This window comes from Ornithodoros turicata, chromosome 8 (assembly GCF_037126465.1).
Source record: "Ornithodoros turicata isolate Travis chromosome 8, ASM3712646v1, whole genome shotgun sequence".
NCBI classification, from domain to species: domain Eukaryota; kingdom Metazoa; phylum Arthropoda; class Arachnida; order Ixodida; family Argasidae; genus Ornithodoros; species Ornithodoros turicata.
Window position 1 is genome coordinate 964,417 of NC_088208.1, and position 143,737 is coordinate 1,108,153.

Genomic DNA, 143,737 nt, shown 5'->3' on the forward strand with positions numbered 1-143,737 from the left:
ATCAATGAAGCAATGTAAGATCGAGCTCGGTGAACGCCCTGTCGGGCTTGTCGTCACTCTTGAGAGTGTTCACCGGCTCATATTTCTGCACGAGTGGGTTAGTGGGTTCGCTTCTGACACGCACTGTCATTGTCAGCTGACATCACACAGATACAGATGAAACACAAAACCCGTGGTACGAAACATGTATTTCGTTTCACGACATTGAGCACCCCCCCCCCCCCCCATTCATGTCTTGAATGTTCCCGGAGGCATATAAACCATCGGAGCTGCAAAGTATGCTTGCTGGGGAGCAGGGGCAACAGGAATGACCTGTTGTCCGTACAACTGTCTTCTCGCGAGGCTGATGAAAATTTTCTCCAGAGTTGTGTCCGACGCCAAGCAGCTTTCCAACTGGAACTGTGCTCGCAGTATGGCTATTCTTCGGAACATTTCGCTCCATGGCAGCATTTCTTGCAGTTGGAACTCGTACAGTCCCTAGAATAGTGGATACAAGAGAACATGTCCAAAAAAGAACAACTTCAACTGGAGAAAGAGCAGTTTAATTGCCTGATGTGGCCGGGACGATCCCAGAAGAGACTAGTGCCGAATCTGTCGGCCGTCGTGGAAGAATGAAAATGCGCGCGCTGGCACCGGGAACACCTGACAGGTGATCCGGGACACATAATCGTCGTCTCCCATTTCTTACATGCATTACTGGGGTTCTCTGAGAATGTATCGCAAATACGATGCCGAATACTGAGGACAGATCGAATGTCGAGGAGACACTGATATGAAATTTAGGATCTTTGCTTAGTCAATCAAACAGTCCGTTAGGGATGACGATACCCGATAGTTACGCCAAACCTTCTTTAACGGGACACACTCCGGCGCATTCCTCAGAGTGACACGCTCTTAGCCAATGGGACCATACGGACATAGGCCTGTGCCTAAGTAATCCAGGCGCCTGTTTACGAGTCCGTACGGTACCAGTTGCTCTTTGCGTGTCACTCTGAGGAAGGAACACGCCGGAGAGTGTTCCGTAAACTTTTGTCCGGCGCTGTACAAAAAAGAAAAAAAAGTAAATATGTCCTGTGTGGAGCGGCGTGATCTTCAGTTTCAGTCTGTTTATATTTGCACCAAAAGATGATGCTGGGGCTACTGTGCAATACTGGGGGACTGCGCAAAAAGCAACTGAAATGTGCTTGACAAGGACCAGCCTCCGTACGTTACATTTGGCCAACAGAGCAGTGCAAGCAAGTACAATACGAACAATGTACAAATGAAGTGTCATGCAATTACATTAATGCAATGTTCAAGATACGAAACTGAAAACACTGAATATCACAGTCATTTCTGCATTGGCAATACAGATATTAAAAGGGCACTACAAGTATTAATTGAAAATATTACTGTTACATAATTACATAAATAAGCCGCCTCCGACGAGGAGGCTTAAGAAAAGATGAACGTCATGAATGCACCAATTGTCATGACATCTGGGTCCATATGGCCACTATGAAGTTCATTAAGTAAACAAGATAAAATGAAACTTAGCATTTGAGTACCATAGTTCGACAATGAGGGACTACCCACCTTGGTGCAACACTACCGCGAATAGGGTAGAATAGGGTATCATCTTAAAGGTGCGACCTGATCTACGTCAAGAGACTTTCAGCACCCTAGTAAATACGCGCTCTAGTCAAAATAGTCTGCCGATGAGCGTGGCCCGCGAAGCCTCATTGTGACATTGGCGCCCTGCATGCAGCTTGAAACCGAAACCGAAACCAAAAGTGAGTGACTGTCGACTGAATGTAGCTGACGAAAATCCTTCACGAGGTAGACCGCTCAATGGCGACTAAAGGTTTTGGGACGTATTAATTTTAAGCTGTATGTTCTAGTGCTCAATGGCTTAGAATTCTAGTTCAAGGTGACTTCTCAAGGATTAAAAAGCAAAAACAAACAAACAAAGGTGAGCATCATAGCGAACACGATACCACCCCCTCAACACCGTATACAACATTCGCATTAATTTTGCGCCAGTAATTAGTTCGTAAACGATGACAACACCAAACCGACACCCAAATGCGAAGAACAGAAAACCAAGCTCCAATACTACGACGGTTCCTCCGGAGGAGGATTCCGTGACGTCACCCAGCATTGTCGTCTGCTACGAAGCCTGCTTTCTCCCTTGCCGGATGCCGGGTGATGTCAGCAGTGCGTTGCTTTCAACGCCCTCTCGCTTTCCAGACCCGAAGCGCTCGCTTCGTAATAAATCGTTCGAATAACGTCGTTTTGGAACGAGATATTTCGTACGCATGTTCCTGACATCCCAAACGTTACGGATACTCGTACCAAAACGTTTGCGGTGATTTTGTTGCCGAGTCCCACTTTCAGTTATGAAGGGAACCTGAACCTCGCAGTAAAACTACGGTAAAACTCAGCGGTAAAAAAGGCTAGTGTTAAAACTACGGGGTACTACCAATGGACTGTTCTTTCCTGTGGTCTCGTCTATGTCTACTCGTTGTAGCTTAAAACGCAGAATCACCTGGTGATAATCTGTGAGCGAGATGCCAGGAAAGACGTTAGAGATTGTTGCCTCGAAATGAGCTCGAGAGCTGTCGTCTTTCACGGCCATCTTAATCGTCAGCGTGTAACCTTTGCCGAGCTTCTGCTTCAGGTGCTGGAGTGGCCCCAGGCAATGAAGTCTGCCAGAAACCATTATGGCGATGCGGTCGCAGGCAGCCTCGCATTCGTCCATGCTGCGTCAAGAGCACACAAACAAGATGTAGATAATTATAAACCATTCGGATCATGCGCTCAGAAAATTCGGATCACCCAGATTACCGAAGTGTAACACCAGAAAAAATCCCTGGTGACATCTCTGCCTAGTGCACAGTGTCACTGCGCTAATATATGGGTATAATGTGCAAGAAGTTTAGACTTCAGACAGAAAAGGCACTAAGCAACATGTACTATATATTGCTGAGCACTTCTTGCTGTTTTCTGAAAAGAATTAAGAAAATAAAAAAGTACAAAGCTCAATATAAACCTGCATATTTTATGTAGTTTTCTTGTTTGCAGCAATGTAAACGTACGTTGTAAACGTGCAGTGTAACGTACGTTGTAAACAATGTAAACAAGCAATCTAACGTACGTTGTCAAATGTAAACGCAAATAAAAAAGCGAAACAGCTGGTGCGTTTCCGTCTCTTACTTCGCTCCATTCGCTTAAAAGCGAATCACACATTTTGAAATAGAATAGACTTGAATGAATCAAGAAACGATATAAAATACAATCGAATGTCGAATGACAACGCAAAATACAAACCCAAGTCGCCGCACGTCACAACGTGTTTTATCCTTTTTGCTTTTATTTACCGATGTTTTAGAACGCGATGTAGCAAAAGGATGCTTATTAACTTTCAACGTTGAAGTTTTGATTGGTAATAACTTCAAGCCTGTCAGGGATGTATTTTCTTTTTAAAAAATGCAACTGTAAGACACAGTTGTTTTTCCAATAGTTGAAGCAGAGCACAAAGTATGCAGTCTGACATGTACCTGATGTGCAGTCCTTCAAGTTCAAATACTACCCATCACTAGCCGAATAGGACACATGGACATGGTAAACAGCCAAACAACTTATCCGAGAGACCCTCTGGTTACCGAACTTGGATACCCTTCTGCAGAAAAGGCAGTGCGCAAATCGTACGGTACCAACCTAAAATTCGTCGCGATCCTCTATAGCCAACAGCAATGCCTTAACGGCCTTGGGAATGCCTCGCCGTAGTCCTTTGCAGGCCCATGTCCAAATGAGAGATATATTCTGGTACTTGTTGGCCAGCATTTATGCCTTCCGGAGGTGGATGTCATTCCAGCAACCGTGTCATCCGTAACCTTACCATAGAAGTAACCATAACCATAGACCTAACCATCCATAACCACAGAAGTACTCAGAAGAACGGTTTCGCAATCCCGCCATCGCGGTGCATATAAAACCTGTCGGTGTACCTCCTTTTAACTTCGCCGGGGTTAGCCTATTCGCATAGGGGCTCGATTTCCAGCACAACATGTCAGTTAGAATATGGACAGAAGCGAATGGAGGAGCTGAGAGCTTCATCCGAATATGAATGGAGGCAATGGAGAGGCAGAACCGCAGAGTTTACGACTTCGTACTCTGATACTGCATGGGCTGCTGCACTGGCTGCAACCTAACCTTTGCTATATGAACCTCTATTAAAAAAGAAAAAAAAAAGAAGAATGTAATGCACTACCTCTCGATGTGTAGTGTGGCATGAGACTGCAGGGCTACCAAGCTCAACTCGTTCCGAAGACAAAGGTGGCAAGATAAATGGCGAAGGCACGCGCAGAGGTGAAGAGCATTTTCTACGAGAACGGGGTTATGTCCTGGTCAAGCAGAATAAGATCGATAAGTTCCCGCAGGCATTTCACCCTTTGAACTACGTTGTGGTGACGGCGAGAGGCAACCGAATCAGAATCTTTGGAAACAGAACCAATTCCCATCTATGGAAATCACTTCGAAGACGTCAGCACGGATTGTGACCGCACACTTGCTACAGAACAAGAACGGAATGACGAACTTAAAAGCAGCCAACCACCAAGTTAAGTGACCGACACGACGGAAAACGGAGACGTCGCAATATCCCGTCATACCACATCTAGCGGACTCTGGCGACACCAACTGATATCTTGTCGGAAGGTTTTAGAGGCGTGCCAGGAGACTGGATCCACTATACGTAGGGCTGCAACCGTGGCCCTTGTAACTTTTTGTTTGTTGTAAACATTTGTTTGACGTATTTTTTGTCTCCTGTTTCCAAAAGCGTTACTCCAAATAACACGAAGGAGAATGTGATGTATCCCTCCTGTGTGCATATCTAGCGTCACAGCAATAGTAGCGTGGTAACGTAGTGAGGTAGCCAAGATGACATAAAATGTGACGCGTACCTGCCCGTATTAGTTTCTTCCACACACCAAACAGGACACTGTTCCTATTTTCGTCAAATCAATCGAGAGAACGACTTTCCAGGAGCGTAGTGTGAGCGGAAGTTCTGTCTTCGTCCATACATAATTATTACGTCTTTACCTGTTTCGCTCTCCTGGTAATTACCTGTGCGACGTGAGGATGATGGAGACTCCCGATGTGACTCTAATAACTTTGATGCTGTTGAATATCTTCCTTCTTGCGACCACATCTACTCCTGCACTTGGTTCATCCAGAAATACTAGCTGGGGAAGTCCAATCATGGCCACCGCTACGCATAGCTTCCGCTTGTTTCCGCCGCTGCGAACGAGAACGTTGCGAACGATAAGCATGCCGTACTTCTTCACTGAATGAGCGCCCTTTGTTAACCGCGAACGTAGTGCCATAGAGAGGGCAAGTCGTTTACGTCAGGAAAGTGTTACGGATGAGGTTGTAAGGAGGAAAGCAACGGATAAGATTCTGAGTCATACAAGCTTCCATTGGTCCTGGTAGGTAGGGTAAGGTGGGGCAAGATGAAACACGGAGCAAGACGCGACATTTTTTGCTCCACGCCGCCTGTCTCAGACGCGACTTGCTCCATGCGCTTGAAACTTCACTCATTGGTGGCTCTGCATGTCCCCTTTATTGCATGTGAGAATAAACCTCTACCCGAGGAACGTCATCATGACGTTGGCGGACAGACTGAAACCGAAACAGATGGCAAGGGGAGAGTTGTGTACCACGAATGGGCACTTGTTCGCTGCCTCCTATTGAAAGAAAAGTAGGACCGAATGTCGCGTCCCTTTCAGGGACCATCGTAATCCCCTCAAGACCGTGGTTTTCGGGCTCGACCTTGTTCGCCCCATAGGTTCCAGCATAGTTCAACTCTACGAAACCGGTGGCGCTGTCGAACACTATGACGTCACTCGTTTACAAACAGGGGGAGGTCTATTGTATAGATTGGTGTAAGCGTTGAAGAGAGAGAGAGAAATGAGTTAAATCTGCGGCGAGTGTAGAGCCCTGCCAAAGAGGTGCGATAGTGCGATATTCTGTAGTCCTTTTTTTTGTTCTGAGCAGCAGCGTTCCGCACGCTTATTCTGTCAATGTTCTCTGTGTTTTTATCGCACATCATATGGGCGGTGGGCTCAAGGGGGTTGTGTAGGGTCCCACGGGCTGTGTCCGTTTGGAACGCAAAAACTAATTTGTGTAGCTCATTACCGCGGTGTGTCTCGTCTTGCCCAGAGGGTTGGGGAGCTCTAGACCTCCGAGAATGTTGCTATGGCTAGTTTTTTAAGAAAAGAAAAACAAAAATAATAATTACATGTTCAATTGCAAATTTCTCTCTCACCTTGCACCACATTACCCTACGGTAACTTGACGATGACGTTATCAACGGTCTACTAGTACCCGTGCCCCACGAGTAGAACAAAATGTCGTTAGCGTGTAATGTCAATTGGGTCCCGAAGCCATTCGTTACAATTGTCGTGCTACACGCCAGATTGGAATGAAGTGAAACGCGATGATGTCGTTGCTGGTCTCCCACTACGCGTAAGAGATGGGGCAAGGAAAAGCGCGTAAACGCGTTCAAATAGATTGAGAATACCCGCAATATCCCATAAAATCAGAAAGTTTGCTTTATTTCATAATCAATGGTCTGTACTATGTCGAAAAACTGTTTTCATCTAGCCTCTTAAGTGGCAGTCTACTCTAAAAGCAAATGGAAAAGAAACACAAAAAGCCAATGGAGGGGGAGGTGGTGAACAACGCCAGGCATTTTGCCAAAAATAGTGCTTCTTTTCGTGTAATATATGAAATAATTGCTGGGTGCGTAGTACAGAGCGGTCGTATGGAAGTTTTACGTTGCTCTTGTACTCAGACAATGTAAGCAAGGGTGCGCACTTCCTGGGCGAGTGAGTTATGGCGATCTCATTTTACGGGAAATGTCACTTGTACGAATGCCATTGAATATTTCCGTATAGCGCGTCATGTGGTTTGTGCTTTTGCGTAGTCTTCGCGGAAGGGCAAACATGCAAGGTTGAATCTGTAGCCCAAGCTCAGCGACTGGTCGACTCGCAGTCACTAGTGCTGCAATTGGAGGAAATGCATCGCATGCCGAGCTCAGCCATTGTCTAGTGCGAACACGGGCAGTTGCCAGCGTGCCCGCCTACTAACCCCAACCCCAAGATCGCGGGTGCCAGCAAATTGATGGCGGGGAAGCTGGAAGGGAACAGCGTGGCAGGGAAGCAGCTACGAAGGGAAGTGGCATTGCTTGACAACTAAGGGTGATAACGCCTGTGTGGCTGGTATTTGTGAATATATCTGTGGCTCAGAACACAAAGACTGACTAGGAATGACGACACTGCGGCGGTTGGGGTGCAGGTGGTACCCTTGGTTGTTTGAGTGTGTTTTTCAGTAAAGTCGCTTTGTTGCTAGGGAGCGTCTGCTCTTTGCTTCCGCCCTTTGCCTACAGCGCTAGGTACCATAGACACTGATATCAGTTGTTTTGACACGCAGTCTTCTGCGTCTATGACGTCAAATAAGGTTGGCTGAGGTTTTCGTATACCTTAAAGGACGACGGAAACGAAATTAGGCTGCAAAGCTATTTGCCTCATATTGCGATGTGTACCAAAACAATCCGGAATTCGACTTAGATTTGCGTATATTAGTTGAAACGCCGCCACAATCGCGATATAAAATTCGGCCCGTGGAGCAATCTGAGCCCCTGGTGAGCGTCGCCGCGCCGCCGTAGCAGACCACGGAAGTGACGCACGTTGGCTCTCCTGTTGGAGTTCCTGACTTTCATTTCTCTTCATTTCATTTGGTGTTTCGGCGTACGTCTAGTTCCTGCTACGGGGAAAGAACGGAGACGAAGAAGCATGTACGAACCCATCTCTCATAGGATATATTGTCTTCAGACTTCCACGAGATCTCCGAATCAAACATCTTCAGGCGTTATTCAGAATTCGCCGTGTTTGTGCCGGGCAGCCGCACATGGAGCGCGAGAGATATTTGACGTCACGCGCTCCTCAGATTTTCCCGCAATGCTTGGCGCGCTCCATGGGCGATCGTGACGGGTGGGCGGCCCAGCGCTCTCGTAATCGTCAGAAATATGGCCATCCGCACAGCGTACTTGTAAAATACTAGTGGCACCATAATTTTACATAATATTTACACCTTGTTCGGTCCCCTTTTTGCAATGGACAAATTTCGTTTCCGTTGTCCTTTAAAGAAAGTTCAGGTAGGCTAATCCACTTAATCCACTTAATAATCAGGTAAGTTAATCGACAGACTCATCACTATGATGTCGCTCACTGTGTTAGTTGTTATAGCGACGAGTAATAAAATGGATCCTTTCCACAACGCTTCTGCGCATGCTCTGTGACCCTGACGGCGCTGAAGAGGGTTCCCCTACATATTCAATAGATGGTGCCAATAAGGCGCGACGGTGTTTCGCTACATAGCCGCTAGGATGCGACCCGGGTGTGAAAAACGTCCGTTCACTTAAAAATTTTCCGTGTAACAATTTGTGATTCGAAAATGATGCCAGGCCGGAAAAATGAAGGCACCACGCAAGGAACCTTTGGCTGTTTGTTCACTGCTTCAATGCTACGATGGCTGCTATGAAACGTAAAAGTACTTTAGGGCCCTTCCCTCTACGAGACACACACTGACAGTCGACACCCGGAGTGCATTGTGTTAAATGTGTAGTTCTGCATTTCCTAAGCGGGTGTACTAATTTCATGCCAACACTCCAGAACTACCGTTGGCGCAAATCTTCCGATGTCAGTTTGAATGACTACAACGCCAACAACACCGAATATCCTATGGACGTCTGATGGATATCCCAGGGATATCCACTTGACGTTATTATTGGGACATTTATTATTAGGCTATATTATTCGTGCATCCAGAGGATATTCGGTGTTTTGGGGAAAGTGACACCTGCGTGTGCAATGCGTGGAAGTAACAAATTTAGGCGACGACGCGTTCCACAACCGTCACGCATCAGATATAATTTATTTATAAAATAAATTACTTTTTCACGGCTTTCGCTCTCTGGCATTTTGAGAGTCACAGAAGCCTATATACAATGCAGTTTAGACTGTAGTTATGCCTCCAGGTACTTCAATAGTATCCCCGGTTTTTTACGCAGTTCGAGCGGAATAATTGGTACCCTCATCATCACTATCGCCATCATCTGCTTCGGGGCACAAACATTTCAAACCATGATGCATGATGTAAAACCCCGAGACTAGGGAACACGAAGGGACAGACGCAAACACGAAGTCAAAATTTGTCTCGAGGTTTTACATTGTGCATCATCTTCACCAGCTCGCTTGCTTCCTAGCCATTTTTTTATTCGAACCCAGCCCTTCGACCCCATAGGAATGGATTTGGTTAACGGTGTTCTTGCATGATAAGAATACCTTTTATATATGCTACATATACCCATTTATCTCCTTAATCGTCCTTTTATATTTAGCGATAGCTCATATTTACCTGTAGTCGTCTGACACTCTGCTGGCATACATAGTGAGGTCTACGACCTTGACCATGCTGTTAACGAGAGGTTTTATTTCCTTTTCCTGTACACCTCTTAAACGAGCCATCAGGTACAGGGACTCGTATGCAGTCAACTGTCCAATAATTCCGCCGCTCTGCATGCAATATCCAATCTTCGATTGCCACTAGAATAAACAATTCCCAAGTGTCAGCATCCAAAAGGTTAAAGGAATAGAGAAATTACTTTTAGGGTTGCTGGTATATTAGCTCAATGAATTACAAAAAGGGGCAAGGGCGTCGGTTAGCTGATCCGTGATGGCAGCTAAATAACCCTAGAGAGGAAGCAGCAACAGAAGTAGAACACGAACACATCAACACTGTGTTAAAGCGGACTCACTTCCTAAGAAGTTTATGGGGAATTTTTGTTCGCAGGGTTTCCACAAACCTCGCTAAATTCCTACACAAAACAGGTACAGGCGTGTTCCCCTCTAGTTTATCTAGGGAATGACATTTTTGAAGGCCTGATGCGATCCCCTAATTTGTGCGGTGGATTAAACTTCCGAATTAAACTGGGTCTATGGGAGATGCAACAAAATCACTTATATCGGGATGCCCGCTCGCGATATTTGGGCCAAAATGATGTCATTCCCTACAGTAACAGTCGGAGAATTGATTGCAATCAACAAATTCGACTAGCTTACTGCAGTTTTCCAGATCCCTGCGAATGAAAACAATGCCTTTGTCGTTTGCTATCGTCTTCTGTAAGCAAACCGAAGCAAACAATTTTGCGACGGTGCTGCCAGTTCTCTCCGGAAGGGAACATTAACTAGACCGTACGAGTCCGCCTTCAAGGGTTACAGAGTTGCGTGAGATCGTGCTGTGTTCGTCTCGCTTCTTCTCTGCCTCGGTCATTTCTCCCACATGAATGAAACGGGGCATACCCACCAGGCTTATATTACCGCTCATGATGGTGTCACCCATGTACCCTTCTCCGGCCGTAGGAGGAAGAAGACCTGTGAGCATCTGAAACGTGGTCGTCTTCCCCGCCCCGTTGACGCCGAGCAATCCGAAACACTCCTTAGGGCGCACCGTGAACGAAATGCCGTTCACAGCGATGAGATTATTGAAGACTTTTTTCAGTCCTCGCACAACCAGAGTGTACTGCGACCAGGTGTTGCTGGCACATATGGAACGGACAAGATTTCGCTCTTGCTCAACGTCGCTGTCTGCCGATGGAAGCCCGTCGCTCTCCGTATTCCAAGTGGACGTCGGGGAGTCGAGATAGCAGATGACGAAAAAGAAGATCACAGCTTCTACGACCATCACGAACAGCTGGTAACCAATTCCATGCTTACTCAGTGCTAATGGGTTTAAGAGGATTTCATTGCCCCTCTTTCCTTTCATGTACTCTGGCGAAATAACGAAAAAGTCACCGTCAGTCGCATGAAACTTGCTGTGCCTGTAGACATAGAAGTGTAGACATAGGGAGAAAATTCGTTTTCAGCAGCTTTTAGTCACGTACCTTTGCACAATGACAAATTCGGGCATCCTCTCAGCTCCTATATGATGCATTCATATTACACAAGGGTCACACCCGGTAACTAATTTGTAATGCACTCAAGTTACATAATGTGGAACGTCGCCAGACCCAACATCTCTGATGTCCCATTAGGGGTTCCTGATCTACTGTGATACATCACCTGTTTGACCGCAAAGCCTACTTGACGGACCATTGGGTTTTCATGTGGGGGCAATAAGCTCACCTGGGCAGTTGGGTACCCTTTGTTCGGCCACCAGGGGCTATGTGGTACCATCAGGCCTTTTTGTGGGGCCGTTCGGCAAACCTGACGGGCTGTGGGACAGCATTTGTCCGATCCGCTAACAGTCCTGTTGGACCACTTGCAGCTTCTAAGGGGCCGACAAGCTGCATTGATGGTCCATCAAAAGATTCTAATGAACCATTAGAATTTCTGATGGAGCCTCGTCGGATTTTTCGATCGGGTGATATCTCTATGTATCTTGCGTTTCTATCATGAGCATTTGATAAAATTCAGCTAAGCAGGTGCCAGCCAGATGTAGTCACAAGGCTACCATGTGCAGTACGGAGAACCATGGCCGAAATGACGGCAGAATGAGGCCCATCTCCATGACATGACCGGACTCTGCGAACTTCGCAATGACAACGCGTTCGCGTGCCAGTTGTCCCGAAAAGGACGATACTAGTGGAGCCTAAACGGGACCCTGCGATGTCATCTGTCAGGGTATGCCGTGTTGGGAGTGTATGTCTGGGTCTAGCGGGGTTGTACCGGCAACGTCATCGGTGATGCCGGCTAAGGGAATCATCGTTCAGAGACATAGGTTGCGCGTGATGGAAGCACTGCTGGAAGTGACTCAAGGCACATGGAGAAAAGTTGTGTGTCTGGGGGCGGCGAACGTCAACCAGGCTAACCGATAGCATGAAGGAGGTAAGTCGAAAAATAACAATCGAAGACTCACTGAAGACCGTGATTTAGAGTGAAGGACCACTGACAGTACATGCCAGTTCTCGAGGAGTCCACGGAAGTGATCATTGCACATGTCGCTGTGTGTTGGTGAAACAATGCCGTCGTCAACGTCGGTGCTGACAGGGAAGCGCCAATCAAAGTTGCGTAAGTAAAGTTGTAATACTACTGGGAACGGTAACACTAATGTGCCACAAGTGACAGTTGAGGACTGTCACCTGTGGCACATTACAATTTTGATGTTCTGCGTTCTGTGTACTAAAACATCTGGCAGCGAAGACATTGGCTGACAGTTGAAACATTGGTGTAGAATGTGGCGTAGAACTTGGTATAGAACTTGGCGTACGCCAGATCGCCCTTCTCCTGGTGAGGGAACGGAGGGATTTGTTGCAAGCACGATGGCCGATGGTCAGCGCCCGCGTCTCATTGGTCACAATTTGTGCACTGAGCTCGCCTTAGAAATTAATTCCAGTGCACAACTGTTGACGGATGCCACCTCGTTGCGAAAGCATGTGGCTGTCAAGTTGTCCGGTTGTTACAGTCTACCCTTGCAGCCCACCGATAGCGACCAGCAACCTGCCCGACGCACCCACACGCTGTAAGAACTCGCCATAAGCACTGTACGGCTGGCACTGTGCTCGTTAAGATAACTGCCGCCTCTGTCATACGCAGCTTCATTCCCGTCTTTTTAGACTTTGTGTACAAATATCTGTGTAGGAATTCGGTGCAGGTGAAGATCTCGAGCACATTCTTCTCCATTGCCCACACTACCACCCTTCCCGCTCCGTACTCTCCGCCTCCCTCAACGAGCTAGACTCCAGCCCCCTCTCCCTCACAAAATTGCTTGGCCCCTGGCCGAATCCAGCACACCAACGCTCTGCCCTCAAGAGTCTCAAGATTCGCCTTTTTGGACGCCACAGGACTTCGATCCTGATTGTAACGGGACCCATTCCTTCATTCCCCTCTTCACCTCCAGCAATCGGATAGGGTATCGTCCCTGCCGATGAAACTCCCCAGGGGTAGAGTATCGACCCTGCTGATGAAACTCCCCACCCATCATCCTGAAATAAAGTTGTTGTCTTTGAGGTCGAAGTTGTGTCGTAATCCTGGATATATAATGTTATGCAACCAGGTTGAATGTGTATAGCGCACACCTTTAAAGGTGTGAAAACGTTTACAGTGTAGACAATTGAGCGGCACCATGGTGAAGCAGCACCTGCAACTTCGTGTGAAAAAAAAAAAGAGAAAGAAAGACAAAACGAAGAAGCAACAACATCAAAACAACAGTTGAGAGACTCAGTATAGAGTTACTTACGTTCGCAACAGTAATCCAATCCAAAAGCTTCAAAAATTATGCATATGTCGGAAAGGCCAGCCTCGGCGTAGTCTTTGAAAACAATATCGCCATACTTGTGGCAGATTTGGTTTTGGGAATCGATTCGAAGTAGTCTGATCAGGGTGTAGGGAGCGCAGCATGGGGGCATGATCATCATTGCCTCGATGACGACTGTCACCCAACTACTGCTATGAGCGATTGCGTAAGAGATCAGCCCGACAATCCAGATGAACGCCGCAAAAGCCAGAATGATGGTACCTGCAAAGAAACATGCGTTTTCCCTTAAGACCTACCTAGAGCACTGAGAAAACGTGCATCCGTGTACAGTTGCCGCCATGCTTAATCCGAACAGGAGGCCGCGCCACCTGCGCAGAGCCGCTTATGGGTCTAGCGCGGCTGTTGGGAAGAGCACAACTACACTCAAAAATGAACTTCACCGCATGGCACGCTCCTATCCAACCATCATTCCGAATGACAACGTTCTCGTCCCTGATTTGTTGAAAACGAGGGGCGGAGCCTATTTTGTGCCATTATGCACGATACAGAATAGGCTCCGCCTCCCATTTTGAACAAATCAAGGGCGAGAACGTTGTCATTCGGGATGATGGTTAGCTACACTCTTAAAAAATGAACTTCACCACATAGCACGCACCTAGCCAATCACCACCCCGAATGACAACGTTCTCGCCCTAGATTTGTTGAAAACGGGAGGAGGAGCCTATTTTGTGCCGTGTATAATGGCCACAAAATAGGCTCCACCTCCCGTTTTCAACAAATCAGGGGCGAGAACGTTGTCATTCGGGATGATGGTTGGCTAGGAGCGTGCTATGTGGTGAAGTTCATTTTTGAGAGTGTGTAGATGCGCTTTACATGAGGATGCGTCTCAACACTCCCTTCGATGTGATGACCTGAGAAGATCTTAGACAGGAAGAAATCCAGCGAACCGGTAGGGGAGTAATGCAGGGAGCTGCCTCAGGACAGGAGCCGCCGATATTTCGAACAGATACTGTTCTTCATCTGGGCATCGTCCTCATCTTTAGCATCGTATTAAAAGCGTTAGGTATGACGTGTTAAAGGTTCATGCGAATTGTGGGTCAACAGCCCGGTAGGTATGAAGGGTCCGTTCAGGCTTTTTTGGGCGGAGTGAATGGCCGCCTTGTTAGAATGTGGAGGGGATTATGTGAATCAAGTGATATTGGCTCCGGACAGGTTACAGAAATGGGAGGTTGCACGCCCTTGCACATCCCGTCCATATCTGACGGCGGCTGTACACCAGCGGCCCACAATGTGTACTAGGGCCTTACCTCCAACTGAAAACAACAACAGCTCCACGGTGAACCCTTTTCCTTGGCTATCGACGAAGTGCGAAATGCAATATGACAGGCTACTTGTCATTGCAGCAATGACAAAGAACGCAACCACAGCAGCACCTGGAAAGACATTTCGACAACGAGCGTGTGACACTTCGCCAGATAGGTGAAAGATAAACGCTTCTTTGCATCCCTATCAACCTGCATTTCAAATTTTACGCCAAGGAGGTAATGGATGTCTAGGGACTTCGCGCTGGCAATACCAAACTCAATCGTATGAGGCATCGTGGCGTACATCTCTGGGTGAGGAGCAGCGGGAGAGGTCGCGTGCTTACGAGAGCAAATCAGAAAGCCGATAATTTGCCTCCCCCCCCTGACGTCAGCTCTAGACGAGGAAGTGTGTTCAAGGGTTGTGACTTCAATAGGTGTGCCGTATAATGCGTTAGCGATGTATAAGCCACACATAAGAATTTCATAATCACTTTGCAATTTCAATGCCAGCACCTTAATCTATTGCCGACTCTTTTGTTTCATCAACATGAACCGTCGACATCATTTCCCATAGAGGCGATTTCCCGAGTCCCATAGAGTCTTAAAAACAACAACAGTTTATTAAGGGATGATGGCTGGCCTAGTGTTTCCCATAGAGATACTTCTCCCTGCCGACTGTCATATATCTTGTGCAGTTTCATACCGGGTGACCTATAGTATCTGACGTGATCGAATCCTCTCAAGCGCAAACAGTGACACTACGTGGCCGGTAATCTACAAAGATTTAAGTACAGAAAAGAAAAAAATACACGGGAGAATAATTACTGTTAGACGTGTAGCACACGAAGCACACTCGGGAGTCGTGTGTCATACACAGTGATTTCAGTACCTTCATTTCAACAACTTTATTAGTCTGGTAGCATTAGAAGTAGCGGTTCACGAAGTGTCGGTGTCTGTTCGTGGCCGACATGTGGAGAGGAAGGTACACCGCGTGAGAGAGGAGGGTGGAAGTAGAGAGCTCAAAATAAAGGGTGAACCGCATGGCACGAAAAATTGTCCGAAAACTGGCCGAACAGATATCAGGATCGAACTTTTTTCTGTGCACCCCGAATTTCGGCCGGAGACTTTTGGCCCTGGGAAACATCACCTTTCAACCATCCAGGTCAATGAGATAATCCCTGTATTCATAGGGGTAGAAGTCGCACACACGGCAACAGTCAACCCCATTGCTACGTCATCGTTGCTATGGTTCTCCTTCTGGCTGGATAGCCATTGGATGCTTCTACTTTTTCGGTTGGCGTCACTTCCCATTTCGGAGGAGAAATGTGGCTTTACCAGATCGGGCCGAATTCGGCACGGAATTCTGTTGTCCGAAAAAAGTTCGGTCCCGAAATTGGTTCGGAAAGAATTCGGAAGCTTTTCGGGCCATGCGGTTTCCGCTTAAGGGAAAATAGGTCACGGAGCGGTAGCAGATGCACCCGAGCCGTGGCGAGTAACGCCACCAGAGAAGTGCGTCACGCCATGGGGGTGGCCTGGTCTTGGCGGCGCGCCAGCTACGAGAGCGAGTCTGAACTTGCGTGTGTGCAAGGAGCGTATATGCCCATTTTAAATACACAATGGAAGAAATGCTCTGGTGAGCACCAAAGAAGACGCAAAACACGCAAGTAAAGGTAAATTCCACACAAAAACTTTAATGCCTCTATTTATTAAACTTATATACCCCCCCCCCCTCTAAACTAACAAAAAGAAATCAATGCTCAGAATCATTGGCGAATCCATTCGAAACGAATGGCCCAGAAAGGATGAACCAAATGAAGGCACCGAAAAAAAGACATGAAGGGATCCGCGCCAGCGTTTCGCAAATGCCGTTACGTAACACGGATTCCGATCGCCGAATGCTAACGCATTTCCGATGAACCGAGGAATGGATCTTGCCTGACTTTTTTTCCTATGATGGGTGGGGTGTTCCATCGCCAGGGGTGTTACCCTGTACCATTCCCTATCGCAGTAATTTGATTGATGAACCTCGCATTCTCTACGTTGTGCTACGTCACATATGTGCACGAGCAAGGAAAAAGCTGATAACTTGGTTCGCAACGTGTAGTCTGGACCGGTATGCACAGACTTCCCAACGAAAAATAAGGTATCAATGTTCATTTAGCAGGCCATAAAGAAATCGTCTAAATTATCAATGAAGTGACAAGCTTATCAGATTTTCACCATCAAACCGATTTCCTCACCATCTACCATGGTCTCATTGCGCCATCTAGATAGCATGACTTTTGCGATACATTTAGCATCTAGTAAGCAGTCCTTTTCGCTACAGTGACGTATACTGTGAACATGCTGACACGGTGACGAAAGCGTACAGCCTCATTGTTGTTGACAGCGTTTCGGCCATCACTATCATGTGAGAGATTGCTGAGTTCGCCAGTTTTCGCATGAAGTTTGGTGTCACATATCTTCATAACCACGCAAGATATTCAGCTGAATTATTTTGTCTACACTCTTAAAAATGAACTTCACCACATAGCACGCTCCTAGCCAACCATCATCTCGAATGACAACGTTCTCGCCCCTGATTTGTTGAAAACGGGAGGCGGAGCCTATTTTGTGACTATTATGCACGGCACAGAATAGGCTCTGCCTCCCGATTTCAACAAATCAGGGGCGAGAACGTCGTCATTCGTGATGATGGTTGGCTAGGAGTGTGCTATGTGGTGAAGTTCATTTTTAAGAGTGTACGTACTCTCAGTGGAGGGTAACCTTGTCTTCTACACTCTTAAAAATGAACTTCGCCGCATAGCACGCTCCTAGCCAACAACAATCTCGAATGATATCGTTATCTGCCCTGATTTGTTAAAAACGGGAGGCATACGGCTTTTTTGTGACAATTATGAACTGCATAAGTGTCACAAAAAGGCGTACGCCTCCCATTTTCAATAAAGCAGGGCAGATAACGATATCATCCGTGATTATGGTTGGCTAGGAGCACGCTATGCGGTGAAGTTCATTTTTAAGAGTGAAGGCTCTGAAGCTTCGTAGGTCTGCCTTTGTCCAACTAAAAAATTGCAAATTGGCCTCATTTGTAAATTTTGGCACCCCGTTCGGTCTTCTGTTTTAAGTATATATCGAATAGTTCGTAGTCATTGGCCCATAGTTTGTTGGTAAGCGTTCAAATGCCGATGTTTTGATGGGAACGATGCTATTATCAACATACTATTATAATGCTATCAACATGCTATCAACATACTATTATCGTTACTTTTAAGTTTGCATGCTCCAGACGTCACGCGACGGCGGTCCAGGCTCTAAAAGAGTAGAAGACTGTGGGAAATCATATTAAAACCACGCATTCTGTGCCCGGTAGGACAATGAAAAGGCGGGAACTCTGCTGCTAGTGTGAAAGTTCCCGTCATACTTACCTACCGTAGACAGAAGCACCTCGTAGTACGTGATGTAAAGGACACCTATGAGGAACCACGTCAGTGCAAAGCTGACAGAGTCAAAGATGAGATTGGACGAGTATAACAGGGCGGTTTGAGTGCCGGTCATGAGTTGCACAGCCATGCTGTTATTCATTCGCTCCATGACGACGTACAGTGATGTAACCGCCACCGTGAAGGCCAGCGCAAGTGGGACGAAGACAGCTCTCAGCATTTGGTTTATGACTCCACCAGCGAAAGAGTCCAGCAACTGGTCTTGCTGTTGTGCGACGGAATTGTTGCCATAGCTGTAATTTTTAGAATCTTGAACCACGGTAAGCACCATGCGGGCCCGTACGTTCCCTGTCATCTGATCAAGTAGCGCAGTGTTGGCAAGGCTCAAAGACAGCGACTCGCTGAGAGCATAGAAAGGATTCCACCAGGCTGTCATCCTGAAAGATACGAAATTGCTGTGTTGCAGGGCTGAAACGGTATAGACCTATGCCCCCATAAGAGGGGGACAGGAAAAGTACGCACAATATGCAGTGGCATCCCTAGGGCCGCGGCACCCAGGGCAGCTTCACCATCCATCACTCCCCTACTCCTCTTCCCGTCCCCCGATAACACAGACATCACACGGTCCACGCATATCTGACATCACACGACCGCAAGTCCGTGTATCGCTTACACGGTTTTATTCAAACTGGATGCGTTCGTGGTGGGGGGGATGCGGAGGAGGAACGTATAATGCAGACGTCGCACAGTTGCGACCGTAGTCCCTCCTGGAACCTTCGAGTTGCTGACTAGCGGGGAAGTTGTGCACCAGGCAAAATGATGCTACTCTAAAGGCGATCTCTTTGCTATGTGCGTAAACACTTGTATATGCGTGCCTGTCTTGTTCGCTTCGACTTTTTACTACTTGACGCTCTACTCATTGACACGGATGTCGCGCCTTCCTAGTCTTCACCCTGTTAGAGTCCTTGCCAGTTACGATAACCTCGTACCTCCTACACTGCTTTCGACGTCTTGGGTGTCCACCTGAGGGGACTTCCGCTTGCGTACAGCACCCGTGAGCTTTACTGGTAACTTTCACCCGTAAGCGCCAGTGGTGCGCCAGTTGGCGGCCTCAACCTGAAGGCTGGAGCGTGAATGCACGTCGTCGGTGCGCAGTTCTTGCGTTCGACGCTTCTGCGCTGCACCCGTTGCGGCCCGTACCCCCCCCCCCCCCCCGCACCCCCATAGTGAAGCCACTGCACAGATGTTCTCTCACACTTGTGCAATGTATGAAGCGTTAGCGTTCGCTGGCTTGTCACATCACACTGAGAAATTTTTTTAACGATGCGACACTCGATGGGCTGGTTACATTAACTTGTGTTCCACTGCGGGCAAAATGTCATCTTCGTGCCTTCACAACACAACCGAATATATGCCATTGTGTCCTTCGCATCTCGTACTGCATCCCCCATGTGACGCGCAAGTTTCACACCTCCCCTCTTACACCCCTCCCTCCTCTCAGTTGAAGAAAGATAACCATCCTTCGGCTGAGTAATTGACAGAGACCCTGCTATGCGGGGAAGCACTGATGCGTACAGCCTAGAACCACTAGAAGTTTCTCTTCGAAATAAACCACCGGCATCCGAACTGGAGTTTTCGCTTTCGGCTGCATTCTGCATTCACGTAGCCTGTGCATTTTCCACTTCCTGATAGCCTTCAGTGCGGTTTAGCTTATGTAGAATTCCAATGGCAGAGTCGAAGCAAGTGGCACACTCCGCAGTGGAGCGGCTTGATCTGGCCTAAAGCAAGTGATCCGAATCTGCGACTGGAACACTTGCGCCCAACTTGGAGTTTAGCCCTGGCCAATCTTCCTTGGTGGATGGCGGCCAGAGACGGAGGAAGAAGAAGAATATTGTACTCATGTTCCGATACAACGCCATGTTTTGCAACATCAAGGTCCTCCTAATCTCCTAATGTTGCCCTGGTGATGTCTGGCTTGTTGCTTTCTTCAAGAAACAAAATTGCTAACGTACGACGCGAAATACTAGTCACGGCGAAGACGCGTCGGGAAGCGGCCATGTTGCCGAAGCAGAGACAGGAAATAGGAAGCACGAGCGACAAGTGACACGTCACGTAGAGTTCCGGTTGAATCTGCCTATTTTGGCGGAGCAGTCTGGGTTGCTCCCTGGAGCGACCTCGGCTCGAATGCCGCTCCGAAGCTCCCATTGGAAGACTCCAGAACTGTTCCCAATCTGCCAAGCGAACAGACTTGCTCTCGGCGGAGCAACAAAACTTGCTCTGGATACGCTCCGAATCTGCCATTGGAATTCAACATTAATGTATGGGAACACAGAACGTAGGTTGTCCTTTTCTTGCACTAAAGCTCTAGCGATGTTCACTTACCGCGAAAACTTTTTGCCCCTGAAAGATTAAATTAGGTAGTGTGACGACAGAATAAAGACCAGAAATTGGGGCACATATCCGCTGCTGTTATACGTACCTTTCAGTTTCTACAGTGGCGCCGACCGAGTACGATGCCATGTACCTCAAGTAGTTGTCTTCCGCCAACTTCATCAACTCCACGGTAGCGTTCCGAAAGATATCTATGTGAGACGCTCCCGCTTGAAGCAAAGGTGCGTAATAAGTCCTCACAAAGCCTTCGTTGTCCTTGTCATGCTCGAGGAAGGCCGCAGTCCGAACGGGATACATGTCCAAGCTCACAATCGTCCTCTTTACTTGGTTTCGGCGGATGGCTTCTTCGCCCACATCGGTGCCTACCGTATGTTCCCAGTCCAACATCTTCCACACTATCAGGAAAGGCAGCACCACTCCGACGGCGAAAATGGAATAGACGCGGAAGGCGTATATGAACCGTTTCGTGAGCAGGCCTCGCAGTCGCTGGCAAGCGTTTCGCTTGAGTTGCGGCCGCACGCTCACGCGCTGGACGTCCTCCTCGGCTGCGAGAACACATTGTTTGTGTAACTTCTCTGAACTCTAATGAAGAACGGTTGTGTACAGCGTGTTTCAGAAACCATATCGAACAGATATAATTTGCAGAAATCACGGTATGAGAAACATACGAACAATGACATTTCTCTGTAGACTATGAATTGAACTTGAAATTGAATTCGCTCTTAATTTGCCGACTGTGCCTGATATTTGTTTTATAGAAACGAAACGTCCATGATGAAAGATAGAGGCTACGGAAAAGGTTAGACAGCTGTAGGACTCGATCCTACATCTTCTGGGTTACCGGTCCAGGGCTCTACCAGTTGAGCTAAGCTAACATATCTCCAAGGGTGCATGTGCCATTGCGCATCTTCGGAGACCCGGCCTTCCTCCAGCGTCTCTTTGACAGCGCATGCAACATGGATAGTCAGTATTTGAATATTTTTTGGGAATACTGGGCTAATGTGTCCAGAATTTAGCCAACATTGGTAAGATGTTGGGCATTCTGAACCAATATACCCATCAACGAATATTTGACAAACCTGGGTAATATACAACCAATATTGGATCGGTTTTGCCTACATAAGGCCAAGATTCTGTGGTTCTAGGGACGTTGCTAAAAATGCTTTGAAAAGTGGAGCTTCGAGACGTGCTAATAGTTGGCCGCGCTGAGTTCTTCGTAAAGTTAATTCAGGAAGCAGTGAATGATCATGGTGACCCACCCCTTCCAGATTTCCCTCTCCTCCCTCGAGGTAAGCGTGAAGTTAAGCGTGGAGTAACGTTGGTGCTCTAATCGGCAGGTGAATAGAAAAGGGACGGAAGGAGAACGTCCTCGTGACCCTCCTCGCATAGCCTGTTCAGGAAGCACTGGGGGCCCAAACAATTTCTCAGTTTTTAGAATGCATACAGCATTTTATTTAACGCACTTTTGAAGCTTCGACGTAGTCGCATCGCGTCGTGCTGGTTCGGGTACTTAGAAGTGTTCCTTCACTCACGCAATTTTTCCCCCTTTTCCCTCCTTTTTGGCACTGCCTCGGCAGAGAAGGAACGTTTTGATTTGGCGGCCGCGCGAGCTCAGTAGAGAGAGTGAGAATATTGGAAAATCTTGCAGGAGTACTGCGGTGAACCCCACTTTTTCCGTTTTTCGATGACGTAACCTAAGAAGAGTCAGACAATCTAGATGATGTTCTCAACAGCGGTAGCCAATCACGAACGGGCTTCCAGCGGTCGTAGCAATTGAGACGAACCACTGTCATCTGCGACCAGTGATGGAACGTCCCCGCATTGTAAATGGGTGCACCGGTCAGTCTTTGGCAAGACTGCTTTCCTGGAAAGCGTGTTGCACTTTTTGTGTGAAGGCTCAGGTCTGCAGGTTTCGAGTTGGCTGCAATCATTTGCGCGTTCCTCAATTCGCAAAACGGTGATTCACGATAGCAGACTATCTCTGACATAGCGAAGGAAGGAGAGGGGGCAAAAGGAAGCCCCCTGTACCCAGGTGGCACTGGCTCAGCTCTGCAAACCTTTGAAAAAATAAATCCTTCTTGAAACAAATAGCGCATCGCAGAATGGGAGGACGTCGTCACGTGTAGGAGAAGGTGGGGCAGGATGAGACAGAAATTTGCAATTGAATATGAATTTTTTATTTTTCGTGTTTTTCAAAATAACTATCCTCACACTCTAGAAGCTTCACCGTATAGCACGCTCTGTGCCAACCAATGCCACGAATGGTAGGGTTATCGCTCCTGATTTGATTTTGATTTCGCTCCTCGCCTTTTTGTGTCAATTTGGATATATGATAATTGACACAAAAAGGCATACGCCTCCCTCTCTCCTCGAATCAGAGGCAATAACCCTGTCACTCGTGGCAATGGTTGACGCAGAGCGTGCTATGCAGTGCAGTTCAGTTTTTAGAGTACATGTGCATTGCAAGAGGCCGACAGCTTCTGATCTGTAAATCAGAAATGATGTAACCTGTTCTAAAGCCAAGGTTCAAGAATGCAGATTGGTCTCATCTTGCCCCAGCACTGGGGGCAAGACAAGGCATCGAGCGGGGCAAGTTAGACATGCCGTGGTAATGCACTAGACAGATTTGTTTTTCCAATCCAAGCACCCTAACAGTCCCCTTGGGCACACCGACCACACGATGTGCAATGAAACCACACAGGACTCAGTGCTATTCCTCTCCACCGTCCTTTGCAAACAAGGCACCGCCAGTATCATGTGCAGCTGGTCGCTCGCTTTTGAGTGCGCTTCTTTGCTGGCAGTATCTCAGGAAACAAGAAAATTTGCTGGGAAATTCTGGAACTTATGCAAGAAATATCTAAGGAACGAGCATAACGTTACCTAATCTTGTTTTTTCCGTTAAACACCGAATAACCAAGAGTGGCCATATCTTGCATACATCAAGGTGAAGGAATAAGTAAATAGGATGTAGACTTACACTGACAGAATAATCCTGCGAGACGTTACTGCACAGCTGACAAAAAAAAATCACCAAGTCGCCCCTCCGCTTTTATTGCAGGTCTTTACATTTCAGGCAGAAGCTACTGATTTGTTTCTCTTCAATATGAACACCAATCCGGATAATGCTCACACGCAATAAAGCAGACATGCAGAGCCACATAAGAGTAAACTTTTAAGCACATGGAGCAAAGTGTCTCTGCGAGTGCAGGGGTGGGACCCATAATGTATCATCTTGCTCCGTGTCTCATATTGCCCACCTTACCCTACTACACTGTTAAAACAGAACTTCACCACATAGCATGCTCCTAGCCAACCATCATACCGAATGATATCATTCCGTGTCATGATTTGCTCAAAACAGGGGGGAGGCGCCTATCTGGGACAAGATAATATGTCCCAGATAGGCGCCTCCTCTCATTTTCAACAAATCAGTGCACAGAATGATATCATTCGGAGTGATGGTTGGCTAGGAGCGTGCTATGTGGTGAAGTTCTGTTTTAACAGTGTACTCCCCTCACGTGAGGAGTAAAGTACAGAAGCACAACTCAAGCACGTATAGGTGGCGCTTGAGCTGTGAAAAGAAAATGACAAAGAAACAAGGCGCGGGACCACCACCACGTGTCGAGAGCATCGTGTCGGCCGTCCATGGCTGCTTTCTCCGACATAGCACATCCGTAACACACTGCAGAGCGAAACTATTTTGCGCGGTGACTCCTGGTGGCAGCTTGCTGTACGGTGGCACTTTCAGGTTCATGGACTTAGGAATGAATACGGAGTTTTAGCAGATCGTACGTTCTCAACGGTAACGATTGCAAAAATATCATAAGTAGTCAATATCATGTCGTGCCGGCTCCATAGAGTGTTGCCGATGAGCTGAAGCTCCCGGAAGTATGCTTCTTTCGCATTAGCAATTGAGTAGTCTTCCTTCATCTATTGCATAGATGGGTAGAAATCCAGCGAACCGGTAGAATGTAGGAAGGGAGTTGCCTCAGGACAGAAGCCGCCGATATTTCGAACAGAGACTGTTCTTCTTCTGGGCACCGTCCTCATCATTGGCATGGTATTTAAAGGGTTAGGTGTGACGTGTTTAAAGGTTCATGCGAATTGTGGGTCAACAGCCCGGAGGGAAGAAAGGTTCCGTACGGGTTTTTACGGCCGGAGTGAATGGCTGCTTTGTTAGAGTGTGGAGGGGATTATGTGAACGTAGTGATCTAGGCTACAGACCGGTTACAGAAAAATGGAAGGTTCACGAACACGTGGACGTGTTCGTGAACCTTCCATTTTTCTGTAACCGGTCTGTAGCCTAGATCACTACGTTCACATAATCCCCTCCACACTCTAACAAAGCAGCCATTCACTCCGGCCGTAAAAACCCGTACGGAACCTTTCTTCCCTCCGGGCTGTTGACCCACAATTCGCATGAACCTTTAAACACGTCACACCTAACCCTTTAAATACCATGCCAATGATGAGGACGGTGCCCAGAAGAAGAACAGTCTCTGTTCGAAATATCGGCGGCTTCTGTCCTGAGGCAACTCCCTTCCTTCATCTATTGCAGTGTTGCAAATGCCGTCGCATTTGGTACGTGTTTGGTAGCGCGAAAGAGTACAACATTTTTTTTTCAGTGCCTAGCCTAGAATGAGGAATGCATTGTGTCATGAAATGGGATAAAAACGACGTGCGGTTTTCTGCAAAAGGAAAGAAAAGAAAGTAACGTTGACTGCGCAAATTTCGGAGTTCATTTCGAGAAATTAACTTCCTGAATTAACATACAATTAAATTAATTGTTGTAGGCGGGTAAGAGCTATCTACAAACAAACACAGTTGGTCGCACGTTTTCGCTTAGCGTCCGTTTAATTTTTTTCTGAAACTTCCAGACACACTCAGTATGTGGCCACTACCAGCTCCCGTGACATAGTGGTTGCGATGATCGCCAAGACTTGGAGGTGGACGCGAGTTCGGCTCGCGCTACCGGCTATGCTTTGTGAGGCTTTCCCCGAGCTTTCCTGCAGACTTTCCAGACGAATATTGGCAACTTCCCCATGAAGTCGGCCCAACACGTATACTAACCCCCCTGTCCCTCACTCCTTGCCGCTGTCCTGTCTCGATCTATGTACATCTGTATGCTGCTCGTAGGCACAGTTGCCTCGAGGCACTAACGCGGAACTAAAACAAACAAAGGGAAAAATATTGTTAGCCTGGTGCTTGGTGCACAACTTCACGGACTTCCGGATCGTTTATCACGACCTGACCAAAAATAATTGATATGCTACGGTTTGTTCTCGCTACAACAGTAAGGACCTACGGAAGGACACAGTTCTTCATGTTTTATCACTAGCGATAGTGGGATTTTTATATGAGGGCGACAGGCTCTTTCATGTACCAACTGGCCTTATCTGCCATTTTAAGCGACAAAGGTTACCTCCAGAATTGTTATTGCGGAGAAAGATATAGTTCGTTTTTTTTTTTTTAAACCTTGATGTCAAGTTCCCAGCTAAGTTTTCTTAACGCAACACAACGTGTTGTACATGATCCAACCCTTCTCAGTCATGTCCCTTGTTTGTCTTTCAAAGACTGGATGAAAAGTAAGCAACGGTCCCGCAGATGAGTTTTCATTAGAGCTTTAGTACACCATCGTTGACAGTTCCGCGCACGTCCATAACGGAAAAACTAAGTTCAGGACCACCAACTCTATCTGCTACGAACGCTATCGTCTTTGCATACGATGTACTAGAACTGTATTTATTTGTTGCATCCTTACCATTACGCTCTTCGTTCAGGAACTGCGTGTTCCCCATATTTCCAAGGTTTACCCTGAAGTGGCAAATGTGAAAGTTAAAACGTGGGAGCAATTAGATGGCAGACGTGACAGGGAAAACAGACAACAACAATTTTATTACAAGATGGTGACTGGGGAGTTTCATCGCCAGGGGCGATATACTCCACCCCGCTGCTGTTGGTGATGCGGGGAATGAAAAAATGAGCTCCTTCACAATAAGGATCGAAGTCCTACACTGTTAAAATAGAACTTCACCGCATAGCACGCTCCTACCCAACCATGAACTCGAGAGATATCGTTATCTGCACTGATTTGTTGAAAACGGGAGGCGTACGCCTTTTTGTGACACTTATGCAGCGCATAATTGTCACAAGAAAGGCGTACGCCTCCCGTTTTCAACAAATCAGGGCAGATAACGATATCACTGGAGATGATGGTTGGCTAGGAGCGTGCTATGCGGTGAAGTTCATTTTTAAGAGTGTATGGTATCCAGAAAGGTGAAGACAGCTTCGAGGGCAGAACGTTGGTGTGTTGGATGTGGTCAGGGACCAAACAATTTTGTGTGTGAGAGGGGGTGGGAGTCTTGCTCATTAAGGAAAAAAAAGGTAGGCGTACGCCTTTTTTGTGACAATTATGAACGGCATAAGTGACAAAAAAGGCGTACGCCTCCAGTTTTCAACAAATATCATGAGATCATGATTGGCTAGGAGCGTGGTATGCGGTGAAGTTCATTTTTAAGAGTGTACCTCTGAGCTTGTCGTATTGGTGAACTGTTACTCGCGGCAACGTTTCAACAGCGCACTCTTAAAAATGAACTTCACCTCATAGCACGCTCCTAGCCAACCGTCATCACGAACGATATCGTTATCTGCCCTGATTTGTTGAAAACGGGGGGCGTACGCCTTTTCTGTGACAATTTTGACCGGCATAAGTGTCACAGAAAAGGCGTACGTCTCCCGTTTTCAACAAATCAGGGGAGATAACGATATCATTGGAGACGATGGCTGGCTAGGAGCGTGCTATGAGGTGAAGTTCATTTTAAAGAGTGCGTGACCACCGAACGCTATACTGACCGGCACTCGCGATTCGCTGCCGGTAATCATAACACCTGTCTGGGGTATTTTCTGACTTCAACTGCTATTTGGCAATCCCCGACAATTTTGCAGTCGCATAAAAATTCCCTCACAATTCCCGGTATTCAAGGTTTTCCACGGTAGGAGACGCCATGGTTCCACATCAGTACGGTTCTGAAACGTTATCAGAGAGAGAGAGAGAGAGAGAGATTATGCGTTTAATGGCACAAAGGCAACAAAGGCCAAAGAGCGCCAAAACTACGGTGTGTAGGAGATGATGATGGGAGAGATGATGTGGGAGATATGTGGGACGATAACAACAACAAGTGATAATAACAAGTGAGTGTGGTAGTTAAAAGCTATCTACAGGTACACTCTTAAAAATGAACTTCACCGCATAGCCCGCTCCTAGCCAACCATAATCTCGAATGATATCGTTATCTGCCCCGATTTGTTGAAAACAGGAGGCGTACGCCTTTTTTATGACACTGATGCTGTTCATAATTGTCACAAAAAAGGCGTGCGCGTACCGTTTTCAAGAAATCAGGCCAGATAACGACATCATTCGAGATTGTGGTTGGCTAGGAGCGTGCTATGTGGTGAAGTTCATTTTAAGAGTGTATGAGCGATGAGATGGTCCAGGATGAGAGAGGAGGATGACGATAACAAGTGAGTGAGAGATTTACATGATGATCGAGTTGGGTGACAAAGGCTAAAAGCGGAGCAATGCTGAACATCTACATCTGACTAAGTAACCTACACATGGTCAAACATTGGATGACATTATGAAACGTTGTGCGGCCCCGTAGGTTCACTTGGATAAGCATCACTGGAATTAATCTTCAAAGTTTTTCTGAGACAAACGACTGGTGTTTTTACATGCATGTGGCTACACAACACGTGTCTGATTAGATGCACAAATTACATGCACGGATCTGCGCAAAGGCCTCACATCTACACTGTTAAAATAGAACTTCACCACATAGCACGCTCCTAGCCAACCATAATTCCGAATGATATCATTCTGTGCAGTGATTTGTTGAAAATGGGAGGAGGCGCCTATCTGGGCAGATTATCTTGTCCCAGATAGGCGACTCCCCCCTGTTTTGAACAAAGCATGACACGGAATGATATCATTCGGAATGATGGTTGGCTGGGAGAGTGCATTGCGGTGAAGATCTGAAGTGAAGAACTTCACCGCATGGCACGCTGTGCGCCAACCATTGCTACGAATCGAAAGATAGGGTTATCGCTTCTGGTTCGAAGAGAGAGGTGGGCGCACGCCTTTTTGTGGCAATTTGGGTGTATGAAAATTGCCAGAGAAGGCGTACTCCCCACTCTCTCTTCGAATCAGAAGCGATAACCCTATCATTCTTGCAGCGGATGACACAAAGCGTGCTATGCGGTGAAGTGCTGTTTTTAGAGTGTACACAACTGACGAAACATTCAGGTTCCTCGGCTATACCGTGGTCATAAAGATACGAGAGTTTGCTGTTAAGACAGTCTATAGAGATGTACAGATGTACATACAGATGACGTACATGCATGTGAATGAAATAAAAAATGTCATGAGACTGCTAACATTCGAAAACCTGCAAAAGTTTTAGTCGGAATGCATCATGTTTGCGTCATGTATCGCACGATTTCCAATTTCTTTTCGGCAGCTTTTTTTTTTCTATACATGACATTCACGGGTAAACATAAACAAGCCTTTCGGTGTCAGCAAGACTTCAGGTCCTTCCACGACTAAGAATGCTCGGAAGCAGCCACCATGCAGAATGATAGATTTCACTTTCCTGATTTGTTGAAAACGGGAGGCGTACGCCTCTCTGTTGTAATTTGAATTGCCTTAAAAAGGCGTATACGACCCTCTCTCTCCTCAAATCAGATGCGATAGCAGTATCAGTCGCCTTCGCGGTTGGCGTGACCGTGTTTGCTGCGAAACCGGATGTCGTTTTGGCAACAAACCGGAAGCTGTGCAGAATGGCATGTATAATGTTGTGGCTGCCATCGCCCATTGCTTGGACATCCAGCCGCATCTTCACCATCATGTTCCGTAGCACGTTCCCCGCGACCGTGCACAGAGTTGTCATTATTCGTGCACGTACCTTCATCTGGCATTAAAACATCGTTTCATTGTAGAGTACGGTTGTCGTGGTCCCTTGCTCTACAATGTGATCTTATACGTACTTGATGTAGACATCTTCCATGGTTGACACAGTAACCCCGACGCTCGCAATCCCCAATGCCGCTCGTTGCGACTCCAACATTTGGAACATTGTCTCGAAGCCAGTTGGATCGGTCACTTGCAGCGAAATATGAACCTCCGTCAAACCATCGTCTGTAACTTCAGCGTTGGGTGCAGTTCGCCTGAGAATCGCTAGTGCGCCATCTATATTGAAGTTGACCGCTTTTTGCAAGTGCACCTGATACCCTGTACCTGAAAACAACGTCATCCAAACCATGCACTATTAAAATCAACACGTTGCACAATGACATGACAGTGAAAGATGAAAGTTCCAGCTGAAAAGTTCCAGCCTCAGAACATCAGTTCTTTCATGTTCGACATGACAGTGTCGGATATTGTGTAGCCAGCGTAGCGGAGGCGTACACTCTTAAAAATGAACTTCACCACATAGCACGCTCCTAGCCAATCATCATCCCGGGCGATATCGTTCTCTCCCCTGATTTGTTGAAAACGGGACGCGTACGCCTTTTTGTGACACTTATGCAGAAATGTTAATTGTCACAAAAAGGCGTACGCCTCCCGTTTTCCCCAAATCATGTGAGAGAACGATGTCAATCGGGATTATGGTTGGCTTGGGGCGTGCTATGTGGTGAAGTTCATTTTTAAGAGTGTACGTCAGCACGGAAGCCGACCTTTTATTTGATCGTCAAATGCACTCCGCTACCCTCCCTCTAAAAACACCGCACTTCACGGCATAGCACGTAATGCGCCAATCATTGCCTAGGAACGATACGGTTATCTCTTTTCATTCGAGGAGATAGGGGAAGTGTACACCTTTTTGTGGCAATTACCATACACTCTTAAAGATGAACTTCGCCGCATAGCACGCTCCTAGACAACTATATTCTCGAATGATATCGTCATCTGCCCTGACATGTTGAAAACGGGAGGCGTACGCAATTTTTGTGACACTTGTGCTGTTCATAATTGTCACGAAAAAGCGTACGCCTCCCGTTTTCAGCGAATCAGGGCAGATAACGATATCATTCGAGATTATGGTTGGCTAAGAGCGTGCTATGAGGTGACATTCATTTCTAAAAGTATGCTGCTTTTTGTGGCAATTACCATATATCCAAATGAGAGTTGCGGAATGAAAATTCCGGAATCGGAATGATTCCGGAGTGATGCCCCGTTTTTAGCGGGAACGGAATGGCGTTGGAAGTCACCTTCTGTTGGGAATGGAATTTGAATAGAATTAGCCGCCTATCTGGGAAGAGCGTAATATGACCCACACTCTTAAAAATGAACTTCACCGCATAGCACGCTGCTAGCCAACCATCATCTCGAATGATATCGTTATCTGCCCTGATTTGTTGAAAACGGGAGGCGTACGCCTTTTTGTGACACTTATGCTGTTCATAATTGTCACAAAAAAGGCGTACGCCCCCCGTTTTCAACAAATCAGGGCAGATAACGATATCATTCGAGATGATGGTTGGCTAGGAGCGTGCTATGTGGTGAAGTTCATTTCTAAGAGTGCAGGTAGGCGCCTCCTCCCAGTTTCAGCAAGTAAGGACACTCGGAATGACGGTCGGCTACACTCTAAAAACTGAACTTCACCTCATAGCACGCTCTGCGCCATCCATTGCCACGTATGATAGGGTTTTCGCTCCTGATTCGAAGACAAGAGGGGGGCGTACGCCTTTTTGTGTCAATTTGGACATATGATAATTGACACAAAAAGGCGTACGCCTCCCTCTCTCCTCGAATCAGAGGCGAGAATCCTATCATTCGTCGCAATGGTTGGCGCAGGACGTGCTATGCGGTGAAGTTCAGTTTTTAGAGTGTAGGAGCGTGCTATGTGGTGAAGTCCTGTTTTAACGGTGTATAGCGTGCACCACACAGTACGGCCAAGTCAACACGAAACACTATACACGAGAACATACTAAAGTATTCAACGTACCGAAAGCTTTCTTCAAGAAATTGGGCGTTCCCCAGCAGTGTACGCTTCCTTCCGCCATAATGGCGATCCGGTCACCCAATACGTCCGCCTCTTCCATGTCGTGAGTGGACAACAAAATGCTACATTGCTTACGTAGACTGAAGAATAAATCCCAGAGCTCCCGTCTCGTCTCGGGGTCAATACCCGATGTTGGCTCGTCTAAAATTAGAACCTGCAAGGATAGAAAAGGTTTGTCTACCAAAGGATGAATGAAGAGAAAAAGTCGCTTCTCGTGGGAGAACCTATCCCTCGCTTACGGCTTCACCGTCAAAAGCGGGGAAGAATAACGGACATATTTTCGTTACCGTTACCGTTTCCGGTAGTGGAACGGCGGTTACAGAGGTGGTGGGAGTACAGCCCGTCCTGCTCTATTAGCACCCTGTTTAGCCCAAGTGCTGCTTCAGTGTCACGCATACACACTACACTAGTAATTTTGCGTCGTTGCGATGCGCACATCTTGCAAGCCTTAAAATGAATAACGTAGGAACATGTTTTTGGTCGCTCGGGGTCCAGTAGCTCAAGATGGACGTAACCTTCATCCAATGTCGCATTCATAAGCGGACGCTCTGAGTAGAAATAATACTGCCATGGTCACTGTGAAAGGAAAAAAAGTACGAATTAAGTAACTAAAAATCGTAGGTTCTCATCCTCGTGCTATTGTGCAGTATAGTGATGTGTTCATGTCATGGAGTTCCGAGGACTGGGACGAGGTGAATGAGGGATGCACCCTCGAGATACATTACTGTTCCTTCTTTCCATGCTCTCGTATACTATGTAGAGCATTACAGGGAATGGAGTCATCAAAATACAAAAACAAGACTGGAAAGTCAGTCAACTTCCATCGCACAACAGGAATAGTCATTACCCGAATTCAATACCTGAAGAAAATTTTCGTCTTCCGTTTCTGTTTCAGGTAATGGAGGACCGTGGTATGCGTTTCCGTTATCGCTACCATCTCCAGTTTCGGTAATATACCGTTTCTGTTTCCGTTACCATTACCGTTACCCTTCCCTGGTCAAAAGTATTCCTCACAGAGAACGGTCTGCACGTTAGTCGGGAAAATAAGTTGCCGATGCGTGTCCAGATAGAACGCATGTTTATTTCGGAGGGGGTGACGCAATTCTTCTATGTGTCGTACACAAAGCTCGGCCGGTGTACACACTAAAGGAGCATAGGGGTGCGAAGAGGTGGTAAGCTGTATTGTACAGCAGTTACGGGACAAAAGTCTGCGGAACACCGCGAAATGAGACACCGCGCTGTCGCATTTCTTCATTGGAGCAACACCCTCGAAGCAAACAGGAGTTACCACGCATACGAAGAGATGGAACGGCCGGTCACCCGTTTCTACTTCGGTCTCTTCCTCACAGGTAGCAGGAGGCCGCTGCCATGAAGAAATATGCCAGCGCCGCGTTTCGTGAACTTTTGTCCCAAGCTGTACCACCCAGGTCAACATAGTGTCTGATAAAGGGCTAAAAAGGTTGCACAAGCAATTATCATATCTCCAAATTGACCCAAGAAGGCGTACGCCCCTCTCGCTCACCGAACCAGAAGTGGCAACCCTACCATTCGTGGCAGAGTGTGTTGTAGCAGGTAGGACTTTGGAGTCTTTTATACCCTAGCCAGACGGCAAACCCAAGTCCGTTAGCGGAACGGTCGTTACTTCACCAGTTGTCCGACCATAATTTCGAATGACCTCATTCTCAGTCCTGATTTGTTGAAAACAGGAGGCGTACGCTTTTTTTTGTGGCAATTATGAACGGCATAATTGCCGCAAAAAAGGTGTACGCCACCCATTTTCACCAAATCAGGGCAGAGAACGAAGTCATTCGAAATGATGGTTGGACAACACGTGAAGTAACGACCGTTCCGCTAATGGACTTAGGTTTGCTGTGACTACACTCTAAAAACTGAACTTTGGGCGAACGCCTTTTTGGGACAATTTGGATATATGGTAATTGCCACAAAAAGGCGTACACCTCCCCGTCTCCTCGAATCGAAGTCGATAACCTTATCGTTCGTGATAATGATTGGCGCAATACGTGCTATGCGGTGAAGTGCTGTTTTTAGAGTGTACAACTACTCGACACTTGCTGCGTGCCGTATGCATTTCATTTATTAGGTATCGTATGCTTGTGCATTTCATGAATATTTCCACACGCTGTACAGTTGAAGGCGACAGAAACAAATAGTATTGGCAATGCTACTCGCCGCCTTGACTGAACAGGTTTATTACGTAGGAACTGGAACTGATCAGCTGATCAGTACATGATGAGCTGAAAGCTCCCCAGCAGTAATCATCCTGGACTATTTTGCACCGTCCGTATCATAATACCTTTTTCTTGTGCGTTTTGCTCACCTTTGGGTTGGAAACTATGGCAATGGCGATGCTGAGTCTTCTTTTCATCCCTCCCGATAACGAATCCGAGAGGTCGCCGATCTTAGCTGAAAGTCTAACCGTTTGCAAGACGCTGGCCATTCTTTCCGCCAGTGATGTTCGCGTTAAACCTCTCATCTGAAATCATATTTATTCTGTGTTAAAACAAACAAAAACAATATGGTTGTAGCAACTGTCGACGCTCACCGTTCCGAAAAAGGTGAGGTGTTCCTCTACAGTTAAGTCAGGAAAAAAGACGTCGAACTGTGGGCACAGGGTGATGTTCTTGCGAGCCTTCGTAGTGTTTTTGAGGATGTCGTAACCACAGATAATGGCCGTGCCTTCAGTTGGCGACAAGATGCCTGTGAGGGAAGCGCTTCATGTACGCATGTTGGGGATCTATTTTAATTCGTTGTTCCTATTTGACGCCCGACACCGATGATGCTGGACGATATGCATTCCCAGGGTTGCTACGCTACAGTTGGTCAGATAAGACAGCAAATGCACAAAAGGTTGGGAGCCGTTAAGATCATTGTTGTTCTACAGGGTGGGTGCACATAAAGTAGCCCCACATTTTTGCACGTAAGGCGATCCCTGCTTACCGCATTTATCCTGTACAAACGCACAAAAGATATCGTAGTAACACAACTCCACGTGACAAAAAAGTTGTCCACGCAAACGTTGCTCTCCGTGCATCCCGATTTTCCTACGCAGAAGTCAATATGGCGGTCACGGCACAGATGCGTCTAGCTACCGCCAGGCGTACCAGATCTCGTTTTGTTTCTGTGTAGGTGGCACCCCTAGCGGTAGGGTGATGCAACTGTGCTACACTGCAATGTTCCATTGGAAGTACACGGGGCGAAGTTCACGTTGCTATAACGATTTTATTGCGCAGAACTTGGTTACCACGCTTTTTTTCTTGATTTGTACCGCGTAAATGCACCGTCCTGAGCCGCCGGAAGTTCGTTCGATATGCAGGGAACCCGCTATGTGCGAAAATGTGGGGCTACTTTATCTGCACCCACCCTGTACTTTGTTTTGTATTATACCCTATCCAGACGGCACAACTTGAGCGTTGTGCCCCGTAAGGAACTGACATGGTTTGGTCATATTCTGTTGTGTGCTGCTAGACGTTCACTATGGTAATTGCAAAAAGGCCAAAATATAGGTGCGCTCGTACAGGGCAAAGAGGTTTTTGAGGATGTCGTAACCACAGATAATGGCCGTGCCTTCAGTTGGCGGCAACATACCTGTAAGAGATGCGCTATAACGCGTTTCGAGAACGTATCGTTTCTGTCCTTTTCCAAACAACTCGGGAAAAGAGGTCCTGTTACTGTTCTTTTCCTTCCTGTCTCGGGTGGTTTGTCCTTGCTGTGATAATGGCGTTGCTTGTCGGTGTTGGCAACAATAGCAAGTGAATGAAAGAGGGGGGGGAGAGGCAGACGGCGCGCATGGCCCGGGGTCCCCTTCAAAAGGGGCCCCCTCCATTGCATTTGTCTGCTTCTTCTGCAAACGACACGGCTTTGGGTTCTCGCACAAACCATCAAGAACTTTCGTGCACTTTTCTTTGCACTTTGTGCGAATTCTGTGCATCTTCTGTGCCCTTTTTGTGTGTGAATATATTACAACAGCACACTGCCATAATTCAGTTGTTCGTGTCCTTGGGCACCTTGAGGCTTGTGCTGGGTTCGCCTATTGTGTATCTCAGCCTCAGAGCAGTTAATTTAGATCGTGTACAGTTCTTGCATAACTACCCAGACAGAACACTTTCTCCTGTGGACGTCCGAAACAGATCCCAAGGTCCATCTCCGGAAATCTATATCCGTCGGATATCACTGGGAGCCTCATAGATGAACGTCCCAGGATCTGTATCCACAGGATGTCCGGTCGCGGCTGTTTCATGAATTGTCCGAGTTAGATCCCTGTCGGGATGTTACACGGATCATTTATTGCGGGAGAGAGAGAAAAGGGTGGCAATGTAGCACTGGTAAGTTTGACTTTCGATGTACCAGCTGAATGTCTCTAACCAAAACCAGTAGGAAACACGGACGTTGTCTTGATAGCGAGTTAATACACCGAGCAATTTCTCACTTCGTTGTTGTATGCGTGCGTAATTGAATTAAGCTTAGACAATTCACCCATCATTTTGATTCACAGGCGAGAAGGTATCTGGAATATGGGGATGCTCGCGAGACAAGCAGTATATGGTATCTGTTCTTTCTTTGGAAGGAAATGGCACTGCCTTTCAAAGTGAGCTTCTGGGACTGGGTGGTCCTGTCGGAGCTTTTGTATATATATATTTTTTTCTGATTAAAACGCTGCGTGCATTCTCCGTCATGTCATGCACGAGAAACAAAGATGAGCAACAGAAATTAAAAAGTGCGTAGGCGGGGATTTAAAAAAAATGTGGCAGGCAGAAAAATGCTGATTTCTACGAAAACTGAGGATAAATGTATCTCCTCTACTGATGTTTGTATATCCACACAACGTGTGCATGTACATAAGTAGGTCCGTGCAATGTCCAGACATCTCCATGTAACATCCTGTGAGGACAAACGACGGATATATGTGGGAAGTCCGAACCGTGGCCACTCGGAGATGTGGGGGACGTCCGTAGGAAAAATGTCTGTCTCCCAGGGAGATCCGAATTTCCGTGAAGGGATATCCGCAGGAACACCCCGGGAGGTTTTGTTCTGTTTGGGTAGTGGCGTAATGATAGGGACATGTTCAAAGCTTTAATGACTTTACTCCACGCGTATGGCATAAACATCAAGGGAGGAAGGCAGTCCTACGATAATGCTGTATCCATGAGTGGAAATTATAAAGGTCTTCAAGCAGGAGTACGACTGAAAAACGGTCCGGTTACGTCGGTCTCATGCTCAGCACACGTTGTCTGGATCTGGTGACAAAATTAGCTGCCGAGTGCTGCCCCGCCGTTGTTGCCTTTCAGGTTTCCTCGAGCACGTGTACGAATTTTTTACAGCATCCAAGCATATACTCAACGTGATGAGCGAGCTCACCAGGTTGTCCTCATATGGGTGTTTTTTCTTCCCTCTGTTTGTGTATATATTTCTTGTATGTGAAGTAAAATTGTCAGGCGTGTTTGAGACTTCGTGTTTGTGTCTGTCCCTTCGTGGTCCCTATAGTCTCGGGGTTTTACATCATGCAGCAGCTTTGGTGTCTTGCAGTTTTCATTTAGACACAGAACGTGAACATGGACCTGCATCCCATGCATGCCGCGCAAATACGAGTCAGAATATTGCGTTAAATATAAGTATAATTACTGCACATAAATATCTATACAGCTCGAGAAAAGTGTCAAGCACGTCTTACCTGTCAATATATTAATCATGGTGGTTTTCCCCGCACCGTTATGGCCAAGCAGGACAGTGATTTCACCTGCGTAAAATTTTATGTCGACGCCGTCCAACGCTACATTGCTTCCGAAGTTCTGTGAAAAACAGCCGTCAAGACAAACGTGAATTCGTGGTGTTTAAAAGACGTACAATGCTAGCTACAATAACGTGCAAGCGATGAGAATGTCGTTACGGAAGCAAATTGGACGTCATGTTCAGCTCACCGCGACACCAACACAAGACTGCAAACCAGGAAGGAAAACAATACCACAGCGTCCGGGACGTCTCGGGTAAAACATCGTCTCGATTGGCCATCAGAAATTGGCGCTACACACTGCTAAAATTTTGACAGTAGCACATCAAAGACAAGCGCTGTTTTCAAGCGCTTTCTAGCCGGAACAGGGGGATAAAAACAGTGCTCTTTCGTAGCGCTGCGGATGCAAGTGCTGCCATGTCAGGGGTTGGGCACTTTATCACGTTTTTTTCAGCATGCCGTCTCACAGCCTTTCTTTCTTTCTCTTTCTCTGTATTTCGAGTACTAACGACAGGATAGAAAATTAACTTCGAAAAACGCCATCAGGACTCCATACAAGGTTTGTGACTCGTAAAGTGGCTCACAAAGTCACACATCACTGCGTTATTGCAGGTTCTACATCCAAGATAGGATCTTTTCGCGGAGGTCGCTCCACCTGGAATAGAAATTCAGCCTTGCGACTGATTGACCATTCCTTCTTCTTATCCTTTTCCTTTTAATGAACAAAAACCTCCTCCTGCCCACTAGGTAGAATGAACTCACTTTTCGCAGTCCTACGATTGAGATGACAGCCTCCGCGGTCGGTTCAGCTTCGAAACCAGCTTCCAGTTCAGGTGCACGATGGGCAGGGGCTTTGGAAACAGTCACTGTCTTTTCCACCCAGTACGAAGGCTGCGCATGTATTGGGTATCATTAGTGATCCACTGGTGTCTCTGTGTGTACACGCGTGCCTCCTGTTCGTGACATTACAGTGTTTCTGTAATGAGTATATGCGCCTGCTGCGTGCACTACACCTAAAGAGCTGGCCTGGGCGTGCGTGAGGCGAGTAGTATAGCGTCGTGTCGCATATAACGCAACTGCTTACGGCTCGATCGATAATAGAGAGTTTTAGCAGACCGTTGATAACGTGGCTTGCGTTGAACCGTATCAACCGGAACCAATCAGTGGATAAGATTCTGAGTCACGCACCACTGCGATTGGTTCCGATAGGCACGATAACATTATCAACGGTATACTAAAACTCACTAATGACACATTGACTGGTACTTTCGCATTCCAGTAAGCCAAGATGCCGCCAATGCCGCTTGCAAACAACGCAACATGTTTTGTGAATAGGATTTCAAAAGGAAAGGCGCACGCAACTTGTTGAGGTACCCTTGCTGTCGGCACGTGAGCACACAACATGCAATTGCATATGCAAAACAAAATTCACAGTTTTTGCAGTTCTGAATTTTGTGTGTGCTTTCTTGGCTTCCTTTGACCGCGTTGCTCCATACAACGGCATATTAGTCACCCTAAGCATGCTGCAAATCAGGATATACCGAAGTCTGTAATAGTCCTGTCATATGGGTAGTCTTCAACGACTATTAAAACCAATGACCATTGTAGCAAGCGCATATCCATTCAACCTGTCGAAGAGCTCTTCACGTGTTACGGTCACCGTGGGGAACAACGCGAGCGTTCAGTGGTCACTGGTTTGAATGGATATTATACTTATACCCCTGTCACACGGGCATTTTCGATCCTGCTCGACCGAACCTGCTTGAACCCAATGCAGATCGGATGGTGCTACACGGCCGCTTCCAAGCAGGATCGAACTTTGATCCTGCTCGACTCAAGACAGTTCCCATAACAGGATTGAGAATTTCAAGACAGCTCGACGGACGCCATTTGCATCCTCGACCCCTGTGAACTGTCATAACTTAAGACGGACATGCGCGCGAAGCTACAAATGATGCTTACATCGGTTTACGATAAATTACCTCTATTATCGCTGTTATATAGGAAACGCGAAATTAATGAATTCCGTTTATTCATTTGCACAGGTCAACCATTCAATGCGCATTGAAAGTGGCCGTGTAGCAGCGTCAAAACTCGAGCGTACTCGGGAAGTTCGATGCAGATCGGATTCGAGAAGGATCGAAATGCCCGTGTGACAGGGGTATAATTCGATAGTACAACAATCATTTTGGAGCCTCTGACAACGCGAATCTTCTCGAAACAAATATCTGGTGTTACAGTCCTAAATGTATAGCGCGTCTGTTCATCCTTTTCCTTTTTGTTCTGCTTGCTTTACTCTTTGAAAATTAGCAGATCGAAAAGTATTGCGTATTGCCATCTTGGAGCAACTGTATTGCGTCTCCTTCGCCGATGGAAAGCTGCGCATCTACCCAGGATCTCAATCTTGAGCTACATAGCAAGCGTTGTCTTTGTCTTGGCGCGGTCCGAACATCACGTGGGTGCACATGAGAACCGTTTTGGTACGCGGACATTTCAAATAAGAGCTGCTATTGGACTTCACATAAGAGATTCACAGAGAAGTGGCGCAAATAACCAGAGTTTTGAGATAACGTAAAGGTCATGGCACTCAGCCCTGATCCTCAACTTTCATACAACGATCATTATCTTTAGATTTAAGGATCGTGCGCTCCATAGGCGCTTTGCAAACAGGCTTGCACGAGAGCTCGTGGTGAGTGTAGTGCTGCGAGGCTGTACACTCTAAAAACAGAACTTCACCGCATAGCATGTTGTGCACCAACCATTATCGCGAATGATAGGGTTATCGCTTTCCATTCGAGGAGAGAGGGATGCGTACGCCTTTTTGTGGCAATTACCATATATCCAAATTGCCACAAAAAGGCGTACCTCCCTTCCCGAATCAGAGGCCATAACCCTTCCGTTAGTGGCAATGGTTGGCGCACGGCATGCATTGCAGTGAAGCTCTGTGTTTAGAGTGTAGTGTTGTACGGGATAAGAAGTTGAAGATTGGGTCCCTCCTGCTTCTAATTACTGTTACAGTAGAACTTCACGACATAAAGCGTTCCCCAGCCAACTACCATTCCAGATGGTGTCTCTTGATTCGTTGAAAGGGGAGGAGGAGAATAGCTTGGACGTGCGTATTGCGTCCAAAGTAGGCGCCATCTCCCAGGATGATATCATTCAGAATGATGGTTGGCTAGCTGGGAAGATGTTGTGTCCTTCCCGACACAAAAGTTTCTCCCGGTTCATCCAATAGAATTCAGTTAGTTCAAGCATCAGTGAAAATGCTGCACAAGGCCTGTTTCACACTAACGCTTTTTCTTGTCAGTGTTTTTAACGAAAACAAAACGCACTCATTGCAAGCTACGGCGTTCGATTGCCCTTAGCTTCTATTTTGAAAGCAAACTGAGGACAAAGACAGACGTATGAGCGAGCACTGAGAAATACCAACATTTTTGCACTCAAGTTGGGGGTGCGTCTATTGCGCGAGTGCGACAACAAGGTACGACAGCAAAAGGAGATTAAATGCTATAGTCCCATATGCACAATGGCGACCCTCAAGCCCACGAAAGGTATGGCCAACACGACCTAGATGGAACGAGGCCACTCCATGCCTCCCTCCCCTGCACCGTGAAGGTCGTGCCCTGCACCGACATACATTACATTGCTACATGCCCGCGTCCCACTGCGTGCGTGATCATCTGATAACTGAGTGAGCTTCTTGCGTTGTTGCCTGTTCGATCGACGAGCCAGGCCAATTACGATACTCGTTCGAAATGGAGGAATTTTAATCCTCGTGAAGCCTCAAGGACAAAGGTCCAAAATAAAACGCTGTCAACTGTTCTAATGCGATTTTCTTTTGTGGTCAACTGCCACTGGACCTTGACAATAGAATAAAGAAAAATAAGGAGATGCACAGATATATCAATACATATTTACTTCACGAGGTACAGTACTGATTTATGAAACTTTAGTTGTAACAATTCAACATTGCTACGTCCGTGTCTCTCGGTCTTCTTCATCGATCTATACCAGCTAGCCTGCACCCTTTCCCTTGTTTCTTTAGTGCTACGTAGGTTTGCGAGCATCATTTTATGACAGGAAAAAAAAATAACAAGAACATCACGCTTTGCTGACCACAAGACAGGGGAACTCTACAGGGCGAATAGTAATTGTGCCATTCGATCAGAGCATTCTACGGGTGCCATTCATAACGTAGTCAATGCTGCATCCAAAATCACATGTACCTGTAATTGTGCACCTCTTCTACTACGCAAATTTCGAGTAGTGAAGCTGTTCAGCTCACCTCCCTTCGTGTTTTCGTACACTCGTAACAAAAGAAGCTGCAAGTCGCTAGGCTTGCCGCTGTGCAGCTATCATTCCTTAAGTTATTAGCTCAAATGCTGCAGTAGAATCCCATTCGTTGAGAGCACACACTAGCTCGCCGTTTGACTTCAAAAAAAAGAAAAAAAGAAAAACCCGGGTGACTTGCTCTTCGAAAGAGCATCTCTGCCAACAAGCGGACGCCATGTTGCCTTCCCGTCGGGCGGGATGTGGTGACGTCAGCTATAGAGATGCCTTCTGTATCTTAGTGGTGTTGGCGTGGCTTGCCCACTATTTGCATGTATTTGTGTGTTGTGCTCTATACGTGCACGACAATCGTTATTGGTAGTTGAATACACTAGCAGGGATGGACATAAGTACATTTTTTAGCGTTTAAGTATATATACAAATACTTTGCTGAAAGCGGTATTTGAATACTCTTCATAAATGCTTTTAAATATGAGTATTTAAATCTTGTTTTTTATCCTCACTCTTCTGCAAAGCTTCATCCAATAAACCGTTTACAACTAACCTTGAACTCCGCGTCAGAACACTATGACATTGACATTTTCGCTCTTTCTCATGAGTTTCTGTTTAACTTCGTGTTTCTCTGTTAACCTTGTTGCCTTATTGTATATTTGAATGTCTTTGTTTTTCGTATATAACCTTTGTGGTGTACCAATAAGAAGACTCTAGAGGTTGTTTTGGGGCACCTGAACAAAAATAAAGTTATTATTATTATTGTTATAAATACAAAATATAAATACAGTGTTTAAGTACGGTAACTACTACCATAAATAGTGTGAGCAAGATGGCACCTGGAACTACAGACAATGATCATAACAAATCATTTGTTGAATTATCATGACCCTGTTGATATTATACATTTCTCGAAGACTGCATCTGTTAGGCGTCTTGTGTTCGGACGTACAGTCAGATTCTCACAGGAGGACAACCTCTCAACAGGGGACGATGAAGAAAGGCTCGTATTAAATTTGACGAAGATGCTTCGGGCAACAATGTAACTGGGCAGTCGCGACGGTTGTGCACAACAGCAATGAAAAACTTACCATCTAGAATGGTTGTCGCGTGTGGTGTTGTGTAGAATGGTGTGTATGTTGGCGCAAACATGGCCCAAACTGTGCTCGAAGCTCGCCCTTCTTTACGAAAGATCAAATGCACGGCAATTTTAGGATAGGAGTCAGTATATTCTATATTTAGGAGCATGTATAAAGTACTTACAGGAATAAATAACGGATAATTGGTATTTATAAAGATAATTATAATTATAAAGTATTATTTTACTAGCAATGTATTTAAATACTGTCCATCCCTGTAACAGAGGTAAGTGAAGCTTGCGTCTTACCAGTACGGGAAAATAGAATGGTTGTGGAATTCCAGTGACCCACGGCAGCACGCGCGTCAGGTACCACACAATAATGGCAATAGCGAACCAGGAAAGGACCATGACTGTCCACATTTCTGATATGGTGATGTTATCGTGCGGTGTCACATGTCTTGTTACAATAGACCATGTCGGAGTACCTGGGAACAAGTTTGAGCTTTCAATGGAGCACACAGTTGTGAGTAAGGTACCTCCGAACGTATATGCTATGACACGTTCGGGAAACACCCACCAATTGTGTTTGATCGCTCGTTTCAAAATATTTGGAAACACAATTTTTCATGCCAAAAGCCAATAATTCAGATAGAACAACATGGCAGTGTCGAAAACAGGATACCTGAACAGGAGCGAGAGAACACATATAACACGTATGTTAATCAGTTCCATGGCACACGACAAGATACAGACATGAATTGACAACGGATTATACAGTACTCCAGTTCCATAGTTCAAGTCACAGCCAAAGTTCAATTCAGTTAATCTTAGGTTTACTCAGCTTTGTAACTTCAGACATAGGTACCTTATACAGGGTGTTTCTTTTTAGCAGCAATACATTTTCGTAAAAAGGGGACGATTTCAGTTTTGTCATTCAATTACTCGACGGGACTGGTACTCGGAAGCAGTAATTTTTCTCAGTTAGGGAACCAATTAACAGATATATTTTCATCAACGTTTTAATTATTGACTTGAGGGAGTATATTGCCATTGCGATATTAAAGCCTCATCACCACATGATTCTGTCAAACCAGTAACGAAGCACAAAAGTAATCGCATCGCGCGCCACAGTCCTTACTATTTCAGCTTTCCCGTCCCCAAGCACCACAATGTACTGAAAGTCGAGTGCAATAGGGTTGGGCGGTATATGTCTTACCAATGTTCTTTAGTTTCACGAGTCTGTTCAAGGCCTTCCACGTACCCGACCTCCCCCTATTGCGCTCGACTTTCAGTACATTGTGTTGCTTGGGTCCGCTGCAAACTGCAAGTGACTGGCAAAAGGGCGACAGCGACGTCAATATCTCCGTCGTCAGTTAACGTCACAAAATAGAAATAAAAAATACAAAAAAAACGACATAGCCATTCAGGCCAAGCCTTATCGCGGCATGTTTCACGACCTCTGTTTTGTTTCTTCCTTTTTGCTTTCTTTTCTTTCTTCATGTGTTCGCAGTCGCTTGCCGTATCAAGCCCAAACTCCATGGAGCGAATGTACAGCGAAAAAGCTGCGAACTTCGTTCAGCGTCGGACGCCGCGCGCGAGACGTCAATCGCGCCGGCAATCTTCCCATGCCAGATATTTTCGCCCACCGGCTGCGATTCCGGGAGCGTCAACTGCGGATGAAAACGGGGTTGGCCAATCGGAGCACTCAACGGCAACGAATCTGGGCCAGCTACGCTGCATTGAGCGTTATGTTCACTCGGACATTACTGGACAGGAGACATGTTTTCCTTTCGCAGTATTGACTATGCCTTTCGGTACATTACTATTCGGTACACGTTTTTACACAGTTGTTGGATTTAGTTGCAAAATCTGTAACACCAACTACATTTTTCGAGCAACTGATTTGACTAAGATTTCACTTTGTAACCTGGCAACAGTGACATCAGAGCACTTGGATTGGATTTGAAAATTGGAATCGGAATTGGATTGGAATTTGGATTGGTTTAGACTTTCCGAAGCCCGTCTGCTAGTATATCGCCCCATGGAGCTGGCGCCGGCAAACAACTGGCGTCGGAACGCGCGTAGCAGTCTGCCGCTCCAAGTTCGTCACTAAAAATTAGCTCCATGGAGGTTAGCCTTAAAGGGACTATCGCATCCGGGAACGTATGTACGATACCGAAAGGGTAATGTTCTTCACCACTTCAGAGTCAACTTTGCCAAATTTCTCTTCCGAAAACAGCTTACATATTAAGTAAACGAGTTTTAAAGATCCGCATTCCATCTGCAGCCACGACGATGATGACGTAAGCCAGGCGCACGAATTGCAGCGCAGCGCAGGCGATTGTCTCCGAGATCGTCTGCTTGTCGTTCGCATCGCAATATACTGAGTGAAAAGTCCTCGGTAAATACGCTGACTTTCGCTTACCAGTATGAGTGCAGACGTAACCATGTTACGTGAAACACGGCGTTACGCTCCTGGCTGTACGAACACGTTCAACGTTAACCAGAAACAACATTCCGCGAGCCGGTAACATAGAAGACGCCGTCCCCTAGCATTCCGCCTCGCCCGCCCGCCTGTCGGTCGGTTGCCAAGGCTACCAAGGTCCCTCCGGCCGCTCCGTGATTGGTATTCTCCATGTCAAAGGGCGCGCAGTGATTGGCCTCGTCCGTGTGACGTTTCCAGAGAGGGAATCCAGGAATGCGTCGTCTGCTCTTGCCAAGTTTTATATCAAACTACACATGAACAACGCTGCCAATTCGCGTCGGGTTTTCGGCGTTATTATCAGTGATGAACGCGGAGTAAAAAAGCACTACAGTTTCGGAATCGACCGGGATGGATGCGATAGTCCCTTTAACTCATTCCATCTCTTGCCCTTAACCGGTACGATAAGCGCTGATTTGCAGTGGTGATGTGCAAAGCGCCTCGCAACCAAAAAAGAAACAGAAAACAAAGATCGTGAAACATTCCTCGAGAAGTTCTTGCATAATCGCGTATGACGTACTCCTGTGACGTTAAGTGAGGACGGAGGTATTGACGTCACTGTCGCTCTTTTGGCGATCACTTGCAGTTTGCAGCAGACGGTAGAGCTGAAATATTTAGGTATCCGGCGCGCGCTGCGATGTGCTTCATCAGTGGTTCGAGCGGATCATGTGGTGACCAAACATTAATATCGCAATTGCAATGTGCTCCCACAAGTCAATAATTAAAACGTTGATTAAGGGATATCTGCTAATTAGTCCCCTAATTCAGAAAAAAAAACGGTTTCCCAGTAGAAGACCGTCGAGTAATCCAATAACAAATGTAAACTCGTCCCAAGGCAACTCCCCTTTTCATGAAAATTTGTTGCAGACAAAAAGAAGGCACCCCGTATAATCACTCGGTCAGAAATTAATTGCGGCACGACAATGTTTGTAACTAAGCCTCTTGGAGCTACGTGAGCGCACTGTAAATACAGTTTGCCTATACCCACAGCGTAGGTGACATCCCGTTTGGAAGACCCAGGGATTTCCCTACACCCCCTCTGCATTTTTGCAACCCCCCCCTGAAATTTCTCAGGTGACCCCACCCCACCCAGCTCGGCCACCAACACGTTCTGGTACAGAGTCCGGTGCAGCGAATTACATCCTGTACTGTCAAACTTGGGCTGTAGGACCACAGTCATGGAGATAATCGTACCATGCATTTGTACAATCTGTGTGCTAGGTATTCATTGAGCTTCGTGAGACAAGGTGCTAGTCTTTGTCCGTCCTGTGATTATGCATCTTAATGTTGAAATGCCGTTCATAATGAATCTGTATTCTAATGTACTGCGTTCTAACGTATAGTAACATGTACAAATAAAACGGGAAAGCTCTGCAGAGATGTCACCATTGTTCCACGATTCTTTCCGTGTCTAAGAAAATTCCTTAAGTGCAACCTTCACCAAGCATACCCCCCCCCCTGAAAGCTCGGCACCCCCCCCCCCAGCAGTGAATTTCTGGGGAAATCACTGGGAAGACCTGCAAACGTATTACTATTGTATCGCTAAAGAAGAGAACAACTTATCTGTATATCTTTACTGGACTACATAATAAGTCCAGGGAAAGAAGCATTTGGTGTAATGAATTTGGATAGTCACATGCTTTCGTGCAGAACCTGCCCTTCATGAGGTGGAAGCACAAACAACGAGAAACTATCTGCGTTACCTTTATTTTGTCGCGATAATGGTATCGCGTTACGTTTTTTTAGATTTGCACCGGTAACAGTATTGTGCGATCGGGCAGATACGGCGTCTGGCGGCTTATGATAGCTCAAATGACGTACTAGAGGCCTGTATGGTTGTGGATTCGGCTCTGCTCTCCGCTGTTTTCCCCAGGTTTTCCTATACAGACTTTCGAGATAGGTGTCCGCACAGCAGAGTGACTTCTGAAGCTGGTCCGGGACTAAAGCGCTGTCTCCTTCGTGTTATTTTCTCTCACGGTCAATTCCACTTGTGCTTTTCGTACAGATCGGTGCAATGTACCGGAATGAGTTCAGAGTTAGTGTAGAAAAATAATACCCTAATCTCTAATACCCCTTTCACACGCAAATTGAACGCCATTTCCCGCCAATGATATTCGCACCGAATGTCATCTGTTTGTATTGCATCGAGCTACGAGAAAGAAAAAAAAAGTTAATCGTAAGTAATGTCGCTGTCGACGATTAAGATACGAGGGACGAATATGTGAAGTTACGTACAGGTACACTCGTTACATCGTTATTGCTTTTTCGAAACTAGCTTAAGCTTCCTAAAATTGTTGCGTTTCAGGCGACGCTCATTCACTCTAAAAGATGTACTTCACCGCATAGCACGCCCTGCGCCAACCATTGTCAGCAATGATGGGCTCATCGCGTCTGATTCAAGGAGAGAGGGAAGCGTACGTCTTTTTGTGTCAGTTATGATGTATCCAAACTGCCACAAAAAAGCATACGCTCCCCCACCCTCTCTCTTCGAATCAGAAGCGGTAACCTTATGTCATTCGTGCACTGTTAAAACAGAGCTTCACCACATAGCACGCTCCTAGCCAACCATCATTCCAAATGGTATCATTCTGTGTCCTTATTTGCTGAAAATGGGAGGAGGCGCCCACCTGGGGCACATTATGCATGTCCCAGATAGGCTCCTCCCCCTCTTTTGAACGAATTATTACTCAGAATGGTATCATTCGGAATGGTGGTTGGCTAGAAGCGTGCCTAGCGGAGAGACCACTCTAGTGCACCTCTCACCTACAGTGTGCTTTCGTCCCATCAGTATCGGTCATCCTGCCTCTACATCACTTTGAAGTCCTCAACTCTCCTCTCCCACTTTCTTTTTTTTTTTTTTTTTGCTATAGTCGTGACGATGCCCACTTGAGTGCGGCCAACAACGGCAAGCTACCTCGACCCCCCCCCCCCCCTGTTTTAACCGGGTGGCAATGGTTGGGGCAGGGCATGCTATGCGGAGAAGTTCGGTTTTTATGAGTGAGCTGACTAGGTATCACGAGTCAAACGAGCAGGACCAACAAGACAGAGAGGGAACGAGTGTAGTTCTCTGAAAATCAGTGTTAATCCTTCCTTCCTCTATGTAAAAAAATATTAAATGCGTGATAATGTACTGAAGTACAACTTTTAATTCATATTAAATATATCCTAGCGGTTTATGGTTGCTGATTGTGCACACCTCTCAACAGACGACGGCACACAGTCGGTGCGAGATGGAAAAGTTAATGAGTTCCTTGAACGCATTAGCTGGGTGAATGCCACTCTCATGTAATCGCATTTGTTTTCACCGTGTGATACGGAAAGGATGTTATTCGGTGCTAATATCATTCGCTGGGAATGACATTTGAAGTTGCCGTGTGGAAGAGGTATTACACCGCTTCGCCAAACCCAACATGCTATGCGGTGACAGTGTGGACTAAAAATTCAAAGCTGCCTACACATCAGGCGTCATCCATCATGCATACACGAAAGTAGGAAACGTTGGGGTAAGACAGAAGTTTGCAGTTGAGCATGAATTTTTATTTTTGTGTTAGTTTTTTACTAGCCAAGGGCGTATTCTCAGGAGTCTACAGCTTCTGATCTGTAAATGCAGAGCAGATTTAGCCGGTCTCAAATAAGCGCAGAAGAAGAAGTTAAAAATGCAGATTATCTCATCTTGCCCCAACCCTCGCGGCAAGATGAGATATGCGGTGATAATTAATTACAGATACAGATTATACAGATCCAACCATCAGTGTTTCATTGCGTCATTTGAGAAGACTTGCGCTAGAGAGTGTGTCTGTGTAGTCTTATCCTGTGTGTCGACCACGACCTACTAGATTATAACGACCATGTCACGGCATCCCTTCCCAGCGCCGCACTTGGAAGCTAGCGGTAGCGCTACTCATCGTCCCAGTTATTGCTTCTTCAACTTCTACAATACTTTGTACTTCAGTTTACCTTAGTATTTCTGTGCAAGCGGTGAATATTCCGCGGAAGATGTTTCATTCTGAGGCTGATCCCTATCATCATTCTACGCGTTTCCATAGGAGCTATTGCTCTCGTCTGCTACAGTAGTCGTACGTACTCTTCTGCGCGTTCAGAATTCAAATTTCCATCGTCCAATCGTGATGCATATCTCGCGTGCCGATGAGTAGCGCCCCTAGCGGATTGTGCGGACGGGCTCCTCATAGGGGTTGCCAATTATGACAAGGTCATTACAATCTAGCAGGTGGTGGTGTGGCCTCGTTTCAAGTTGTGTACCAACTGGTCTATATATATACGATATATTCTGGGTTCCTTTGCTTAGTGGCTTAGTACTGACAAATCTTACAGTGTTCCCAAAAGAGTCTGGTGTCACACGGTACGTTATCATAAACTTCCCGGTGCACGCACAGCATAAATTAGAAGCGAAATGTTGTCGTGAAATACCTGTTAGGTCACTGTACAATCCTATGTTCCATAGTGTCCAATGCGTTGCTGCAACAGGAGTGATACACAGCAGCAGCTTCTTCCCAACCGAAGCGAAGTAAAAAGAAGATAGGTCTGATCCGATTTCAATCACGGGGTAGAATGACAGCACAACCCAGTACAGGATGGAGAACGTTACACCAACGTTCGCTACAATTAAGAAATTGATAACGGAACCATTAAACACTTTGCAGAGCATGCGCTCTCACCGCACTCCAACAGATCTTTTTACAAACTGCAAGCGCCACCTGTGGCGCGAAAGGGTTCATAGGAACTTCGATCGCCTAAAAACTTCCAAAGGTCCAGCCGTCCGAAAGACGTCCAGAGGCGGAGGTAGAAGAACAACAACACTATCGGTTTGCGCAGCAGCAGCGTCAGTGGGGGGCAAACCATGACCGATCCAGACGACGGAGCGCTGTCTCTCAAAATTCCCATGCTGCTTCGCGCCGCGCGTTTGGTGGCGCACGCATTTTTGTAAAATCTACACGGACATGACACCGAACGAGAACTGGCTGTATCAAAAGTCAAAATATATTGTGGAACTGGATTAATAACTATATTTGGTTTTTAGGTGCGGTACGTTTCTGAGCCCGTAAAGGGCGGATTACATCGAGCGAATATGCGACGAACAATCTGGGAACTTCGTCGAGCGTCGTTCGCTCGACGCGCGGCGTCAGAAATACGCTGCCGGAAGTCGATCAAGCCAACCCAGAAAACGTCGCACGGCGTCCGACGCCCCCGGAAGCAGTAAGCCGGCACCGCCGGGATAACAGCCAATCGGAGGTCACTACTGGACTCGACTTCCGTCTTCTGCTCGCTTTCAAGCACTTATCTGTGAACAACCAGAGCAACACTGTGGTACATGTCTGTAAATTCGGATCATAAAGAAGTGCGGACAGCACGAAGGATTGGAAACACAAGAAACACATAGGGGCTCCTATTGCATCGCATTGTTGCGTGAGTTTTTCGTCCTTCGATCACGTGGTCCGCGTTTTTTATGTAATCCAGGCGCACCAACATAAGCCCCCGCTGGAATTCTACTTCAAAACCCATCACAGACTTCAACTTCCGACCACAAATCTCATCATTGGAATTCAACTTCGGAATCATGGCGGGACTTTAGGTGGAACTCCGATGATGGAAGTTGCATGAAAGGCAATGTTGTGATGAGTTGTGACGTGACGGGCTCTGAAGCTGAATGATTGGCTGTGATGCGGTGGCTTATGATGGTGATTGGCTCTGTGGAAACCCGACCCCTCATGTAATGTTGAATTCGTGGGAAAATGCAGACGTATGACGTCGTATTCTGCAACGACCCTCGACAATCGTGCTGTCCGTCCGCAGCTCGCGTCGGCTGCTTTTGTGGCACTCGCGGATCGCAATTGTGTCCCCCCTGCTTTCCCTACTGTTTCGTAATATTGATTGCCCAGCGCCAAAACAGCGCATCACGAAAGTATTTTACGTGGTGACTCTTCATGCAAGTGTGAAGAATGAGACGGCGTTTCGAGCCATGCCGAATGTCACCTCATCTGTTCCTTTAAGAGTCAGTCGAAGATAACATTGCTTCGGCTGGCATAGCTGCCGCAGGAAGCTTATGTTTGAAGGTGTGTACGGCGTTTGGCTGAAGCATATGAGACGTCCCTACTCGGCACGCGCATAACGTGACCCCTCCGGGTTTCTACCACACATATCGAAGTAGAAGATTTTGCTTGTGTTGACGGCCGTCTAGTGCAGGCGTAGGTAACCTACAGCCTGTACGGCCCAGTTGGGCTGCAGTTGTGGCAAAGCGCAGAACAAGCGCGCGATAAAAGTTTCTCTGCTTAGCTGACTAGCAGAAAGGTGCATCTAACCTGGTAGCGAAAACAAGCGAGGGTACCAAGTAAGACCCGTCGGCAAGGCTCTCATCGTGAGGCGCGAGCGATCATATAGGCGTTGGTGGTAGAGGCACGACCGTAACCAAAAGTACTGTACAACATGGGCATGGCGTGTACGTGTACTAATAGGTTATCCATAATTTCAATGTACAAAAGCCATCTGTTGCCCCACTCGTGCACATTTACCAAGTCACCTACCACCCGAGTAGGTTTCCGTATCCTGCTCTCCTGTGCATGTGTCAGTGGACTTGTTTATCCGTGCAGTACGCCCGTGCACTGTAACACGCAGTTCGTGGATTTTTTTGGCTTAACCAGGGAGTGACGTCCACATCTCGGAGCTGTAGACCAATATTAACACGTGTGAACAGATGGATACAGTTCAACAGAGGTGCATGCCCTGTTGCCGGTCCGGCGAAAAAAAAAGTTCATGGTTCTACTACCGGCCATGATGGCGTGAGTACTAGCAGGAATCAGCTGTGCACCAACGATGTCCTGCTTTTTGCGACGGACCCATTATGGCCACTCATTGAAGGAATGCAAACGTCTAAATCAGAATGTGTTGATATAGCCCTAGGTGAGAAATGGACCTAAAGTGAAGCTTCCTAATTTCTGTGTGGTCATCACGATGCCCTTCTGTTTGGAGTTGTCAAGGTCCACAACAACTGTGTGTATTTCTAACTGACACGTGCCATTATACCTGACATGATTTATTTTTCTCTGTTCTCGTCTGGTATTCTTACTCGGGTGAGTAGTATGGTTCGGTGAGGAAAAGGGAAAGGGAATACAGCGCAAACCAAGGGCGCGCATATAAACGGCTAATTATGCACTGCTTATTATTCATTCTGCTGACGTAATCTCTGACATCATTTATCGTAGTAGTCCGGAAATGGATGAATGGCGGTGACGGTCGATATCATGGCGTCATTCTCAAGACATAGGGGTCTATGGGCGCTACGCTACCTGTTTAGATATACCTTGACTAGGAGCGAGGCACGACAGACGAATTCCATATTTCGAACAGAGAGCGCTGTACTTCCGGCGAAGCAAGAAAATTTGTATCCGGAATTTTATCCGTTATCTGCTATCTGGAGTTTTATCGAAACACCGGAACTTTATGTCTTCGAAATATGGTCGGCTCTCGCCCTGAGGTACCTTCTTTGACATTCGCTCACCGATTCGCAGTTTCTTCTACTTATATGGGTACAGAAAAAGGTACGACGTACGTGTGCCGTCCTTTCTTGTACACCCAGCCACGGAGTACCCAGCACACTGGGTTCTTGGTTTTTACCGATCTCAATAATGGCGAATTCGGGTGGTCATTTCGTGACAGCGTTTTTTGCCAGATCCCGAGCAGTCGTGTTCTCTTTGTCAAAGCGAAGCAATTTCGCCTGTTCGCGTGGTGCTTTCCGAGCGCAAAGAATTAGAGCCCTGCGCGGATGAGGTTTTTGGCATCCGCATCCGATCCGCATCCGCAGCATACACAACAGTTTACAACCGCATCCGAACCGCAGAGCAAAATGCACAATCCATATCCAATCCACAAAATCCGCACGTTTCGAAGGACGCGTAAAGACCGCCGGAAGCATGTTGGTAAAATTTCGGATGCCTCCATGCTGTTACGGAAGGACTCACGACGACAAGCAAAGCTAAACCTTTCAGCAAACGTGATATGGACAGAATTCTGGAAAGCGTGAAACGCTACCTCGCTGGTTCTCCGTGGTTCAAAACGCTAAAATGCCTCCTCTCCCGTCTTGACCGTGCATGGCCAAAGGTGAACCCGAGCATGCGCTCGCTGTCGGCGCGCAATACAAATAAATTGCTGATGGAAAAATTACATCACGCGGTATATCCGCGTCCGATCCGCTACCGATCCACTGCTTTCGCATCCGCATCCGAACCGCATCCGACGTCGAGCCATCCGCATCCGAGCCGCACACCGCAGAAAGTGATAAAATTTCATCCGAATCCGCAAGTATCGTGCGGATATCCTCGGATATCCGCTTCCATCCGCGGACGTTGCAGGGCTCTACCCGGAATTTACCAGCTAGCACTTTTTTCGCCCGGTCTCAAAACGACCGAGCAGCGGGTTGCCCAACTACATCAGGTGTCGTCACATCCGCGTTGCAACGGTGGCGAGTGCCCTCATTGGCCCGCACGTTGAAATCGCGTAGCTTATCGGACTATCGAACCTGAAGACAGGCGACCGGGATGCCCCTATCCAAGTAACTAAAACCACAAGATTCCTAGCACACATATTCGGGTGGCAAAGGTCACCTGATCCAGCTCGGCCTCCGACCTCGTTATATACGAGCACTAGGCCGTGCTGCCACGATATGACCACCGGAATTCGCCATAAGTATAAACATTTCGCGAGAGCAACACCGTAAAGTACGTCTGGACGCATCGTTATATACGAGCGCCAGCTCGAGTAACACTTACACCTCTGGAACATGCAGGACACCAGCAGCGTGTGCATTCCCACGTGGAAGCAAAACATGAGCATCGTAAACATAACGAGACCGAAATCGGCATTCGACAGGTACTGTTGATTCTCATTCCCAAATCTTATGTACACCAGAATTAACGATATGAGTAGAGAGCAGAATGTGGTAATCAAAAGTTGAGTGCACAAGTGGGTGATCCAGTAGATGCACTCGTGCAGACCCATTAATTTCAGCATTTCCTGAAATAAGAGAAGACACGTCACGTTGTACACATTCAGACTGTGCCACACAAAAAGGGAAAAGGGGGTCAGGTACAATTAGATGTGCGAAGTCAGTGAGTGGCAGTATGCTGTAGGAGACGTAGAAGGAGTGGTCCTAGTTAATTTTTACTACTCTTCGCTTTTTTTTTCTAGCCCACAACACGACATCTAATCTCATAACGTGTGGTGGTGCAGGTGGTGAAAGCGCTCGCCGTTGTCGCCCTGACATAGGTGGGCAACGTCGCGACTGACGCCCTGGGGGAATGTACGACCTGGGCCGACTTCTAAGGCAACTGTGCCCACATATGTCTGACAGTGCAGCCAGCAGCGGGATTCGAACCCGAGTGCCTCCTAGTCTCAACGTGACATGGTCAGCACGCTGACCACTGAGCCATGCAGCGAGCTGGTCCGTCGTCAGTGGCATGGCAGAGCGGGTTACTGCGTCCAGCGCGATGATGGTAGCCAATGGCGTGTTGGAGACTGGGAGGTTGTGGGTTCGAACCCTACTAACGGCTAGGGTGCTGTCCGAGATTTTCCCTTGATCTTCCGAAGGTTTTCCAGACGAATGTCCTCACAGTTCCCCTTGAAGTCGCCACATGGCGCATACTAAGTCTCCCATGTCCGCACCTCGTCTACTGTCCTCTCCACCGGTCCGCAAATGTACGCCGCTCATAGCCACAGTTGCTTCGCGGCGCTAGCACGGAATAAAAACACATTTCGTTCGTGGCCATTTCCGGCCGTGTAAATATCTAAAAGAAGACGTGGGAATGGAGTATTGTGCCCCCCACCGTGTTAAGACTACGATTAGCTTGGAAGACGTACGAGAGCCAAAGCCATCTAAAACGAGCAGTAAGCAGTTTGAGCATTCGATCGCTGCTGCATGTCGTATACGTTCTACTCCAAACGGCAATTCCGCATCCCTGGTCACACTAACTTAGTATGGCATGGTCTGTGCTTTGATGTGTGACCAATGTTGATAACAACAGTTGGGCAGGTTGGTGCATATCTGAGGCAAAAGCGGCAAAAAGTGACGGTAATACAGGACGAACAGACCGGCTGCTGTGTCCTGCCCTACCGTCGTTTCTGCCGTTTTTGACTCGGGTCACTTACGGCCTGCTCCGTCATCTAGCAGCTTGCTAATATCGCGCTAAACAGTGTCGGACGGTTCACACTCCCAAAGCGGCACTAGCGCCACAATTTAACGGAAGTTCGGGGGACGTTTCCGGTGTTTCCCATTACAACGCCCCCGGAACATGCAATACGAACAATTTCGATCAACTGAATGAACGAAAAATTACAGGACATGGATGACAGTTTCGAAGGTTCCGTTGTGGTCTGCGTGATGTGAAATGCGGAAGCAAAGCAACTTCACGGCTTCCGCAACGTCATTGTTGAACCAACCACATCGGCCAACATGGAATATTTAATCTGTCCATAATTTCGTGGCGGCACTTCCGGTTAGACCGCTAGGGAGTCGACTAAGCGGGGCATTGGAACGCAGCCTCTATCTAGGTGGTGTTGTCTTCGGTCCCTCTCTCAAATAAGGTGATAACATTTCAAGGTGAGGCGCACATGTTTTTTTCTGTGGACACCGGTCTATGAATACTCCCTGATATTGCTGCCTTCGGAGTGGACAGACACATCGTCACGTGGTCCCTCCAAACTTTTTTTTTTGCTATAGTTGTGGCTCGTGTGTGGCGAGCAAAGACGTGCTATTTCGGCACTCCCCCCCCCCTTCCAAACTTTCCCTCTCCCCTGCGCAGAGACAAACTAAGAGGGCTATGGCAGATATATCGAATCCCCGATTTTGGGGTGCCGTATGGGTGCCCCGTATGGGTGCCGCGATAGTAGGGCGGGAGCGGAGGTCTTCGGGCTGGTGCTCAACGTACGGGATATTCCTCTAGCTCTGGGTGTCGAATGCGCCCGCAGCTATATTGTTTTGGCTCAGTAACCCTATTCTTCGGAATTTTTACGTTTTGCCGTTTCTTGGCAACGCAATCCCTTGCCCGTGCTAAGGCTCGCTCCTGATTTTTTGTTTCATACTACGTTTGCTGTCGCCACTCCTGCTGCCCTTTCCGTCAGCGATTATATAATACAAGATAAATATCCTCAGTCAGCATAATGTACAGCAGGCCATGCCACTCATCCGTAACTGCTCACAAGAAAAGCCAGTCGTCTAATTAACGAGGAACAGAAGGTTCGTTACGCACCGCACCAAGCGAACCACATAAAAAAAAGTAAAGAAAGAAAACGTGATTGTGTTCAAACGACCATGTTAGATGGGCCAGGGAGCCTGGGGCCATGGGGGGCAATGCCCCTCTTGCCCCTCCTTGACGGCGCCCCTGGCCAGAATACGTAACTAGCGTGTATCCTGTGGACCTGTCGACCAGCATTGGAGCCATGATTTTTCAGAAGCTGACACATTAGACACTAGATGGCGCTCTGCGTATGCTCAATAGGCATTGATTTCAACTATTTAAGACTGCATGCCCCTGTGAGAGCGGCATGAGGCATATGATGCATGAATATAAAGAAGGGGACGGTATAGTGAACTATGGACAACGTTTAATGGAATGAACCAACAATGAAGCAGGCCCGCTCACGAGTGGTGATGCCGATGACATTCCGACCTAGTGTTCGGGTGACATAATATTTAACAGAATATTTGACAAAGTGCACCCTGAAGATATCAGGACAGCGTAGCCAGAAGGTGGCCGCTCTCATCACCACTGATAGCACGGGTTCAATTTTCACAGTCATTTTTAGCAAGTCCGCTACAACTGACGAAGACGCCTTCTCAGGCATACCTGCATTAAGGCAACGAAGCATGCGGCATGTCATAACCAGCGTGTGAGATGAACACACGGAAATGAATGAAGCACATGTTTAAGCCTCTGTGTGGTGCTTGATATAGGCCACGTGCGCTTCTCTAGGTGGCGCGCCGAAGACAGTGGCGACAGCGCCAAAGTGGGAGCATTTTAACCCATCTGGTCGCTCCCTGGTTCGCATTTCATCATTACCAACTCCACTTCCATTCAGAAAAAAAAGCATCGGACAAAACACGGCTGCTGCACATGCACGAGTGCTCGCTCGCGGAAGCTACACGACCGCTTTTTCCGTTCCGAAGCTTTACTGCACGGTCCCTATAGTAGTAGCTTGAGAGCACTAGAGAAAAAATAGCCGGAGCTGTTTGGCTGCACGTACACTCTTAAAAAGGAACTTCACCGCATAATTGTCACAGAAAAGGCGTATACCTCCCGGTTTCAATAAATCAGGGCAGATAACGATATCATTCGAGATAATGGTTGGCTAGGAGCGTGCTTTGCGGTGAATTTCATTTTTAAGAGTGTATAGCATATGTTATGTCTTTCAGTGGTGAGTTAGCTCACCCTAAGGGGAGGAATCACGTGTTACGTGACCTTCTGACGCGATCCGCTCAAACGTTGCCTGCCTGCGCACTGCTGATGAGGCCCAAGAAGGCCGAAACAGCTGTCCAGTACTGGCATGGCGACGTTTGACTTACAAACATATGCTATACGTGCAGCCAAAGAGCTCCGGCTATTTTTCCCCCCTACTATACTTCACTGGCTTTGAACTGGGCTTCCAGTGGTGAGTTAGCTCACCCTGACGGGAGGAATCACGTGTTACGTGACCTTCTGACGCCATCCGCTCAAACGTTGCCCGCCTGCGTACTGCTGGTAAGGCCTAAGGAGGCCGAAACAGCTGTCTAGTACTGGCATGGCGATGTTTGACTTACAAACAGCTCGAGAGCAGGTTTGCGGAGCGGCAGCATAGCCATCCTGCCGCAGGAGTCGAAAACGCAGCTGAATCTGAACAGAAAGCCACTAAAAACAGTAGTTTTATTGATCAACTGAACAAATCCGAACCGACATTTTTCTGCTGTACAACTTTAATGAATCTTAAGCGGTTACCAGTTCTTCAAATCGTGACAGGTGCAATGCTCGCTTCAGCAAGAAAGTCACCGTTGCTCAGCAGTTTCAGCCAGTGCTAACACCCAAATTGACAGTGTGTCTAATGAGTACTTAACGTACTTTGCATAGTACTTCGTACTATACTTGTTTTTATTATATCGAAGCTAGAGTGTGCCTTTCTTCGCTCGTCAATCCTTACTAATGAAGACAGGTACCTTGCCCTTATTTTAAGACAATACTGAGGTACTTTGTACATCGCTGGATGGCATGTTATTGTGGCATTGCGTTTTCGGAGCACCTTATGTAATTGGCTCTTAGCCGTCCCATCGGAGGGTCCATCGGTTCCCTCTATGGCAACCCCGTCATCTCGTGACATCACTATTAAGCATTACCTAAGACTTACGTTATGATGAAGTGCGAGCGTATCGAGGTGCTAGACAAGAGGTAGGCCTGTTGGAACCGGTGTTCCGCTATGCGGCGCCAGTGTTGCACTGGTATATGGAAAACAGGCCTGCTGAGCGTTGCGTATAATACCACTGTCACACGGGCAGTCTTCAACGACCATTGAGATCAATGAACATTGAAAATGCAGGTAGTACCACCTAGCGTGCAATGTGTCAACCTGTCAGAAAACATTGGATCCAATGCACGTTGAGAAGTTGATGTGTGACACGCTTAGTGGCGCTACGCGTATTTTCAGTGGTCGTTGGTTTCAATGGTAATTGAAGAGTGCTCGTGTGACAGGGGCATAAGGCGTACTGTGGGACCGGTTGCCTTTAGCTTTAATTCCCTTTTCCTTTGCGATTGTGGCACAGTGAGCGTACGACAATCTGTTCTCACGTGTGCCTGTTTCAAAATTAGTTTTCTCGAAAAATTAATAAACCTCTACTCAAGGAACGTCACCGTGACGTAATCACGACGTTGGTTGACATAGTGAAACCGAAACAACGCGCACGAAGAACGTCGTCGTACCACTGGCAAGAATTCCTCCTTCGCATAGGTTATGGGTTGCTCGTTTGTAATTTCTATTGAAAGTCGACGCAAATGAGTTGAAGTTCGTACAGTCGCTTTGGTACCTTCGCGGCCACGCGTCTCACATTCTCAGAGAGAGACTGAAAGAAAAGACTGCTCCTACCCAAGAAGTCAATGTCGTAATCCTGTGCGGGGGCGGATCTAGAATTTTCCGGGGGTGGGGGTGGGAGGTACGCTGTGGACAAGTGCCACGTGCATGCTGGGATTGGTCCAGTAAAACCTATGTTCAAGTCTAGATACGCGCCTGATCCAGTGTGGAATGTGTGCACCTAGTTCTTGTCGACTTTCTGGAGAAAGGCCACGTGTACTGCTCATGGACACGAACATGGGAGGTTCGGTAGCCATTTTTAGAAACAGAACTAGGAAAATAATAACGAAAGGATGAAGCACGAATAATACGTGAGCTTTCGGGCAGAGTCTGGTCTGAAGAAGGGCAGACTCTGCCCGAGAGCTTACGTATTAAATAGCTTCTCTGACTTCGTGCTTCATTGTTTCGTTATTATTTTTCTTGACGACGTTTCATCAAGCTGGACTGTGTATTATTTTACCCTCCTCATCTAAACAGAACTAGGCAAGACTAATATATGTAGTGATCGCACAAAAACACAAAATTATTATCGATTACACAACCCTTTTAAAATACAACGCTGTGATCTATAGTGTCTTCGTTGTGATTGTTTTTCTTCCACTCTCTTAGTTCCAGCATACCAAGCTGGAGGCGCTGTTGTACCGTCTCACGTCATTCGCGTATTATGCCACTTTTGACGAGATTGATGCATTGTTGAGCGAGTTCTATCAGATACTGAGTTGAAGATGTCGCAGTTGCGGAAGGAATATGGTATACCTAACCTTTATGCCAGATCCTGTTTCCGTAACTATAATGCTGACTTGCAGGCAGAAGGGCACCACGAAAATCAGCGCCAAAAGAATGAACGTGCTGAAGCGGTAATAGGCACTTGGAGAATCCACTACAGTTGGCATAGGTACGTGCCTGGTTAGGACCTGTAATAACAAAGGTAATAACATACCTTAGAGTATTCACATTAGAAATCGATTATCAAAAAGTACTTTAAGGTGTCCTGATAGAAGCGTTTATCTGGGGCAATGGGATAACAACGACAACGGGAACACACTGATGCGTGTGATCTTTGAACTTGATGTGATGGTTCATTTTCGGGACATACGGAAGGTGTCACGAAAACAGCTTTTACCTGTCATAGGGGGTTGTTTGAGTTTGTTCGTATGCCTTTCGGTCTGTCTAACTCGCCCGCCAGTTTCTAACGGCTAATGGATACCTTGTTGGGAGATGCGAAGTATAATTTCGCAATGGCGTACATGGATGATGCCGTAGCGTTTTTCAGAAACTTTAGGGAACACCTGTCAATCGTCCACCTAGCATCGCCTACAATCAGCCTTCTCGGCTTCGTGGTGGACGGGAGGAACCATCTGTACTAGCGATGACAAGCTAAAGGCGATCATGGAGTATCCGGTTCCCGGTAACGTAAAACCCTTGCAGCGTTTCTTGTGTATGGTTGGTTTCTACAAATAATTCATTCCTAATTTTGCTGAGTTAGCGCAGCCGCTTAACCAGTTGTTGCGCAACGATACCACGCTGGCAGTGGGGAGAAGAACAGGAACGATCCTTTCGAGCTCTTTCTCACGCAATCGCTAATACGGGCAAGCTATATTTGCCCGACCTGAACAAACTGTTTGTTGTGCAAACAGATGCTAGCGATTATGGTGTTGGTGCAGTTCTCTTGTAGGGGCATGACGCTATTTTGTGTCGAGTGGCTTGGCAAGTCGCACGCTGTATCCGGCAGAACGGAATTATTCCGTCCTTCGCTCTCAGGAAGTTTGATCCCTGCCTGGACGGCACCACCTACACCGTCCACACTGACCAACGGGCACTCCCTTGGCTGCAGAGGTTCCACAACCCGTCTGGACGTCTTGCCAGGTGAATCCTGACGCTACAAGTCTACTCCTTCAATGTGGGGTACAGGCGAGCTTGACGAACGTGGTAGCAGACGCGCTACCCCGTGCGCCTCTACCGGAGAGGAAAGAGGAAGGCACCGAGGCGCGTTCTCAACGTCTGGCAGCAGCCCAATGACACAAAACGTATCTTCGTCTTGGGGCACGGTCGTGAGCAGAGAGCAGCTCCTTGAAGCTCAGAGAGCGGACGGCCTTTGAGAGTGGGTGTCTCAATGGTTGGCTGAGCAGGACTCGGCAGGCACCGGAACGAGTGACGTGCGGCACGACTCCTATCTGCTGGGCGAGGATGGCATCCTGTTCAGATACATACTCCAGGCGGATGACGATGACGGCTCATCCCCATTCAGAGTCGTGGTGCCACGGAAGCTGCGTAAGTCTTTCATACATTACTTTCATGACTCGGCCTTGGGAGGTCACAGTAGTGCCAGGAAAACTTATGACAAGTTATGTCGGGTTGCGACATGGTCAGAAATGAGGCAGGAGGTAACTAAATATGTTCGTACTTGTTCAATATGCAGAGTGCAAAACCTCGTGGTGGTTTACCCCTGGGCGCTTACAGCCAGTTCAGAGCAATAGGCCCTGGCAAATAGTTGCTTGTGATGTGATTGGACCTTTTCTCTTGTAGCCCTAGAGGTAACCAGTACTTGTTTCTGGTTACTGATCATTTCACAAAGTGGGTTGAGCTGTATCCTCTCGGGACGCTGACTTCTTAGAGAGTATGAAAACCACTACTCGACACCTGTTGCCAGTTTGGGTTTCCCACTCAGTTGATCACTGGCAACGCAACCTACTTTACAAGTAAGGTGTTCTCAGACTCTTGCGTTGTCTTATGCATTCAGCACAAGAAGACCTCCCTGAATCACCCTCAGGCTAACATTACCGAACCTGTTAATCGGAACCTGAAAATGATGTTGGTTGCTCTCCCTAGTCAGCACCACCGTGATTGGGATCTTCCTGGCTGAACCGGCGTCCGCGACAGGACTGACTGAACTGGCTTTCGCTACACGGACAACAGTATACAGATCTGCAGGCTGCATCCCGGCGTCCCTGAGTTTTTGACGAGAGGCACCTTTCCCAGTGGAGAATTCTCTAGGCTTCCGGGATTGCAGTACCTGGCCTCCTTATTCAAGGTTTGCTGAGCACTTCCGGAGCTGACTGGACGTTGCAGCTCGGACGCTCGGCAGAATCTGGACGTCACAAGGCTGGACCAGGCTCGCCAGTGCAACCGAGGACGACGGAACCTCACCTACAGCGTCGGTGACCTCGTCCTTCGACGGACCCACCCGCTACGCGATGCGGCACTCGGTTTTGCAGCTTCGCTCGCAGATAGTTGGGATGGCCCTTTCGAGGTCTGGCGTGCTCCTCTTGCCTCACACATAGGCCTCGTCGCTGTGACATGGGCGAGAAACTGGGCCAGTACACATCTCGGACTTGAAGGTTTACCACCCCCGAGACCCCGAGGGCGAAGAAGGAAACATTCAGCTCCCTTTCAGGACTTGAACCAGGGTCCGGTTCCAGGGCTTTCCAGTCGCCACAGTTTGCGTCCCCGCCGGCGACGCACGTAGCCGCCACTATCCCAGTCGCTAAATCCTAGTGCTCCTGCATAGTTGGTCTTTGTTAGTGCGATCTCTGTTTCGCAGTCTTCAGCTATAATCTTCTGGGAGCCTCTTCGGACTCTCGCGGTTCAAAATAGCTTTCTCACCAGATACCCCTTTTCTTTCTTTGCAAGCTACCATGCCTCCTAAAAGGAAACACTTGCGTGCCCGGCCTCCTGGACAGTCCCTTGGAACTAGTACATCGGTCTGCAGGCGGACCGGTGCCAGCAGCCCCGAGCTGCCGATCGTTTGACACCTGGACTATGGCATCAGAAGGATGACCAGTATCCTGGGCCTCCCGGGCCCGCTGGTCCACGTAGCTACGTCCGCTCCGCACGGACGATCCTACCAAGGTGGCTCTCCCTATAAACGGACTGACCCTAACTGACAGTCACCTCAATGACCTGCCAATCCCACATACCAAAGAAGAGAGTGCTGTGTCCGCTTTGCGGTGTACCAGAAATTCATCGCAGTACCCGCCGAAGTGGCCCACTACACAAGGCCAAGCAGCAGCCGGCCCACGGAGATGTAGCCACAGCATTGGCCACGCTCAGAAGACTCAGGCCTGACATTCTGAAGGCATCATCCCCAACCAGGACAAATGAGGACGTAGTCCTAGAGATGTCCGACGATGAACTATGAGTGACGGGTGGGACACCTGAGTGTGGGGTGATATGGACCATCGCTCTCGTTTATTGATTTTGCCACGAGGTGGCAGGACAGTTGGTTGACGACACGTGTTACGGGGGCGGGTCAGGTACATATAAGTACACGGGCACTGCTTCGGTGCGGTGGTTTTTTTCTGTCTTCCATTTTGTTTGACGGTGTTGGTAAACCGTTGGGATCTCGCCCGTGTAACGTAAAGGTATGCAATGAACCCTTGGTATTGTTGCTCGCAATTTTCGCTTGCTCTGTCTTCCTCGGCGACCGAACAAACGGGCTGACGCCCCAAGGTTGTGGAGACACGGGTTTCCACAAGCTATGGCATTTCTTTCGTTTACTATAATAAACGTGTGTTAAACTCGAACAAAAGTAAGACTGTGATATTAAAATTATACAGAGTTCATTCCAGCTACCATTTTTAAGTCCCCTCCATTCACACCACGATTTCACGTTATACAGTTTTGCCGTGTCTCGACACAGCCTAACCCCACACCCAACGCGTTTTGGTCTTCGCTTCAACATTATCGCGCACCAGAATGTAGGAGCCTACTATACAGTCGTGTCACGGACGTGATAACGAGAGTATAGTTGTAGTCGCCACCTAACCTCTTTTTCTGAAGCTTTCCAATTACATCTTTAGTCTCACCTGGTCGCTTAGCGCTGACGGTGCCACGTTTCGTTCAACCCACTTCAAGTGAGCCCGTTCAATCCGCGCCTGAAGAGAGACGATCATTGGAAGTGCGGGTGACACCTGTTCGACGTACGACTGTCTGAATACGTCGAGGTCCTCCGTCTTCTCAACGTGAACCACGACACTGTAGTTCAGGTCGATCGTGTTGGATCCATCTGAGTGTAAGAACACGCAATAGTCGTTCATTTGGCAATTCTGTTGCACCTCGCTCATTTCGCCGCACTCGACAAATGGTCGTGACTTCTTCGGGTCAGGTGGGATCTGTGTAGGATCTGCACAAAATCAGACAGGTGTGTATTTAGTAAGTCATATTAACGTGGAAAGCACTGCTATTCGATCTTGGCTCATATACCGCCGCCTCGCGTGGAAACCATCCAAGACATATTTAAAAACGTCGACCGTACGTCTTAACTTACTGTAAGTTTTTGGTTCTCTTTTGCACTCCTATAGTTTCGTGGTAAAGCTACAAGATGGAACAAAGCTTTGAAGAAAGGTTATATAACATTGATACCAATGCCTCTGTCTCTTGCAAAAGATGAACTCGTTCTGGATTCTCGATTGATCAGTATATTGGCGGCTCTGTTTCGTATAATTCTATTCCACGTACAGTGATGACACCGCATACGCAAAGGACGAGATGCAATACTCATATTTCGTATTATGATGCGTTAAGTACATGGTACTTGACATAAAACAGTATCGTGAGGTATTATAATGCCGATGCTTCTAGCTGATAAGTAATACCTGTAATACACTGCTTCATAAAAAGCACAAATACGCATGATTTGTCTCCTAGTTATTGAGTACAGTCATCCTCCAGTCATGTTTCATTCAGTGCAGTTACATCTCGATATCTTTTTCAAAGCGACAGTCCCCTTGTGGACGCCTATCTACGATCCCTCCACGATCTGACGACATGGCGCTGATCAGTTTCGAGTACATTCCACTGTTTGGTGTCAGCTTAGTTATTGTCAGTATTGTAAGTTATTGACGCGTATCTCTGAGGTGTCGTGTCCAGCTCTCTGTTCTACACATCCTCATCTCCTCTCCATCACACGAACTTCATCGTCGTCATTATTTCATTAATTTTATCGAGATCACGCCACTACATGCCAGCATATTGCAGGGTTATGAACCTCTTATCTAATAATCTTTTAGGGTATCTAGGTGCACTATAATTTTCTATCTGTTAAGTTACAGTCGTGTTTATGCTATACTTTACATATAGTTTTTAACCTAATTTGCTAATTCACTACGATACTCCTGGCGCTCTATGGCCATTGCTGCTTTTGCGCCAGAAAAATCCAATCATCATCATCATCATCATCATTGACGCGTGTCTCTCCCACTCTATATGCCACGGTAAATGCTGGAAATATTATATCAAGCTTTCCATCCCGTCGAATATTAGAGCAACGTGATACCTACCCTCCAAATCTGGAAAGGCATTCGATACCACAAAAGCAGCATATGGAGACGACGGTCCGTACACGAGCCGCAATTTCGCAAGCACAGGGGGAACCACAGGCGGATGAACCTTTGCAGGAGCGTAGGATGCCCCTCCAGTGCCTGGCCAGTAGGCAGCTTTTAGAAGCGCGATCGTAAACAGCAACGCAAAGACGATCTCCACAGCAGTTAGGCACGGGTGACGCAGAATGGTTTGAATCCAAATGTTTTTCCAGAGCATAATCCGGATCTGTGTTAGGCATCCCATGTCCTGCACCATACAAGAATGAAAGTGAGGCAAGTACTGTTATCCATTGCTCCTGCAGGCAACACAGCGCGTCGTTGGAGTGAATCCTCTCGTTAAGGGGCACCCACAGCCGTCGCGGGGGAGGGGAGTTTGCGCCCGGGCCAGGGCAAATCCTGAAGCTCCTTCTCCCCCGCGCAGACACACACAGCCTCACTGTCGTCAGAGGCCTCGTAAACAAAGAAAGGAAAACTCCCGTTTACACTGCCGAGGCCGTAAATTCAAATTATTTTCGTTCCTACTTTATGCTGTCCAACCAACCTGCCAGGGCTTGCCGTTCGGCGCCCTCTCTGACGAGGTCGGCGGGGGCGGCTGCCCCTGTCGCACCCCCGTCGCCACACTCTTAAAAATGAACTTCACCACATAGCACGCTTCTAGCCGACCATCATCCTGGATGACACGTTCTCGCCCCCGATTTGTTGAAAATGAGAGGCGGAGCCTATTTTGTGCCATACAAAATGGCACAAAATATGGCAAAAAAATGGCACAAACTGGAATACCGGTATGGTAGAAAGCGATCACACTGACACAGCTTAACGCTTCCGGCTTCGGCTGGGTCCACACCTTCCCTCTCCCAATGTCAGGAACTGCCACTTTTTTACTATCTAATTGGTGGCACTACTGCAACAGAGCACCGCGCCCTCTTAGGCGCAGCATGGTCCTAGTAGACCAGCTACAGTTCCTTCCTTCTACCTCTGTTTTTTAGGAAAGGGTGTTTTTTTCAATGCGCGGCGAGCTGTGGTTAAAATCCGCTCCTGTAATGCTGGTGTTCAATACGCGTAGAGGAAAATATTGTCATCAAACTGCATAAGCAGCCTTGCTCTAAACGTCCAGGAATCTCAAGCGGCAAAGTTTGCGTCTGTCGACTTCGAAGGCGTAATCCAGTAGTATCCGTTGTTACTCCTGTATCAAAATCAAAAAGCGTTTCAGCGGCTTGGCATCTCACGTGATACGAATTTCTCGGCTTCGGTCAAGCGTAGCCTGTGTAGCTTTTTTTTCACTGGAGAAAGGCCACTGATAGCAAAACATGCATGCTATGCTTTCCATCTCAAATGGCAAGACGCCGTAGGCAAAAAACGCTCAATTTATGCACATAAAGTTGCGGGTTGTTGCAGAACTCGTTTGTTGTCGCAAGAGTTGCGAATAATTGTCACCTATAGAAATAAGACTTTCGCAAAATGCCGCGTCCGTGGGAGCGGAAAATGCCGTTGTACAGTTCACCTTAACCAATAGGGAGTTTTCGTAATTCGTACGCTATCGCCTTTGCGTACGAAAGGGATAGCGTTGATGTCTCTGCGCATGCCCATAATAGAAAGAGGCCTTCGCGCACTGCGCAGAACAAGCAAAGCTATCTGTTGCGTACATAATCGCCTCTGCGTACGATGCACTAAAACGCTCTAATGTGCCCAAACCTTGGGCACGCAAATATCTGTACTCATACCCAGTGTAAAAGCCTGCGTACATAAGGATCCAAGCGTACGTCAAGCATACGGACAGTAACGCCACCACGACAGTATATAGTTGTAACGCCATCAACATATACCACCTCTCTGGCACTATATTTTGTTTGTATAGGACGTGCTAATAAAGCATATTAAGCAAATGCGATAAGCTCAGTGTCTCAACGCCATTCACGTAATTTGTCTGCGGAACCCAACGCCATACAGACAGGTGTTCTCACTCTGAAACATTGCTAGTTGTGTCGGCTAAACTACGGTAACGACACTTCTACCAGTGACAATGACAGGGACGCGGCAGGGGTCAAATAACCTACGTTATAGTTAGGTTAGGTTAGGTTCGTGCAGCATGTTCCCATAGTACGAGTTGTACCCAGTCCCGTTGCCGTATTTTATCCGTTCGGTATATTGTTGGAGTGTATACCTGGCTGTAAGTCAGGCGCATATGTTCGGGTAAAAAAATACGAATGCACCTACTTTGTTATGAAGGGACTGATGGTCCGATGATGGTTCGAAACACGGAGCAAGCTCCGATCAGTCAGAACATGGAATGGAACGGTCTCCTTCATCTTCTTCTTCTTCTTCTTCCAATGAGGCAATATAAAGGCAGAACAAAGAAAGAGGTACACTGCTGACTGCGAAACGAAGTAGCACTGTTGTAGTGTGGCGCTGCAGAAGTAATGTGATATGTTAGGTTGCTAAGATGCTATCGTTGTTTTACATGAGATAATACAACACGAGTAAGAGGTAGTTGTGTCGCGGGTGCGGGGATACGTTAATTGAAACAAACAAACACAAAAGTAATGACAAAGAAAGGTTTCTCACAGTATTTAACTGTTCCAGTTTCTAATGTGTTTGTGTTATTGTTGTCGTTGGCTGGTTTGTTGCGCTGTACGTCTTAGTATGGAGAATGTCATTTTTCAATGAGATACACGTGCATCAGAAGTGAAACCCTATTGTCGTCATCTTATGTTCACGGAAAGTCAGGCGAGCTCGTTGCCATATGGCGATAGGAACTCGAAAGCCACAGGCCGTGTCCTTTATAGGTTCCTCACTGATGTTCCATTATCATCATACAGTCATTCCATCAGGCGGTCGCACTCCCAACAGAGGAGACCTTTGGCATGACAGGTTACATTGTTAACTAGCTAAGGGACCCATGAACTTAAGGGAGCCGTGCACCGACATCTGACTTGTAAAAATTAACTACTGGCAAGTAGACTGAGCCAGTGGGGATACCTCTGAGAAGACGTCAACATAAACATGTCGTCAACATACCGGCTTATCAGCGCACGATGATGATTCTAGGCGAGCATGTCTCTGAGGCTATGTTCAGCGCACATAAATATTTTTTTTTAGTTTGGAAGGAATGGAGGATATTTACGCACATGTCTTTTGACTGCGTCAGGACAGGGTCGTTGAAGAGGAAGACTGTGGAGTTGAGATAAAACGTGAGAAGGTCTAGAAAGGACCTCGCAGAAACGCCAGCATTAGTCTGACAGGGGATCAAGTGCTGTTCAGTAGTAGACCTAACGCCGAACAGTAAGAGAGTAGCGCCCAGGGACAAATAAAAAAACGCTATGTCTAAGAATGCGAGGAAAACGTCTTCCCTGTGCAATAGAGATGCAGGGGACAGCAGCCCCGTGCGGTATTCTTAGAGCTAACGAGTGGAGAAGGAGCAAACATTTAAAAAAGTTCCCTATGTAGAGGAAAGTAGTTTCTGCCATGATCTACTTTCATTCACGACGCTTTGGAGAGAGAGAGATTATGGTTTTAATGGCACAAAGGCAACAAAGGCCATAGAGCGCCAAAACTACGGTGAGTGTGAGAGATGCTTATGGGAGAGATGATGTGAGAGTGTGTGGTAGTTAAAAGCTATCTACAGGTATGAGCGATGAGATTGACCAGGATAAGAAAGAGAGGAGGGTGAACAGGCTTACGTGCTTGGCGGACGATAACAAGTGAGTATCTACAAGTGTGAGCGATGAGGTGATTCAGGATGAGATATTTACATGAGGAATTCGGTGATATTAGATACAAGCGGAGCAATACTTAACATCTGCATCTGACTATGTAATCCACACGTGGTCAAAAATTGGATGACATTATCAAACGTCACAAGAGGAGCGTCACCCAGTAGAAGGGCTGGGTGGAGTGGGACATGGTATCTGTAGAATGCGGTGAAATACTGCTGGCGTTGGTGTTCGAAGTGAGGGCAGGATGCCAGTACGTGCAAGACAGTCAAGCTGTCACCGCAGTGCGCACAAGCTGGCGGATCCTGACCTCTGAGTAGGTGGTGATGCGTGAGCCATGTGTGCCCAATCCTCAATCTCGCGTAAAGAACTTCGGATGATCTGTTGATGTGTTCAGTACGATGCGGGGGGGGGGGGGACGTGTGGCTGTGTGAGGTGTAACTTGTTATTTTCTTCCATGTCCCACTCCTGCTGCCACTGTGTGTAGACAGCTCTCTTTAACACTGGCAGGATGCCTTGGTAGGGTAGAACTGACTCCTCTTGTGCCAACGCTCGCCGAGCCTCACGGTCGGCTCGTTCATTCCCCGGGATCCCAGTGTGGCTGGGGACCCAGCAGAGACAGATTGAAAAGCCTCGGGAACAAAGTTGGGTCGCAAGCGCTCGTACTCGCTTGACGAGGTGATTCTTGCTGTCATAGCATGAAAGCAGCGCACGCACAGAGCTTAGCGAATCGGAATAATTACTGAATTTTGAAGGTCGTTTGGGACGACGCTTTTGAGAAAATGTTGTGGTTTATAATAAATTGTATCGAATGAATGGAAGCTATGAATAGCTATGCAAGAAGAAGGAAAAATAAGATGTAGGACAAGTCACGACAGGGGGTAGCCTATTGCCTATGCCGTTGGGTCCCGAGACAGCACCCGGTGTTTGACCGGCAGAGAAGACTGGAAATCTCCCAAGAGCTAAGGCACCGTTTCAGCAATGAGGGACAGCCGTTCCTTGATAGGATTATCACGTGCGATAAAACGTTGGTGCACCAGTTCACTCCTGAGTCTAAACGAGCATCAAAACAGGGGAAGCATCTGGACTCGCCAGCTCCCAAGAATTTTCGAAGCACCCGTCTGCGGGTAAGATCATGTCCACGGTTTTCTGGGACAAGTCTGGCGTTGTTCATATTGATTTTCTGCCCAGTGGTACCACCATCAATACTGCATATTGTTATCAGGTTCTCAGGGATGTACATAAGGCGGTGAGGCAAAAACGGCGGGGCTTCATCACCAAAGGAGGCCTCCTCCTACAGGACAAAGCACGCCCGCACACCTCTCCATCTCACGACACGCGCATTCCATGGACTTGCTGGGAGTTGCTTACAGTCCAGACCTCATCCCCAGCGATTTCCATCTGCTACAGCCACTGAATGCGTTCATTGGGGGACGCCACTTCAGCTGCGACGTCGAGGTCAAAAATGCGGTCCCATCATGGCTGCTACGAGCCGGTTAGGATTTCTACGCTGCTGACACCCAAGCACTCGTGAAACGCTACGACAAGTGCATTAGTGCAGCTGGAAATTACGTCGAAAAATAAAACTAATTTCTCCCCTGTAAGTTCAGTTTACTTTTGGAAAACATGAAAAGTTCCAGTTTGACTTGAGCACCCCTCGTATATGAAATGTCAGGGAAAGATTAAAGGGGTTGACTTCATTTTGGTCATAAGACTGACCATAGAACACCTCAACTGCACCGTGGATCTTGCAATTTCCGTGTTCAGTGATAAGCATTACGCAGATCAGTCAGGCAGTTCAATAGTCTCTCTTTATGGCGATAAAATTACGGGTTATATGTATGAAACTATAGTATATGTGGAATGTGGGGAATTTTCATTGATACTAGAAGTCACCTGGCTGCTGAAACCAATATCCAGATCCAGATGTAATAATGACATGAGGTATGCAACCAACTCATCGTAATCTTTTTGTAGTGGTCGATTAATGTCTGTGGCCTGACTCCATTGGTCTTGTGAACTAGCGGAAGTGAGACGCAAAGATATCCCCGACAATAATACTTTCACTGTGTACTGCGCAATGTATTACGCTTTTATTTGTTCCTTCTTCCATTTTATCCTGCTCTTAAGCTCTCACCATGTGTGCCCACATGTGTCTTGTTTGTTCCGGTGTCTGGTGCTTGCATTCTGTCTACAATGTATAATTTTGTCAAATATGTCCACCAGGAGCCTGCCGCTAGAGTTGTTATTCATTCGTAATTCTTCCGTGCGTACCTACAGTGTGTATACGACACCACGTCATTTCCGAATACGACTCGGTTACAGGATTCTAATGCCCTTAAAGAAGATTATGTACTGTTCTTGGAATGTCAAATGCGATGCATTCAAGAAAGACATAGTGCGTGACTTCGTAAGCAGCAAATCATGCAGTGTACGTGAGCGTGGCACAATTCGCTTAACAAATGTGACGTCCATGGCGCTCTCACCACTTAGCTGCACGCCGGCAACTGAAGAGCACATTTGTACCAATCCTAAGCGCACAGCACAACGTGTTTTGGCGTTGGCAAGCCATCCAACAAATAATAAAAAAAGAAACAAAGAGAATACTGCAATCAATAGGTCCCGTTGATCGAGCAGGCCCTCCCTGCCTTCATGGCTTGTCTACATAGGTAGGGCAGTATCTCTTGAAGAACACTGATACCACTTACGTCGGCGGTACAGACAGCCTAAACCTAATTCAGCCATAAATATGGCGACCTCCATGTTTGACCTCCAGCATGGTTAATTTGCATGGGACCATTTTCTGGAAACGAAGTGTGGTTTCCGACACAGTTAGATATGGTCTTCCACCAGCTCCCGTGGCATAGTGGTTAGGATGATCGCTTCTCCACGCAGGGACTGGGAGGGGACACGGGTTGGAATCCCGTCACCGCCTGTGCTGACAGGGGAGGTTTTCCCTGGGTTTTCGGAAGACTTTCCAGGCGAAAGTCGGCACAGTTCCATCTGAAGTCGGCCCAGGACGCATACTATCTCCCCTGTCACCCACTCCTTCCTGCTATCCTCTGTCAATCTATCCACGTCTGTACGCCGCTCATAGCCACAGTTGCTTCGCGGCGCTAACACGAAATAAAAAAAAAGATACGGTCTTCCAAAATATCGTTACAGTTTGAAAAAGACAAAGTACCGCAGGAGCTGGCCTTTAAACGTTTTCTGGACGTTGCAAATTTGGAAGCAAATTGGAAACTCAAAGATGCCCGTATCCATCCAAAGATACTACATAAAAAGCTTCGCCGCGGCGGCCCAGGCAACATGCCACAGCGGTACGAATGCAAGGTTCTGGAAGAGTTATGTGCTGCACGCGTCTCTATAGTCTTAATACATCGGTTGTACGGGAACGTGAACAGGTGAGCCCTGCTTTGCGTCCTGTCTCATATATTTGGACATGTCAACCGTCAAGTCAGAACGGAGATAACTAGAAATTCTCTTGAGACATTGCATGGGGGGGGGGGGGGTAAAACCTGCGAGGAAGCCATCCGTGGGCCCGAACCTTTCTCCCCAGATACCGCTCCCAACACCGCTGGTCAGCAATCACCAACCAATCGAATCAAAGAACGAGACGAAGGTCCGCTTTTCGTTTATCGTGCTAACCCCACGTGCTAACCCCTGCATTGGTCGTGCTGAGGTCTTGCTTTCACCGGTTCTCCGTAGATCATCACAGGCTGCTCCCGGTGTTGTTTGAACTACGCCTATTCTTCGGCGTGGAAGCTGTAGCGGCCGGTGGACAAGGACAAGGATGGACACACGCCTGGAGCACCCGCTTCTCAGTTCCACTGGCGCAGCCATGGAGATAGGCCACCGTCATCGCCTCTCCGTGGCATACCATCATCGCCGGTCGGGACTCGAGTAGAGAAATACCATCGTCCTCTACAAAACGAGAAATGTCAAGTACAAAAAGCTCCGCTTCGGTACACTTTCCGCCCAGTCTTTTTTTTTCCTATGGTGCTACGGGGTCCGGCGTTTTTATCGAAGGTCGTGGGAGAGTGCGAAACAAAGGCTATGCCTTAAGCTTCAATCCTTTGCCTTGTCAGTCCATCGCTCCAACGCTCACGCCACCAACTTCCCGCACCTCACTCTCCGGGGCTTGTAGTCGGCTGGACTCATGTGCTCTCTCTCTCCGTCAAGATTGCTTAGTCCCTGGTCAAATCCAGCCCACCAACGCTCTGCCCTCGCATCTCTTTTGACCTTTTTAGACACCATTGCAATTGGCTCCTTCTTTGGTTCAACACCACCAGCGTTGGGATACCTTCTGGCGATGAAATTCCTGGTGTACTGGAGAAGAGCCCCTTGAACAGGTTGAAAAATTTATATTCTGAGGCTGGAAGGCAGAAGGACGAACACACAGAACCCCAAGTGAATAAGAAGAATGAATGAACTAAGAAGGAGGTCGTCATTGCAAAGGTTAGCAGTAGCAGTACTCGAATCCACATCTTCGGGGTTGGTGATTGTCATATACGCTACGAGTACACCACGGCAGCACACATACTTTCTCGTTTGCCGGTCTAGGTCCGCTTGATAGTGTGTCTTGGAATGCGCAACCTCTAACACTGTCGTCAGAGACAGTACCCTTTCCAGTGCTGTTCCTCGGAAGATGTTTTTCTAAAAAAACATTCATTAGGCCAAAATTAAAGTTGTTGTTTTACCTTCTTTTTAGCCAGTGCAGGTGATGGTGGTGGTGGAAGGGCTCGCCGTTGTCGGCCTCACTGATGTGGCAAACTTCTCGACTGGAGGAATGTGCCCTGGAGGAATGTGCGTCCTGGGCCGACTTCTAAGGGAACTGTGGCGACATATGTCTGATAGCGTCTTGGAAGAATGCGAAATAGATGCCCTCGGAGCGCAAATGGAGATCGCTTCGCAGTTGGTCGCTTAGTGGTGGAAGAAGAGGAAGATGTAGAAACGGAGCGCAAAAGACGACGAAGACGAATCCATTTTACCAGAAACGAGGAAGGTACACATCTTACCACCACGAGTACCACGACCACCATGGACGGACAGCGACGTACCATCATAACATGCCACACCTTCTGCGTTATAGCCATGGTGTCCGTCTTGATATTGGAAGTCATTGCGATCACAGCCCTACTACTACTGCACAGGGAACCTGAAGTCATGCGGTATAGCCCTTCCATCATAACCTTGGACCCCCAACACTGAAGATCCAGGCGACATATTTAACAAGACCTTTGGGCCAGGGATACTTGATTTCCTGTGCTTTAACGGTACCTTCAAGGACAAACTCTGGGCAAACTGGACCGTGTGGCCGCTCTTTGACGATTATTTTACTTTCCGAGGCTTCATTCTGAACTGTAAAGGAAAGGTCCTTCGCACACCCCTCCCGCCTCTCGACACCCAAACGGTTCCCTCGAATGACCCCACAGCAAACCTATCAGAGCCACAGAAGCGCAAGACTGAACATCGATACTGGACAATCACGATACCCAATGACGAAAATCCGGGAGTATCCCCGAAACGACCAAGTAGACGACGCCCGACACGACACTTCGACACTCTACCCTGAAACGACACTACCGGCAAGAAGTAAGAGCATGACAATAAACTGAGGTAACTGGTTACGGCGCAAAATTAACTGTCAGCTGCATTATTATCCGCTACCACGTCGACGACTCGCCCAACTACCCCTCGCTGTGCACGACCATCTCTGGACAGACAAGAGTTATTTTGTTGTTTGGTGCACGCACACGTCATATTCTCTTCGTGCACGAGAAGAACGATTCAGACACAGGATTCGCAACGCAGCAACGTGATTAGGCCAGGTTAATTGAGGAGGTGCATCGTCCACACAGTACCCGTCTTACGAAAACGACTGCCAAGAGTTCGCCGAACCGAAACCCAGTCCTCATGTCGCCACATTGTTGCCACTTTGCCATATCAAGCTAAGTGCACTCCATGTTTCTAAAGCCCGTAACGAATTCGACCCTTCAAGTCTTCGAAAAGTCAAGTCATGAATCGGTAAGTTTGCAGATTCATTCCCGCCATAACGATAACATAGCAGCCAGCGCTTGGACAGCATGTCCGTTTACACATGCCTGTCCGTTACACGTGCCCGATTAGATGTGCTATTTAGGTAAACTTTTCACGTGAATGGGGACCCGCATTGGTCATCAGGTTGCTCGCTTCAAAGTCCCAATTGCCAGAGTTCGAGGTAACTCGTTACTGTAACTACGTTCCTCTTTTTTTGTTTTGAACTCGTTTCTTTTTTAAATAACTTTGCAAAAGTAACTTAAGTTCCAAGTTACTTTTAAATCGCTTTTCACTCACGTCCACGAACTTTCTTGCTTTGCCTCCGGTTCCTTCGTGACATTTCTTTTCTTTTTTTTTTTTGCCATAGACGTGATATTCAATGAGTGACAGTATTTTATTGAGGAAGTAAGAACCGCTGCCATTGAAATGAAGCTGATCCATTCTGTGCCGACAGGGAGTAAGACGCAAGGTGTTCAAATAGACTTCTACCAGAGAAACGTCATCATGACATTGGTAGAAAGACTGTAACCGAAACAAATCGGAAGGGGAGGGCTGGGTTCCACGAACGGGCACTTGTTTGCTGCCTTCCATTGAAAGAAAAGCAGGACCGAAAGTCGTCCCTTTAAAGAACCATCGTAATCCCCTCAAGACCGTGACTTTCCGGCGCGACCTTGTTCGCCTCTAGCTTCTAGCGAAGTTCAGTTGTACTAAATTTCTGGCGCTGTCGAGCGCTATAACGTCGTCTGTTTACAAACAGAGAGAGGTCTATTGCTGGACATAAACGAAAACGATCTAAGCGTGTTGCACTCCTTCGCAGGCAACCCACGGTCTAATTCAACTGGGCCCGTTTGCACGAAACACTTTGAGGACACTCCGGGACACTCCTCTGCACTTTCCTTCCTCTGTGATGTCCTCAAGCGGAAAAGTGGCTTGCACGAAACAAGTTGAGGATCGTAGCCATGAGGAAGGTAGGACGGCGGCGCCGAAACAGTCGGAGGAAGCTACTGGCACTCTCAACGCAGCTTCGACCGTCTTTTACGCTAGCACTAACATGGACCGCATGGATCGTGTTGTGACGCTGCGACGCCGTCATCGGCTGTTTCTCGCGCTCTCGTTGTCACGGCAGCGAGTCTACAGAGACGGTGAAAATCCTTTGGAGTGTCTAGACGACGGTGAGCTGCAAAGGCGGTTCCGCTTTACGAGGGATGGAATATTTTTCATTACGTCCCTCGTTGGTCTCGACATCGAGCCTGCGACCCGTCGGAGCCAGTCCCTCCCGTCGTCGTTACAAGTGCTACTGACATTGCAGTTCCTTGCTACTGGGAACTTTCTCATCACAGCGGCTGATGTGGTCAACGTGCACGAAGCAACAGCCTGTCGTGTAGTGCACCGCGTCGTTGCAGCGCTGTGCAAAGTCGGAAAGTTCGTCCGGTAAGCATATATGCCTATTGATGTTCTGTCTGTTTTCCCTGACTCCTAAAATCATGTTTTAGGTGGCCAAGAGGTGAGGAGGTAGCAAGGGCCCAACACCAGTTTTATCAGCTGGCCAGTTTTCCTGGGGTTGTGGGAACAGTGGACGGCACCCATGTTCGCATCCAGGCACCGTCAGCACACGAGACGGCTTTCGTGAACCGCAAGAACTACCACGCCATAAATGTTCAGCTCATTGCGGGTGCTGACTGTAAGATCTTGGATGTGGTTGCGAACTGGCCTCGGTGCCACCCATGACTCTAGGGTACTGCGTGAAAGCACCATTGGGAGGGAGCTGGAAGCTGGAGTCCACACTCGGCTTCTTCTTGGTGACAGCGGGTACCCCTGTAAACGCTGGCTGATGACACCGTTTCTCCAGGCCCAAAACAGAGCACAAGAGAAGTACAATGCTTCACACTCGACAACACGGGCTTTGGTAGAGCGGTAAGTTGGTCCAGGATATCACCGATATTTAGCAACAACATAGCAAGAATAGTTTATTGAATGACTCAGTCTAAAACGTGGCACTCTACCCTGTTAGTTATGTACATACATAATATGATGAGCTATATACATGAATGTTTCCATGCAGGATGGAAACTGCAATGTAAGCGCAAAATTGCACACCGTTGCAAAACTAGATGGAACCGCAGCACATGCCAGCGGGGAAGATGCACAGTGTACATATTTGTTCCTTATTGTATGTATTGCAGGACAATTGGTCAGCTGAAAAGGAGGTTCCACTGCCTTCACAGCGAGCTGCGAGTGCTAACAAAGCATACCTGTCCTATCATCATGGCATGCTGTGCCCTTCACAACATAGCCAAAGATTTCGGCAGTGAAGTGCAGGAGGCAGACAGCGACAATGATCACGACCCCGATTACGACCCCCAGCTGGTGTCCAGTTATGAAGGACGTCAGGATGGCTTCATGTACAGATATGCCATCGTACGTCAGCATTTCACATGAGCGTAAGTGGACATTTCGGAACATATCACTCAACACAGTACTAAGCGTGAATTGGAGGTCTTCAACTGACAATTTAGGTTAACACAGGCTAAGGTCAAGTACAGCTTTAAGGGGTTGTGACACATCTTCTCATACTATCCCAGCTGTGTGTTCTAGGTCTTGTATCTCACCAAGTACGAGACGTAGAAGAATAATGCTTCTTCCCTCAGTACTCTGGAATGGAGTACGACACAGACATGACGCCATAATGAACCACAACTATTAAAGAGTCGCAACCCCTGTAAATATGTGCAAATAAAACAACAAACAAATTAAGCGCTATGAGGGTACTGTCATGAACAAATTAAGCTCGCTTCAACTGCATTGTCACAAGGGAATGAATACAACTAGATAAGAAATAAGAACTTAAAAATGTGCGCATTTGTGCTATTGCTGCTGCTGAAGACGTTCCACTTCCAGCTCCAGTTTTGTCTGCAGCAGCCTCTCTGTGTTGTGTCTCAGCAGTTCAGTCTGCTGCCTGAGACACTCTGTTTCCTGCCTGAGATGGCATAGCTCAAGCTCCTCGAGAGCAACTCTCTGGCGGACCTCAATGAGCCGTTGCTCCATTGTAGCCGTCTCAGTGTCCTTGTCAAGGAGGCCCGAGTAACTGCGCTCTATGTTTTCTCTAGTGTCCCTCCTGGCTCGCTGGGAACGCGCATGCGTACTGCTTCGTGCCGGCTGCTCCTCTGCACCGTTCCCAGCACCGGCAAACGGCTGTGAAGAGGCACTATCCCCTGTGCCACCCACCTCGCAAGTCACGACAAAGTTATCATCTTCACGCAGCCCAACTACAGGCAAACATCCTGGACCACAGTACCATAATCGTGGTCATCACTGGTGGATGGCCCTGGCAGACTTGCAATGACGTCCTCGATAATGGCAGCGCTGTTGTAGAAAGCAAAAAACACGGATGAGTTGGTTTGGTGAAATGTACAGAGGTTTCCTTCATTGTTCCTTAGCACTCTGTTTATAAGCTGTATGTTTGACTTTACAAGAGACCCAGTTTTGTGTGTTTTGTGCGTGCATATATGTGCTTCCTCAGTCCACGTTTTGTTCGGGTTTTGTTTTGAACAGTTTGCTTCAACTGCGGTTCATTTCTTATGTCACAAAGGACAGTGTGCAATGTTTAATATGCATAGTTATGTTTGGATTGTTATAATATTTTTGGGTTGCCCCAACATTTTGCTCTACATATTAGTTAATTGCTGTATTGTTGTTTGTTGTTGTGTCTATATGTCCCCAGTAAACCATAAATGTCCCTGGGATGACTGCAAGACATCCTTACCAGGATATGTGGACTACCTGTGGACGTCCACAATCCTCCCGATGATGTCAGAGTGGACATCCCATGGATGTTAAAACAAGCATCCATATCATGTCACTGGGATGTCTTTCAGAGACATGATCTTGTACCTTGTTGAGACGTTTTTTTATGTTATGCTAGGTGTATACAGGGTGTCCCAGAAAACGTGTCATTGAATTATAATAAAAAACTACACCACCTAGAGTAATACGGTCAATGACATTTGTTCTTACTGGGTTTTTGCCACCTCCTCATGTGAATGTCGTGTAACGTGAGTTTAATTATCTCAATTTTTGCGAGCTTAAGTCGGAAATTTGCCTAGTAAAGGTCACTTTTTCACCCCACCAATGTGAAGAGCGTGTCTAATTTAGTCAAATTAATGATAATTGACATGGATATTCAGGAGGTATCCCATCGGAAAAAAATAGCCGAACATCATACTCTACGGAGGTCGCACAGAATAGCGCACGATGAATTTTTCAGCGCAATCTTTGTCAGTCCGACGAAAGGAGGTTGGAAGCCACCGACATCGCAGAAGGAGATAAAACAGGCACGGCTTATCACGTTCGACTTTCGCTGGGATAATGCTTTCCCTCTCCCAATTTTAGGAACTGTTACTTTTTCTACTATCACTCTGTAGGCTGGCTTCGGAACCTCCTTGCGTCACACTCAGAGCGATTGCGCTCAAAAAGTCATCGCGCGCTATCGTCCGGTGCTCCGAAAAGCATGATATTCGGCTATTTTTTTTTTCCGATGGGATAGTTTGTGAATATCACTGTGAATTATCATGAATTTGAGTGAATTCGGCACGCTCTTCGTATTGGTGGGTAAAAAAGTGACCTTTACTTGGCAAATTTTCGAGTTCAGTTCGCAAATATTTACATAATTAAACTTGGAGTACATGACATTCACATTAGGAGGTGGCAAAAACCTAATAAGAGCAAATGCTGTTGACCGCATGATTCTAGGTGGCGTAGTTTTTTAATTATAATTCAATTACACGTTTTCTGGGACACCCTGTATACTTTGAGCAATATCATGATGCAAATATGTGGTTCAGCTTCAACGTTTATTGGTGCACTGACTGAGTACAGTAAGACAGCTTTGCGTAAAAATGCTCTCGACTAGAATGAATCAAAAGTAAGGTAGGAAACCACAATAGTACCACAGCAGCGAGGAGCTTATACATATGCTGGGTTTATAAGCATTTTTAGCAGAACGGAGACAAAAATATGCAGGTTGTGTAGAGAACAAGGTTAAGCCACGTTGTACTACATAGCATGTAACCAGAGTAGCAGAGGCACTGCCGTGGTAACACACGTCTATGGGTGATATTCATATTTACGAGTGATATCAGGTTTGATGTGATTGGGAACACTGTCTTGATGCTCATGTTAACACGTGGAGCTGCTCTGATACTAATATTAACAGAGCTGTTCAGGCTCATGTTAGGTTACCATCATGTTAAGTTAAGTCAAGTGTTAACATTGTTAACACTAAAGCTTCTATGATGCTGATGCTAACATGAGGGCTGCCTTAATGCTGATGTGGCAAAATACTTGCATTGATGCTGGTTATGGAAATCTTCAAATTGCTGCTGTGTGGCCAGCAACGGCAAGCTATTCACCTCCCCTCCCCGTCGCTGTCTACATGCTTTCTGAAATGTTCTGCGAAGAAAGCCGCTCATGCCGGGCGGAGATGAGAACCCGCAAAAACCCATGCGAAACAGTAGATATAGCAGCAAGAAATCACTTTATTCACCACTCACGAGTACGTACCTCTGAAAGCATCCCCATTCATCATCAACACACCTGAGCATTCGTCTCACGCAGGCACAAAATCCGCAATGATCGGACGATGAACAACAATGAAAAAAAAGCACATACATTCTCACTTCCGGTCCAACGTGTCTTTCTCAAAGCATTTGCAAATCTTGTAATGACGTGCATGAGTCTCCGCCACGTTGAACACAATGCTTGCGTGTTTCTTCCTGGTGCATGTTGCGCCATACACGCCTAATCTGAAAGAAATATCTTTTCAGAAAACACGATGACAGCATAGCCATGTGCAGTGGGTGTCAAGACATATACACACCGTATGCACAAAGTCGCTCACAGTTTCATCTTGCGTCAGATTGCCTGCACAAATGGAGTGAAATCTACAATGACAATGCATGGCACAGCCGAACATATTATTTCACAGTTATATTGATTACACACCTTACACGGCGAAAATCCTGATGGCGAAGAGCGATTTTGGCTTGATACAGGGCCGCGTCCTCACTTGACATTTCAAACGAGCCTGACTGGCCTGCTGTGGGTTGGCAGAAACATTTCCCCTTACGGGCTCTTTCTCAGACGGGTTGCTAGAACGACAGCATAAACTGGGAACGACATTACAAACCCTCTAATAGCTGCAGACTTAGCGGAACAATAATACGCTATCATCATGTGTACCACCAGATCATGCGTACCACTCGCCGCGATGAGAAACGTCCGTTAGAGCCAAAGCAAAGCGAACCAGCGCCAAGCGAACAAAACTGCGCATGCGCGACTGACAGCGCTGGCTGGTAGCATGGTGAACAGGCAAGGACGCGGGTGTTCGTGTTGGCATGCAGCCAATGCAGCCATCGCGGCCAAAGAAGCAAAAATAGGAAACTGTACACAATAATTTTTGTCAATTTAAACTGAAAAATATTGTATCGGGCATGTGCCTGGTATCATGCATATTCTAATTCCACTGAAGTGACACTCACCCCACATTACATCCACAGCAGAATGTCAAAATACAATCCTCAGGATGTCATGCAATTGACAGCCTTTGCGACACTACCTATGGATGTCCTAATGATGTTTAAATTGGACGAGGACGTCTGGACCAGATGAGGACGTCCATGGGCTTTTTATGGTTTATTGAGTCTTGTAGATAGTTTATTGAATACACCACAGGTGCTTTTCTTGTAGCACAACGTGCTCAATGGGGTTGTAGCACTTCGTAAACAATAGCATTCTATGTCTACCTGTGTGTCTGCCTGCCTGTAGGATGTTATTGTTTGCATCAGTGTGAGGATGTATTTTCAGTTCCACAGCAAGGGATGTGACACCAAGTGGCGTGTATTATGAAACAACCCCTTCGAATAACCATTTTACAGATAACATATAATGATGCCCTTATCCCCCACTTCCAATGTTCTACACATTGTACATGCAGTATGGAGTGCCTCATTGTAAATTAGTAAGCCAATCAGGTGCCCTCCTGACCTATGAAAATTCTTTTATCCCAACATGTCGTGCTCTTTTGCACCAGCTCCACCTTGTCAGTAGTGTTTGTGTTCCCCTAGACTACATATTACAGTCGAACGCAATGTGAGACGTGCCTTGTTGGAAAATTTTCACGTGGCAGCCTTATTAGTTACATAACGTTGTAGCACAAAAACAAATGTGAACACATGTGCTCAGCAGTGTGCCCTTGTAAATCTAAAGCTATATGTAGTGTACCTTATATTGTGGTATGTTATTGACATGTCAAATGACTCTAAATATGTTTCGGCATGAATATATTGTAAAGCTGTCACCAAAGCACTTGAGTGCGAAAGAAAAGGATGCTCCAAGGAAGCCAGCAAATCGGGTTTCATTCTCATTGCTTTTCTTCCATTCTCATCATTTAATTGTATGTACGCCACTGTGGGATGTGTGGCTTCTGCTGTGTTATGCGAAGTTCTTGATGCATTTCATAACGTCAGTGGTGGAGGTCATGCTCCTCGTACAGGTTCACTATGATGTAGTACTGTGTGTATGTCTTTATTTCACTTCCATTGCAAATGAGGAACGAGTACATAGAGAACCCAATATAAAACTAATGTATCTAATAAAGCCTCATTGCTACTTACCAGTTTGGAGTGACTGCCTTCTGAACTCAGAGAAAATAGTTCTGTGCCTTGTGCACAGGTTGTCCCTCTGTTTTTTCAACTCTGCAACAGTTCGTAGCGTAGTTGGGTGCCGCGCATTGAGCATATCCGCTATTTGTTGCCACGCCGCCTTTTTATCTTTTTTGGTTAGCGATGGACTAAACTTTCCCCTGATGACAGTCCTCCTGTCCATCACCTCTTGGAGGAACTCCAGTCTTTCTTCTTAGCTCCACGTAGAAGCACGGCGCTTTTTTGCTGGAGGACTTTCCATTTCAAACAAATCAAAAGCGCGGAAATACTGCGTGATCGTCTGCTTACTAAAAGCGCGCATTTTCATGTATTTGATCAAATGTCTCCGATCATATTGTGGGTAACGTATTTCTCAGCAGTATTTCTGAAAAAGTTATTTCTTGGTATCGTCGCTAATGTCAAACGTTTTTCTCTCTTTTTTAATATTCCCATTCTTGGTGTGAGGCCAGCTAATCGCCGCAACTGATGAATATCGGCGGCGGCGATCACATTTGGGAGAAATTATCCGTCACACGGAAGAGACAGTATGTAATATAAGGCTCGTTTATTGCAAAAAAAATACAAGCAACAGCACCTTATACATGCATAACAGTGAGAATAAAACAATCGCTCGCTATTGTGCATTTCTAAAATTACATGGAGCGATAGCAAAAGCAGACTACAGTCCCGTTCAGCGCGATCGCTGGTTGGTCTAAATGCAAAATGTCGTGGTGTTTTCCGGGGAGGAGCTTTTGATGTTCGTTCCACCAATACCAGCCTGCCGGAAGTTCCTAGCCACAATCCACTCAAATTAGGACATCTCTCAAAGCGTTCGTGCAAGCCACTTTCTGCTGCAACCCATAAATTCCTCAGTTGAGGAACGAAATGCTTGAGGAAGGTGAGCGTTGAGGACCGTACCGAGGATTGTTTCGTGCAAGTGGGCCCTGCTCACGCGCGCTGCACTGGTCAGCTCCAGAGGAAACCCGCTGACACAGATGACAACGAAAAGCAGGCACGAAGGTTGGTGCCTACTGAATGTACTTCCAAAATAGTTTGGCCGAACACCATGTATTTGCTGCGAAATCTGTTTTTGGCTTGCCGTGTGATCCTCCGTTTGAACAGCTGACGTCACGCTCAGCTCTCGCTTTGGCTCTTCTTGGCGTGTTTACTTACTCATTCCACGAGTGCGCTGGACCTACCACCATTCGGGCCGAAAGAAAAACAATTGTGTCACATGACAAAATATTTATCTTCTAGTGGGTCCCATTGTCGCCCCAGGCACCATTAAAGAGTAAGTTCCTTCTAAAAACCATAAATCTTGAAAGTTTGTAGCGACGTTCGGCGATCGCCTAGAGACTTGTACCCGTATTCACCAGTCGACTTAAACCGTTGGTTTAGTGACGTCGGGTTTAAAACGACCACGTGATCTCTCCGGCTATGAAGCGCCATCCAAAGGGTTGACCACAACGCATGCGCATTATTCACATTGTCACGCGACGGTTGAGGGGAGGGAGAAAGTAGCAGACGACAGGAGTGCGAAGGAGGGAAGGCTCCTGTTCTTTTATTTTTTTATTATGAGGTTGTTACGGAAGAAAAGTTGAGGTGGCGCTGCTGCAGGTGGTTACGGATCAGGGTATCGGTAATCAGTGGTTAGATCTACCTCTGTATCTGTTAATGACAAGCTCCGCGAGATATGGTTGTTATGGTCGCTAAAAAGGTGTACATAGTCAGCGTTTGCAATGTTATTTGAAAAACAGAATTAGGTATCCTCGCGGAGGTGATCGTTGTGCTATTGTCAGTGTTTGGTCGTCGATTGGGTCGATTGTGGTTGCGTGTAATAATTTCATCCGCATCGACCATCACTTATTTATCGTCTGTTGTGCGATATGTGTGGTGAACTGCAACGATCAAGATTGCCTCTCGATTGCCGGGGCATTCCAGCAGCGTCCTTTATACGCTTCCGAGCCTGGTGTCATGAGCGCAACGTGTGTGCAAGTGTTTGATCACTGTGGGCTATGTAAACAGAAAGGAAGTCGATGCAAGGATGGCCTTATGCTACATGGGACTCCCACACGCACAACTTTTACGGTGTTATCGTTTTAAGAAACCGACGTGATACTTTCAACGTGTCACAAACCTGCAACGCTTTAGAGTATCTCTTTGCTGGCTGTGTTTCTTTGGAGCGCGACTGATACGGAAGACGTACTCAGGGTGATGCCTTGTTTGCGTCGTCGTCCTGTGTGTGGGTGTGTTTGTTTAGCTCTGTTTTCGTCATGTTACCCAGTGACCCCCTGTCAGTGGGGTGCGTTGCTGTGCTTAACTCTGACCTCTTTTATTTCTGCATTTCAGCATAGCAGATTATTGTAGAAATCACTAAGCACTAAGTTGATTGTTCTGTTCATCCCCCAAAGATTCATTGTTACGTTGTGACTGTCTCTTGCTCTGATGAAATTTCACGAAATAGGAACATACCTAATGTATATATTTGTCATTACAGTTACTGAGCATATTTGTCATTTGATATGAAGCATTTGACATTGTTAAAATCAATGGCTACACTTTAGTGCCAGTACACTACGTCTGAACCATTCAGGATTTGTAGTTTAATGAGACCATGTACACAAAATACAAATGTTAAAATGAACCAAATATCTCATAAAGAAGGAGGTGTTATACCAGTTTCACGAGTGATGTTCAAAGGATAGAGCAAACAGGAATGGACCAAAGAAAACACATAGAACAGCTGCAACATCAGCTACAAATGAGCCTGTGCTGTTATTTTGTTCAATAATTGCATTGTGCTTATTTCTTCAACTTCATATATTATTGACGGAACACTTTTATGCAACTGGTTCGGGACTTACACATTTTCCATGCTCATTCTTTACAAGATTCTCTCTCAACTTCATACTGGCATTGTAAATTTCACTAGCATTATCATCGCACCATTACATGCCAAACCATCACGACCACCAATGCTAAAAACTCCCCATGCCATGCTAAAATACGGCTGCCAGCAGCACATCATGCACTAAACAAGTGTAGCAAGGCAGGGTAGATCGTACGAATTATGGTGTGTAGACAGCCAAAAGACGCGGACGGAAGAACAATGACACGCATCATGCACTACGCTCTGTGAAATCACTCCTGATTTAAGCTTTTAATTTGGGATTGTTGTTCAGAAAGAATTTGCGTATAGTGATGCAGTTAGTTATCACTCCACTCTAACACAGATCACTCAACTTTGACTGTGAAATGACATAAGAGGCCTGTGTGATGCCATGAGAATGATAACTGCCACTGTATAATTGTGTAAACTTAGTTTGGTAATTTTTATTTCAGCAGCTCTTCACCGCTTGCTTGGCATTTTTTTAGTGTTCCAGTCATGGAATAGTTCTCGGACTCTTTTCCCAGTTTTCCATGCTTTACTGGATTGCAGACATCCTGAGCTACACACTGTAATTCAAGCAACTGGGCATTCGAGGATTACATGTTTGTATCGCTCATGTTTGTGACCTGCCTCGACTAATTCTCGTTCTTTACACCGGTGATAAAGCTCTGAAAAATTATTGCGCAGGCTGCATTTCTGCACTGTGTGGTTATGCAGTTTGACTGTACAGCTTTGTATTGAGAGATTGTGCTAATTCTTGAGAAACAACACCGTGGAATATCAAAGCAAGGCACACCTAGAGGGGCTCATTCTAGCATGAAATCTCTGTAGTAGCACTGATCACTGTCTGCTTGCTTTCTGTATTGATCTATAGCAGACAGTGAGTGAAGTTTGCAATGGACAAATATGTGTAATGCAAACAAGCTCACACCAAGAAAGGAATGCAACTTGAAATCACGTGCATCTTAGCTACAATGTGCTGTATTACTTTTATTAAAATTTACATGTTTGTATATCTTTCTTCCACAATTTCACTTATTTTTTGAACCACTTTGGTAGTTGTCACTTTGTAGAGGCGGACATATTCATCCAGTTGTGTCAACACAGATCTATGCAACTGCACGGTTTAATGTAGTGAGCATGGTGTACTGCATCATGAAGGACAAAGTTTGGGAGCAGATGTATGGGACATAACACAGCCCAGCAAACCAAAATCCATACCTGCGATGAACCCCGAACCACGCATTGGGGCGATGCGTTCGTTCCCAGTAGGAATGCCAATCCCCGAAAAAACTCCGAAAAACACACAACTTGGCCACCCGAGTAACGTCCCCGCAAGCTACCCGGGGATCACCCGAGCGATCAAGCTGGGATGATACTGCGTGCGTCTTTTGAGGTATTGCAGTGAAGCATGCATGCAGCCCAGAGATCGCGGTAGCTCCTCCTCCCGCTACCCGCCCACGGCCGTGGCTCAGAATGGCGAAGAGCACTGAAACTACTGCTTTGAAATTTCAGTAAAATATATTTATTTCCTAAGCGCACATGACCTTGTACACAGCACGTACTACAAACGAGAGTACATAAACACACTGTTGGAAAAACCTCTGAAACTCAGTGGAGGTGCAAGGCTCCACCTATTCTCGCTTCACAAACACATTCACAAACTTCTCTCATCTCTCTCAGAAGAGAAAATAGAAAAAGGGTGTGTTCAACAGTAAGCTGAGAAATGTTTGTATACAGGGTGTCCCAGCTAATGTGAACCACGGTATTAAAACAGGCGAAGCGTTCTACGCGAACAGCAGCTGATGAACCTTGTTAATCTGCCTACCCGTTTCTCCCCCAATGCTGCTAATAAAGAACTTAGGGATAACAAAGCAAAGTTTTTCACTTATTATATAGGGTCTATGTGTCAACCAGAAGGTATAGACTGGGTTGAGAAACACCTACCCCTGTGTCTCAGTCAAAGTACACTTTTTTTCTTTTTTCAAGAAAAATGCACCGCGTTACAACTTGGAAATCCACAAAAAGGTGAAATTTTTTCACGTAAGCGTGGACGCTATTCTATCGAAAGGCACAAAGCTCGTGACAGATTGTCACTTCTGGTGATGTGATGTGATGTGAAAAAAAAAAAAAATCGCGATCTTTTTGCTACGAACATCGTCTACGTAAGGCATTATTAGGCAATTACTCACATCTATTTAATTTGTCTCAAGGAAAATATACATGTGACCAAAACATACTACTTTTCGAAACATTCAACAACTGTTCTTGATATACAACACTTATAGCCTTTTCTTGTTACAATCCTCGTTCCATCATATGTGGCTGAGACATACTGTACATGACAAAAGTCTAAAATTTTTCCCTGGCATAATAGAGTTTTAAGGAACAACGTTTTAAGTCAGATCACAAGGAAATATTGTATACAGTACTTCAATTAGATAAACGATGCTCCAGAAAATATCACAGTATAACTCCCCTCTGCACTTTTGGCAAGCAGAAGCTTCGAGCGGGCTACATTCTAGTCGTTTGAGCATGCATGAGAACTTGACAAGACAGTTTGAAGGCTGCAAATGGATGATTTGAGTGTGATGAGCACTTTAGTATGCAGAGTAAAGTACATGCAGAGTAAAGGTTGTGTAGAACGTACCAATTATAGCCTTTGTGATGGTAAAGAGAGACATCGAATCGCAGAAGCTCTTGACGATATTAGAATGGCTCCCTCAAGATGTCATTTTCTGAAGGTCCTTCCATTGGTGCCGTTGTTAACTTGGCCAATATGAGGTCAAGCCGCGCGGTGTGGTGCTCCTGAATAAGCTTCATGGTATGCACCATTCTGAGCACTTGAGCTGTAAAGGCTAAAGTAAATGATGTAAATTGCTTTGCGCCCTTTCCCTTAAAGCAAAGAGGCAAAGTGGAGGTATTTACTTCCGATGTGGGGAGATCTCCTGAGACAGCCCTCGAGAAGCACCTATTAACACCCTAAGACCTAGAAGAAGAAAAAACGTACAAAAGATGCAATCTGCCACAAAATCAAGGAAAACGTTGAAAGCTACATACCTGTGACTTGTGTACTTAGATAATTATGTTAAATAAAATATTCTGATCACCTGTGACCGATGTGCAAAGCATCTGCTCCGCTGCAAGACGTTAGCATCTAAACAGGAGATGACATTTTTTACGTCAAAGCGCATGATTGTCTCATGAGTACAGAGTGTTAAAAATGTGTTTACATATTTGGAAATATGTGTAACATGAATGGAATGAAAAAGAAGAAAAATTGAGATGTAGGCACTCGTTAAGAGCACCAGCTACTCACGCACAATATCTGGGAGAAAGAAAAGGAAATAAATTAATGACAGAGGGAATCGTATGCTTGGTATAGTACGCGATCCTTTTTTTTTTCTTTTTTATTATGCTGACTACGGAATTACGATCTGCAATGCACTTCTAACATACAGGAAAATGTTCCTACCATATACAGGATATACACTGCAGCAGTACGGGGGAGGGGCCGCTCATCTTGTTGATTTCTGCTTGGGATACGCACAGCTGGAACAGTTTGCTTTGCAGTTAGTTCACCAGAACAGTCAACGCATCACAATATCGTTTGGGAGAATCTCTATTGGCATACCATACTGTGAAGTTTGTGCGTCTGGTTGCCTTATTCGCTGGGACTGAGACAGCTGGGCTGACTGCCCCACTGGCTGAAGTAGACGCTCATTCATTTCCCTCGTCTGCCATTGCATCGTTGTATACTTGGCGGACTGTGTGGGACTCTGTGTGACAATATCGAAAGCGATATGAAGCGCATAAAGTGTCAAGGTCATCCAGGGGTTCTGAAATTTAGGTTGGATTGGTTTGCCAACCATGCTGAAAGCATGTTCAAAAGCGTTTTGTATGGCTGGAAATACATAATTCTGCGTACCCCGATGGGTAATTCAGGGTCCGGATGCCCAGCTTCATTCACTGCATGATGAATGTCTTAATTTTACCAGCGTTAAAGTACAACACGTTCTATGCAAGGCCATGAAACACTGGAATGAATCATACGGTGAGAATAAGGTTGCCAAGTAGGTGGAGGCGTACGGCACATCTTGGATTGGTCTGCGATTTTTGATGCTGCAGCAGAGACAGCGTGACAGCATTTCTCCTATTTTCAACAAAGAGTGATCATGTTCTGTAACAATGACTCACTTGACATACAAGGGAGGTCTTTCAGTGCGGGAGAACAGTCATGCTGCAGAAGTTGGCGTGACAGAATTTTCTACAAAGAAAAATGTACTGACTCTACGCTTCCTAAATTGTGGTAATAAAGATTAATTTACCTTGAACGTCGCTCAAGTCCATGTATGTTAGTGGAGAGTGTCCTTCAGAATTGCACCTCTGACTGAACATCTGTACAAGCGTCCATGCACTTTAGTCATCGACACTTTGCCGTCGGTAACGCCTGTTCCGTACAAGCGTTGCTCAAATGAGCCATCCCTCGCTGGTGTAACACATGTACTTTTCCTTCTATACCTTCATCGGAAGCGTCTTCATAAATGTCCGTGACATGCGAACCACTTGTTTGAGAATTGCGGGATAGAAACGCGCCGCGTTCCAAGAGCATTGGACCGCTGTTACTCGTATTATCGTGCCCTGACCGAGGGTACCGGCTACCCTCGTTGCCGTCACATTGTTAGTTTCGCCGCTGTACCTTACGGAACGTATTGCTTGCAGGCTCTCGCTCACGGGGACACTGACATTTCGTCGAGATGTGCGTGATGGCATCCACATTTTTTTGGCACCTCAGCGTACAGTCTGGTTCCAGAGTGGTGTCTTTTCTCCCAGCTACACTCACAAGCAGTCAAACAAATGAACACAATTCAACTCGCTCACACAACTCACAACACAACGCACAACTCGCTCACAATTGTAACATCACACCACAACACCTCCATCCTGCAACCCGGACGAGCTTGCTAACGGTTTGAACGTTTGAATATCGCTCCCACTGGTAGCCTAGAAGCCGCGCAAGTCGCGTATCTTATTAAAACCACAAAATACTGGATGTGCCATGCGTAAATATAAAGAATGAAATTAATAAATTTTACATCGTGTTCGGTAACGACCATATTAAAGATCACGTAGTAACGTTACGAAATGCAGCCGCAGTTGCGTACCGTGCAAGCGCAGTTGGAGGCGCGAAGGGTTCGCGGCGTCTGCATTCTCGCAGGCAGCTCTCACAGGGATGAATATGGGACGATTTCCTGTTGCTCGCTCCCGGAGATCTGGGGGACGACGCATGAATCAACTCATCCCGATGAGGCCGTGAGATGAAAACGGGATGATCTGAGAATCATGTGTGTTTGCTGGGAGTATATGTAGTAAAATAATACAGATGCCTCTGCATGACTAACCACCTAACTTCAGTAACGAATGATGAACATGCAGTCTTCACGCAACTTCAGGAAATTAATACATGATGTATGGGGAAATGGTTCAGAAGATTTACCAGCACCCAAAGCAACAATTTCACAAGTTCCGGCAGAATGCATTATGTTGGCGCACAAGATAAGCATGTAATTATTTCGTTCCACTTTACTGAACTTTACGCACCCCTAAGAAAATGAAAATGTGGGAGGAGAGGAGGGGTTCTGAAAAGAAACAGAAGTAGTGTGAATTTCCCGTTAAAAAGAAATGAAAAATTCCACACACATAACCACAAGGTTTATGAACCTACGGTGAAGCAAGCTCTTACACAGACATGTTTTTCGTGTGTTACATGAAGGTCAGTTGTGTTGGGGATGGCATGGTATGCGATAAGCCTAAGCTAATGCCAACCACATATTAGTATAGCAGTGTGAGGCATGCCTCACACTGCTTTTTCTTTTCTTCTTTTCTTCACATGTGGCTTTGAAGACCTGCTTACTTGAAACAAAATAAATAACCAGGTGTGACACATATACAATATAATGTCGCAGGCATTTGGTGCCAGTCATTCAGTGAAAGTAGTTTGCATGAGATGCCACATATTCTCCTGGTGACGATGAGGGGGAAGGAAGCTTTCCAGCCAAAAATGTATGTCATGGTGTTGTGTATTGCAACAGCATTCAGGCACTGTTTCGAGTGACAGATCCATAGATAGCTAAAACCATTTCGCTGATGATACATTCTTAGTTACGTCCGAATATGTTACCGTAGTATTCCCATATTGTGTATACCCCCCCCCCCCCACTGCTTTAGGGGTGGAGTGCGAGTCAAGGCAGATGAGAGCCGGTGTGATATGGGAGTACCCATTCTGCGTGGATATTGTACAGGACATGTCATACAGGAAAAACCGTGGACACTTAGCATGCACCTGAGCTGGTGTAAGGCGAACAAGTTGTAACATAAGTGAATGTACAGAGGTACTACACATACGCATATTAGAAGTGGATATTGGTTTGGTTCACTATTTTTGAACTCAGCTATTCATAACACGTTGAAGACAGGCACAACACCAAATTAAAGGCATTGTGGCATTCGCGATAAATAGAAGCATGATTGCAATGTGCATGCGGGAGTATATTATAAATCATGTAGCATGATTCCATAGGAATGTGTTTTCCCATTCTTAAGATTTACCTGTACAGGATATGAGACTACACAACAAGAGTGCACTGATCACACCAGTGTAAAGCTGCAGTGTCGTCAAGCAATTTTTAACAGTCCTGCTCACAGAAATGATGCAGAACAGCATGCATACATTTTACCTTGAAAGAAAAGCCTTGAGCTTCAGGAGACACAAAAGGGACTCTGTTTTTCTGTTTAGTGCTATATTCACACTCAACACCTGAGTACATGGATGAACTCTGTGGCCATATGACAGCTATCAACAACATAAAACAAGGAGAGCTAGTGTAACATGGGTGCATGTTTACCCTGCTTTACTACTGTCATCAATATCCACACTGAACACATGCACACAGAAATTAACTACGCATCAATACGGCAGCTGTCTATAACGTAAAAGAACAATAGCTACTGTTAACATGGGACCGTGCTCTTTCACGTTCTCGTGTGCTCAGTGTATATGCAAACAGCTGCACTGGCAGGACAAATCTGTAGGTAACAGAAGCTAACTTTCTCTTAAGCAGTTGACAACAGTCATGTGGCCATGCACTCGTGCTACAGTTATGACAGAACCACATTTCCATTTTGATGTTGCGTGTACCACCTGGCTACTATGTCTTGTTAAATCTATCTGGAAAGTGTTATATGCAGTAATTGCAGTTGATCTAATTTTCAACTTCAAGTGCAATGCAATAATGAGCAAGGGAGCTCAAAGTTTCTGTACACATTGCCCTTTATTCCTATGCAATTCAGCTCTTTTGCAGTACACCTCAGATATATTAGTGGAGTCGGCATGTGGAATGTAGCAAGGATTTTTTTCCTTGTGCACCATTGCTTACTTATGTTTTCATGTGACCTCACCAACTAACTGAGCAGGGTATCGAGAGTGCATGCCTCTATGAAAAAAATGTCATCCTTGTGGAACTACGTAATAGCCTTTATTGTCTGAATATGAACAAAAATCTCACAAATACAAAGTTGTGACGAATGAGTCCACAACAGAGATTTTTTTAAGATCTCCAGAATATCTGTGCTTATACAATGCACAAAAACTGTCAGTGATTGGTTATGGTTATGTACCTGCAATAGTTAACCTAAAAAAGTAATGATGCTTCCAAAAGGTCTCCAGCCCCCTTTACCACACTGCTGTGTAGTGTCCTTTGCAGAAACAGCCATACAAAAGCAGATCTACTGTTACCATACGATAAATCAAAATAGACGTAAGCAGCTGTCTTTTTTAATGTTTTCCAATGTAGCAGTAGTAACACAATACCTGAAGGACTGTTTTTCATTGGTCTCCTCTGCTGTGGCATGCTGAAATAAGTAAAACACACATTTCAGTTTCATCTATGTGAATTACAAATCTATTACATGTGAATGCAGGGAAAACGGGGACCTTGTTCGGTTTTGCTCCGGTATTTTCATAACCTCCCCAAGAACACACATGGTCCACAGGATGTCCCCACAGTGTCATCGTGTCCTCGTCCTTCGAGGTGTATCCCCAGAACGCCCTGAGGATAACACTCGCGGACTGTTCGTGAAGAGTCATTAAGGTACGTCCTGTGCCCGTCCCTGTGGGTAGCTAGGGTGACGAGAAATACTATTTTGTTTAGCTTACCTGCTCAGACTCCCTAAACGCATTTGTTTTGTTTTTGGGCCGATCCTGGGACCTGACTGATATTTTTCTTAAATAAAGGGTGACCCAGCGTAAATTCCCTGCCGCCAAAAGGAATGACTGTCTATGATACATGAAGGATTTCCCGTGGAAAGAACAGAAACGCGCGATTCTGTCGCACTGCTTTTGACTTTCAAAGGTCCTACCTGAATGCCTCAAACCAAAGGGAGTAAGAAACATAGACTTTGGAATGAAGCAGAGCTAATACTTCAATCAATTCCTCGCTTTGAGTATTTTTTCTTTGCGTAATCGAAAGAAACATGGGGAGCTCACCTTTCTTTTGCGAGCTTTTGGGAGCTTTTGCGTAGCAGGCGAGCAGGGCTCTCCTATTTACGGAGGGTCGCCTTATAAGCAACAAATGTATCTGTTTTGGCTTCGGAAGAGAATTCTAGTACATTTCGGAGTGGCTTTCGGAACTCAGACTTGTGTCCTTGACAAGATTCTGTTTCTCACTGGAACATTAAAAATGCTGCCATAACTTTGGTGTCATTGCAAGTTGATGTGACTTCTGTAAGCACTTGGCGGATGTGCGTACCAGAAATAGCAAATGAAACAGCTAATGATAGAAGTCAAGCATAACGTTTCCGTGCTACATGCTAAATATGCTGTCACTTCGCTGCGAAACTGTTCACTTCAGCGATGTTTCCATGTTGCGCCATCTCCATATCTCAAACAAAAGTATCGCACAAGGCATCGTGTTACTTTTTGTAGTAACGATAGTGGTGTTCCTTTACTTTAAAAAAAGAAGTATCGATATCGGTATTTTGATACTTTTTACTCAAGTAACGGCTATCGGTATCGCGGTACTATATTTCAGTAACGAGCACAACATAGGCAGTAACTAAGACTTACGCAGTCTAAGACTAAGACTAGGTGAGTTGATGTGGAAGTCACAGAAATTCGACGGCCTATCCGGACGAATGAGACATGCACAGCAAATAAGAAAAGAAAACTATCAGGGGCCACCGACATTCAGTGCGAAAGCACAAGCACTATGCCAATTCACCCAGCGGAGTGGCGACGTATCCGTCGGCAACTTTTTTTTCGCGCTTATCAAAAATACCCTCGAGATTTTTTTTATATGTTGTATGATACGGTCCGTTGCATACAGTGACGCAAACTATATTTTTCCAAACCGGCCTCCTCATCTCGAAATTTGCCTCCGAACATTGAAGATTTAGCTAAAAATGGCTACCTAACCAATTTTTAATACATTACTGACTACACACTCAGATCTGACGATTTTTTTGCACGAGCAGCATCACGAGAGCTACTAGCGAAAAAATATTAACGAAAATTCAGCTGCCTCACCCGGCATAAAAAAATCGCAAACCTAGGCGAAAGTTGCGTTCGTGATGGGTTCCGTAGGCAATGACAAGGAAAGGAAAAAAAAAAGCGGGAATTCCGCTGCGATTATAAAAGAGAGCACCTTCTACAATTTAAAACAAACCCCAAGTCTCTTAGAGACCCTGAAGCGTCTCCCACCCCCAAACAATCGCCAACAGCTCTCTGCCAAAGGTGCTGTATCGGGTTTCGGGAGGACGTCATTTGTGAGAGAAGAAACCGATGGGCTGGCAAGGGCTTGAGGTATTCGGCGGCTCTTGCTGTAGAACTGCACCGACCGCCGCATCGGAGGCATCCACCATGAGAGATGTAGCCGCATCGGGTCGCGGTGGAATAGGAGCGCGGCAGACGCAAGAGCTTGCTTGATGCGACCGAAGGCCGCCTCGGCGTCAGGGGGCCAGACAAGGGGACGGAGGGACTTGGCAGGAGAGGTAAGGAGTGCTTCAAAAGGGCGGAGAATCTCTGCACAATGAGGGACAAATCGGCGGTAGAAGTTCGTGAGTCCTAAAAACCGTCGGAGTGCGTTGACAGAGGTTGGACGCGGGTAGTCTCCTGATGTCCTGCCTCCTGCCTCCTGAAGTCCTGATGTCCTCTTCGGCAACCGGAATCTGATGGTAGGCTAGTACCAAGTCAAGCTCCGAGTAGATGGTGGTTCCGTGCAGAAAAGCCGTAAAATCGTGCACATGCGGGATAGGATAACGGTCTGGGATTGAGACACGATTCAGGGCACGATAATCGCCGCAGGGGCTCCAGTCGCCTCTCTTCTTGGGCACCATATGAAGAGCGGAAGCCCAACTGCTAGACGAAGGCCGTATGATAGCCATGTCCAGCATGTGGCTGAAGTCGTCACGATCTATCTTCAGTTTTTCCGGAGCGAGACGACGTGGGCGAACAAAAACTGGCGGCCCCTTGGTGCCAATGTGGTGGACGACCGAGTGCTTTACCGGGCTGGTCCAATCGGGTGGGCGAGTTAGCTCCGGGTACTCCTTCAAGATTGCATGGAAGGGGTTAGTCTCGTCATGGAAGGATATTCCCGGAGAAGAAAGTGAAGACGATATATCGGGCACAGTAAGATTGGTACTGGGATCGATGAGGCGGCGGTTACGCATATCCACCAAGAGGTGATGGTGCTTCAAAAAATCGGCGCCCAGGATTGGTTGGGAGACACTGGCCACCAGGAACACCAAGCGAAATATGCGGCGCAGCACAAGGATTAGCGTTAGAGAACGTTGGGCAAAAATAGGCATTTGTGAGCCGTTAACCGCTGTAAGATGGCACATGACAGGGCTCCGTCGGTCTCCTTTGGTAGCGGGAATAACGCTCACCTCGGCACCTGTGCCGACCAGGAAACGTTGTGCCGAGGTGATGTCCCGTATGTAGAAAAGGCGACTGGACGACTGATGACGGTAGCGGTGCCGCTACAGTGTCAACTAGAGCCGCAGAGACATCCCTTCTTGGGTAATCTTACGTAACCGAGACATGGGCATGTGAGAACTTCGTCTTCGGCTCACAGCGAAGACATTTCAACTCATTCCCGTTCTCCTTCGTTCCGATGAATTCAAAGTGGTCCCGATATTGTGACAACGGTATACCTCTGACAGGGTGGAAGCAGCTTTGCACGGGCTGCTCGTAGCCTCAGAGACAGCGTCCGCGCCCGAGGTGGCGTCGACGCCTCCGAACTCGGCAATTCTCTTCACTACCGCCAAGGCAGCCAAGAGAGTGGCGATTGGCGCGATACTATCGACACTTTCGATACTACCGATACTTTTTGACTATCGATTGTACAACTATCAAGTGAACCAGAATTTCGATAGTATCGCGATAGTTTTCGGACTATCGATAGTATCAGGACATGCACTTCACCAAGCTTCACGTCGCTTGAGCCAAGCTTTCGCTCCTGCAAACTATCATTACGTTACTCACTCCCATCAATTTAGATTTTTAGCTTCTTCCTCTTGAAAACCAAACTTTCTGCGAAATTTGCTCCTGCAAACGACCAATAGATTGTGCACTAAAACTTCGAGTGTTTCTTTTGAAGACGAAGCCTTTTGAATTCGCGTTTCGGTAAGTGTCCGCACGAACCTGCACTATGGCTTTTACACATGTGGGCGTGTGAACGACAAATATGGGGTTGCTAAGCCCTATATTCCGTGGTTATATGTATAACTACGCAGTTTCTCAAAGAAGCTGGTTGCAAAATTACATCAGTTTGGGCACCGGGAAGACAAAACTGTCACAGCAGCAACAGTGAAATCAGCAAAAGCTTAGGTGTTCCTGTTTTGAGGCACTCTGTGGCTGTCTGGCTTTCTGTGTGGTCACCCTCAACCTTTTCCCAACCATGGAACTACCCATATCCCACACACATGGTAGGCATATTGTTGTTCCTCTTTAAAAGACAGGCTGTGCCTGTGAATGCTGTGTATTAAAGCCACAATGTAAAGATATTACGTGCCACAAATTACGTTGTGTTTTTCTATACTAATGAAGTTGTCTCCAGCAACTGCGGGCCTTCAAAAGGTGCTGGAGTACCTTGACCAGCAAGAGATGACAGTCAGCATGCTCATCACAAACTGGCACAAATAGATGAAGTCATGAGAAAGACCTGTGATTTATCGTTCTGACACATGGCACATTGCAAGAGGGACGCATTTCGTTCATAGCAGGTGTGTGCTGTCCAGCCTGTGTACATTGGTGACAACATATTTCCTATTGAAGGGGTACAGTTGCGGACAAGCTATGCTGTTAACACAGTTGATCACAGTTTGTAGCTTGTGGAAGCCTATGTTCCCACAACCTCGGGGAGTCAGCCCGTCCGTTCCGTGCGCGAAGGAACAATCAGCACAAAAGCAGATTCAAACGAACATACCAGGTTTATTCAACTGCAAACAGTCGAGCAACCAGAGCGACGAACACTTCTCGCCGCGATTTTACCCCGGCCAAGAAAGTGCCTGGTGGTCAGTCTGGACAGTGAAGGTGCTGCCGTCCAGGTAAAGGTCGATCTTCATGAAAGTGAAGATGATCGCCAAGTGCTCCTTTTCCGTCACGGAGTACAGTTCTGCCGGATTCAGCGTGCGACTTCCAAAAGCCACTGGACAAAGAATAGCGTCATGCTCCTGCAAGAGACCTGCGCCAACACCATAATCGCTTGCATCTGTTTGGGTCCATGTCTAGTTTAGCGGCGTCACTCGATATGAGCCTTGAAATTTACATACCTGAATAAATTATCCAAGGTGAATCGTAATCCATATAATAAATAAGCGGCGGTCGGTTTCAGAAATACTTCCAGAGAGCATTCCCCAACGGAAACTATCGGCGTCGGAGCCCGCGACCATGTACATGCGCCCATTGTTTACAAATGTGTGCCTTCGCACTCCTTCTTCTTGTCTCCCTCTCTTGTACCCCTTGCCCTTATCCAGAGAATTCGTTTGGCTACCGGCTAGGGAAGGAACGTATGATACCAGCTACCACGTTCCTTGATGCGCATTTCTCGGGTTAGCTGCGAACCGTGTTACGTTTCAGGGCGTTCATGGTGGCGCTGCAGGTGACACGTGTTTCGCGTTGCAAAGGACATGGAGTGGTCGCTCCACTGCTCTACATATCCAGGGGGCAGACTTTCTAAACATCTCATGACCGAAGTCCAGAGAACAAGGGATTATTTCCAAGGCGATAACGCGGTTCTGGTGATATATATATATATATTTTTTTTTTTAATTTCTGCGGAATGAATCAAAATAGTAATCACTGCTTCACACACAACTTGGTTACCAGAAAGGCGCTACCTGACCTCACCTCCCCCACGAAGGAAGAAATAAAAGAAGAAGAAAAAGTGTAGCGTTCTGAAATAATGACAAGACAGCCGGCGGTCTACGAACGGATACACTTTAAGCTTCCAGTTCAAACTTGTTGTTTTGTGCAATGTTGTAATGACATTAGACAAATGAAAAAGCGTAGAGATGTTTTCATTCAAAGGCTAGAAAGCAGGCTTTCGTAAAAGATTATTCGTATCTGGGCCTTTATCGAATTATATCACCACAACCGCGTTATCGCCTTGGAAATAATCCCTTATTCTCTAGACTTCGGTCACGAGATGTTTAGAAAGTCTGCCCCTTGAATATGTAGAGCAGTGGAGAGAGAGAGAGAGAGAGAAATTATGGTTTTAAGAGGTGAGAGTGGGATGTGAGAGTGTGTGGTAGTTAAAAGCTATCTACAGGTATGAGCGATAAGATGGACCAGGACAAGAAAGAGAGGAGGGTGAACAGGCTAATGTGCTTGGCGGACGATAACAAGTGAGAGAGAGAGAGAGATTATGGTTTTAATGGCAGTGAGTATCTACAAGTGTGAGCGATGAGGTGATCCAGGATGAGATGTTTACATGAGGAGTTCGGTGATATTGGATAAAAGCGGAGCAATACTTAACATCTACATCTGACTATGTAATCCACACATGGTCAAAAATTGGATGACATTATCAAACGGCACAAGAGGAGTGTCACCCAGTAGAAGGGCTGGGTGGAGTGGGACATGGTATCTGTAGAATGCTGTGAAATACTGTTGGCGTTGGTGTTCGAAGTGAGGGCAGGATGCCAGTACGTGCAAGACAGTCAAGCTGTCACCGCAGTGTGCGCAAGCTGGCGGATCCTGACCTCTCAGTAGGTGGTGATGCATGAGCTATGTGTGCCCAATCCTCAATCTCGCGTAAAGAACTTCGGATGATCTGTTGATGTGTTCAGTCCGATGCGGGGGGGAAACGTGTGGCTGTGTGAGGTGTAGCTTGTTATTTTCTTCCATGTCCCACTCCTGCTGCCACTGTGTGTAGACAGCAGTAGTAAGTACTGACCACGTTTATCCGGAAACGCACATCTTCGTCTGAACGCCATTAATTAGCAATTAGAGCTAATTGGGACCCCCCCCATTAATCAGCACCCTCCAGGGAGCCATCACACTAATTGGGGAACGTCTATCTCGCGTCCAGACCAGTTGTGCGTTTCCGGATAATCGTGGTCATAGAAAATAAAAAATGGGCAGGAAATAAAATAAAAAGATAGAAATAGAGTGGAGAGAAACAATTTATTCGAAAATCAACGATGCCGCGGCGAAGAAGCCGCTCCGCAACACCCGAGTGACCAGAGCCCGCCATGTTGGTAGTTGGCACCCAGCAGTGGCAGAGATCGACGACAGGTGGCCACTTAGTTGCAAGGCATCACACCAGATGGCGCCACCACCATAGCTCTAGACAAGAAAGACAGAGAACAAAATACTAGCGGCAGGTAAAAATGGCAGCACTGCTAAACAAGTCTAGGCATGCGAGAGAAAAGGTCTAACGGCTACTGCTAAAACAGCACGAAGAAAACGGTACACATCGGGGAAAAAGGCTTACAGGGGCGATCGCTTAGGCCTAACCACAACGTCACAAGACTATGCAGCCAACACAAGGCGGAAACCACTGGGCACACATCGCTAAACATGCGTCAACACGAACAAAAGGCTTGCTCACCGCAAAACAAGTCTAAACATGCGAGAAAAGGCTTAACACGAGCGCGGTCAAATTACTCGTTGGTCACCGCTAAACACGGCAAACATACGAGAAAAGGAGCGCGTCAAATTACTGACCTTTTCCCCCGCGGCGACTGCTCATCAGCCAGGCAGAAACTGAGCGAGCGCGGACCACCCGAGCATACGTCTGCTCTCTGCGGAAGCCAGCCAGAAACTGAGCGAGCGCAGGGAGCGCACGTCTGCTTTCCGCGACAGCCAGAGAGAAACTGACTGAGGCGACGCGCCGCGGCAGCTATGGATGCGCGCGCGCGCTCCTAGCGCCCTCTGCGCCGCCCGCGGCTGTTTTCGGCTTCGGCTCTCCGCTGCGCGCGCGCTCCTAGCGGCGACGGGTGGCTTCTGAGTTTCGGTTTCACTCTCGTTTCTTTGCGCGCACGTTTATCTGTATAAAGGCAGCGCGCTCCGCGCTCGCGTCATAACTACGTGAAGATGTTCAGCTACCACTCGTTACAAAATTGTTCCCGCACCCACGCTTCTTGGGAAGAAGTGGATAAGGAATGTTTCAACAGCGAAAGTCCCCGCAACGAGCTCGTCATCACTGCTTTTCGCTACGTGATAGACATGGTAGGCTTTGGCAATATAGGAGAGATCTCGCCGGGGCCGCTGCACGAGATGGTGCGTCGGACCTACGCCCGTTACAAGAACGTCTGCATAACGGTTCCGGACGAACCCCTGGGACTGATGATCGTGCCATCGCTCATATTAAGCACGCCCTGCGGAAGCAGCGACATTTGCAAGCAGTCTACATCGCCAATTTGGTCATTGATTTATTGAAATACTGATTGGTTATTGACATGCAACGCATTAAACAGTCTGAATAACTTTGAGGAGACTCTGTGTGTTCTTTCACTGAAACATCTTTATTGAATACAAACAAAAGAGTTGGTCAATAGATGCCTGCACCCTCCCTCTCTTGTCTGATCATCTCGTAATGCTGCGTTCGTGAGATCAGACGTGCCAGAAAAGGGGAATCTTCATCGCAGCGCCGTCATTGCGCGGGTCACTGCACCAGCACGATGACAGAATGGTAATTCTTCTCGTACACCCATTCCGCTACCACACTGCCACGATGACCCGTGCTTCTCCTGTCTGCGAGAGAGAGAGAGAAGCATGTCTCGACTAGAACTTTTATTCTCGATTACATGCGCGTGCAGCTCTTTGTTCCACGGTTACTCGGTGCCTGACGTCGACGGTCTCGGGCTCTTTTCCGGTGCTGCACAAAGAGGGAGTACTATCGTAATGCGATACGCGTCAAAACACCAGTAAAGCTTACCGTATTCGCAGCTCGCATAAGGGAAGGAGTGTACGGCATCCACGAGATAGCGTTTGTCATCGTAGGGGGCCAAGCTCTTCTTGAGTCTCGAAATGGTGTACATCGTTTGCTTTATACTCTGGATGGTGCACTGCTTCTGAGAGACAATCTTTTCATTGAACAGAGAATCTCGGTACACTTCGTGCAATAAGTGTTTCCCCACTACGTCTTTCTTAACTCCTTTCGCTCTCGCGATCTGTTTGTGTGTCCCAGCCAAGCCAATGCTGTACATTTTGGCTCGGATGGCTACGACTTCCTGAATAACTCCGCCCCCCGTCTCGTCTTTGAAGTACCCCATCTGATTCGCGTGCTCGTCGTTGAAAAGTGGGTGGTCCAGTGGATAGGAGGACAGGTCTAAGTCGTCCTCAATTTTCATCAGCTGCTCTTCCAGGCTTTCACACGTGAGGGAAAAAATTATGCTGTCCGTGTCGCTATAGATCAATTGCACTCGACATGTCAAGCGAGAAAACATCGACTCGTAGATGAAGCTGTACATTCGGACTTTGGATATCTCAAGAATGGGAAAGCCCAGGTAAAGGGGGTGCGTGCATTTGATGTGGCGTTGTTCCATCTCGTACAAGATGCACTTGTCATTCAGAATGTGAAAATACTGACTGTCGACGGAGCTAGCTTTTCGGAGCGCGCTTTCTTTGTCGTAGGCTATAGCGTACCTTTTCATGCGTCTCACATTTTGTATCGACTTACCGAACGTACTGTTCGACATGGTTTTGTACAGAAGTCGCTCGAATTTCGTGCTCGCGGCATTCCTCAACGCGACGTTTCTCTGCACGAAGGTTCGCAAAAAGGTTTTTTTGGTGGAACGAGAGGATGCTGTGAACATGTTTTATTTTCATGCCCAACCTCACGTACAGAGCGAGCAAAGCATAATGAACGACGCAGCGTTCTTTGTCGTAGCAGCAGCAAGAGTTTCGTTGTGGAAGGGGCGTTCAGCGCCAACGGATCTTTCAGGTGGCGTTGGTAGGGGGAGAGTTCATTCTCGTCCACGCACCTGTGTTCGGGTGCCAGGGGAAAATCCCTGGTGAGCGCGTGCAGTTCTTCAGGATATGACAAGTCTACCACGTAGATGTAACCCACTTCCGAATCGTGAGGAATGTTGAGAAAATTGATCTTGCTCCTCCTCGAAGGATCGACCCACTCTAACCCACCTGTCGGGAGATGGAAAGTCATCGCGTACGGGTACAAACTGTTCACGTCGAGGTACTGGATAAAAGTATTTTCTTGCTGGGGATCGTAATCGTCACACCCCTCGTGATTAGCCCGACAGTATCTGTGGAACCTGTTACAAATGCCTCCCCTGATTCCCTTCTCGATCGTTTCGTACATCTCGCGATCGCTCATGAGCTCGAGTTTGACTTTGGTGAGCTTCAGAGCGCTGCTCCACACGTAACTGGCGAGGGACACTGTGCGTAGGATATCTAACCTATCCGTCTCTAGCGCAATCTTCCTGAAATACAGTACGACGTCGCAGAGCTGACAGGCGTCGAGCGTGACGTAGAGACGCGTGTAACCGCCGAGGTTCTTACATTCGAAAATCTCGAGGGCGTACTGATAGTCCTCGTCCATGATCTCTTGGTCGTTCAGGTCACTTTTGAAAGCTTCCTTTGGCGGTAGTACGGGCAAATTGTACGCTTCGAAACTGTGGACGAAGATGTACGGGTAAATGCCCTTCCTGAGGAGGCGCCGGAAACGGTCACCATACATTTGACGGTTACAATGAAACGCGTTCTCGCCACCGCTGGCGAGCAGGGTTTCCACCAGGTTCGACAAGGAGAGGTTGAAAAACTCCGTGGTATCACGGAAATGGAGATCGCCAATGTTGAACCCTCTTATTTTTTCCGAGCTCGAAGCTAAGATCCACGGCTCGCCCAGATTTAGAACGTGCATGTGGTGGAGAAGGGAGCCCAAATCGTACTGCAGGTTGTGCACGCACACGACGAGTTCGTTGGTGTTACGACACGTAAGGTTACACGTATCACACAGCGTCGCGACAAAATTCGAAGAACCGGGCTCTACGAAGCGGGTGTGGTCGTGATGCGATACCTTCCGCGTATGTCGGTTAAATTCCATTCTACAAAAGTCGCAGTGTGTAGCGCTCGCGTGCCGAAAGTGGTCTTCCATACTCATGGCCAACGGCGCGGGACAACTGTTCAACCTATCGATTTGATCGCTAAATCGCTTGAGCGAGAGCAAGCATTTCTCTGCCGCGTTGGGTCCCAAATACCCATCTAGGCCTAGTATTTTTCCGTCCCAACTTCTCACTACAACGATGCAGTACGAGCTCATCCTGTGCACACTTGTAGTGCTACTGAAGACTAACGAGACCAGACAACAACATGGCGGTGGAATTGCCAGGTCAGAGCGAGAGCTCGGGCTGAGCGAGGCAAGGCTATTTATTATTCGCGCCTTGATGTGATGGCGCTGGCAATGCCGCCACAGGGCCTCCCCCCTAGCCAAGCGCTGGGAGCTGGCGAACAGAAACGAGCTCGGGAGCCCAAGTGACTTGTCGGGGCGGTCTGAGTCGGGTAGACAGCCGAAGAGGCGACGGTGGGGGAAGAGTAGTTGGAGTAGTGAGCGGGCAGCTTGCCGTGGTGGGTGAGTCGTAGAGTAGCTCCACGGAGAAGGAGGGCGGCAACGGTGGTACAGCGTCGACGTATGCCGGCTTAAGCCGTTCTAAGGCAACAGTGTCCTCGCGGCCGTTCAGCTGAATGGTGTAAAAGTTGGGTGAACGGCGCAGCACGAGGTGAGGGCCTGTGTAGGGCGGTTGCAGGGGCTTCCGTACAGCGTCACAGCGCACAAAGACGTGTGTGCAGGAGGCGAGGTCGGGATGCTGGAAGGCCGAGGACACACGCGAGGGCCGAGATGTTGCTGGACGAAGGGCGGCCATAGTACGGCGGAGCCGCGAAACGTAGTCAGCTGGTGAGAGAGCAGTGCTGCCTGGCAACGGGCAAATGAGATCTCCGGGGAGGCGTAGGGACGTGCCGTATACCAGCTCGACGACGGCGCAGCCTATGTCAGGTTTGGAGGTGGAGCGGATCCCCAGGACCGCGAGTGGTATGACTTCTGGCCAGGGTGTTTCGGGAGCAGCCCGGAGGGCAACCTTGAGCTGTCGGTGGAAGCGCTCCACGAGGCCGTTTGACGCCGGGTGGTAGGCAGTCGTTCGAATCCGCTTGCAGCCCAGTGTGTTGACGAGTCTAGAGAAGAGGGCGGACTCGAACTGGGGACCTCGGTCTGACGTGATGATAGACGGTACACCGAAGCGCGACACCCAGGTGTTCAAGAGGGCGGCTGCAACTGTGGATGCAGTGGCGTCGGGTACCGGTACAGCCTCGGGCCAACGGGTGAAGCGGTCAATGATGGTGAAGATGTAACGATAGCCGGATGATATTGGGAGTGGTCCCACCAAGTCGATGTGGATGTGAGCGAAGCGGCTGTCTGGCGCGGGAAACTGAGAACGATGGAGGCGGGTGTGCCTGTGAAGCTTAGTCCGCTGACACGGAATGCAGGCTTGAACCCAGCGCTTGATGTCCTTGTTCATGAAGGGCCAGACGTAGCGCCGAGAAATGAGTTCTTGAGTTGCGCGTATGCCAGGATGGGACAATGAATGATAGGTCGAGAAGACTTCTCGTCGAAGTGCCGCCGGAACAAATGGGCGGGGTCGACCTTGTGACGTGTCGCACGCGACAGGCTGTGTAGCGCCTGGCAGGTCGACATCCTCTATGGTTAAGGAAGACGAAGGGTCACTTCTGAAAGATGAGAGTTCTTGATCGGACGATTGGGCCTGGGCCAGTGCGTCGAGGAGCGAAGACTGACAGGTCGTCCCAATGAAGCTGACGCGACTGAGAGCGTCCGCCACCACATTATCTGCACCACTGATGTGCCGAACGTCTGTGGTGAACTCCGAGATGAATGCGAGGTGGCGGGTCTCACAAGGGGTGTAGCTTGTGCTGCATGAAGAAAATGCGTAGACGAGAGGCTTATGATCGGTGAATACAGTGAATTGTCGGCCCTCCAAGAAATGGCGGAAGTGCTTGACGGTGAGATATATGGCCAGGAGCTCGCGACCGAAGGCACTGTAGCGAGTCTCCTGGGGTTTCATCTTGCGTGAAAAGAATGCTAGAGGGCGCCAAGCGCCAGAGATACGTTGTTGGAGGACGGTGCCGACAGCTGTGCTGGAGGCATCGACCATGATGGACGTTGGGGCGTCGTGTTGAGGATGGAATAGAAGGGACGACGAAGCGATTGCCTGTTTGATTGCCTGGAAGGCAGCTGCCGCTTCAGGGGTCCAAACCAGCACAGAGTGTTTCGAGCGCTTGGTGCAGAGCAGAGCTTCGAGGGGACTTAGTTTGGCTGCGCATGATGGCACAAAGCATCTATAAAAATTCACCAGCCCCAAGAATTGTCGTAGTTTGGTCACGGAAACGGGCTGCGGGAAGTCTTGAATGGCCGCGACTCGGGATGGTAAAGGCATGATGCCCTGGCTGTTGACATGGTGGCCAAGGAAGACGAGTTCTCCGACTCCGAATTCGCTCTTAGCGGCGTTGATAATGATGCCGCTCTGTTGTAAGCGGGTAAAGAGTGCCCGAAGATGATGTTCGTGCTCTGTTGGGGAGCGGCTTGTGACGAGGAGGTCATCCATGTACGCGTAGACAAATGGTAATCCGCGAATGATGTTGTCGATGAACCTCTGAAAAGTCTGGGCAGCGTTCCGCAAGCCAAAGGGCATTCGAAGGAACTCAAACAGGCCAAATGGGGTCGTAATGGCGGTTTTTGGTATGTCCTCCTCTGCCATAGGAATCTGATGGTAAGCGCGGACGAGATCTATTTTCGAGAACGTGGTGGCGCCTTCCAGATGAGCTGAGAAGTCCAAGATGTGCGGGATGGGATAGCGGTCGTGGATGGTTGCTTTGTTCAATGCGCGATAGTCGCCGTACGGGCGCCAGTCCCCGGTCTTCTTTGGCACCATGTGCAGCGGCGAAGCCCACGTACTGGATGATGGCCTGATGATACCAAGTTCAAGCATGTGGTCAAATTCTGCCTTTGCCACGCAGAACTTTTCGGGTGCGAGGCGCCGCGGGCGGAAGTGAACTGGTGGGCCACGGGTGGAAACGTGGTGAACAACGTCGTGTTGTACGGGTTTCGTCCAGTCGGGTGGTTGAGTCAACGCAGGGAAATCCTTCAGGATAGAGGCGAAGGGGACGTCCGGCGCAGTGCAAGATAGTACGCGGGATGGTGGTGCAGGGAGGTTAAGGCCGCAGACTGACAGGGACGTTGAGCGATCAATGAGGCGCCTACCGTTGACGTCAACGAGCAGCTTGAAACTGTTGGGAAAATCTGCTCCGAGAATTGCTTGGGTGACGTCGGCGACAAGAAAAAGCCACCTAAAATCTCTTCGGAGCCCGATGTTGAGGGTTAGAGACCGTTGGCCGTAAACGGGTATGGTAGAGGCGTTGGCGGCTCTTAGGCTGAAGCACTGCTGTCGGAGTCGGCGTGAAAATTTGTCGGCGGGTATGACGCTTACTTCTGCGCCCGTATCAACGAGGAAGCGCATCCCGCTGGTACGGTCAATGATGTGGAAAAGGCGGCTGCTGGTGGACTCGGGCGCTCTTGTCGTGGAAAAGGTTTTCGGCTGTCGCGACCACGAGCAAGGTAGGAGGCAGCGTCGTGCATCGGCGCCGAAACGGTGGTGGTAGTGACAAAGTCTGCTGGAGGTTCGGGAGCAGGAACGCGCAGGAACCGATGGGGAGTCTGCGCGATGGTCAGCGCGGCAGGAAGTTGATGATCTTGGTCGGCATAAAAGGTTTGCGACCAGCTGGGTAAGGTGACGAACCTGCTGAGACAAGGCGTGGGCGGAGCTTTCGAAGCTGACCTGCGAAACAGGCGGAGCGGGCAGTTCCGAGAAGCCGGAGGAATTGACGACTGCCATGTCCAGGTCCGTCAGGTATTGTCCAAGGTATTGTCCGGGTCACCACTGTAGTGCTACTGAAGACTAACGAGACCAGACAACAACATGGCGGTGGAATTGCCAGGTCAGAGCGAGAGCTCGGGCTGAGCGAGGCAAGGCTATTTATTATTCGCGCCTTGATGTGATGGCGCTGGCAATGCCGCCACACACTCACGGCGTCCTTCACGAGCGCGTCCTTTCCCAAACGCTCTCCGTGTCCAACACCGCAAAAGAGGGATAGGGATGCATGTACTGTATCTTGTTGAATAAGGCACTCTGCCCCGCTTTTGGCATTTCGAGAATCACTTCGTTCACGTCTCGACACAGACGTTCGTGTTGCTGCAATGCCTCTCTCGTTCCGTAAGCGGGCGTGCATTTCTCGCAATAAAAGTAGTCACTTCGTCCCATGAAAGTGCTAAATTTTCGGATCCCATAGAAATGCGCCCTAGCCTCAAGAAGGTGGACTTTATCCTTATAGAACGTGCAGGGAACCCGTCCGGTTGATATCGAACTCGTCTGCTCGTCGAACACGTAGATGTAGACGGAGATTTTGTTTTTTCTCTCCCACAGGGAAATGTCTTCGTAAGTGACTGGGAAGCAGGGTGGCCAGTACGTTACGCGCGTCTCCGGATTGGAAGGATTCATGTACTTGTGGTATCTTACATGAAGGTTTGGTTTGCTCCTCAAAGGATGTAAGAGTGCCAGCACGCTATACTTGAAACACTCGTTTTCGTGATTCGGAGGGAGTTTGACGTTTGTAAGAGTCTTTGTTTTTCTCTTTAGCAGCTCGGGAAGCTCGGTCGTGCATCCAATCCGCTTCGGTTTTAAGCGCGTTAGTTTTAAGTCGACACATTGGACGTCGTTCGAGGTGAAACCAGACCCTTCTCTCGCATAGTTTTCAACGCGTTGCGAGGATTCTGCGATAGCAGCATTTATCGCGCCTTCGATTTCTCGGCGGTTATGAACGACTCTCATGTGAAGGTTCACGGGAAAAAGATGAGAAGTCAACCCGTCGGCTCCGTCCTTAACCATGAGCGCCTTTGAGCACAGACAAAATTTGAAAGGCATGGGATGAGCTTCGAGGACGCGCGCGATTACTGGAACTATGCTCGGTAGATAGAGTCGCAAATCGTCGACGTTGTCGTCGTGCGGGGAACAGAGAAGCGTGTACCTAGTAGCCGTTCCGTCAAATGCCTCATCTGTGACAAAAAAAGGAAGGAATCGTCTCTCCGTGACGGAGGGATGATTCTCTATGACGTGTTCTCTCAATTCAACGATTCTGCGTCCCTGGACAGGCTCAGCTTCGTTTCGAAATTCTGGGCTTGCATCTGGTGATTCATCTCTAGCCCTACCAGACAGAGGAATGAAATCTGCATACAACTGATCCCCTTCCCACATGAGCAATTCGTCTGCACTGTCGTGCCCATCTAGGGGTTCGTCGTCGTTCGTTTCAGGTATTACGAAAGCCGGACTGCTAACTCTGTCGCCGTCGTCATCTGAAAGGACGACTGGGCTGTTACCGAGATTCTCTATTCTAGCTTCGTGCTCTCTTTCTACGGCCACGAGCATGGCATCGATGGGATCGTACTGACATACGAGACAGCGTGGCACTGCGGTCAAACAAAATCAGTACGAAATTTCCCCTCACGAAACAATGCTCACTTTTCCCTTCAGTTGAGGAACGCTTGAGATTGATGATGATGAGAGAGGATGGGATGAGTCCCTGTGTGTTCAGTGTCATGTGGTGACAGCAGTTATTGGTTCCTGAAAAACATGGAATGTCATACATAGAATACACTCTCACAGCAGAGACGGTCAACTTACATTTTGCTCCACGAAACGCCTCGCGTCGTCAATGAATGCCCCTCATGGGCTTTGGATCAATCGACGTAGAACCAGCGCACCTTGACGATGAGCGTCGGGTCAGCACGTTGGAAGATCGTATCGCAAGCGTCTTGTGTATGTCGTGAATAAATATTTCGATTTTTACGATATTTACGATATTTTTTCGATATTTAAAAATATTTCTATTTCTACGAAACGAGTTCGCTCACGAGGAGACGTTTTATTGTTTCGTCATTCTCTTCGAGGTTACAGGAAAACATGGATACACAATTTTTCGAGCTGTAGCGTTTCGACATGCGCGTGGCTACGTAGATCCAAAAAAGCCCGCAGTAAGGCAAAAAAGGTGATTGAATACACTTGTTGTTATACTCGTCCACTGCAGGTAAAGTCCTTCGAAGGTTTGCTTCGATGAGGGGAAGTCCGTAGCTGTCGAAAAACACGGCAGACCGTCGTAATTTTTCAAGTAGAGCACCCAGTGCTCCCCGCGCTCTCTTCGCTCTTCGGTGTTGATGATTAAATAGCCGGGCTCGCGTAAAACGAAGGCTTCGTCGGAAGCGCAAATGCCTCTCAGCATGGAGGAAGCGAGGGGGTTCAGGGACACGAGTTCCAAGATGTCGCTCTCGTACATCTTTTCTTATGGGAAGGTGACCGTACGGTCCTTGTCGACGCACATGAGCTTGCGACACTCGGAAATCAAGAGGATGGTGACCGCGTGTGGAAGGGCTTTAGCGAAGCGTAATTGCAGGGGAACGTTTCCTTTTCGCCACTCGTTCAAATGCGAAGGAGAAGAACACTTGTCCACGTCCAAGTTGAAGTAGAGAAGGAACCTGTTCGTTTTAAATCGCTCGTAGCTATACTTGAAATGTTTCTCTCCCAGATCTTGCAAGAAGTTAAAGTAGGGAATTTTGACGAGGTCGTTCTGAAAGTCGTACTCGGCTCGCACTTGCTGGCCGTCCACGGAGAGCATCGAATGAGACAGGTCGTAATGGTGGAATTTGTAGGGGTTTGATTGGATGTCGCCGAGAAAGTCGGACGGGGCGAGCAGGACGACGCATAATTTGGAAAGTACCCTTTCGGGGTGAACGTTTTCAAAGTGAGCGTCCAAGCTCCTGGCACTCAAGCTCCGCACCTTGGTTTCCAATCCGCGTAACACGTAGATGGCCGGCGTGGTCTGAAGCCGCCGCTCGTATTCCAAAAACAGGGAAGGTGCCAGCGTCACCTTTTTCAAGTGTAACATCATTTCTTTAATGTCCACCTCGTAATTGTACGTTTTCTTGTCGTTGGGGACCGATATGAGTTTAAATTCGTCGTTGTTTAACAGGAAAACGACGCGAAGTTCGACGGCAGGTACCATCAGGCGCGGCTGTTGAAACAGGTCGGTATTGATCTGACCGACCAGGTTAAAGTATTTTCTACCCTTCGTCGCTTCGTAACGTTGTTTCGGACCGCGAGACGAGACGTCGTAATCGCTCTTTAAATGTTCGTCGTCCTCGACATAGAGTCCAGCCGCGTGCACTGTTTCTTGAGCCTTGGGCGTGGAATGAAGCACGACGTCCAAAATACTCCTGTAGGCGTACAACTCGTTGGAACTGACGAGCTTGTTGTTCGCATAAACGGTGACCGTCTTAAACATGCCGCTCAACAGGTGGTTTACTGGGAAAACGACATCTTTCTCGTCCATTTCCTCCCCGTCGTCGCGAACAATGCGCATGGTCAAAGACACGAAACTGCCGTAGAGATCCAAGTGGGCCCTTTGCAAATTTTGAATAGAAAATTCGATCACGGAATTATTTACTCCATTGACAGGATAAAAGAGTTGGTACGAAGTATCTTCAACGGCGTATTGAATGGTAGGGGGTTCGAATATAATCACATCACTCGTAAGACAATGCGGTGACTGTTGCGTCTGTATTTTTGCTTTCGTTGACATCATGACGGAGCGCGCGCAGCGGATGTGTGACCTTCACGGCGTACCAAAGATATCTGCAGGTGCGTCGTGTGTCGGCGCCTTTTGCTGTTTTTTGCGGCGTTTCTTTCCATTGTTGTTGTTTCCAGAGCCCTCCATGGAATTCAGCACGTCTCTCCCCGTTGCTATGGCCGTCTTTTTTACTGCGCGCGATATTCCTTCGCCATCGGCCAAATTCCGCGCCAAGCGCTTCAACGTTCTCTTGGCGATCGGTTTTATTTGCTGCCAGATGGGAACGATAAACTTGGATATGTTGCTCAACACACCGCTGCCTCGTTGGAAAAGGGGTCCCGTGTACACAGGAATTATTTTGGGGGAATTACGGTACATATTTGAAATGCAATGTTAGATTGGTTCTGCCTTTTGGACCGCAACGGCAAACATCTTCCCGTCTCGTCCGCGAGAACGATCGTCACTGAGGGAATTTCAAATTGAGACAAGTTAAAATACTGGATGTTATCTAACGTGTAGGTGACGACGTGCTTGTCTTTCTCGTAATAAAAGGGTAGTTTTTTTATTATCGGATTTTTCCCGCTCCCCACGTATGTGGGTTCCACGATATCCGTGTAGAGGATTATGTTGTGAAACGGGGGTTCCAGGAGTACCTCGACGGAGCTCGTGGCATCCTCCCCCGTGAACACGGTACGCGATTCGAAGCCCAAAAGCACGGCCAGGTACTCGGAAAGTCTTAGGGTGGAGGTGCCCTCGGAAAGCCGAATTTTACATTTCTGTTCGGTTCCGTCGAAGCTGAAGCGCGCGCGTCCGCCTACGCGCTGGTAATCGCATCCAGAAGTACTTGCGGCGTCGCATAATAGCCGGGAGGCAGATGTACTTGCAAAGATCGAGGAATTTTCGTCTTGATCGTGAAAGAAAATTGGCGCGCTACGGGGAAAGAGAATCGTAGCGTTTCTCAGTGTCCCTCGACGGGTGTGAGATGTATCAGCTTGACAAAGGGTTCCGGTACGTGCAACCCTTTCGGCATTTTCAGAGAGTAGACGGTATCCACGAATTCTAGCGAGGCGTCCAGCTTGTGCGTCTGGAAATACTTGTTGAGTGTGTTCCGTAGGGACGTGGTTTCCGAATTCAGAGTGACGTCGCCGAAAGCGACGGGTGCGACGTGCTCCAATAAGATGGAGGTGGGTTCGCGTTCACTCAATTTGGGAGGTTTCACCGCACGACCTGCTTCGCGGGACGCTAGCGAGGCGTCGAGCGCCTGCGCGAGTCGGGGGTCCAATTCCACGGCTTTCACGTCCACGGGTAAGACGAAGTCATATCGCGATTTATTGTACGCGAAAGAAACGTTAAATTCCGAAAGGGCTTTTCCCAAATCCCTCTCGAGATCCGAGGTGACACGAAAAGTTCTGCCGGCTTCCACCGTGTCCTCGAAAGAAACCTCGATTTTCGCATCTTGCCTTTCGTATCCAATATTTAAAAAATCGTTGCTTATGCTGAGATCCATCAGACTGACTTTATACCGATTCGAGAGCTGAAGCGGACAATCGAAAGCTACCGTGAAGGCGTTGAGTTTATTCGAGGGAAACGTATCCATGGCTGGCGTTCGAGAGCAGGTGGACGTAGATGTCTGACGTCATTTCCCAATCTTGACCACGTCGCTGCTCGGAACCCAACTGTCGTGTTCTTTGTCTTAACCGAACCAGCGAACCAAGGAGAAGCTCTGACCGTTCACTTGCTTCTTTCTCAGCACTTTCGTTACTGGCCACGGCTGATTGGCGTCTCGGGTTACGACGAGTACCTCCTCCGGGTAGAAAGATCCGTCCACTTCCTTACCCTGGTAATCTTCCAGGTGCACGACGGGAGGGGAGGTGTCTCTCAGGTGGGAGACAGTGAAAATCTGAGGTGACCAACTCCCTTCCGAGCTCTTATGAAAACCTTTTCTGTGTAGTAGGACCCTCACTTTATCCCCCACTTTGAGCTTCTTTTTCACGGAGGGTATGACGGGCTTCCCATTTATCTTATTGAACAGCTCCAATTCGTTTTCAGGTGTGACTTTGGACGGGCTGATGCTCAAAGTCCTGCGTTTGGTGTTGTTGTAGTCGCGCACGATCTTGGGAAGCGCGGAAACGAAGTGGTATTTTCCGGTTACTCTAAAATAACGGAATATTCTGTCGCGTAAAGTGCGTATCACGCGTTCAGCCTGCGATGCTTTGATTACTGGAGAGAAGGTGGAATACATGCACACCTTCTTTCGTGAGAGATACTCCTTGACGGTCTTGTTGTAGAATTCCCCTCCTCTGTCGCAAAAGATGCGTGTAGGTACGTTACCTCCCCGAAAAAGTCTTATCATGGCCCTTTCCATTTCGGCGGGGCGCTTCGTCTTTAGCGGGAGGGTACGCAGAAAGCGGGAGAGGGAATCGATTGCCACGAGAATGTAGCGGTAGCCACCGTTGAATCTCTTGTATTTTGAAAAATTGGCGAGGTCCATTTGCCACACGTCGTTGATCTTGAGCGCGATGATGCGTCTCCTATTAAACTTTCTTCTGACCGGATGGTGGAGTGTGTAGGCATCCAGCTTTGTGAGAATGGCGAGAGCCTTCTTTTTGCTCAAGTGACGCGCTTTTCTATAGCGTTCCACACACCCCAAACCACCCGCTGGCTTTTCATATCCCTCCATAAGTCGTCCAGGCAATGGAGGCCTGCTGCTGCTGCTGTTGAGGCTCGCGAGATTTGGTTTCGAGACTTTGGGGAACCAGGAAGGTTTCTTTCCCGTCTTACATTGCAAGAAATAATTGACGAGTTCGTAAACGGAGGAGTGTCTGATGGGCTTGCCCGACACGGAGACACAACCCTCGTGATCCCAGGAAAGAACCTTCCTTAATTCCGAGACGACCCTTTCCGCTTCCTCTTCGTCCACCTCTAGCGAGAGAGGAGCGAATAGTCAAAGTCATTTGTAGCGTTAGACGCCTTGTTTTTATTGTCGTAGGGATCAAATCCGTACTGCTTGAGTATGCGATACAGTACTTGCAGTACGAGTTTCACTTTGACGTCGTCACTCTCCTTTGAGCAAAGAATGTTTCCGATGGAGGAGGTGGTCACTTCAATTCTCTTGGCCATTAGCGAAAAGGTTCAAAACAGCGGAAAGCAGGAGAGGAACCACCGACGAAAGAACGCCCTGTCCTCGCTGCTGAGACAGATAGCGCTTCAAATGTTGCGGATTCTTGTGAATCTCTTTGTAGGCGAGCCGTCGTAAAAAGCGTTTGTGCTTCTTCAAACGCGCGAAGGTATCTGGAGCTAGAGCAGTAATAATGTTACAACCCAATATTTGCACAGAAAATCCACGGCAAGTATTGCACTTTTTACTTTAAATTATTTTAAAATTACTTTAAAATTTTTTTTAAAATTTTAATTTTTAAAATTTTTAAATTGGGCAATATCTGACTCAGTGCAATACAGCATAGTCGTGGATTTTCTATGTAAAACTCGGGTTGTAGGAAATAAAAAACTAGATAGAAAGCAAGCAGACAGTGGGAAATGATTTATTTGAAAATCAACGACGCCATCTTGAAGAAATCACGCCGGTGCGAGCGACTGGAGCACGACGGTTGCAGAGGCAGGTGGCACTCTAGTTCCAAGGCATCACACCAGATGGCGCCAACATCGTAGCTCTATACGAGACAGACAGAGAACAAGAAAGTACTAGCGACACGTAAAAATGGCAACACTGCTCGACAAGTCTAACCATGCCAGAGCGCGGGGAAAAGGCCAAACCGCTACTGGTAAACAGCACGGAGAAAACACTACACATCGGGGGAAAAGGCTTAAGGCAATCGACAAGGCCTAACCACAGCGTCACAACGCTACGCGACTAACACATGGCGGGAACCACTAGCCACACGATGGTAAACGTGCGTCAACAGGCTTGGACACCGCTAAACAAGTCTAAACATACGCGTACGGCGAGAAAAGGCTTAACACGAGCACGGTAAAACAACGCACAAACATCGGTAAGTCACTCACCCTTTTCCCCGCTGCGATGGAGCGTCCGCTCTCGTCGACAGCCAGGGATCAAGTGACGACGGAGCGACCGACCGCACGTCTTCTGCCTACGAGAGCCAGAGCTGAAGTGACGTAAGTGCCACTCTACGGGTGCTACGCATGCGCGTGCGCTCCTAGCGCCCTCTGCGCGCTCCTACCGCCACCTGCGAGAAGCTAAGAGAAAAGAGCATTCCTGCGCCCCCTGCTGGCCGTTCCCATTGGTCGTGAGGCTAAGAGAGAAGAGCATTTCTGCGCCCTGGCGTTCCTGCGTTCTCATTGGTCGTGACGTCATCCTATTGTCTCAAGGTATCCCTGTTTTTTCCACTAATGCTCCTCTGGACAAGGTCAATCTGCAGTGAAGCCACGGTATGACGTCATCATGCACCTGCGTGGATCAAGGACGTGTGTGCTCTAGACAGGGGACCTATTATTTATTGAATCACTATCCCAAGATTATTTCCTTTATTCTTCTGTAACGATTGAATAGGAAACTATTGCAGAAGAGCACCATGCATGAAAGCTGATGGTAGGAATTCCAAGGTCCTACTAAATGAGACTTGCAAAAGAACAAAATATCCTAACACGTAACTCCATCAACGGCTAATAAGAGGACTGGGCACTCAACAAATCAACACACAGTACGGGTAACCAGGAGCGCAGAACTCAGGGCAGCACTACCATCAAGACAACAATGTTCCTTGTCAAAAAAGAAAAAATACAAAGCGTCAACAAAGGAAAGCATGCATATCGGGGCATGTCAGAACACGTCAGGACAAATTGCACGACTGCTGGGCAACAGAGGAAAACAAACACTTGAACAGAGTGAAAAGACACTCACCATCATTTGGTGCAGAAGAGCACCATACATGAGAGGAGATTGTAGGAATTAACCATTTCATTCCCAAAGTCTTACTAAATTAGACTTTCAAAAGAACAAAATATCCTAACACCTTCAATGCCTACATACAACGAGCTAATCGAGACATGTCCATCCCTTCCGAGAGTCTCGCAGCTAACTGAATAATGTCGCTTCGTTCCTCGACTGGATAAAGTCATGAACCTCTCCCCCTTGCGGTTACTCTCTGAACTAAATGAATCGCAAAATTATTAAGAATAGCTCTACTCCCATTCAAGGCAGCACTATCGTCATCTAGACATGTCCATCCCTTCCGAGAGTCTGGCAGCTAACTGAATAATGTCGCTTCGTTCCTCGACTGGATAAAGTCATGAACCTCTCCCCCTTGCGGTTACTCTCTGAACTAAATGAATCGCAAAATTATTAAGAATAGCTCTACTCCCATTCAAGGCAGCACTATCGTCATCGTCAAGAATATTCCTTGTAAAAAAGAAAAACTACATGTAGAAGGAAAGCATGTCAGAACAAGTCGGAGCATGTCAGCGCATGTTTGTCAGACAACAAGGGGGGAAAAGCGAAAAGAAACAAAGAAGAAAACCAGTATCAAACAATTTCTAAGCACACGCACTCCTCTTATTCAAAAACAGTGCTCATCATAAATCTGTCCAGGGCAATACACACCATTTTTCTATTGCTACACTTTTTCCAGTAACGGTCAATGCATTGCTACAGACTGCGTGACGTCATCACATCCTGTCTGAAGAAGAAGACAGCGGCAAAGACTCCTATTATTTATTGAATCGCAATATTATTTCCTTTGTTCTACTCTTAATGACATTCATTCTCTCATTAAAATTCAACAAAAAAGCACCCTGCATATTAACGATTTTCACCCCAAAGGCTCATCATGGTCATTAGAATTACAGTAAACTACCACTGCTCTTTAAAATAATAAGTGAGTCCACTCCACATCACCTCCAGGCTTATGTAATACATGACCCTTTCTATGCTCATACATTCGTTGTCTGAGGCTACACCTGCGAGCAAAAAGGCGCCGAAGCCGGGGGGCAAAGTTCCATTCGTGCATTGCGAGCAAAAAGGCGGGAAAGCCGGGGAGCAAAGTTCCATTCGCGCACGCCAAAGCACAAGACAGAACGCCTTTACGGGAACATGATGGCATTCCTACCATATTAATTATTTTCTACCTTGCATTGCAGTTTAGAAAAACTACTACAAAACTATAATTTTAGGAGCTCATTAAAATTCTACTTTCTATGGAAACTATAATTGCCCTATTACTTGCATCGCTATTAATGAAGCGCTCCAATTTTTTCTCTCTTCCCATTTCAGCCTTGTCATGCAGTGAAGCAGACTCACATCCAAAATAATTAATTTACACTGAGGGTGCCGTGCTTCAGGAATTCCTATCCTGCGCTCAGATGCAAGCATTTCTTCACGGATACCTTTAACAGCTGAACAGCCGAGCTCCTAACAACATCTAACAAACAATCAGAGAAACCCTCTTCTCAGCTGCACCATGCAACTTTCTTCTGCGTAAAATCGGTGATTTGAGGAAGAGAGCAGCGAAAAATTGCGCGCACTTGTGCTTGACTTAAAAAACCTGAAGCATATGCCAATAAACCAAGAAAAAGACACTCATGTCTGGTGTCTCATAGTGCCGCATACACAGACGCATTGTCGCAAAGAAAGCACAGGACAGGGATGCACAAATTTCCTTAGGTGAGCAGGGAAAAGGCTTAAGACCTCAGGAATAATAGCAGAGTCACCGGACATCGCTACGCGGCTAACACAAGATAACAACAACAAGATAATAGCGGCGGGTAAAATTCCAACACTGCTAAACAAGCCCCAATTAGCATTCCATCATGACGTCGCAAACCAGGAAAAAGAAGCACGCGCGCACACACAGCAGCTCAGGAATGCACAGGGAGAGGTGCGTTATAGGAATTTCTACTCCACACTCAGATACCAGCATTTCTGCACAGATACCTATAACGGCTGACTTCCTCAACATATCGAGGAAAGCGAATACTGACACTTAACATATAACAAAAAACAAACAAATTCCATTCTCATGAACTCTCCTCTGCCGAGCGGCTTTCTCCTGCTCTGCCTGGATGCTGACTCTTTCGCCTCACCTACATTCTGAGTAAAAGCAGTGAAAGGAGAAAAGAACCGCGAAAAATTACACGCATTTGTGCTCCAATAGCTGTAACTGCAAGAAACCGTAGCGCACGCCAATAAACTGAGAAAAAGACACCCATTTCTGCCACCAGATAATTCTTGCATAATGCCACATACACAGCCGCATTACCCTTGCGTAAAGAAAGCACAGGACAGGGATACACAAATTTCCTCAAGTGAGCACGGAAAAGGCTTTAGTCGAACCGCTCAGGAATAACCGGATAATCACCGCTTATCGCAACGAAACTCGGCGGCTAGCACAACAAGATACTAGCAACAGGTAAAACTGCAACAAGAAAGACACTGCTAAACAAGTCCAGACATGATATGATGCCGTCACAAATCAGGAAAAAAGCACACACACGCACGCACAGAGCACAACGCATTAAACAGATGGAGCGCTCAGGAATAATCGTAGCGTTACCGCACATCGCTACGAAGCTCAGCGGCTAACACAAGACGACAACAACAAGATATTAGCGGAGGGTAAAAATTGTAGCAAGAAAGACACTACTGAACAAGTCTAGACAAGCGACATCGAAAGCGAAAACACTGGAGATCGGGGAAAAGGCCTAAGCCTGCGGCGGATCATCATAGAGCATACAGAAGTTCATTTTTCTATTTCGCGTAAACTAAACGCGGTGTGCTTGGAAAACGACGCACAAATTTTCTCAGGGAGGAGAGAAATATAGAAATTTCTACTCCGTGCTCTGATACCAGCATCTCCGCTCAAACACCTGCAAGATTAAGCACTGCTTACTTCGATCAAGATATCGAACACCCAACAAAATCAATCAAACAAACAACCCCACTTCCACTTATAGAACACTATTCAGCTTTTACCAGGAGGCTTTCTTCTGCGTAAAAGTGGAGAAAATAACAAAGGGGCAGCGAAAAATTACACGCACTTTTGCTCGCATAGCGATAAGAGAATAAAATAAAATAACGAGGCACACGCTAATAAACTGTGACAAAGACACCCATTTCTGCAATCAGATAATTATAGCATAATGCTAAATACTCAATTGCATTGTCCCTGCGTGAAGAACACACAGGAAAAGGACACACAATTTATCTTAAGCGAGCAGGGAAAGTCACTTCTACTCGGACAGCTTAATACCATAAAGTCTGAATTTTTGCAAAGAAAACAAAGCTTGAACAGCGCCACGAACGTGACAGATACATACTAACAAACAAACAACAGCAGGACCGACGTCGGGCACTCATAAAATACCCTCTCCAAAACAAAGACCTCACCGGGTTCGCGAGGCAATTCCATTAAAAACGCTCGTCCAATCCAACAGATAGCAATGCAAACGCGACTACCCTTATTTTTTAAACCACTATTTCACGCAATAGTACATAAATGTATCACTCGTGTCACGCGAAAAGGCAAACACTTACTTGTCAAGTGGGGTCCCAGCTCGCACGCGCGCGCACACACACACTCACATTTTCACACTCACAAATACAAAGTCTATTCATAGCCACATAAATCCATATTATTCCTCAGGTCAATAATTATCCAACCTGCGTCAAAAGACGGCTCACAGATGTATGCGCACGCAAAGGTCTTCGTTCCGGATGTAATAGGATATCACCGGTCGACCGTCGCAAAGCAAAAAAAGAATGGAATGCATGTTCGCCATACATCTGAAGAAAGCGGTGCAGTGCTTCTACGCAGCGATCATTGTACACGAGTGAATTCACCTTCGTTTTTACTTTTATTTCCTTCCACTCATATATTTTGCAAGAATACTATATGGCAGAACGGGTAAATGTGAACATCATTCGCTACACACTGTAGCTCTCATCATTTTTAAACCAAACCACTTAACATGTGTTCATAGGTCTTCACTAAATAGGTGAGCCGATAATGACTCAAAATGAAATCAAATCAAATAAAATAATCATTCCAGCATCGCTGGCTGCAAGCTTAAGTACTTGCAGTGTGCTTGGGTCTGCTGGCGCTGGAATAAAAGATTTATCGCGAGGGTACTACCATGGTGAGCTCTGCTGCTGTTTAAGTGATAAAACAGTGCGCCCGAACCGCGCCCCACGCGAGCCGCGCGCGGACCCGTTCTCGGGACGCGACGCGCGCGATTCCCCGTGCGAGCGCAACGCGGGCCTCGCGGTTTGGACGCGCGCGATCCGTTTCCCCGCGCAGCCGCACTGTTTTATCACTTAAACAGCAGCAGAGCTCACCATTGTAGTCCCACCATTGTAGTCCCACCATTGTGTCACCATTGCTGTCCGAGTAGAAGTGACTTTCCCTGCTCGCTTAAGATAAATTGTGTGTCCTTTTCCTGTGCTTTCTTCACGCAGGGACAATGCAATTGAGTATTTAGCATTATGCAATAATTATCTGATAGCAGAAATGGGTGTCTTTGTCACAGTTTATTAGGGTGTGCCTCGTTATTTTATTATATTCTCTTATCGTTATGCGAACAAAAGTGCGTGTACTTTTTCGCTGCTCCTTTGTTATTTTCTCCACTTTTACGCAGAAGAAAGCCTCCTGGTAAAAGCTGAATAGTGTTCTATAAGTGGAAGTGGGGTTGTTTGTTTGATTGATTTTGTTGGGTGTTCGATATCTTGATCGAAGTAAGCAGTGCTTAATCTTGCAGGTGTTTGAGCGGAGATGCTGGTATTGTTAGCCGCGTAGCGATGTCCGGTGACTCTGCTATTATTCCTGAGGTCTTAAGCCTTTTCCCTGCTCACCTAAGGAAATTTGCGCATCCCTGTCCTGTGCTTTCTTTGCGACAATGCGTCTGTGTATGTGGCACTATCAGACACCAGACATGAGTGTCTTTTTCTTGGTTTATTGGCATATGCTTCAGGTTTTTTAAGTCAAGCACAAGTGCGCGCAATTTTTCGCTGCTCTCTTCCTCAAATCAACGATTTTACGCAGAAGAAAGTCGCATGGTGCAGCTGAGAAGAGGGTTTCTCTGATTGTTTGTTAGATGTTGTTAGGAGCTCGGCTGTTCAGCTGTTAAAGGTATCCGTGAAGAAATGCTTGCATCTGAGCGCAGGATAGGAATTCCTGAAGCACGGCACCCTCAGTGTAAATTAATTATTTTGGATGTGAGTCTGCTTCACTGCATGACAAGGCTGAAATGGGAAGAGAGAAAAAATTGGAGCGCTTCATTAATAGCGATGCAAGTAATAGGGCAATTATAGTTTCCATAGGAAGTAGAATTTTAATGAGCTCCTAAAATTATAGTTTTGTAGTAGTTTTTCTAAACTGCAATGCAAGGTAGAAAATAATTAATATGGTAGGAATTAACGAATGCAAACAACTCAGGGAAAAGAGGTGCTGACGCCAGGAATCGAACCTGGGTCTTCTGATTTCCGGTCAGATATGCTAACCGCTACACCACACCAGCACGCCGTTTCCCTTGAGCCATTGAATGCCTCAAGTACGGGGGGGGACGGACAACCAACCACGCTATTCCCATTCTCTCTTACATCTTTCTCACTCACTCAGACACGAGGCAGGGCGATTGTAAACGACGTAAACAACGAGATTTGGCCGAGGCAGACCAACAATTAGGGACGACACAGACAAGTAAGCCTCAAACGCCCAGAAATTAACGAATGCAAACAACTCAGGGGAAAGAGGTGCTGACGCCAGGAATCGAACCTGGGTCTTCTGATTTCCGGTCAGATATGCTAACCGCTACACCACACCAGCACGCCGTTTCCCTTGAGCCATTGAGTGCCTCAAGTACGGGGGGGGACGGACAACCAACCACGCTATTCCCATTCTCTCTTACATCTTTCTCACTCACTCTCTCATTCAGACACGAGGCAGGGCGATTGTAAACGACGTAAACAACGAGATTTGGCCGAGGCAGACCAACAATTAGGGACGACACAGACAAGTAAGCCTCAAACGCCCAGAAATTAACGAATGCAAACAACTCAGGGAAAGAAGAAGAAGAAATCAGAAGACCCAGGTTCGATTCCTGGCGTCAGCACCTCTTTTCCCTGAGTTGTTTGCATTCGTTAATTTCTGGGCGTTTGAGGCTTACTTGTCTGTGTCGTCCCTAATTGTTGGTATCGTTGTATGTAGGCATTGAAGGTGTTAGGATATTTTGTTCTTTTGAAAGTCTAATTTAGAAAGACTTTGGGAATGAAATGGTTAATTCCTACAATCTCCTCTCATGTATGGTGCTCTTCTGCAATAGTTCCCTATGCAATCGTTATAGTAGACTAAAGGAAATAATCTTGGGATAGTGATTCAATAAGTAACAGGTCCCCTGTCTAGAGCGTAAGCGTCCTTAAGCCACGCACCTGCATGATGACGTCATACTGCGATAGTATTGTTTCAGGTAGACCTTGTCTAGAGGAGCATTAGTGGAAAAAAAGTGTAGCCCTGAGACAATAGGATGACGTCACGACCAATGAGAATGGCCTGCAGGGGCGTAAGGATTCACTTCTCTCTTGGACACTGGCGGGTGTAGACACCTTAATTATGGTCCTAGCAATTGCGTTGATCGTCAGTCGAAGAGCGTAGCTTAGGTGGGGTTCTGTCTGCCCCTGATGGGGTGCAGATGTGTGGTTCGTCACTGGTGAATGGTGTTCGACCATGCAGGTGGATTTTGTGACGAGCGGATTTACAATGAGGGAATGCTGTGAATGTGAAAAATGATGGTGAGTGTCTTTTCACTCTGTTCAAGTGTTTCTTTTCCTCTGTTGCCCAGCAGTCGTGCAATTTCTCCTGACGTGTTCTGACGTGCCCCGATATGCATGCTTTCCTTTGTGGACACTTTGTATTTTTTCTTTTTTGACAAGGAACATTGTTGTCTTGATGGTAGTGCTGCCCTGAGCTCTGCGCTCCTGGTTACCCGTACTGTGTGTTGATTTGTTGAGTGCCCTGTCTTCTTATTAGCCGTTGATGGAGTTACGTGTTAGGATATTTTGTTCTTTTGCAAGTCTCATTTAGTAGGACTTTGGAATTCCTACGATCAGCTTTCATGCATGGTGCTCTTCTGCAATAGTTTCCTATTCAATCGTTACAGAAGAATAAAGGAAATAATCTTGGGATAGTGAGATAGGAAATGGGAGCACACACGTCCTTGATCCACGCAGGTGCATGATGACGTCATACCGTGGCTCACTGCAGATTGACCTTGTCTAGAGGAGCATTAGTGAAAAAAAACAGGGATACCTTGAGACAATAGGATGACGTCACGACCAATGAGAACGCAGGGCGCAGGAATGCTCTTCTCTCTTAGCCTCACGACCAATGGGAACGGCCAGCAGGGGGCGCAGGAATGCTCTTCTCTCTTAGCCTCACGACCAATGGTCGTGAGGCCAGCAGGGGGCGCAGGAATGCTCTTTTCTCTTAGCTTCTCGCAGGTGGCGGTAGGAGCGCGCAGAGGGCGCTAGGAGCGCACGCGCATGCGTAGCACCCGTAGAGTGGCACTTACGTCAGCTCAGCTCTGGCTCTCGTAGGCAGAAGACGTGCGGTCGGTCGCTCCGTCGTCACTTGATCCCTGGCTGTCGACGAGAGCGGACGCTCCATCGCAGCGGGGAAAAAGGTGAGTGACTTACCGATGTTTGTGCGTTGTTTTACCGTGCTCGTGTTAAGCCTTTTCTCGCCGTACGCGTATGTTTAGACTTGTTTAGCGGTGTCCACGCCTGTTGACGCACGTTTACCATCGTGTGGCTAGTGGTTGCCGCCATGTGTTAGTCGCGTAGCGTTGTGACGCTGTGGTTAGGCCTTGTCGATTGCCTTAAGCCTTTTCCCCCGATGTGTAGTGTTTTCTCCGTGCTGTTTAGCTGGAGGGGCCCCTTAAATGGAGAATCCGCATAAGGTCCCTTCCGAAATTTTCGAATATTCGTCACCTTTAGCCATCAACGACCGTGCCTGTAAAATATCTCCTTCGAAAACTGAGTCAAACTTTATAAAAATGATTTTCTTCTATGACGCGCTCGGTGACAGGGTAGTGCGAGCCACGAGCGCTTTTCTGCAAGCAACACCGAGCGTGATGTAAGTCGCGAGATATCCCGCGCCATCCGCCTTGCTTTGCTGTGTGTTTTGGCAGCTTTGACGAAGGAAATTTTCCGTAGCAATTGTGTTCGTTACGTCGCACACTGATCTTACGCCCACCACGATGGCCGGTAAGACATGCTGTATAATCAGTTGTGGCAACAGGTCGGATACAACAACAGACGTAGCATATTTCGAGTTTCCGACGGCCAAACAACGTCGTTTGGAGTGGGAAATGGCGCTGCGCAAAATCAAGTGGAGGAAGACCAGCTCGAGAACGGTATGTTCTCATCATTTTGAGCCAGGAATGGTCGACACGAAAAGACGGCTCATGCGGGAACTCGGAGTGGCACCTGCGGGATGCACCGACCGCATGTGCACCTGCAACATGTTTCATATTACGCGTGCACCCGTGGCACTTATACAGGGTGTCCCAGAAAACGTGTCATTGAATTATAATAAAAAAACTACGCCATCTAGAATCATGCGGTCAACAGCATTTGTTCTTATTAGTTTTTTTCTGGGACTTTTCTGGTTTTTTTCACACGTTTTCTGGGACACCCTGTATAAGAATGTGCGACAACCTATTAGAAATTCATCATTAGTTACTCCGAGTTCGACAGTCTTCAGTGTATGGGTCCGAACCTCGGTTTCAAGCGACGCGCGCACTGGTACAGGGTCCGTCGAATACGGCGAGTCGTTGTGGTTTATGGTGGCGGTCAAGTCATTCTCCTCATTAGAATACACGTCTGAAGCGGGCTGAAGTCCCGTGGAGTTCTATTCTGATGCGGAGTCGGTTTCCATGACTGCACGTTGAGCGTAACTTGCTTCCTGGCGTCTTCAATGCAATACAACACATGGGAATCACGGCAGACGAATCTCGCGACTGACGTCACGGCGTGGCGCTCCTCGATTCCGATGCCACCGCCTGCTCTCATAGTTTCGGTTTCGCTTTATCGTTTTCGCTGTTTATAAATTATACGCGCACATTTACACGAAACGGGGGCTGTTGTCAGCATCTGTGGGGTGGTCTCTGCTGAAATCAACTGCGAAAGGGATCACGGAAACGAAACGGTTCGGGGGAAGACATGTTGCGTGCGTACACGTTGCACAAAGAGAAAGCAGAGACTGAGACTCGAAGAGAAATGCATCACTTTTATTTACACGTCGTCGTCGTCGTCCTCTACATCGGAACTGCGTTCCCAATACAGATTATCCAGACTAAAGTTGGACTTCTTTTTTGCCAGTCTGTCCGCCGCTAAGATGCGGTAGAGCGTCTTCATCTTGTCCTGACACATTTCTTGACGCGCTTGCAACCATTCCTTCCAGGAAAGGCTTCCTCCACGATGCCGCGAATAAATTCGCAAAGTTCTTCGTTTTTTGTCTTTTCCTTGCGACGACGAGAAACGCAGGAGAATAAACCACACATGGCGTTTTCCACGTATCGGTCAGAATGATGACGCGAGCGCGGTGCGCGCTGCCTTTATACAGATAAACGCGCGCACGCAAAGCAAGGTTTGCGTTTCGGCGTAACGACTGACCGCTCTATACTGCCGTGCATAGACTGACTCCGACGCAGAGTTTCAAAGGTTTACGTTTCCGCGTAACGACTCACCGCTATATACTGCCGTACATAGACTGACTGCGACGCAGAGTTTTAGATGTTTCCGTTTACGTGTAACCACTGACCGCTATACACTGCCGTACATAGACTGACTGCGACCCAGAGTTTCAAAGGTTTACGTTTCCGCGTAACGACTCACCGCTATATACTGCCGTGCATAGACTGACTGCGACGCAGGGTTTCAAAGGTTTACGTTTCCGCGTAACGACTCACCGCTATATACTGCGGTGCATAGACTGGCTGCGACGCAGGGTTTCAAAGGTTTACGTTTCCGCGTAACGACTGACCGCTCTATACTGCCGTGCATAGACTGACTGCGACGCAGAGTTTCAAAGGTTTACGTTTACGTGTAACCACTGACCGCTATACACTGCCGTACATAGACTGACTGCGACGCAGAGTTTCAAAGGTTTACGTTTCCGCGTAACGACTGACCGCTCTATACTGCCGCACATGGACTGACTGCGACCCAGAGTTTCAAAGGTTTACGTTCACGTGTAACGACTGACCGCTATACACTGCCGTACATAGACTGACTGCGACCAAGAGTTTCAAAGGTTTACGTTTCCGCGTAACGACTCACCGCTATATACTGCCGTGCATAGACTGACTGCGACGCAGAGTTTCAAAGGTTTACGTTTACGTGTAACGACTGACCGCTATACACTGCCGTACATAGACTGACTGCGACGCAGAGTTTTAGATGTTTCCGTTTACGTGTAACCACTGACCGCTCTATACTGCCGTGCATAGACTGACTGCGACGCAGAGTTTTAGATGTTTCCGTTTCCGCGTAACCACTGACCGCTATACACTGCCGTACATAGACTGACTGCGACCCAGAGTTTCAAAGGTTTACGTTTCCGCGTAACGACTCACCACTATATACTGCCGTGCATAGACTGACTGCGACGCAGGGTTCCAAAGGTTTACGTTTCCGCGTAACGACTCACCGCTATATACTGCGGTGCATAGACTGACTGCGACGCAGAGTTTCAAAGGTTTACGTTTCCGCGTAACGACTGACCGCTATATACTGCCGTGCATAGACTGACTGCGACGCACGTTTACGTGTAACCACTGACCGCTATACACTGCCGTACATAGACTGACTGCGACGCAGAGTTTCAAAGGTTTACGTTTCCGCGTAACGACTCACCGCTATATACTGCCGTGCATAGACTGGCTGCGACGCAGGGTTTCAAAGGTTTACGTTTCTGCGTAACGACTGACCGCTCTATACTGCCGTGCATAGACTGACTGCGACGCAGGGTTTCAAAGGTTTACGTTTCCGCGTAACGACTGACCGCTCTATACTGCCGTGCATAGACTGACTGCGACGCAGGGTTTCAAAGGTTTACGTTTCCGCGTAACGACTGACCGCTATATACTGCCGTGCATAGACTGGCTGCGACGCAGGGTTTCAAAGGTTTACGTTTCCGCGTAACGACTGACCGCTCTATACTGCCGTGCATAGACTGACTGCGACGCAGAGTTTCAAAGGTTTACGTTTACGTGTAACGACTGACCGCTATATACTGCCGTGCATAGACTGACTGCGACGCAGAGTTTTAGATGTTTCCGTTTACGTGTAACCACTGACCGCTATACACTGCCGTACATAGACTGACTGCGACCCAGAGTTTCAAAGGTTTACGTTTACGTGTAACCACTGACCGCTATACACTGCCGTACATAGACTGACTGCGACGCAGAGTTTTAGATGTTTCCGTTTACGTGTAACCACTGACCGCTATACACTGCCGTACATAGACTGACTGCGACCAAGAGTTTCAAAGGTTTACGTTTCCGCGTAACGACTCACCGCTATATACTGCCGTGCATAGACTGACTGCGACGCAGAGTTTCAAAGGTTTACGTTTACGTGTAACGACTGACCGCTATACACTGCCGTACATAGACTGACTGCGACGCAGAGTTTTAGATGTTTCCGTTTACGTGTAACCACTGACCGCTATACACTGCCGTGCATAGACTGACTGCGACGCAGAGTTTCAAAGGTTTACGTTTACGTGTAACCACTGACCGCTATACACTGCCGTACATAGACTGACTGCGACGCAGAGTTTTAGATGTTTCCGTTTACGTGTAACCACTGACCGCTATACACTGCCGTACATAGACTGACTGCGACCCAGAGTTTCAAAGGTTTACGTTTACGTGTAACGACTGACCGCTATATACTGCCGTGCATAGACTGACTGCGACGCAGAGTTTTAGATGTTTCCGTTTACGTGTAACCACTGACCGCTATACACTGCCGTACATAGACTGACTGCGACCCAGAGTTTCAAAGGTTTACGTTTACGTGTAACCACTGACCGCTATACACTGCCGTACATAGACTGACTGCGACGCAGAGTTTTAGATGTTTCCGTTTACGTGTAACCACTGACCGCTATACACTGCCGTACATAGACTGACTGCGACCAAGAGTTTCAAAGGTTTACGTTTCCGCGTAACGACTCACCGCTATATACTGCCGTGCATAGACTGACTGCGACGCAGAGTTTCAAAGGTTTACGTTTACGTATAACGACTGACCGCTATACACTGCCGTACATAGACTGACTGCGACGCAGAGTTTTAGATGTTTCCGTTTACGTGTAACCACTGACCGCTATACACTGCCGTACATAGACTGACTGCGACCCAGAGTTTTAGATGTTTCCGTTTACGTGTAACCACTGACCGCTATACACTGCCGTACATAGACTGACTGCGACGCAGAGTTTTAGATGTTTCCGTTTACGTGTAACCACTGACCGCTATACACTGCCGTACATAGACTGACTGCGACCAAGAGTTTCAAAGGTTTACGTTTCCGCGTAACGACTCACCGCTATATACTGCCGTGCATAGACTGACTGCGACGCAGAGTTTCAAAGGTTTACGTTTACGTATAACGACTGACCGCTATACACTGCCGTACATAGACTGACTGCGACGCAGAGTTTTAGATGTTTCCGTTTACGTGTAACCACTGACCGCTATACACTGCCGTACATAGACTGACTGCGACCAAGAGTTTCAAAGGTTTACGTTTCCGCGTAACGACTCACCGCTATATACTGCCGTGCATAGACTGACTGCGACGCAGAGTTTCAAAGGTTTACGTTTACGTATAACGACTGACCGCTATACACTGCCGTACATAGACTGACTGCGACGCAGAGTTTTAGATGTTTCCGTTTACGTGTAACCACTGACCGCTATACACTGCCGTACATAGACTGACTGCGACCCAGAGTTTTAGATGTTTCCGTTTACGTGTAACCACTGACCGCTATACACTGCCGTACATAGACTGACTGCGACACAGAGTTTTAGATGTTTCCGTTTACGTGTAACCACTGACCGCTATACACTGCCGTACATAGACTGACTGCGACCCAGAGTTTTAGATGTTTCCGTTTACGTGTAACCACTGACCGCTATACACTGCCGTACATAGACTGACTGCGACGCAGAGTTTTAGATGTTTCCGTTTACGTGTAACCACTGACCGCTATACACTGCCGTACATAGACTGACTGCGACCCAGAGTTTCAAAGGTTTACGTTTACGTGTAACCACTGACCGCTATACACTGCCGTACATAGACTGACTGCGACGCAGAGTTTTAGATGTTTCCGTTTACGTGTAACCACTGACCGCTATACACTGCCGTACATAGACTGACTGCGACCAAGAGTTTCAAAGGTTTACGTTTCCGCGTAACGACTCACCGCTATATACTGCCGTGCATAGACTGACTGCGACGCAGAGTTTCAAAGGTTTACGTTTACGTATAACGACTGACCGCGATACACTGCCGTACATAGACTGACTGCGACGCAGAGTTTTAGATGTTTCCGTTTACGTGTAACCACTGACCGCTATACACTGCCGTACATAGACTGACTGCGACCAAGAGTTTCAAAGGTTTACGTTTCCGCGTAACGACTCACCGCTATATACTGCCGTGCATAGACTGACTGCGACGCAGAGTTTCAAAGGTTTACGTTTACGTATAACGACTGACCGCTATACACTGCCGTACATAGACTGACTGCGACGCAGAGTTTTAGATGTTTCCGTTTACGTGTAACCACTGACCGCTATACACTGCCGTACATAGACTGACTGCGACCCAGAGTTTTAGATGTTTCCGTTTACGTGTAACCACTGACCGCTATACACTGCCGTACATAGACTGACTGCGACGCAGAGTTTTAGATGTTTCCGTTTACGTGTAACCACTGACCGCTATACACTGCCGTACATAGACTGACTGCGACCCTGAGTTTTAGATGTTTCCGTTTACGTGTAACCACTGACCGCTATACACTGCCGTACATAGACTGACTGCGACGCAGAGTTTTAGATGTTTCCGTTTACGTGTAACCACTGACCACTATACACTGCCGTACATAGACTGACTGCGACCCAGAGTTTCAAAGGTTTACGTTTACGTGTAACCACTGACCGCTATACACTGCCGTACATAGACTGACTGCGACGCAGAGTTTTAGATGTTTCCGTTTACGTGTAACCACTGACCGCTATACACTGCCGTACATAGACTGACTGCGACCAAGAGTTTCAAAGGTTTACGTTTCCGCGTAACGACTCACCGCTATATACTGCCGTGCATAGACTGACTGCGACGCAGAGTTTCAAAGGTTTACGTTTACGTATAACGACTGACCGCTATACACTGCCGTACATAGACTGACTGCGACGCAGAGTTTTAGATGTTTCCGTTTACGTGTAACCACTGACCGCTATACACTGCCGTACATAGACTGACTGCGACGCAGAGTTTTAGATGTTTCCGTTTACGTGTAACCACTGACCGCTATACACTGCCGTACATAGACTGACTGCGACGCAGAGTTTTAGATGTTTCCGTTTACGTGTAACCACTGACCGCTATACACTGCCGTACATAGACTGACTGCGACCAAGAGTTTCAAAGGTTTACGTTTCCGCGTAACGACTCACCGCTATATACTGCCGTGCATAGACTGACTGCGACGCAGAGTTTCAAAGGTTTACGTTTACGTATAACGACTGACCGCTATACACTGCCGTACATAGACTGACTGCGACGCAGAGTTTTAGATGTTTCCGTTTACGTGTAACCACTGACCGCTATACACTGCCGTACATAGACTGACTGCGACCAAGAGTTTCAAAGGTTTACGTTTCCGCGTAACGACTCACCGCTATATACTGCCGTGCATAGACTGACTGCGACGCAGAGTTTCAAAGGTTTACGTTTACGTATAACGACTGACCGCTATACACTGCCGTACATAGACTGACTGCGACGCAGAGTTTTAGATGTTTCCGTTTACGTGTAACCACTGACCGCTATACACTGCCGTACATAGACTGACTGCGACCAAGAGTTTCAAAGGTTTACGTTTCCGCGTAACGACTCACCGCTATATACTGCCGTGCATAGACTGACTGCGACGCAGAGTTTCAAAGGTTTACGTTTACGTATAACGACTGACCGCTATACACTGCCGTACATAGACTGACTGCGACGCAGAGTTTTAGATGTTTCCGTTTACGTGTAACCACTGACCGCTATACACTGCCGTACATAGACTGACTGCGACCCAGAGTTTTAGATGTTTCCGTTTACGTGTAACCACTGACCGCTATACACTGCCGTACATAGACTGACTGCGACGCAGAGTTTTAGATGTTTCCGTTTACGTGTAACCACTGACCGCTATACACTGCCGTACATAGACTGACTGCGACCCAGACTTTCAAAAGTTTACGTTTACGTGTAACGACTGACCGCTATATACTGCCGTGCATAGACTGACTGCGACGCAGAGTTTTAGATGTTTCCGTTTACGTGTAACCACTGACCGCTATACACTGCCGTACATAGACTGACTGCGACGCAGAGTTTTAGATGTTTCCGTTTACGTGTAACCACTGACCGCTATACACTGCCGTACATAGACTGACTGCGACCAAGAGTTTCAAAGGTTTACGTTTCCGCGTAACGACTCACCGCTATATACTGCCGTGCATAGACTGACTGCGACGCAGAGTTTCAAAGGTTTACGTTTACGTATAACGACTGACCGCTATACACTGCCGTACATAGACTGACTGCGACGCAGAGTTTTAGATGTTTCCGTTTACGTGTAACCACTGACCGCTATACACTGCCGTACATAGACTGACTGCGACCCAGAGTTTTAGATGTTTCCGTTTACGTGTAACCACTGACCGCTATACACTGCCGTACATAGACTGACTGCGACGCAGAGTTTTAGATGTTTCCGTTTACGTGTAACCACTGACCGCTATACACTGCCGTACATAGACTGACTGCGACCAAGAGTTTCAAAGGTTTACGTTTCCGCGTAACGACTCACCGCTATATACTGCCGTGCATAGACTGACTGCGACGCAGAGTTTCAAAGGTTTACGTTTACGTATAACGACTGACCGCTATACACTGCCGTACATAGACTGACTGCGACCCAGAGTTTTAGATGTTTCCGTTTACGTGTAACCACTGACCGCTATACACTGCCGTACATAGACTGACTGCGACGCAGAGTTTTAGATGTTTCCGTTTACGTGTAACCACTGACCGCTATACACTGCCGTACATAGACTGACTGCGACCAAGAGTTTCAAAGGTTTACGTTTCCGCGTAACGACTCACCGCTATATACTGCCGTGCATAGACTGACTGCGACGCAGAGTTTCAAAGGTTTACGTTTACGTATAACGACTGACCGCTATACACTGCCGTACATAGACTGACTGCGACGCAGAGTTTTAGATGTTTCCGTTTACGTGTAACCACTGACCGCTATACACTGCCGTACATAGACTGACTGCGACCCAGAGTTTTAGATGTTTCCGTTTACGTGTAACCACTGACCGCTATACACTGCCGTACATAGACTGACTGCGACGCAGAGTTTTAGATGTTTCCGTTTACGTGTAACCACTGACCGCTATACACTGCCGTACATAGACTGACTGCGACCAAGAGTTTCAAAGGTTTACGTTTCCGCGTAACGACTCACCGCTATATACTGCCGTGCATAGACTGACTGCGACGCAGAGTTTCAAAGGTTTACGTTTACGTATAACGACTGACCGCTATACACTGCCGTACATAGACTGACTGCGACGCAGAGTTTTAGATGTTTCCGTTTACGTGTAACCACTGACCGCTATACACTGCCGTACATAGACTGACTGCGACCCAGAGTTTCAAAGGTTTACGTTTCCGCGTAACGACTCACCGCTATATACTGCCGTGCATAGACTGACTGCGACGCAGGGTTTCAAAGGTTTACGTTTCCGCGTAACGACTCACCGCTATATACTGCGGTGCATAGACTGACTGCGACGCAGAGTTTCAAAGGTTTACGTTTACGTGTAACCACTGACCGCTATATACTGCCGTGCATAGACTGACTGCGACGCAGAGTTTTAGATGTTTCCGTTTACGTGTAACCACTGACCGCTATACACTGCCGTACATAGACTGACTGCGACCCAGAGTTTCAAAGGTTTACGTTTACGTGTAACCACTGACCGCTATACACTGCCGTACATAGACTGACTGCGACGCAGAGTTTTAGATGTTTCCGTTTACGTGTAACCACTGACCGCTATACACTGCCGTACATAGACTGACTGCGACCAAGAGTTTCAAAGGTTTACGTTTCCGCGTAACGACTCACCGCTATATACTGCCGTGCATAGACTGACTGCGACGCAGAGTTTCAAAGGTTTACGTTTACGTATAACGACTGACCGCTATACACTGCCGTACATAGACTGACTGCGACGCAGAGTTTTAGATGTTTCCGTTTACGTGTAACCACTGACCGCTATACACTGCCGTACATAGACTGACTGCGACCCAGAGTTTCAAAGGTTTACGTTTCCGCGTAACGACTCACCGCTATATACTGCCGTGCATAGACTGACTGCGACGCAGGGTTTCAAAGGTTTACGTTTCCGCGTAACGACTGACCGCTCTATACTGCCGTACATAGACTGACTGCGACGCAGAGTTTCAAAGGTTTACGTTTACGTGTAACCACTGACCGCTATACACTGCCGTACATAGACTGACTGCGACGCAGAGTTTCAAAGGTTTACGTTTCCGCGTAACCACTGACCGCTATATACTGCCGTGCATAGACTGACTGCGACGCAGAGTTTCAAAGGTTTACGTTTACGTGTAACGACTCACCGCTATATACTGCCGTGCATAGACTGACTGCGACGCAGAGTTTCAAAGGTTTACGTTTACGTGTAACCACTGACCGCTATACACTGCCGTACATAGACTGACTGCGACGCAGAGTTTCAAAGGTTTACGTTTCCGCGTAACGACTGACCGCTATATACTGCCGTGCATAGACTGACTGCGACGCAGGGTTTCAAAGGTTTACGTTTCCGCGTAACGACTGACCGCTATATACTGCCGTGCATAGACTGACTGCGACGCAGGGTTTCAAATGTTTACGTTTCCGCGTAACGACTGACCGCTCTATACTGCCGTGCATAGACTGACTGCGACGCAGAGTTTCAAAGGTTTACGTTTACGTGTAACCACTGACCGCTATACACTGCCGTACATAGACTGACTGCGACGCAGAGTTTTAGATGTTTCCGTTTACGTGTAACCACTGACCGCTATACACTGCCGTACATAGACTGACTGCGACGCAGAGTTTCAAAGGTTTACGTTTACGTGTAACCACTGACCGCTATACACTGCCGTACATAGACTGACTGCGACGCAGAGTTTCAAAGGTTTACGTTTACGTGTAACCACTGACCGCTATACACTGCCGTACATAGACTGACTGCGACGCAGAGTTTCAAAGGTTTACGTTTACGTGTAACCACTGACCGCTATACACTGCCGTACATAGACTGACTGCGACGCAGAGTTTCAAAGGTTTACGTTTACGTGTAACCACTGACCGCTATACACTGCCGTACATAGACTGACTGCGACGCAGAGTTTCAAAGGTTTACGTTTACGTGTAACCACTGACCGCTATACACTGCCGTACATAGACTGACTGCGACGCAGAGTTTTAGATGTTTCCGTTTACGTGTAACCACTGACCGCTATACACTGCCGTACATAGACTGACTGCGACGCAGAGTTTCAAAGGTTTACGTTTACGTGTAACCACTGACAGCTATACACTGCCGTACATAGACTGACTGCGACGCAGAGTTTCAAAGGTTTACGTTTACGTGTAACCACTGACCGCTATACACTGCCGTACATAGACTGACTGCGACGCAGAGTTTCAAAGGTTTACGTTTACGTGTAACCACTGACCGCTATACACTGCCGTACATAGACTGACTGCGACGCAGAGTTTCAAAGGTTTACGTTTACGTGTAACCACTGACCGCTATACACTGCCGTACATAGACTGACTGCGACGCAGAGTTTCAAAGGTTTACGTTTACGTGTAACCACTGACCGCTATACACTGCCGTACATAGACTGACTGCGACCCAGAGTTTCAAAGGTTTACGTTTCCGCGTAACGACTCACCGCTATATACTGCCGTGCATAGACTGACTGCGACGCAGGGTTTCAAAGGTTTACGTTTCCGCGTAACGACTGACCGCTCTATACTGCCGTACATAGACTGACTGCGACGCAGAGTTTCAAAGGTTTACGTTTCCGCGTAACGACTGACCGCTATATACTGCCGTGCATAGACTGACTGCGACGCACGTTTACGTGTAACCACTGACCGCTATACACTGCCGTACATAGACTGACTGCGACCCAGAGTTTCAAAGGTTTACGTTTACGTGTAACGACTGACCGCTATACACTGCCGTACATAGACTGACTGCGACGCAGAGTTTTAGATGTTTCCGTTTACGTGTAACCACTGACCGCTATACACTGCCGTACATAGACTGACTGCGACGCAGAGTTTCAAAGGTTTACGTTTACGTGTAACCACTGACCGCTATACACTGCCGTACATAGACTGACTGCGACCCAGAGTTTCAAAGGCTTACGTTTCCGCGTAACGACTCACCGCTATATACTGCCGTGAATAGACTGGCTGCGACGCAGGGTTTCAAAGGTTTACGTTTCCGCGTAACTACTGACCGCTCTATACTGCCGTGCATAGACTGACTGCGACGCAGAGTTTCAAAGGTTTTACGTTTCCGTGTAACGACTGACCGCTATACACTGCCGTACATAGACTGACTGCGACCCAGAGTTTCAAAGGTTTACATTTACGTGTAACGACTGACCGCTATACACTGCCGTACATAGACTGACTGCGACGCAGAGTTTCAAAGGTTTTACGTTTCCGTGTAACGACTGACCGCTATACACTGCCGTACATAGACTGAATGCGACCCAGAGTTTCAAAGGTTTACGTTTCCGCGTATCGACTCACCGCTATATACTGCCGTGCATAGACTGGCTGCGACGCAGGGTTTCAAAGGTACGTTCCCGTGTAACGACTGACCGCTATACACTGCCGTACATAGACTGACTGCGACCCAGAGTTTCAAAGGTTTACGTTTCCGCGTATCGACTCACCGCTATATACTGCCGTGCATAGACTGGCTGCGACGCAGAGTTTCAAAGGTTTTACGTTTCCGTGTAACGACTGACCGCTATACACTGCCGTACATAGACTGACTGCGACCCAGAGTTTCAAAGGTTTACGTTTCCGCGTATCGACTCACCGCTATATACTGCCGTGCATAGACTGACTGCGACCCAGAGTTTCAAAGGTTTACGTTTCCGCGTATCGACTCACCGCTATATACTGCCGTGCATAGACTGGCTGCGACGCAGAGTTTCAAAGGTTTTACGTTTCCGTGTAACGACTGACCGCTATACACTGCCGTACATAGACTGACTGCGACCCAGAGTTTCAAATGTTTACGTTTCCGCGTAACGACTGACCGCTATACACTGCCGTACATAGACTGACTGCGACCCAGAGTTTCAAATGTTTACGTTTCCGCGTAACGACTGACCGCTATACACTGCCGTACATAGACTGACTGCGACCCAGAGTTTCAAAGGTTTTACGTTTCCGCGTAACGACTCACGGCTATCTGCCGTGCATAGACTGGCTGCGACGCAGGGTTTCAAAGGTTTACGTTTCCGCGTAACGACTGACCGCTATACACTGCCGTACTAGACTGACTGCGACCCAGAGTTTCAAAGGTTTACGTTTCCGCGTAACGACTGACCGCTATACACTGCCGTACATAGACTGACTGCGACCCAGAGTTTCAAAGGTTTACGTTTCCGCGTAACGACTCACCGCTATATACTGCCGTGCATAGACTGACTGCGACGCAGAGTTTCAAAGGTTTACGTTTACGTGTAACGACTGACCGCTATACACTGCCGTACATAGACTGACTGCGACGCAGAGTTTTAGATGTTTCCGTTTACGTGTAACCACTGACCGCTATACACTGCCGTGCATAGACTGACTGCGACGCAGAGTTTCAAAGGTTTACGTTTACGTGTAACCACTGACCGCTATACACTGCCGTACATAGACTGACTGCGACGCAGAGTTTTAGATGTTTCCGTTTACGTGTAACCACTGACCGCTATACACTGCCGTACATAGACTGACTGCGACCCAGAGTTTCAAAGGTTTACGTTTACGTGTAACGACTGACCGCTATATACTGCCGTGCATAGACTGACTGCGACGCAGAGTTTTAGATGTTTCCGTTTACGTGTAACCACTGACCGCTATACACTGCCGTACATAGACTGACTGCGACCCAGAGTTTCAAAGGTTTACGTTTACGTGTAACCACTGACCGCTATACACTGCCGTACATAGACTGACTGCGACGCAGAGTTTTAGATGTTTCCGTTTACGTGTAACCACTGACCGCTATACACTGCCGTACATAGACTGACTGCGACCAAGAGTTTCAAAGGTTTACGTTTCCGCGTAACGACTCACCGCTATATACTGCCGTGCATAGACTGACTGCGACGCAGAGTTTCAAAGGTTTACGTTTACGTATAACGACTGACCGCTATACACTGCCGTACATAGACTGACTGCGACGCAGAGTTTTAGATGTTTCCGTTTACGTGTAACCACTGACCGCTATACACTGCCGTACATAGACTGACTGCGACCCAGAGTTTTAGATGTTTCCGTTTACGTGTAACCACTGACCGCTATACACTGCCGTACATAGACTGACTGCGACGCAGAGTTTTAGATGTTTCCGTTTACGTGTAACCACTGACCGCTATACACTGCCGTACATAGACTGACTGCGACCAAGAGTTTCAAAGGTTTACGTTTCCGCGTAACGACTCACCGCTATATACTGCCGTGCATAGACTGACTGCGACGCAGAGTTTCAAAGGTTTACGTTTACGTATAACGACTGACCGCTATACACTGCCGTACATAGACTGACTGCGACGCAGAGTTTTAGATGTTTCCGTTTACGTGTAACCACTGACCGCTATACACTGCCGTACATAGACTGACTGCGACCAAGAGTTTCAAAGGTTTACGTTTCCGCGTAACGACTCACCGCTATATACTGCCGTGCATAGACTGACTGCGACGCAGAGTTTCAAAGGTTTACGTTTACGTATAACGACTGACCGCTATACACTGCCGTACATAGACTGACTGCGACGCAGAGTTTTAGATGTTTCCGTTTACGTGTAACCACTGACCGCTATACACTGCCGTACATAGACTGACTGCGACCCAGAGTTTTAGATGTTTCCGTTTACGTGTAACCACTGACCGCTATACACTGCCGTACATAGACTGACTGCGACGCAGAGTTTTAGATGTTTCCGTTTACGTGTAACCACTGACCGCTATACACTGCCGTACATAGACTGACTGCGACCCAGAGTTTTAGATGTTTCCGTTTACGTGTAACCACTGACCGCTATACACTGCCGTACATAGACTGACTGCGACGCAGAGTTTTAGATGTTTCCGTTTACGTGTAACCACTGACCGCTATACACTGCCGTACATAGACTGACTGCGACCCAGAGTTTCAAAGGTTTACGTTTACGTGTAACCACTGACCGCTATACACTGCCGTACATAGACTGACTGCGACGCAGAGTTTTAGATGTTTCCGTTTACGTGTAACCACTGACCGCTATACACTGCCGTACATAGACTGACTGCGACCAAGAGTTTCAAAGGTTTACGTTTCCGCGTAACGACTCACCGCTATATACTGCCGTGCATAGACTGACTGCGACGCAGAGTTTCAAAGGTTTACGTTTACGTATAACGACTGACCGCGATACACTGCCGTACATAGACTGACTGCGACGCAGAGTTTTAGATGTTTCCGTTTACGTGTAACCACTGACCGCTATACACTGCCGTACATAGACTGACTGCGACCAAGAGTTTCAAAGGTTTACGTTTCCGCGTAACGACTCACCGCTATATACTGCCGTGCATAGACTGACTGCGACGCAGAGTTTCAAAGGTTTACGTTTACGTATAACGACTGACCGCTATACACTGCCGTACATAGACTGACTGCGACGCAGAGTTTAGATGTTTCCGTTTACGTGTAACCACTGACCGCTATACACTGCCGTACATAGACTGACTGCGACCCAGAGTTTTAGATGTTTCCGTTTACGTGTAACCACTGACCGCTATACACTGCCGTACATAGACTGACTGCGACGCAGAGTTTTAGATGTTTCCGTTTACGTGTAACCACTGACCGCTATACACTGCCGTACATAGACTGACTGCGACCCTGAGTTTTAGATGTTTCCGTTTACGTGTAACCACTGACCGCTATACACTGCCGTACATAGACTGACTGCGACGCAGAGTTTTAGATGTTTCCGTTTACGTGTAACCACTGACCACTATACACTGCCGTACATAGACTGACTGCGACCCAGAGTTTCAAAGGTTTACGTTTACGTGTAACCACTGACCGCTATACACTGCCGTACATAGACTGACTGCGACGCAGAGTTTTAGATGTTTCCGTTTACGTGTAACCACTGACCGCTATACACTGCCGTACATAGACTGACTGCGACCAAGAGTTTCAAAGGTTTACGTTTCCGCGTAACGACTCACCGCTATATACTGCCGTGCATAGACTGACTGCGACGCAGAGTTTCAAAGGTTTACGTTTACGTATAACGACTGACCGCTATACACTGCCGTACATAGACTGACTGCGACGCAGAGTTTTAGATGTTTCCGTTTACGTGTAACCACTGACCGCTATACACTGCCGTACATAGACTGACTGCGACGCAGAGTTTTAGATGTTTCCGTTTACGTGTAACCACTGACCGCTATACACTGCCGTACATAGACTGACTGCGACGCAGAGTTTTAGATGTTTCCGTTTACGTGTAACCACTGACCGCTATACACTGCCGTACATAGACTGACTGCGACCAAGAGTTTCAAAGGTTTACGTTTCCGCGTAACGACTCACCGCTATATACTGCCGTGCATAGACTGACTGCGACGCAGAGTTTCAAAGGTTTACGTTTACGTATAACGACTGACCGCTATACACTGCCGTACATAGACTGACTGCGACGCAGAGTTTTAGATGTTTCCGTTTACGTGTAACCACTGACCGCTATACACTGCCGTACATAGACTGACTGCGACCAAGAGTTTCAAAGGTTTACGTTTCCGCGTAACGACTCACCGCTATATACTGCCGTGCATAGACTGACTGCGACGCAGAGTTTCAAAGGTTTACGTTTACGTATAACGACTGACCGCTATACACTGCCGTACATAGACTGACTGCGACGCAGAGTTTTAGATGTTTCCGTTTACGTGTAACCACTGACCGCTATACACTGCCGTACATAGACTGACTGCGACCAAGAGTTTCAAAGGTTTACGTTTCCGCGTAACGACTCACCGCTATATACTGCCGTGCATAGACTGACTGCGACGCAGAGTTTCAAAGGTTTACGTTTACGTATAACGACTGACCGCTATACACTGCCGTACATAGACTGACTGCGACGCAGAGTTTTAGATGTTTCCGTTTACGTGTAACCACTGACCGCTATACACTGCCGTACATAGACTGACTGCGACCCAGAGTTTTAGATGTTTCCGTTTACGTGTAACCACTGACCGCTATACACTGCCGTACATAGACTGACTGCGACGCAGAGTTTTAGATGTTTCCGTTTACGTGTAACCACTGACCGCTATACACTGCCGTACATAGACTGACTGCGACCCAGACTTTCAAAAGTTTACGTTTACGTGTAACGACTGACCGCTATATACTGCCGTGCATAGACTGACTGCGACGCAGAGTTTTAGATGTTTCCGTTTACGTGTAACCACTGACCGCTATACACTGCCGTACATAGACTGACTGCGACGCAGAGTTTTAGATGTTTCCGTTTACGTGTAACCACTGACCGCTATACACTGCCGTACATAGACTGACTGCGACCAAGAGTTTCAAAGGTTTACGTTTCCGCGTAACGACTCACCGCTATATACTGCCGTGCATAGACTGACTGCGACGCAGAGTTTCAAAGGTTTACGTTTACGTATAACGACTGACCGCTATACACTGCCGTACATAGACTGACTGCGACGCAGAGTTTTAGATGTTTCCGTTTACGTGTAACCACTGACCGCTATACACTGCCGTACATAGACTGACTGCGACCCAGAGTTTTAGATGTTTCCGTTTACGTGTAACCACTGACCGCTATACACTGCCGTACATAGACTGACTGCGACGCAGAGTTTTAGATGTTTCCGTTTACGTGTAACCACTGACCGCTATACACTGCCGTACATAGACTGACTGCGACCAAGAGTTTCAAAGGTTTACGTTTCCGCGTAACGACTCACCGCTATATACTGCCGTGCATAGACTGACTGCGACGCAGAGTTTCAAAGGTTTACGTTTACGTATAACGACTGACCGCTATACACTGCCGTACATAGACTGACTGCGACCCAGAGTTTTAGATGTTTCCGTTTACGTGTAACCACTGACCGCTATACACTGCCGTACATAGACTGACTGCGACGCAGAGTTTTAGATGTTTCCGTTTACGTGTAACCACTGACCGCTATACACTGCCGTACATAGACTGACTGCGACCAAGAGTTTCAAAGGTTTACGTTTCCGCGTAACGACTCAACCGCTATATACTGCCGTGCATAGACTGACTGCGACGCAGAGTTTCAAAGGTTTACGTTTACGTATAACGACTGACCGCTATACACTGCCGTACATAGACTGACTGCGACGCAGAGTTTTAGATGTTTCCGTTTACGTGTAACCACTGACCGCTATACACTGCCGTACATAGACTGACTGCGACCCAGAGTTTAGATGTTTCCGTTTACGTGTAACCACTGACCGCTATACACTGCCGTACATAGACTGACTGCGACGCAGAGTTTTAGATGTTTCCGTTTACGTGTAACCACTGACCGCTATACACTGCCGTACATAGACTGACTGCGACCAAGAGTTTCAAAGGTTTACGTTCCGCGTAACGACTCACCGCTATATACTGCCGTGCATAGACTGACTGCGACGCAGAGTTTCAAAGGTTTACGTTTACGTATAACGACTGACCGCTATACACTGCCGTACATAGACTGACTGCGACGCAGAGTTTTAGATGTTTCCGTTTACGTGTAACCACTGACCGCTATACACTGCCGTACATAGACTGACTGCGACCCAGAGTTTCAAAGGTTTACGTTTCCGCGTAACGACTCACCGCTATATACTGCCGTGCATAGACTGACTGCGACGCAGGGTTTCAAAGGTTTACGTTTCCGCGTAACGACTCACCGCTATATACTGCGGTGCATAGACTGACTGCGACGCAGAGTTTCAAAGGTTTACGTTTACGTGTAACCACTGACCGC

The 143,737-nt window shown here is 47.3% G+C and overlaps 1 protein-coding gene, 2 non-coding genes and 1 pseudogene across 3 annotated transcripts; 1 reads left to right on the forward strand and 3 right to left on the reverse strand.

Moving 5' to 3' along the window:
* Nucleotides 1-223: 223 nt before the first annotated feature.
* On the reverse strand, nt 224-74,331 carry LOC135366338 (retinal-specific phospholipid-transporting ATPase ABCA4-like). The gene is made up of 22 exons (XM_064599009.1): nt 74,227-74,331; nt 73,340-73,537; nt 65,457-65,745; nt 63,984-64,300; nt 59,940-60,092; nt 38,000-38,128; nt 37,181-37,298; nt 34,055-34,209; nt 33,830-33,985; nt 31,435-31,645; nt 29,474-29,723; nt 26,193-26,245; nt 20,520-20,976; nt 20,423-20,440; nt 18,026-18,477; nt 14,604-14,729; nt 13,279-13,557; nt 10,408-10,871; nt 9,460-9,647; nt 5,107-5,280; nt 2,528-2,741; nt 224-477 (listed from the first exon to the last, which is right to left on the reverse strand). The coding sequence occupies exons 1-22, from the start codon at nt 74,329-74,331 to the stop codon at nt 229-231; spliced, it is 4,755 nt and encodes a 1,584-aa protein (XP_064455079.1). The 3' UTR covers nt 224-228.
* Nucleotides 74,332-76,593: 2,262 nt separating this feature from the next.
* LOC135366339 (putative nuclease HARBI1) lies at nt 76,594-78,516 on the forward strand (annotated as a pseudogene).
* A 43,934-nt stretch (nt 78,517-122,450) lies between these two features.
* On the reverse strand, nt 122,451-122,522 carry Trnas-gga (transfer RNA serine (anticodon GGA)). The gene has a single exon. It is a non-coding gene; the product is annotated as a tRNA-Ser (tRNA).
* A 236-nt stretch (nt 122,523-122,758) lies between these two features.
* On the reverse strand, nt 122,759-122,830 carry Trnas-gga (transfer RNA serine (anticodon GGA)). The gene has a single exon. It is a non-coding gene; the product is annotated as a tRNA-Ser (tRNA).
* Nucleotides 122,831-143,737: the final 20,907 nt, after the last annotated feature.

Bases quoted from the DNA above. Each gene is read 5' to 3' on its own strand.
- LOC135366338 (XM_064599009.1), bottom strand. From the start codon at position 74,331: ATGACTTCCAATATCAAGACGGACACCATGGCTATAACGCAGAAGGTG. The intron at 34,210-37,180 runs GTAAGACGTGCT...CTTCCCTCACAG, and splicing joins CATGATTAATATATTGACAG to GCATCTTGTCGCCAACTGAA. The intron at 13,558-14,603 runs GTAAGGCCCTAG...GTTTCTTTGCAG, and splicing joins GTTGTTGTTTTCAGTTGGAG to GTACCATCATTCTGGCTTTT.